Source organism: Schistocerca americana, chromosome 1, assembly GCF_021461395.2.
Source record: "Schistocerca americana isolate TAMUIC-IGC-003095 chromosome 1, iqSchAmer2.1, whole genome shotgun sequence".
In the NCBI taxonomy this organism is placed as follows: Eukaryota; Metazoa; Arthropoda; class Insecta; order Orthoptera; family Acrididae; genus Schistocerca; species Schistocerca americana.
The window spans coordinates 139,099,128-139,243,306 of record NC_060119.1 but is presented as its reverse complement, the minus strand read 5'-3'; the positions used below and the strand labels follow the sequence as shown (position 1 = coordinate 139,243,306).

At 39.1% G+C, this 144,179-nt stretch overlaps 1 protein-coding gene across 2 annotated transcripts; it reads left to right on the top strand.

Annotated features, from left to right (window-relative positions):
• Positions 1-39,444: 39,444 nt before the first annotated feature.
• LOC124550909 (1,5-anhydro-D-fructose reductase-like) lies at positions 39,445-113,006 on the top strand. Of its 2 annotated transcripts, none has more exons than XM_047125711.1 (8): positions 39,445-39,611; positions 39,753-39,920; positions 58,753-58,956; positions 65,161-65,411; positions 90,957-91,119; positions 102,835-102,932; positions 111,631-111,777; positions 112,831-113,006. In XM_047125711.1, exons 1-7 carry the CDS (start codon positions 39,549-39,551, stop codon positions 111,761-111,763), a joined length of 1,080 nt encoding a protein of 359 aa, XP_046981667.1. In that variant the 5' UTR covers positions 39,445-39,548; the 3' UTR covers positions 111,764-111,777; positions 112,831-113,006. The 2 variants fall into 2 exon arrangements, with proteins under 2 accessions (XP_046981667.1, XP_046981659.1); XM_047125703.1 differs by having other exon boundaries at positions 39,447-39,611; positions 112,844-113,006.
• The last annotated feature ends 31,173 nt before the right edge of the window (positions 113,007-144,179 follow it).

Genomic DNA, 144,179 nt, shown 5'->3' with positions numbered 1-144,179 from the left:
TAACACACTTACAAATGAATAAAAATGAATGTTTGATGGTCTTAAAGTTAATGTAACACATGAGTTCAATGACCTTAGTCAGAATTCACATACTGACCTGCCCAGTCAATTAATGTCTAAACTAGTAAACATCAGAAAGGAATTAAAAGCATAGTTGCTCCCTGACTTATCTCAGGATATAAATAACTTGAATCAAAAAGCATTGTCAGTAGATGAGGCACAAAGACAACTGGCAGATAGGTTAAAAGGTGTAAGTGATGTACAAACTAAAATGAAACGAGCACATTCACAAATATATAAGAATTGGGATGCCCTGACATGTGGTGTGAACGAGTTGCAGTCAGTACGTAACAGTTTACCAGAAGAGGTACAGGATTTGTCACTGCAACTAGATAATTTCAGTTTAAACACTGTTTGTATAAAAGGAGCAGGAAAGAACTGACAAAGATGCAAAGGAATTAAAGGATAAGGGTGAAGTACGTATGCTAGACCAAGGTAGTACCCTTGCGCAAAAGGTATTTCAGGAACATAGAACTTACTTGAAAGTAGTTGTGGAGGTGATGAAGGAAAAAGGAAATGAACTATTGGGCAAGATAGATTCAGGCATTAAAGCAGTGGAGGAAAAGTTGCAGAGTAGCCTAATCAATGCTGCAAAAGTAGTAAAAGAAAATCCAATGTCAGGCTGTCAAGTGCCATTAGACCTGATAGATAATCCTAGTACCTATCCACAGTTTGTTTCAAGCCTGTCAGACAAAGCAGATAGGAGCTACAAGATGCACCAGACGCTTGTGAATACTGTGCCTGTTGCACAGGAATACTCAGAATATAATGCTATTTAATTGGATAGATAAAAAATCTACTCAACACGCAGTGGCAGAACATACACTTAAAAGACTGTTGTGATTGGCAAGCTTTTGGAGCCAGAGGCTCCTTCTTCAGGCTGAAGGGCTGAAGGGGAAGGAAGAAGGGTGAAGGAAAAGGACTGGAGAGGTATAGGAAAAGGGGTAGATTTTGGGAAAGTCACCCAGATCAGAGGAGACTTACTGTACGTGATGAGAAGAAAAGACTGATTGTTGGGGACTGCATCAGATGATATTTGAAAACCTGAGAGCTTAAAAGTGGAAGACAGGGTAATATGCATTACAAAGATTACTACTAAAACATCATGCATGAGTTAATAAGAGTGAGAAGCTAAGTGCATTGTATGTAACAGAGGTGGAAGGGAGTGGTGACCAGTAGACAGGAAAGACAATGAAAGATGTAGGAAATTAAAACAGAGTGAAGCAAAGAGTAGTTACAGTGAAGAAAAGCTGAGAATATAATCCCATGTACCAAAACAATGCCACACCAGCAAAATGCAGTGCTGCATGTCTTTTCACCTTATTAGCAGATGAAGGTTTATTATGGTGTATATAGTTCCCTATTTTTTCACTGGGAGGCAAAAGAATGAAACAAGTGGTGTTCATAAAGGCCTGTGATAATGTGTTGCGTAGAAACTGGAAGGAGACATAAAAGATGCTGTTGTAGAATATATGCGAGGTGATGTCTTGCTACGGGCTATGAACAGTTTGAGAGAGCGTTTTTGGATGAATTTTGATCTGCCCCAGTACAAGAGAGGTTCCACCATGTAGTTTTTAATCCACCACCATTCAGTAGCAAACATGGAGGCCTAAGAAAATACTTTGGGAAGTATTTGAATAAGACTGGATATTGAATGAGTTTTTTATTTTATTTTATTTTGTTTTGTTTTGATCCTACATCAACTGATTACAAAAGAAGGTTTTTTTTTTGTTCCAGTCTTCTGAATAAGTCAGAGCCTTACTTACTAGGGTTACATATTATTGGCTGGCACTTTTATCTACACAACTTTTTCTAAATTTAGTTGAGAGAACAGAGTAACATATATGGACTATACAGAAAAAAAAGTTGTTATTGCCATACTTAGATTAAAGATTCTACAGTTTGTAACAGTATTCATATCTGACATTCAAATATTTACAGTTTGTGACACAGTCTAAGACCTGAGATTACATATATTTTTAGATAGATGGTCTTCCATCATACGAGTGTACTAAATCTAGAAACTCATCTATTGAATATACAGGACTGTTTAGGAGCCATAATTTTAATTTCATTTTTAGTTTTGTAATGGGCAATTTGTAGATATTAGGATGGAAGCAATTCAGTAATTTTATACCTGCATAGTGAGGGCTTTTCTCATACAGTGTTGTTCTATGAGAGATGATGTGGGGTCTCTCTCTACCTCTAGTGTTGTGATCGTGTATTTCTTTATTAAGTGTTTTGTTACTGTTTACTGCCATAATGAGTATCTTCAGCACATACAGGTTATGAACAGTTAGTATTTTAAATTCTTTAAACAAATTTCTGCAGGACTCCCTGGCACATTTCTTTCCCATAATTCTAAGTGCCTTCTTTTGTAAGGTAAGTACACTTTTCATATTACCTTTACTGCTGGATCCCCATACCTCTATCCCATAACTTAGATGGGATTCAAATAGTGCAAAATATATTTGCCTCAGAGTGGTGATGTTGCAAAAAGGTGTCAGTTTTCTTAGGACATATATGGTAGTACATAGCTTTTTGCAAATATCATTCACATGATCAGACCAGTTTAAGTCTGCATCTAGTGTCAGGCCAAGAAATTTGGTCGAGTATTGTTTTTTAATGTATTTGTCACCCATTAAGATTTGGTTTTTATGAGTTTTTTGCCTCCCAAGATAAAATTCAATATAGACAGATTTATTTGTGTTTAATTTTAGTTTGTTTTCATTAAAATACTGCAGAATTAAGCCTGCTGCAGTATTGGATTCCATTTCGAGCTGTAAATAGCTTGGATTGCTGCATATTAATGTGGTATCATCTGCATATAAGATAGCTGTTGCATGGTTTGTTATGGACTGAATATCATTTACATAGATAATAAAAAGGAGTGGTCCTAATATTGATCCCTGTGGGATACCAAAATTTATGTCAGTGGTGTTTGATTTGTATGTTCCCTCTGTAGTGCTAATAGACACAAACTGCTTCCTATTTGTCAAGTAGGATCTCATCAGCTTATGGGCTGTGCCTCGAATGCCATAGTTCCACAGTTTGTCCAGCAATATGGTCGTATCAACACAGTCAAATGCTTTTTGTAAGTCTAAAAAGATGCCACATACATGTTCTTTATTATCTATTGCTTGAGTGACACCTTCGATTAAGTTTGTTGCTGTTGTAATGGTGGATGACCCCTTGACAATCCCATACTGCCCCTTAGAAATCACTTTTTTGCATACCAGGAAGTTCCAGATTCTTATGTATATTACTTTCTCAAAGATTTTGGATATTATTGGAAGAACAGAAATGGGTCGAAAGTTTTCTACTAAATGCCTGTTTCCTTTTTTGAAAATAGGCACAACTCAGGCAATTTTCAACTCATCTGGAAATAAACCATCTTCCACATGAGAATTGATAACTGTTGATAAAGGTGATGCAATTTTATGTATACATTTCTTAAGAGTGTCCAGACTAAGACCATCATATCCTGCTGCATGGGAATTCTTTAAGCTACTCACTATTTTAATTATTTCTTCTTTACTTGTTGGCATCAAAAATATGCTTCCTGACACTGATGTTCCTCTGAATTTGTATTTATGATTTTTAAGCTGATTGTTTATGCTGGAGCCAACAGAAGCAAAGTAATTGTTAAATAGATCTGCTATCTTATTCTGATCAGTTTCTATTGTGCCGTTTATCAGCAAGTGATTTTCGGTTGTATGATTCCCAGATTTACCTATTTCTCTATTTACTAGTGACCATGATGTTTTGGAGATATTATTTGAGTTCTGAATGACACTTTCAAAATGTTTCTGTTTTTCTGAAATTAGGAGGTCTACATAGTATTTCTGATTCTTTTTGAATTCTTCTTTTAATTTTTCATTGCTCAAGTCATTTAACATAGCATACTCATACCATCTTAGTTTTTCTCTAGCCTCAGTGATTGAACTTGATATCCAGTTTCGGGTTACAGCATGTGGCTGAATTCTCTTTTTTATTAATGGGCAGGCTTGGTTAAGAATGTAGAATAGTTCACTTGAGAATTTGCCATAACTATGAAGTGTCATTAGAACACTGCTCCAATCCACATTCCTTAGCATATTATTCAACTGAGTTATATTTTGGTCTGTATTCACCCTAATATATCTATAGCAACTGTGTGTAAGAACCTTTTTTATGTGCACACTTAGTTCTACTGCATGGTGGTCTGACAAAGCACTTATAATAACAGAAGATGTAAGATCGTAAAGATGAATACCAGTGATTATGTTATCTATTGCAGACTGGCATGTCTCAGTCTCTCTGGTTGCAGTGTTTATCAGGTATCTTACATTATATTCAAGCAGAGTATTCTTGAATAGTCTAGTGTGTAACTTATCTGCTAATACATTTATGTTGAAATCTTCTATAATTACTAACTTGTACAGGTGTGATATAAAAACATTCTCTATCATGTCACAAAACATTGTTAAGAAAACTTCGAAGTTTCCACCTGGTGGTCTATATAAACATATAACATAAATTTCATCATTTGGTATCTTTATACATGCTGCACATAATTCAATTGTCCCTTCTAATGAATATTTACTTACATTTACAGAATTAAAATCAAATGTGCTCTTAACATACATTGATACACCCCCACCTCTGATAGTAGATCTGCAAAACTTATTAGCTAGTACTATGTTTAGAGGTTTAAAAAGTTCTAATTTGGCATCAGATAGCCAGTGTTCACTAATACCAAGCACATCAGGCATAGTTTCATTTACAAACACGACTAATTGTTCATATTTCTTGCTCAAGCCCTGTACATTCTGGTGTATTATTTTAAAGTTGTAAATACCTTGTTGTAGATTTCTCTGCTTTGCTGACTTAAATAAGGTATTTTGTGGAGTCATACTTTGTTCCTTGCCCTGGCGAGGTACCAAAAATCCTCCAGAAGGACAGGTTTTCTGCACCTTGTAGGTCGTTCACTGGGATATGATGAGTTGCTTGCTGCTGCTGCTGTTGGTGTAGCTCCCGGTGTCATTGATGCTGTCATTTCTGTTGTTGTTGTTGTTGCTGTTGGTGATGATGATGGTGTATCTGTTTCTGATACTTCAGGTGTTGGTTCTGTTGTTTTTGATATGCTTCGTTGTGAACTACTAGCACTTGGTGTGTTTTCTTACAATATCAGAACATCACACTTGTCTTGTAGTGGTGATGCTTCATTTTCAGATTCACCAAGTAGTTTGTGTGTCTTGTCCTTGAGGGGAATTATGTTTGAAGTGTCACAACTTAGTTTCGTGTTGGCATTTACTATTTCTATTATTTTTGCAATTACGAATGTTTTTCCTAATCTATTTAAGTGGAAACCATGTCTAGTATGGACTCTCCTTCCTAGTTTTCTTATATCAATGAAAGTCACATTTTCGAATCGTTTGCATATCTGTTTCATCTCACTGTTTGCGCTTTCCACTTCTTTGTTAACGCAGGACCATGATAATTTTTTATGGTTTCAAGCCAAGAAGAAAATAAAAATGTGAAAAACCAGCCTGCTAACTCACAGATAAGTCACAACAACATCCTATTTTTAAACATTCAGGGTCTTGAAAATAAAGTTGAAATTCTGGATGAGTCATTGCCACAGAATAAGTATTCTTTCTTATGCCTATCAGAACATTGGCTTAAACCAGAACAAATACAATACTATGTACCAGAAGGTTATAAATATGGAAACAGTTTTTGCAGATCTCAGTACCGTAATGGTGGTACTGTTATCTATGTTTCAAATGAAATAGAGTGTAGAGAACTAGATCTTAGTTGGGCATGTGTAGAGAAACACTTTGAAATTACCGGGATCATATGTGATATAATGAAACTTATCATAGTATGTATCTACCATTCCCCTGACTCAGATGATAAAACTTTTTTAGATAATTTAGACAGTGTACTCTGCTACATAACGAAATGGAAACAGTATGTAACTGTAATTGGGGGAGACTTTAATTCAAGCTTTGATGTAACATGTAACAAACCCAGTGTAAATAAGTTACTGAATATGCTAAGGCAGCACAACTTCCATCATGTAAATTCAGAACCAACAAGACTACAAGCGTGCTTGGATAATGCTTTTGTCAACCGTGCTCGTGATATGTGCTCCACCAAGGTAAAGGAGTTTGTTTTCTCAGACCACTCCATGTTAACAGTAAAGTTAAGACATTTTATAAAAGGGGATGAGAGCAAGGCTGGACAAAAGTTAACAAAATCTAATACCTTAATATTAACAAAACACAATCTCATAAAACTAACACACCAGTTGAGCATAACAAACTGGGACAAATTATTTCAAAACTGTGATTCCAGTGCCCAAACAGTTTATGAAACATTCCACAATTACTTAACAGGTATTTTAAAAGCCCATCTTGTTCAAAAGAAATACCATAAAACAAGAAAAGGTAAATTTTGGTACACCAAAGAACTGGAGAATCTAAAAAATAAGCTACTGCTGTTGAAGCGCCTTGCCAAAGTAAACAATTCTAATGAAATTAAGGATCTCGAAAAAATCACTAAGAAACTGTATAAGAAAGAGTTGCAATTAGCGAAACTGAGATACAACACAAATTTCATAAAAAATAGTAAAAACCAATGCAAAACAGCCTGGTCAGTAATTAATACTGTTAAAGGTGAAGTCAGAAACTTCGACAAGACAGTCCCAATACCAGCAGATACATTCAATAAATATTTTGTTAGCTGTGCTGATGATATCAAAAAGCTGATCAGTAAACCCAATGTAACATGTATAGATTATCTGAAGAGAGCAAACCTAAATCATAATACGGGCGGATCATCATTGAAACACTTCAAAGAGGTATGCCAACATGAAGTTCTTAAAATAGTCAAAGAAATGAAAAATTCATACAGTACAGATATTTTTAATATGTCAAACAATCTATTGAAAGAAATCATACATTACATTGCAGCACCATTAACATATTCTATAAACCTGTGTCTCATAGAAGGGTTTTTTCCTGATCCTCTCAAACTATCCAAGGTAACTCCAGTCTTTAAGAAGGGTGTCAAATCAGATCCTGCAAACTACAGACCAATTTCACTAATTCCAGTACTAGGAAAAGTCTTTGAAGGCATAATATATAAGCAGATATATGAGTACCTAGAACTAAATGGTATGTTAAGTGCATCACAGTTTGGTTACAGAAAAAGGAGGTCAGCTATACATGCCATAGAGCTCTTAGTCAGAGACATTCTAGCAGCATTTGAGGACCATGTGCACGCACAGGTAACCTTATGTGATCTGAGCAAAGCTTTTGACTGTGTTGACCACTCACTTCTGCTCTCTAAACTTGAGTACTATGGAATATGTGATAAAAGTTTAAAACTCATCAAATCATACCTCAATAAAAGGAACCAGGTGGTGAGTTTAGGAAGTCATCTGTCAAACATACTCGAGGTTCAACATGGAGTGCCACAGGGATCTAAATTGGGACCACTTCTTTTCCTTGTACACATAAATGACTTACCAGGAAATATAGATGTAAAGACATATATGTATGCAGATGACACAACTTTTCTATCTGTAAACTATGTACTTGATAACCTTGTAAGTGATATGAAATTGGCAAAAGAAAATGCAACATCATGCTTTAATGCCAATGGTCTGCTATTAAATGAGGAAAAGACCCAGAATATGTGGTTCAGTCTATCAAAGACTACAAAAATAGAAAAACAAAAGGCAAAGTTTTTAGGTATTGTACTTGACAACAGTCTAACATGGAACTCGCATGTTGATCACATAGTGGTTAGGTTGTCAAGAGTTATATATTTGTTGAAGAGACTGATGTGTTGTGTGACATTTGAGTACGTAAGGACAGCGTACTTTGCCTTTTTTCAATCTGTTTTAAGGTATGGGTTAATACTCTGGGGAAACAGCAGAAAAATAAATGAAATTATGGTGATCCAGAAGAAAGCAATCAGAGTAATGGCTAAGGTAGATAATAGAACACATTGTAAACCATTGTTCACTAAATATAGAATTTTAACAGTAATTAATTTATATATTCTTGACAGTGTTAACTACATACTTGCTGAATTACCTAATTTAAGTGTAACAAATGAAAGACATGGCTACTATACAAGAACGTGTACTTCTCTGCTGTTGCCACAAAATAGATTAGCTAAAACTAACAATAGTCATAAGTATATGGCAATTAAAATATATAACAAATTGTCTAAAAATGGGTCAATCAAGCCTGACAAATTATTTAAAGACAATGTTCATAACTTCTTGTTAACTAATCCATTCTATTCATTAGAAGAATTTTTAGAAATGCCCAATATCAACTTAAATATGTAAAAAAATTTTGTGTAAAATTAATAGGTTAAGTGAACTGACGAAGTCTATTGCATGTAACAATGCTGAATGACTAATAAAGAATCTGAATCTGAATCTTGGTCATGACGATGTGGTACTGAAAATACAATGACGTTAGTACATCTTAGTTCATACAGTCGCCTTTTTAGAGAAAGCAACAGATCTTGTTTTTCGTTTCTTGCGACGTCGTTTGTTCCCGCCAGGAAAACGACAAAGTCTTTGTTGCTTAATGTGGGAATTTTTTCGTGGCTTATTGCAGTTGCTGTGCGGAATTTCGCACCTGGTTTCACCATGGAAGTTAAGTTCACATTGCTTTTATTACGAAAGTCAGTAGCTATGTTTCGCCCTTGGCTGTCTGAATATGTTTCGATTTTTGTAATTGTTTTGGAGCTACAAAATGTAGGCCTAACTGAGTTGTTTATTTCCTCTTTCTTTTTCACACAAGCCGATAATCCATCGGAACTTCATAAGGTCGGCAGATGTTTGTTTACTAAATTTACGTCGGATTTCTTATTTTTCTGCGTCAACGAATTCTTTTGTTCTGGCTTATTTACAAGATCCTTTTGCTTTTCACATGGGTCATGAGCACTATCACTAAACACTGCACTTCCACAATCTGTTGTGGAAAGTACTTGAAATAAGTTGTCGTGCACGAAGCTTACATTTATTTCACAATTCTCTTGATCTTGTACATTTTGTTTGCGGCCGCTGCACTTCACCTTTGTCCACTTTTCGGAAACTGTCGAACTATCTTTCAGAAAACGTGGCGTGTTCACTTCGGTTTTTCTTTCTTGAATTTTAGTAATATCCATTTTCAGGGCATTGATTACGAACTGTAGGCTACTAATTCGTTCATTTAGGTTCTTAATTTCGCCCTTGCAGTTTTCACATGATTTCTTTTTTGTCGCAAAATTTACGTTTTTGTGGAGAGACACATTTCGAACTTTTACCTTCGACGCCATCTTATATTCAACATGTGGATGTGTTAAAGATTTTGGAAAGCTGTGTGCTTAACCACATTAATTACCATTCCAGAACATGACATATAGTATTTTCTATCAGTACTTGATTCCATTGATCTTATTTATGCTGAAGGGACAGTGTAAACACAAAATCTCAACATGTGTTGACCCCCCCCAAGATTTAGTGAACAGCGAGGTGGAGGTGGTAATGATAACCAACACAGTTGGCAACCATACCTAACCTGCAACAATGGTAATAGGAAGCCCTTTGGCAACAGGAAAGGCCAAAAATACAAACAAGGCTACGAGAACAACCAAGGACAAAATTTTACCTGATTGGGCTATACTGATCAGAAAGGGTACAGCCAGAAGGTTCACAATGCACCACCGACTGATGGCAATAACCAGTGAGGTAGTTGACAAGGATAAAACACAGACATACAATCAAACAATCCACCAATATCTGATTATAGTCAACATAACCAACGTTACATTTCAAATAGAGGGCAAGGCCATCGAAATTTCCAATTGAGAGCTGCACAAGCCGGCAATTGGAGCAAGAAAACCCACAACATAGATTTAGATGACATCACTTCAAATGAGGAGGTCAATATTCTGGTTAACGAGGAAAACTTTAACAGGTCTCAATAGGCCTCCATTTGACAACCAATGAAGGGGATGGGGACGTAAGGCTAATTAAGAACTGCTTATTAGACATGATCAGAGTGGAGATATCAATGGTGAATTGTGCCAGGAAAATATCACTAACCATGAAAGGAAAGGTGAGGAAAAAGTGCAAGCAATAGTTAACGCCCAAATATTCAGTCTAAATGTACCTATGGTACTAGACACTGGCGCCATGACCAACATGATATGCTAAGGGAGTCAAACTGCAAGCATTAATCCCTGTTAAAATTGGAAAATTTTCCTTACAATGTATTTTCCTAGTGGTTGAGAAACTGATAGTAAATTGCCTTATTGGTATGGACACTTTTAGAAAATATCAGCACAAATTGATGTAAGAAAAGGGAAATGCCGTTTTACAATAAATGTCCATCAGTTCTCAGTAGATTAGGTTAACACAAACACCAATGAAAATAAACAAGAACCACCTCAAATATACAAATAGTATTATTTTATCCAGATGTTTTTTTAAATATACAAGATGTAGAACAGCTACCAGAAGAGGACATAGATCCTATCACCATACACAACAAGGTAAGTGAATCTATGTGTTTGACCAATGACAAAAAAGAGGAGCTACAGGAACTGAAAGATATGCAAATGTTTTTGGGAGACACTCTGGCACAATAAAAGGATATAAATATAAAATGGAGGTGTAACCCCACAATACTTTCTGTTTCTCTTCATACCCCATTCCATGGATGAAGAAGGAGGCAGTGAGAAAGGAAATGAATAGAATGATAAATTGGAAAACTATTCAGCCTTCTTTCTCTCCATATTGTAGTCCTATCTTGGCTATTGGTAAGACAGATGGTAGTGTCCACTTCATGTTTGACAGCCAAATGATAAATGAAATGATTGTACCAGTTAGGACACGCCCTGATAACCTAAAGGAACAATTTTTAAAATTCCATAATGTCAAATACCTCACAATAATAGATCTGAGAACCTTGTACTACCAGACCACATTACATGAGGATAGGCGAAAATATACAGCCTTTGTGTGCAGGGGCAGAAGTTGTAAATTCTGTGTCTACTGTTCAGTCTGAATGTAAGTGTGGGTGTATTCATTTCCATTCTGAATTGAGTCCTGGGGCCTGAATTACTTATCAGGGTCGCTGTTTATGTTGACGATCTACTGAGAGCCACCCCCACCTCAGTAGAGCATTTAAAACTATTAGCGCAAGTCCTATACAGGTTTTTGTAGTTTGGAGTCACAGCCAATCTAATGAAATTACATTTTGGGACAGAAAAGCCTAAATTCCTTGGCCACATCTCCTCAAGGTAACCCTCAGGCCATAGAAACTTGATGCAATCAAACATTGTCTTGCACCTTAGAATAAGAAGCAGCTAAAGGCATATCTAGGATTAGTATATTTTTTAGAAAATTTTTACCCAAATAGCATTTTAACAGCGATTCCATGTTAAATCTTCTAAGAAAGAACAACCCACGGATATGGACTGACCAGTGTCAGGCAAGAGGAAGCCCTATTGAATGCCAATATTTTACACTACTCTGATATTACTCAAGATTTCTGTTTATCTTCCAGTGCAACCTTGCAAGGGCTAGGCACCCTTGTGTTCCAGATCACTGATGAGGCTGGGGTGCTCACCGCCAAGGTGATTAGTTTTGTATGAATGCATGCTTTCATGGCGATATCCATCCCAGCTCTTTGACGACACCACCGTGGATTTATTTAAGCATGCTCTGACATCATATTTCTTACATGATGGAGAATATTTTAACCAAACTGATGGCGTGGCCATGTGAAGTCCATCAGCTCAAGTAGTAGCGAACCTCTTAATGGAGCATTTGGATGACATCACCTTGGACACGGCTCCTGCAAAGCCGAGCTGTTTCTATTGCTACATCGATGATACCTTCGGCATTTGGCCACATGGGCAAGAAAAGTTAGAAGAGTTCCTGGAGCACCTCAACAGTATCCACAACCACATCAGCTTCAAAACAGAAGTTTCCCCGCCGTTCTTGAACGTGCCTGTCCGTCGTAAACCCGATGGATCTCTAGGTCATAGCATTTACCGCAAGCCCACCCACACAGATCGGTATCTGCACGCCACCAGCTTCCATCACCCAGTACAGAAACAGTCAGTTCTGAGGACCTTAGTACATCAAGCTGAAACCTTCTCAGATGCTGAAAACTTGCCGAGAGAATTGAGCCACTTACTCAAAGTTTTTAAGGAAAACGGTTTCAACAACAAACAGATCTCACAAGTAGTGTCATCCAAGACTCAAAGGAAGAAGACCTCTGAAGAAGACACCAAGCAGGTTGCATTCTTACCGTTTTGTGCTTCGACAACAGGGAAGATCTACATCTACATTTATACTCCGCAAGCCACCCAACGGTGTGTGGCGGAGGGCACTTTACGTGCCACTGTCATTACCTCCCTTTCCTGTTCCAGTCGCGTATGGTTCGCGGGAAGAACGACCGTCTGAAAGCCTCCGTGCGCGCTCTAATCTCTCTAATTTTACATTCGTGATCTCCTCGGGAGGTATAAGTAGGGGGATGCAATATATTCGATACCTCATCCAGAAACGCACCCTCTCGAAACCTGGCGAGCAATCTACACCGCGATGCAGAGCGCCTCTCTTGCAGAGTCTGCCACTTGAGTTTATTAAACATCTCCATAACGCTATCACGGTTACCAAATAACCCTGTGACGAAACACGCCGCTCTTCTTTGGATCTTCTCTATCTCCTCCGTCAAACCGATCTGGTACGGATCCCACACTGATAAGCAATACTCAAGTATAGGTCGAACGAGTATTTTGTAAGCCACCTCCTTTGTTGATGGACTACATTTTCTAAGCACTCTCCCAATGAATCTCAACCTGGTACCCGCCTTACCAACAATTAATTTTATATGATCATTCCACTTCAAATCGTTCCGCACACATACTCCCAGATATTTTACAGAAGTAACTGCTACCAGTGTTTGTTCCGCTACCATATAATCATACAATAAAGGATCCTTCTTTCTATGTATTGACAATACATTAAATAGATTAGTTGACTCCTGAAGAGGTATAAAATAGACACAATCTTCAGGCCTCCGGCAAAGATCTGGTAACAAATGAAATCTGTGAAAGACGATATAGGCCTCAGAACACCAGGAATTTACAAGATACCGTGTGGAAGTGGGCAGTTCTATGTCGGCCAGACTGTTCACGCTATTGAACAGCACCGCATAGAACATGAAACGTGTTACCGACTGTGCTATCCCGAAAAGTCGGCTGTAGCAGAACGCGCTCTGGAAAACGGACACCGGATTGCATTCGATGAGACGTCTATTATTAAATGGTCTAATGGCTTCTGGGATAGCATGATAAACGAGGCCATAGAGATTAGAATTCCTGACAACACCTTCAATAGAGAAGGTGGATTGCAGCTGAGTACAGCATGGGATCCGGTGTTGAGGGAGTTGAAGTGGGCCCGGCAATCGCGTGGCAAAAACATTGCCGTATATGAATAGTGGGCTCCATGTGGTTCTCAAGTTGTGCAGCGACTGTAAACCATAAAATTATCAAATATGCAGCAACCAGTCGCAAAATCATGTTTTATTTATTCACTTTTGCAAATCAATTTCAACTGATTAACAGCCATCATTGGTGCTTTCAACCAATACATGCCCTGAGTAGTAATACTTTCTTAAGCAGAGGTCAAACATAAGCTCAATTTCAATCAGTTGAAATTGATTTGCAAAAGTGAATAAATAAAACATGATTTTGCGAGTGGTTGCTGCATATTTGGTAATTTTATTACCATATATGGTGCGGAACCGAGCACCAGTGACGTCACGAGCGACGGCGTGGCTATATAAGCATGACAATGACAACCACACGACAGTCATCCATTTGACAATGGCAGAGGAGATCTCTGCCGAAAGCAGTAAACCACTTGACGCAGCTTGAAACCCGAGAATGTTTTATTAAGTAATTAGTTTTGCTAGATGAAAATTATGCAGAAGTTACAACTCATGGTCACATTCAGTGTTTCTGCAGGATAAAATAACCAGTGTCCTCTACATTTCACAAGCTGTTATCCCCATACTTCTGCCACTGCTTTTTCAGCAAATTGATGTGATGTGACATGATGTCCAGTGGGAATACATCCTGACATAGATAGAGAGATACTGAAAGAAATACATTTTGCTGTCAAGGGAGCAATGTATGATGCCTTCAATGACTACCATAGCAGAATATTGTCAAATGACATTTCACAAAATTCAAAGAAATTTTGGTCATATGTAAAGGCTGTTAATAGCACTAAAGTTAGTGTTCAGTCCCTCGTGAATGAGACAGGAACTGAAATTGAGGGTAGCAAAGAAAAAGCTGGAATGCTTAACTCTATTAGAAAATCTTCCTTTAAAAAAAATGCTGGATAATCATTCCCATTTAATCCCTGTACCACTGAAAAGATGAGTGAAATAAGTATTAGTGTCAGTGGTGTTGAGAATAAGCTGAAATCAATAAAACTGAGCTAAGCTCCGGCCCCAATGGAATCCTTGTCAAATTCTATACTGAGTTTGAGGCTGAAAAAAATGACTCTGAGCACTATGGGACTTAACATGTAAGGTCATCAGTCCCATAGAACTTAGAATTACTTAAACCTAACTAACCTAAGGACATCACAAACATCCATGCCCGAGGCAGGATTCGAACCTGCGACCGTAGCAGTCGCGCGGTTCCAGACTGAAGCGCCTAGAACCTCTCGGCCACATTGGCCGGCAGTTTGAGGCTGAGCTAGCCCCTCTTCTCACTATAATCTACCATTGATCCCTCAAATAAAAAACCGTGATCAGTTCTTGTAAACAGGCAGAGGTCACACTCGTCTACAAGAAGGGTTACTGAAGTGATCCACTAAGCTACCCTCCAATTACTTGATGTCGCTTTGTTGTAGAATCTCAGAACATAATGAGTATCTTGAACAGAATGACCTCCTCAATGCCAACCAGCATTGATTTTGAAAACATTGATCATGTGAAACCCAACTCGCACTTTTCTCACATGACATACTGAAAGCTTTAAATCATGACAACCAGGTAGATGCGGTGTTTCTTGATTTCCAAAAAGCAATGACTCAGTACTGCATCTACACTCACTGTCAAAAGTACGATCCTATGGAGTTCATTCACAGGTAAAGCAGGTAGTAGACTTTGGTTTATTGGTAGTATACTGGGGAAGTGCAACTGGTCTACAAAGGAGATTGCTTACAAATCACTTGTGTGACCCATCATGGAATATTGATTAAATGTGTGGGACCCATACCAGATACAACTAATAGAGGATATTGAATGTGTACAGAGAAGTGCAGCACAAATGGTCACAGGTTTGTTTGATCTATGGGAGAGTGTCATAGAGATAGTGAAGGAACCAAAATGGCAGACTCTTGAAGACAGACATAAACTACCCCGAGAAAGTCTATTAACAATGTTTCAAGAATGGGCTTTAAATGATTGCTCTAGTGATATACTGCAACCCCTTACATATCACTTGCATAGGGGTCATGAGGATAAGATTACAATAATTACTGCATGCACAGACACATTCAAATAATCATTCTTCCCACGTTCCAAATGGGAATGGAACAGGAAGAAACCCTAAACACTGATACAATGGGACATACCCTCTACCATGCACCTTATGTTGGTTTTCAGAGTATAGGTGTAGATGTAGATGTGGATAGTTTGCATCTATCTTCAAGAGTCTGGCAGCTCAGTGTGTTCAGTGTCTCTGTGACACTCTCACATGGATCAAACAGAACTGTGGCCATTTGTAATGCCATTATTTGTATGCATTCAGTATCACATGTTATTCCTTTTTGGTACAGGTCCCACACACTAGAGCACATTTACAGAATGGGTCACACAAGTGATTTATAACAAATCTCCTTTGTAGAATCATTGCATTTTCCCAGTATTCTAGCGATAAACTGAAGTCTACCACCTGCTTTACCCACAACTGAGCCTGTGTGATCATTCCATTTCATATCACTGTAAAGGGTACACCCATGTACTTGTAGGAGTGACCAATTCCAGCTTTGACCCATTGATATTATAGTCGTAGGATACTACATTTTGTGAAGTGCACAATTTTACATTTCTGAACATTTAAAATAAATTGCCAGTCTTTGCATCACTTTGAAATCTTATCAAGATTTCACTTATCTTGTCAGTGGTAGAGGGATTAAATTGGGGCAATTGTCTTAGGTTTCCCTTTGTAAAGAGCATTTTAAAATGGAGTTAGGCATTTCAGCTTTTGCTTTGCAACCCCCAATTTCAGTTCCTGTCTCATTCACTTTCAGCGTCTCTGTGACACTCTCCCATGGATCAAGCAAAACTGTGACCATTTGTAATGCCATTATTTGTATACATTCAGTATCACATGTTATTCCTTTTTGGTACAGGTCCCACACACTAGAGCACATTTACAGAATGGGTCACACAAGTGATTTATAACAAATCTCCTTTGTAGAATGATTGCATTTTCCCAGTATTCTAGCGATAAACTGAAGTCTACCACCTGCTTTACCCACAACTGAGCCTATGTGATCATTCCATTTCATATCACTGTAAAGGGTACACCCACGTACTTGTAGGAGTGACCAATTCCAGCTTTGACTCATTGATATTATAGTCATAGGATACTACATTTTGTGAAGTGCACAATTTTACATTTCTGAACATTTAAAATAAATTGCCAGTCTTTGCATCACTTTGAAATCTTATCAAGATCTGTGTGAATTTTATGCAGCTTCTTTCAGACAATACATCACAATAGATAACTGCGACATCTGCAATAAGTCTTGATGTTACTATTATTACTACCTGCGAGGTTATTAATATACACCTTGGGTTTCAACACGCTTCCCTGGTGCATACCCAAAGTTACTTCTACATCTGACAATGGCTCTCCATCTACCAAAAATCCTCAATCCAGTCACAAATGTAACTTGATACCCCATAAGATCGTACTTTTGACAATAAGCATGGATGTGATGCTATGTCAAATGTTTTTCGGAAATCAAGAAATATTGCATTTTCTTAATTTCCTTGATCCAATTCCTTTAGTATGTCATCTGACAAAAGTATGAGCTGGGTTTCACATTACTGATGTTTTTGAAATTCATCTGGTTGGTATGGAGGGGGTCTTTCTCTTCAAGATACCTCATTATTTTTTAGCTCAGAATATGTTCTAAGGTTCCACAACAAATCAATGTTAAGGATACTGCATGGCAGTTTTGTAGGTCACTTCAATGACATTCTTGTAAATGTGTGAGACCTGTGCCTTCTCTAAACTACTGGGCACAGTTTTTGTTTGATGACTTTACAATAGATTATTGTTAGAAGGTGGGGCTAACTCAGCCTCAAATTGGAGCTTTGTTCAGTTTTAACCATTTCAGCTGTTTCTCAACACCATTGACACCAACTCTTATTTCACTTATCTTGTCAGTGGCAGAAGGATTAAATTGGGGCAATTGTCTTAAGTTTCCCTTTGTAAAGGGCATTTTAAAATGGAGTTAAGCATTTCAGCTTTTGCTTTGCAACCCTCAATTTCAGTTCCTGTCTCATTCACTTGACACTAATTCTGGTGCAGCTAACAGCCTTTACATATGACCAGAATTTCTTTGGGTTTTGTGAAAGATCATTTGAGGATATCCTGCTACAGTAGTCATGGGAGACTTCATGCATTGTTCTCTTGACAGCCAAGCATATTCATCAACATCCATCTATCTATAGCTTTATGCTTTGTTTCAGATCTATTATCCAATAGTCTCTGCTTCTTTAGAAGCTTCCTTTCAGTGACTATGTACTATGCCCCCCCCCCTTCCCATTGTCAACTTTTCTACTAGGTACATATCTACCTAGTGCATGCTCTTTTAAACTTGAACCACAGTTCCTGTAGATGCTCCTGTCTTGTGCAGAAAGTTTAAAGTTCCTCTTTTCCACGTGTCACTGTTGCTTTTTTGACCAGTTTACTGAAATGACTTTCTACTTGTTCAATTGTCCTTTGTACTAAGGTAATCATTGTTGCCACAACTATGTCATTGTCGCTGATACCAGTTTTGATGTAGACATCCACAAAGAGGTCAGGTCTAATATATTTTCATGACAGTTTTCAGAGAACGCATTTAGTAATTTTTCACAGGGTGTTTTATCACACCTACCACTAACAAAACTGCAGTTTTCTCAACTGATTGTTGGATGTTTAAAGTCTCCATCAGTGATTAAAGTTTGATTGGGGAACTTACATACAAGTGAACTGAGGTTCTCTCTAAAGTTTTTTGTTACATGAGGAAGTGAGTCTGGTGGAGAATAGGATCCAATTACCATTTTATGCCCATGCTCGATACTGAGTCTTGCCCAAACAATCTCACATGCAACTTCAGTTTCTATCTTGGTGGATTTGAGTTTCTTGTCTACTGCAACAAATTCACCACCTCCACTTAAATTTTCCCCAAAAGTTTCACTGCTATCAATTTCAGGTGTCAACCAGCTTTCTGTACCTAGTATTATATCACCTTCACTGCTTTTCAGGAGCACTTCAAAGTCTGGTACTTGGCTCCAAATGCTTTGGCAGTTGAATACTAAGATTTTAATACTCTTGTTGTAGGTGGAATTCTTTTGGACCTCACATTTTTTCTTCTGGGGCTGCTACAGCTGTCATTATCTGGAATGGATGGAGAATTCCTCAGTCTAAAAGAAATATGTGTGCACCCCGCACACAGTCAGTTAACTGGGTAGCAGCATCTGATGTGTAGTGCACACCTGACCCATTTAGAGGAACCCTAGAGTTCTCAAGCCGATGGTGCAAATCCAGGGTCACAGCCTCTATTGTTACAGAAACCTCAAAGTCTGTGATTCAGTCCTTACACTCGACTCAGAAAAGGGGACAAAGATTATTCCTGGGGTAATGCTGGAAACTGTGAGCTTCATTGAAACTCTATGCACATGCTGGTCTGATCTTCTCAACCTAGGTTAACTTCCAATGCTAACAGACAAATAAAAAGTTATGCCTTCGATGTTTTTCCCAAGAAACATTGATGGTGACATGATATAGTACCTGTGAAGCTGACAGTCTATGGGAATGCCTCAATTTGAAATGTATTGTGGAATGTGTTGATGTGACATGACATGACATGATGTTCGGCCAAGTGCTTATTAGCCTTTAGTTGTCAAGTACTGGAACCTGAGAAGACTATTCCAGATGGCACCAAGTGTAAAATGTGAGTTTGTTAGTTTCCAGAATAAATGAAACAGAAATGATAAAAAGTGCATAATGTGTAGGGTCATTTCATAGACTATCGTACCCGATAAATAGCGGACCTTCAGTAATATGAATTGGAACTATTCCATCCTATGGGTCAGGTGTGCCACATATAACCATCCAAACACATCTCATAGACACACTATCTGCTCCAGACTGTTGATATAGAAAACAATATCGTCAAAGTAAAATAAGCATTATTTCTGTTGTAGACTCCATTCCGTCCCATCTAACGAATACTGGAAAGTCAGCAGTATGTTTTTCAGACCAAGAGACATCCAACAATACTGGAATGAAGAAAAGAGACTGAAAACACTTCTTTAGGCTGATCCTCTGGTTCTACTTCTGATAGGTGGTATGTGCTTCACAAATCCATTGTGGTAAAATAAGAGCATTGCCCCACATTGTCTAAGGTCTCTTTAATGTTTGGCAGGGGTATGTGTCAATTGTTGTTTGTTTGTTGAAATACCTATGTTCATAGCAGAATCTATAAGGCTTTATACCATCTGATGATTTCTTGGGGTTGACAACAACTGGTGTTGACTTGGGACTGGCACTTCCTCTTATAACTCCACCCTGCAGCTGTTAATGAATAAACTCCTCCATCACTGGTTGTAGACAACGAATGACCTGATAAGGTTTCTTGTACACAGGTGGCTTATTTCCAGTGGGAACTCTGTGCTGCACATGTGGCTTTGCAGACAGTGACCCAGGCAGGTTAAATAACTCTGTGTATACCTCCAATAATCTCCAAGTCCACTCTATTACATCTGATCAAATGTGACACCTTTCCCATTAGTGTGGTTAAATTGACAGACTGTCCCGGCTTCATGTATTCTACATCAAAATCCCTATTCAACTCATCTTCCTGTAACACTTTAAGTTTGCTATCAATGCACTTTTTCATAGCCTCATTTCTCCTGAAGCAAAATTGTCTATGATGATGGGCACTGCCTGGCTTCCACCAATTTCATGCACAAAATATTTTTTGTGTGAAACCATTTTGCCTGATCCAATTCAGGGGCAAGGGCCCTACTACACACAAAGCATCAATGAGCTGCTGTGTTTAACCAAAGCAGCCTTCCTGTATGTTTCAGTATTGTATCCTATGAGTCAAGTCTAAGAGCGCATGTAAGCAGTTTAATTGGCTTACTCATCTCAGGTGCTCCTTGTGACATTTTAGTTCTTTAAGCAGTAAAACTGAGTTAGAACATTGTCCAATCTAGCTCCACTATGTGCTGTTGTACATCAGCTTTGGCATGATGATTAACTAGGAAGTCTAGCCTAAGAATGACATGATAGCTTATGCCTACACTAAGGAGAACTTCCACCCACCCACAAGATTATCCTCCCCACCAGTGAACCTCACAATGCCGAACTGAGCAAGTGAATAGTATCACCACCCATATCATTTAGTCTACAATGTGGTGGGTTCAGTTCATGGAACGAAATACACTATGGGTAGCTTCAGATACCTGTGATCCTGTACCCAACAAAAACTTACACAATATGCCCTTTACACAGCGGTACACATGTATGTCTACCACTGATTTCTCACAAAGATATCTCATCCTCAAACTAACTGGGAGAGTTGTGCAGTGTCCATAACACCCCATCCCATTTAGTGGTGATGTGTGAGTGTCACTCTGATTTCCATTTTCCATGGGCCTGTGGATGGTAATAAATGGAGGGATCGAACTGTTTGCACCTTTGACACTGTGTGACAAGTCTTCCACTGGTTGAGGCACATTGAAACTCAGGCCATGTAAACAATGTACAAAAGTTTTATTAATAAGTGCATCAATCAGAAGCTCCTCTTTCAACAAAAATTAATCAGTTACAATATTTCATGGAGGTTCATGATTAGCACTGAATATACACGATCTGAATGTAGAGTAAAGACCTTAATGGTTAAACAGTCAAAGTTTTCTATTCGCTTGGTCACAGAACAAGCTACTCTCAATGCTTCACTTAGATCAAGAATGATGTACGAAGATAAGTTTGACAGCTGATACCAACAGCCTGGCCACTCCTGATGAAGAGGCCAAGTCCTGGTGATGGTAATTGCAGACACTGGCAGACCTCTGGTTGGCTGTGGTTGACAATGAAGATTCCAAATAAGGCTCTGACTGTGGATCTGTGGGTGCAATGTCTGATCCATAGCTCGAGGAAAGACTGGCTTGGAGTGGTGTTGTGCCCCTAAATACCTAGGCCGCAAAGGGCTCCTAGAGGAAATGTTTGCAATCGAATGATCTATGGAAGCAAACAGATCCACAGGCTGACAACCTCTAGTGGCACTTGTGCTGCTGCCTGCTGGCCTAGTCAATGTGCATAACTGAGGTTCTCTCTTCCGCTGATGTAATCCCTTATGGGTTAGGCTGCTTGCGTATCACAGGTATGAGAGGGATTGCGGGTCTTCTGGGTGAGCGGTCCATATACCATACTGTGATTTCCAACAAAACTGCTGAATATGACCCAGAGAGCCACATTGATATCTTATGACCTCAATATTAAAAACTACCACTTCTCCCTTGGTATAGTCACTGAGTCAAATTCAAACAAAGCTGCTGCAGCTGCTACTGCTTCTTCCAAGTTTTTTGGGAATTCCATGCAAAATTTTCATGACATCTCAGCTGGTAGCTCCCTAAAAATGTGTCAAGCACCCATCACTCTGCTTCCTGCAGAATAGCCTCACTGGCATGATCATCATTTGTCAATTCACATATATTAACAATAATTTTCTTGATACTGTCTACAAAATTTTGTACTGATTCCCCATGTTTTTGTACTATACATCTGAATTCTTCTCCTATAGTGATCTACTAACCCTTCCTGAATTTCTGTAAAAGATTGGCCATCCCACAAATTCTCATTGCATATTACGTATGTTCTAGCATCCCTTAGTAATTTTGAACAACTGCTCACTACTCCAGTTCCCTAACTTCGCCACTGTTTGTAAACTATAAAAAAGGTGAACACATCTTTCTCTGATTTACCCAAAAGTATGGCCACCAATGAGGCAATAGCAGGAAAATTTGGAAATTGGGAATTTGTGGTAAGTTCCTACGGGCCCAAACTGCTAACGGCTTAATGTGACTTAAACTAACTTACGCTAAGGACAACACACACACCCATGCCTGAGGAAGGACATGAACCTCCGACGGGGTTACTGCATGAACCGTGACTTGGCGCCCCAGACTGCACGGCTACCCGTGGTGGCAATAACAGCATCAAGAAGTAGACCGTGTAATATAACTTGGCAAAAATATTTTTTGTAGTGAAGTTTGGGATGTGTATCGTTGCTTAACACAAGAAAAACAATGTTCAATACACTGTGTCTTATTTCGGATATTCTCCAGCAAAAATGTAATATGTATCTTGTGCATTCCAGGGTGCTGCGTCTTGATGCTGCCATAGCTTCATCTTGATGTTACTGCATCGTCACATGGGAATCATGTAATGTTTTAATTAAGTTTAAGTACTTCTCCTTCACAGAGAATTTTATTTCGCACGCACCCACCACAAGGTCTGACTACATGCTGTCGATACAAAATTCAGTTCGAGACTGACCTATGGCAGCGTACAAATTGCCTCTATTTATATGATTTTAAACAATTACCGTTATTGTTACATACTAAATTTTGTATATTTAGCAATTAAAGTTTTTAGATGCATATTCCCAAAAACACATAGAGAATTCGATGGAACAGCAGTGAATAATTTCGTGCAAAGACAGGAAAGGATCTGTTTCTATGAAGACTATAAATTACGTTTTATCATTAAAACAATCTATTTCGTTAATTTGCATATATTATTTTACTAACTTAAAGTAAAATCATCCTATCATTTTCAGGTGAACATAGTGATTAGTTTTATTGGTGAAAGATTCAATTAATTAAATTTTGTATGAGTAAGATTTTACATTTCTATATAGTCATAATTACAGTTCTATTAACAACACCAATTAGAACATGTGCATGTTTGATTCTGTCTGATAAATCATCGTGTCATATTTCTGTTTAGAGAATGAACAATTTCTGACTTAAAAACCATAAAAATAGCTGTCTCTCAATGACTTGAAATATCGGACATTTAATCATTAAATGCTCCATAATTACAGAAGCAATTTTATTCCTACCAATCAGTAGAATCAGATGCTTCCAAACTAGAATCAGTATTTGCAAGAAACCTGAATGTGGGCTTAATTGCATTCACAACAGGTTCTGGTAATGAGTGTTTATGTGAATACATCTCATCTCTGTTGTTGAACTTACACGTCGTCCTTCAGACACAGATTGTGCATTTGTGTTTGATCTGTGGATAAAAAAAAAAAAAAAAAAAAAAAAAAAAAATTGCCCACACAGCACACCTCATTGCCTGTAAATTATGTGTGTTTTTTGCTGATAGCTTTCCCATAAAATAATGGAAGAAAATCAGTTTCTTTCAGATTAAGCCTGTCTTTTCCTCCTAGTAGTTTTCCATACTCAAGTAGTTCACCTTTCTTCTCTTTTAGCAAACAGTGAAGCCTACCACCTAGCCCTTTTGGGTGTGGCCAACACATTCCAACGTTTCTACTGTTGTATTGAACAGATTTTTATCTGTTGCAGCTTTGAACAAAGAGGAGTCCTCATCACCAAGGTATTTAGTATATCTAACACCATACTGGTCCTCATATCTGAGGAACATCCTCACAACTGCAGCAGCCTCCATGCCCCCACTTGAGTCATATAGTTTTTAGAGCATGCTTTTCTTGCCGCAGTTTCTCACAGTCTTCATTGTTGGGCATTTCCCTTGTTGCACTTTGGTGGCAGTATTTAGACATAATTTCTACATCTAAAACTTTATCTGAGTTAATACCAATAACAGATGCAACTCCATGCAGAGATGTGTGACCCCTTTACATCCAGGTCCCATTTACAGACACACACACAGGTTAGTAACATTTGGAGGAGGTTCACTGTCATGAATTTATACACCAGGATCAATTTATTTTTGGTTTATTTCCATTAATTCCTCTGCTGCTTTCTTGATACAAACTTCGGCAGTATCGCATACACCACCAGACATTTCTTTATTTTTTCAAACCTTGCACAAGGTGGAGGCATGTTCAGAAAGCCACACAATAAATTACTTTCTTCCCTACCCTTTCCAAGGCATTTCAGATCATATGCTAACCCAAAATTGCTTTCATAGGTACCAGTGCGTTTTTTTAGTGGAGGAAAATGAAAAGTCATAGCCACACGAATAACAAATTAATTTAAAATCACATGCTATTCCCACTCTTTTTTTCTTCAACAACAATCATGCATTCCGTATTTTTACAGTTAACACATGAACATGAAAACTTTGTAACCTGGGAGAGAAGCTCTAAATCAATAAGTCTGAATCCATATCAACATCATTTATGCAAATGTATAATTCTCCTGTCCCAAATTTTGAAGCTGAAGCTGAGAGTTTATGTTCTGCATTTGGAGCTGCTTCCTCTTTTTTGTTGTTGAACTGATTTCCATGAAACCTCCATTTCCTAAAAACAGTTTTACAACACCCATTATGCATAAATCCTGACTTCCATGTAAAGGTTTGCGAATTCAACCTTCCACCTACCAATATGTATTAGTATTGTCAAAATATAAATAAGCCACATGCAAGGAAGTTTTCACACTGACAAAAATTCCGCTGAAGCAAGCAGTTTCCCAATGTCGGAAAGGGTGGGAGTGGCCACCAGTGCAGAATTAATCAGTTTAACAATTTAAAGGCATTTTTAAAGCTGTTGTCACGATAAAATTCATGCATAACATAGATTAAACTATGTAGATCAAGAAAATAATATTTATGAAAAATCGATGTTTTGGACCAAAATCCATTACATCCCCCCTCCCCCCCTTAACCTAGTAAGTGTGTTGTTTTAACTTTCTGTGAGCTTATTTTTTGTTATATACTGGTCCATAAGTATCTTCTTTTTTTTTGTGGGTGGCACTTTCACTTTGAGACTGGCACATTTTTTTCTGATGGTCCATTTGCGTATACTTTTTCCCTGTACTGGTACTTGGTTTTTCAGTTTTCACCATGTGTATGAAAGAAGCAAGCCTATTACAAATGTAAATCTTTCCTTGTTTGCTTGGATGTGAACCATGAGTTGTATATGCATTTATTTTCAGGCACTCAATCTCGAAATTCACAGATAACCTCTCCCGACATACGCCTGTGGCAGTGTTGATTTTTCCTAATGTAATGAGATTTTCAGATCTGACTTTTTATTTTATATCTTGTGCCTTATGTCTAAGCGGTATTGGATGAATTATTACATTCATTTTTTGTGTGAGTTTAAATATATATTCCAAAGACTATCATGTTCTTCCGAAATTCTCCCAGAGGTTTTTCAGTGCCATTTGTGCCACCAATAATGATTAATGTATCGTTAATGGAGAAGTTATCAGTTAATTTGTCCATGTGCTGTTGTTATGGCAAGGTGTGAGAGAGTAGTTCTCTGCTGGAAGTTGGCGGAGGTGCCAATTAGCTAGGCAGCCAGTCTCTTGTCAAATCCCTTTATTAACAACTGTACATGAAATAAAGCAGATCAATCCACCTGCAGCAGGCAGACAGTAGACAGCAGTGGGTCATAATGAACAAGGTGGTGGCAAAGGCTAGGCAACTGAGCTTTGCAGGACTACCTCGGCAATGAATACAGTATATAATTTTTTCCATAATGTGGTGCCACAGTCATAATATATTTCTTTAAAGTCAGTACAGTGCAGTACAGTGTTACATTACACTTACACAATCATGATTTTGGCTTCAAAGTGCCATTATCATGTGTTTTCAGTGTTATAAATTGCCTAGGATGGCATACTGTCGTATTAAAATACACTGTTAGACAGACACCATGTGTATGAAAGAAGCAAGCCTATTACAAATGTAAATCTTTCCTTGTTTGCTTGGATGTGAACCATGAGTTGTATATGCATTTATTTTCAGGCACTCAATCTCGAAATTCACAGATAACCTCTCCCGACATGGCCTGTGGCATATACAACTCATGGTTCACATCCAAGCAAACAAGGAAAGATTTACATTTGTAATAGGCTTGCTTCTTTCATACACATGGTGTCTGTCTAACAGTGTATTTTAATACGACAGTAGGCAGAGCCTACTGAGTACACCATCTTGACCGAATCACAGTTAGCTTACTGTCATTCAGTGAAGATGGTGTACTCAGTAATGAAATAAAGCAGTAGGCTCTGCCAGAAATATTGACTCTTAGACAATGTGTCTATTTTTAATACCACAGTATGCCATCTTAGGCAATTTATAACACTTAAAACACTTGATAGTGGCACTTTGAAGCCGAAATCATGATTGTGGAAGTGTAATGTAACACTGTAAATAAACAACAGTCTAATGGCGGAACTGACTTTAAAGAAATGAATACGGTACTGCATGCTGTGAGAATTGCCCTTAACACAGCTGTCAAGAAGTCACAGATGGGCCTGGATGATGGTGATGGTGTCATGTGCTGGTGGCCTTGGGCTGAGGCTATCAGGCAGCAGATGCTGTTTTATGGCTTTAAGATGACAAATGTGGTGGCATCATAAGTACGGCGACAACTGGCACCAGCTGTATGTCATAGGAGGGTCCAGCTATGCCGATGATGATGGCTTGGAGTTCGGAGTTTCAATAATGTTTTCAGCACTGGGTTTGCATAAGAGCCAATGTTTCTGTGTCACTGGGAAACTTCTGGAGCATAGGCCAATGGCAAGGATTTGGCTGAAGCTTCCAAGGTTATTAGCATGCAGGTGCAATGGTACAGAACTGTTGGTATCTGCTGAATTGCAGTAGCAGCAGGGACAATGTCTGGTGAACAGGCCATGACAGTGGACAGGTTTCAGTTTGGGCTGCTTTCCGTGCTGTTAACCTGCTGCATTTGCATTGTTTCATGTGCAGTCTGACAGTTATGAAGAAAATAAATGTGTATTGTATGATTGGATTTTCGTTCTGTGGAGCTGAGTCTGCCAAAGAGTTTTTTGTTTGCAAACTTGAATATCCTAGATAAGGATGATCTGGACATGTGAAGTGAGGACCATAGACACAAGCAGATTGTCTTCACATCTAAAAGTAAGGTATTTGAAGGGAAGATATTTGTAAACTCTGGTATCCAGCTGTGCAGAAGTTGAATGCCAGCTGAAGGTAATGGACTAGATGGCCGTTACAGGACACAGTCTAACCACAGCACTATTCTCGCAGCATGAGCGTGCCACTTGTCACACCAAGTGACTACACTGGCCAATAGTATTTCTTGCAACCGAGGTAATACGAATGGTCCATCATGTCTGAACTTCGATCTGATATTATCAATTACTATCATCACTGTACTACAACCTGCTGTATCTATGCTCTTTACTGACAGCCAATACATACAAAAAAATTTATTGGCTGATAACTGCACAACAAATAATGAATAATGACAAGGTTAGAGAAACATTAACACAACTATTAACTGTATAAGTACCGAGTCCTATCACCAATAACTGACTGCGCACCAGTATGGAGCTAGTCTGGCTCAAGAACGTTTGAGTATGGCAGAGAAGATTCAAGTGGATGAGGCCGTGCTGCAGCAGCCTGATGTGTTTGTATTTGCTGGCCGGGGTGCTGCTTTGCCTAGTTGCCACTGGTGCTGGATACAAATGCTGCAGTGGCAGATTGTGAGGGTGCACCGCCACATCCCTCTCCTCTCCCGTGGAGCCAGCACCCACAAAAAAAGGAGGACCACGCCGGCCACACTGCTGCGGACAGAAGGTCAACACAGGCGAGAAAGCCACCAAATCTGTGCAGGTGACCTGACAATAATGACAGTGTTGCTTTCAATCAGCTCATCAAAATTATACTAAACTCCTGAACAGACCATGAAGGCCCAACGGTACCGACCGATCGCCGTGTCATCCTCAGCCCACAGGCGTCACTGGATGCGGATATGGAGGGGCATATGGTCAGCACACTGCTCTTCCAGCCGTATGTCAGTTTCTGAGACCGGAGCCACTAATTCTCAATTGATTAGCTCCTCAGTTTGCCTCACAAGGGCTCAGTGCAGTCCACTTGCCAACAGCGCTCAGCAGACTGGAGGGTCATCCATCCGAGTGCTAGCTGAGCCCGGATCTGATGGGAACCGGTGTTACCACTGCAGCAAGGCCATTGATCAGCTCATCAACATCAGTGTTTGTTCTACTACTATAATAAAATCATTCACTTAAACTTATGCCAGTAAACTACAGGTTGTAATGTTATATGCAACCAATTGTGCTTAGAAAATAAGTAAAATATTAGATAAACAATAAATAAAATGGTCATCAATTACTGTATATACCCTACTTGTACAATATGTAATCGACAGGAACAGATAAAAATCAGATCAAATGGAACACTGCAAGAGATTGAAAATAGCTAAAGTGTGTCATCTTGGCACCATCTGCAGTACAAATATTCAGAGTAATTCTTAGTGCAAAATAGGCTGACTTTAGTTTCTGGGCAAGTTTTTATTACCTGGCCATTAACATTTAAGTTTTCTTCTACTTGTATCCCCAGCAATTTTGTAGATTTTACTTTGTCTGTATTTATTTCATGCAATGCCAGATCTAAATTTATTTTTTCACTTATTTTTCAAAATTGCATGTAACTTTTTTTTATTGAAATTTAGCACCAAGCTGTTTGTATTGAACCAAGCCTTGGAGACTTTATCAGTAGCTGTATCTAGCAATTGCTCTGTCACACTTATTTTTGCAGTAGTACAGTATCATATGTGAATAGCATGATATGGGCTGCACTACCTGTGGTGCATGTGTTGTTTATATAAATACAATATGCCTTGTGGTATTTTCCACTTCTTTTGCATCTGATACTAAATCGATTTTGTGACTGGAATGTTCAGTTTCGCAGGTGTAATTCAGATAGCTTATTGTCTGGCCGGTGAACAACTACCTGTAATGCTTCGAATCTTTGTAAAAGTTTGCTATAACAGACAGTAACACAGGCTTTGTAGGGAGCTAAATTAATTCCTACTATGCTTTTGTTTTTTCCTAGATTTCTCACTAAATTTTCAGGGTAGCACATTACTGCTGTTTCTTTTTTCTTTTTTTACCTGCCTGAAATCTGATTATTCTTAGTAAATTATTGTCATTTACAAGCTTGTTGATTTGGTATTTCATTAAGTTTTATAATGTTGTAGAGAATCATGAAGGACTGATCAACAATTTCATACCTTGTACTTTTTAAGAAATCTTTTAGGAATCTCTCCTTCACTAAATGAGAAGTTGGTAACGTATCCAAAAGCTTTGTAATCTGTATATCCATCTTGATTTTGCCATCTACTCTTGCCGCCATTTTAGGTTACAAGCTTTTTATGATTTTAATACTGCATGCTCATTTGTTGGGTCTACTTTCATTCTACAAGCAGCTTTTGAACATTCTGCTTTTTCTGGATTTGTGAATTTTGAGCTCAGTGAAGTTGTAGCATTCATTTATCACTGTTACTAACACCTTCTGGCTGTAAAACAGGGCCAGCTTCCCATATGTCCCTTGCTCTATTTTTATTACTAAAAATACATTTAGGTGCAAATATGATGTGTTACTTTCCATATAACTGCAATGCTCTGTCAGCAGAGTTGTGTGAAGGTAACTCAACATCCCTGGCCAAAGTGCCAAATCTGCAGTGCCATAAAATTACCATTCTGCAACTTTTTCTATGTAGATTTAGAAAATTACTTAAATTATTTAACTACATTGATGAAAAATATAGCATACCACATGCAGTTATGGACTGTGTGGTTGGTCCCGGTGAAGGTTCGAGTCCTCCCTCGGGCATTGGTGTGTGTGTTTGTCCTTAGGATAATTTAGGTTAAGTAGAGTGTAAGTTTAGGTACTGATGACCTTAACAGTTAAGTCCCATGAGATTTCACACGCATTTGAACATTTTTTGAGCATACCACAAATTAAATGTATACAAACTGTATAAAGCTCTTCTAAAAAATTGAAATTAAGTGAAATCCAGACCTCTTTATGTCAGCTGCCATAAACTGGCTTTAGTATGACATATAGTATAGAATATATTTTATTTGCTTCTTGAATATTATTAATACTGCATAAATTATTAATTAGAAACAAAGAAATAAGAGTTAAGAAAATACTGTTTTCCAGAAATTGTGACTTTATTATAATTTTACTTTGCATTTCCTTGCTTTGAGTGAAAAAACTCACTGATTATACCACTTAAAACAGGTTAAGCAACTTTTTTGCATTTCATCAAAAACATAGAGCTGACTTTTGACAGGCTGCTTTCAACCATGCTAGATCTTAAGCAGTTTTTTATCACATTTAATCTATACAGGGTGGTCCATTGATTGTGATCGGGCCAAATATCTCATGAAATAAGCGTCAAACAAAAAAACTACAAAGAACAAAACTTGTCTAGCTTGTAGGGAGAACCCAGATGGCATTATGGTTGGCCCGCTAGATGGTGCTGCCTTAGGTCAAACAGATATCAACTGCGTTTTTTTAAATAGGAACCCCCATTTTTATTACATGTTCGTGTAGTACATAAAGAAATATGAATGTTTTAGTTGGACCACTATTTTCGCTTTCTGATAGATGGCGCTGTACTAGTCACAAACATATGGCTCACAATTTTAGATGAACAGTTGGTAACAGGTTGGTTTTTTAAATTAAAATACAGAACGCAGGTATGTTTGAACATTTTATTTCGGTTGTTCCAATGTGATACATGCACCTTTGTGAACTTATCATTTCTAAGAACACATGCTGTTACAGCGTGATTACCTGTAAATACCACAAATGGTTCAAATGGCTCTGGGCACTATGGGACTTAACATCTGAGATCATCAGTCCCCTAGAACTTAGAACTACTTAAACCTAACTAACCTAAGGACATCACACACATCCATGCCCGAGGCAGGATTCGAACCTGCGACCATACCAGTCACGCGGTTCCGGACTGAAGCGCCTTGAACCGCTCGGCCACCACGGCCAGCTGTAAATACCACATTAATGCAATAAATGCTCAAAATGATGTCCGTCAACCTCAATGCGTTTGGCAATACATGTAACGACATTCCTCTCAACAGCGAGTATTTCGCCTTCCGTAATGTGTGCACATGCATTGACAGTACGCTGATGCATGTTGTCAGGCATTGTCGGTGGATCACGATAGCAAATATCCTTCAACTTTCCCTACAGAAAGAAATGCGGGGACGTCAGAACCGGTGAATGTGCGGGCCATGGTATGGTGCTTCGATGACCAATCCACCTGTCATGAAATATGCTATCCAATACCGCTTCAACTACACACAAGGTATGTACCGGATATCCATCATGTTGGAAGTACATCGCCATTCTGTCAAGGAGTGAAACATCTTGTAGTAACATCGGTAGAAGGTTACGTAGGAAATCAGCATACATTGCACCATTTAGATTGCCATTGATAAAATGGTGGCCAATTATCCTTCCTCCCATAATGCCGCACCATACATTAACCCTCTAAGGTCGCTGATGTTCCACTTGTCACAGCCATCGTGGATTTCCGTTGCCCAATAGTGCATATTATGATGGTTTATTTTACCGCTGTTGGTGAATGACGCTTTGTTGCTAAATAGAATGCGTGCAAAAAATCTGTCATCATCCCATAATTTCTCTTGTGCCCAGTGGCAGAACTGTACACGACGTTCAAAATCGTCAACATGAAATTCCTGGTGCATACAAATGTGGTACGGTTGCAATCGATGTTGATGTAGCATTCTCAGCACCAACGTTTTTGAGATTCCCGATTCTCGCGCAGTTTGTCTGCTGCTGATGTGCGGATTAGCTGCAACAGCACCTAAAACACCTATTTCGGCATCGTCATTTGTTGCAGGTCGTGGTTGACGTTTCACACATGGCTGAACACTTCCTATTTCCTTAAATAACGTAACTATCCGGCGAACGGTCCGGATACTTGGATGATGTCGTCCAGGATACCGAGCAGCATACATAGCTCACGCCCGTTGGGCATTTTGATCACAATAGCCATACATCAACACGAATCGACCTTTTCCGCAATTGGTAAACGGACCATTTCAACACGGCAAATCCCGTCTGCACTGGCGGAATGTTACGTGATACCACGTACTAAGTGACTATTACAGTGCCATCTATCACAAAGCGAAAAAGGTGGTCCAACTAAAACATTCATGTTTCTTTATGTACTACATGAATATGTAATAAAAAAATGGGGGTTCCTATTTTAAAAATACGCAGTTGATATCTGTTGTCCTATGGCAGTGCCATCTAGCGGGCCAACCATAGCGCCATCTGGTTTCCCCCTTCAAGCTAGACGAGTTTCGTTCTTTGTAGTTTTTTCGTTTGATGCTTATTTCGTGAGATATTTCGCCCGGTCACTATCAATGGACCACCCTGGATATATAAAAGGTGACTCATCATAGCCCAGCCCAAATTGCTAAAAATGGAAACTTGAAATTTGGGGAGGGTGTCGACCTTATACCATATGCATCGTTTAAGAAGGGATTTTTTTGAAATTCAGCACCTAAGGGGGTGAAATGGGAGATGAAAAGATTTTTGAAAAGTGTCGCTATTAAGGCAATTTTGAAGCAAAATCTATGAAAATTGATATTTGGTTTCTTGTTCAAAAATAAAGAAATACATGTTTCGGTAATTTTGGAAATTTATCTCCTATAGGGGTGAAATAGTGGGTGAAAGTTTGTTTTTGAAAATGAATTATTATTAAAGGACTACTAAAGTATTTTTAAAGCCATGTCTATGTAAACTGTTATTTGACATCTCAGTTCCAAATAAAGAAATACACATTTTAGTATTTTTAGAAATTCAGCCTTTAAGGGGGGCGAAATGTTTTATGAAAATATTTCGTTGTGAAAGCATTTTTAGAGTTAAATCTGCAAAAATTGGTATTTGGTTTCTTGGTCTGATATGAAATAATATGTTTTTCACTGGTTTCAGCAATTCAGACCCTAAGGGGGTGAAATAGGGCTTGATTGATCCACTGACCCATCATCAACCAGCCCAAACCGCTACGGATAGAAACCTGAAATTTGGAAGGGACGTTGATCTTATACTTTAACCATAGTTTACTAAGAGATTTTTCAAAATCCCATCACTAAGGAGGTGAAATAGGGGATGAAAAGTTATTTGAAAATATGTCACTATTGATGCAATTTTGAACTGAATGTTAGTACTTTTATAAATTTTAATACTCTTTAGCACAGTACAGTGTAATAACCACTAAATACTGTAATAACAATTTTTGGTTGACTAGCAACCATCCTCATATCGCACATATGGACACTCCTAATGGCTCTATATGCCTAAGATTGTGCTTTGAGCAGCCTTTGGTATTGATAAGTTATGCTTAGCAGTGATGCTCTTGTTAACATTGTGCTTAGGTACCAATTGTAGTGCAAGCATGATCTGAGGATGGTTAACATTTGGTTATTATCACATTATGTTGTGATCAGGATCACTAAAATCTATAATAATAATAATAATAATACACACTGCTGTGTCTTCCTCATCCAACAATGTCAGGTCTTACGAGGAGCATATCTGCTTCAGCAATTGCTTTCTGACCTTTGAGTTCCTATAATACCATAATGATGCAGCAGCAAGAACTCTGCTATCAAACATGAACAAGGTGTGTGAGCCAAACACATTGTTGCCACATAAACCACTTTGGCAATGGACATCTATTGGGTAGTGTTCATTTCTTTTTGATGATAAATGGGAGAAATGACATTAAACAACAGTGTGTGTAATGCACAGTCACAAGCTGAGGGAAAGGCTTCTCAGTGGCAGGATATAGGAACACGAGAGTTAAGAGAACTCACATATCTCCCTCAGTTAATTTTTAACCTGTCTTTCTTTCTCATTTTTCTGGTCAGCTTTTGCTCTTTGCCCGCGCCCTCAACAAGGATCTATATCGGATGTCTTCAGTATGGGTCCCTCTAGTGGGTTTGCCTACCAATCTTTGATTATTGGTTAGGTGTGAGTGTTCGCCAATGGCCCAACAAATCTGCTGCAGACTGCTTTTTGTAGGATTAGTAGGCTCCATTGGTACATCACAAGTCTAGGGCCATAACGATCCAGCCAGATAGAACCTCACCTGCTTGTGTTTTATGTGCTTGGCAGAGGGTTCATCGAACCACAATCATACTATCTCTCTACCATTCCACTCCCGAACAGTGCGCGGAGAAAAGGAACACCTAAACCTTTCTGTTTGAGCTCTGATTTCTCTTATTTTATTTGGATGATCATTCCAACCTATGTAGGTCGGGCTCAACAAAATATTTTCGCATTCGGAAGAGAAAGTTGGTGACTGAAATTTCGTAAATAGATCTCGCCGTGACGAAAAACGTCTTTGCTTTAATGACTTCCATGTCAACTCGCGTATCATATCTGCCACACTCTCTCCCCTATTACGTGATAATACAAAACGAGCTGCCCTTTTTTGCACCCTTTCGATGTCCTCCGTCAATCCCACACCGCACAGCAATATTCTAACAGAGGACGAACGAGTGTAGTGTAAGCAGTCTCTTTAGTGGACTTGTTGCATCTTTGTAATTTTTCCTCCTATCTATGTAGTTCTCAATTCGTTCGAGCAATCAATCATTCATGATAGGAAACACAGTCATAGCTCAGTCACTCAAAATGATTCTGAAATTTTACTTGTTAGAATGAAATCAGGCGATGATTCTAGATCAGATTAGAGATTAGATTAGATTAGTTTTCGTTCCATAGATCCGTGCTGAGGAGATCCTCGTGGATGTGGAACATGTCAATTTATTTATTTTTTTTCTTTTCTTTTTTTTTAAAGCTGAAATAACAATGCTAATAGTATGAATATATACAATACATCATTTGTTTCTATTAAAAAATTCGTCAATGGTGTAGAAGGAGTTGGCCACTAGTAAGTCTTTCAGGCTCCTTTTAAACTGATCTTTATTTGTAACTAAATTTTTTATGTTTGCTGGCAAATTATTGAAGATGAGTGTTCCTGAGTAGTGGACCCCTTTTTGAACTAAAGTAAGTGCTTTTAAGTCCTTGTGCAGGTAATTTTTGTTCCTGGTATTGTATGTATGAGCTAAGCTGTTTGTTGGAAAAAGAGATATACGAGGGCAGTTCAATAAGTAATGCAACACATTTTTTTTCTGAAACAGGGGTTGTTTTATTCAGCATTGAAATACACCAGGTTATTCCCCAATCTTTTAGCTACACAACACTATTTTTCAACGTAATCTCCATTCAATGCTACGGCCTTACGCCACCTTGAAATGAGGGCCTGTGTGCCTGCACGGTACCATTCCACTGGTCGATGTCGGAGCCAATGTCGTACTGCATCAATAACTTCTTCATCATCCACGTAGTGCCTCCCACGGATTGCGTCCTTCATTGGGCCAAACATATGGAAATCCGAAGGTGCGAGATCGGGGCTGTAGGGTGCATGAGGAAGAACAGTCCACTGAAGTTTTGTGAGCTCCTCTCCTCCTTTTGTGAGGTCTTGCATTGTCATGAAGAAGGAGAAGATTTTTGTGCCTGTGAACACGCTGAAGTCGTTTCTTCAATTTCTGAAGAGTAGCACAATACACTTCAGAGTTGATCGTTTGGCCATGGGGAAGGACATCGAACAGAATAACCCTTTCAGCGTCCCAGAAGACTGTAACCATGACTTTACCGGCTGAGGGAATGGCTTTAAACTTTTTCTTGGTAGGAGAGTGGGTGTGGCGCCACTCCATTGATTGCCGTTTTGTTTCAGGTTCGAAGTGATGAACCCATGTTTCATCGCCTGTAACAATCTTTGACAAGAAATTGTCACCCTCAGCCACATGACGAGCAAGCAGTTCCACACAGATGGTTCTCCTTTGCTCTTTATGGTGTTCGGTTAAACAACGAGGGACCCAGCGGGAACAAACCTTTGAATATCCCAACTGGTGAACAATTGTGACAGCACTACCAACAGAGATGTCAAGTTGAGCTCTGAGATGTTTGATGGTGATCCGTCGATCATCTTGAACGAGTGTGTTCGCACGCTCCGCCATTGCAGGAGTCACAGCTGTGCACGGCCGGCCCGCACGCGGGAGATCAAACAGTCTTGCTTGACCTTGCGGCGATGATGACACACGCTTTGCCCAACGACTCACCGTGCTTTTGTCCACTGCCAGATCACCGTAGACATTCTGCAAGCGCCTATGAATATCTGAGATGCCCTGGTTTTCCGCCAAAAGAAACTCGATCACTACCCGTTGTTTGCAACGCACATCCGTTACAGACGCCATTTTAATAGCTCCGTACAGCGCTGCCACTTGTCGGAAGTCAATGAAACTATACGAGACGAAGCGGGAATGTTTGAAAATATTCCACAAGAAATTTCCGGTTTTTTCAACCAAAATTGGCCGAGAAAAAAAATGTGTTGCATTACTTATTGAACTGCCCTCATATTATTTAGGACAAATTTCTCTGCAGGCTCGTGCTTTTGCGGCAGTCTGCTAATCTATACAAATAAAATGCCTCGTAATTTTGGGAACATTGTATAATCAGTCGGGAAATCGCAGATCAGGCGAATATTTGGCTTTGAGGAAGTTTAACCTTCCGAAGAAGTAACGGAGCTCTTGTATTATTTAATGCAGGTTCGTATCCAGTCTTTCGGAAGTTCCCTTCTGATTACCAACTACGCAATATATCGATGAATATCATTAATTCTCAAATGTCAAATACACACCTTTTGTATGAAGGGGCAAAATAAATAAATAAATATATATATATATATATATATATATATATATATATATATATATATATATATATATATATATATATGTGTGTGTGTGTGTGTCCTACCAATGAAACGCAACCTTTGGCTCGCCTTCCCCACAATATTTTCTATGTGGTCTTTCCAACTGAAGTTGTTCGTAATTTTAACACCCAGGTACTTAGTTGAATTGACAGCCTTGAGAATTGTACTATTTATCGAGTGATCGAATTTCAACGGATTTCTTTTGGAACTCATGTGGATCACCTAACACTTTTCGTTATTTAGCGTCAACTGCCACCTGCCACACCATACAGCAATCTTCTCTAAATCGCTTTGCAACTGATACTGGTCTTCGGATGACCTTACTAGACGGTAAATTACAGCATCATCTGCGAACAACCTAAGAGAACTGCTCAGATTGTCACCCAGGTCATTTATATAGATCAAGAACATCGGAGGTCCCTGCAACAAGACATAACATTTCACCCCTGTACTGCACAGTGGTCATTGAAGCGTGCCCAGAGCGTATTGTAGAGGACTGATGGTGTTCACCAGTCTACAGCTCAGGGGTTCACCAAACCCACAACCAGCCAACAGAGAAAACCCTCTCTGAAGACTGACAGCGATGATATAGGTCTATAGTTACCCTCTTGTAGTGTACTGCGATCTTCGTTTTGTGTGGGGAACTTCAGTTGCAAGCTTTTAATTTGTTTGGAAAAATGTCTTGTAAAAGAGTTGCACCTTTAATGTGTGACAGAGGTATGAAAATTACACTAATTAGTACAGAAATGAATATTTCTTCCAAGCTAGATAGCGTTTTATTTTCCAATGATTTTATCGTTCTCAGAACTTTTAGCTCGTATGAGAGATTCGGTGTTGAGTTTGTTTGCTGGAACAGAGATAAATAGCTAATTTTTGATCCATTATTATGTCTTAAAATTACGCTATCTTGGTCTGTGGTCGTTTTTATGTAGCTTCATTTCTTCTAATTCCACATGTCTTTGGATTTAGTTTATGCACCTTTGATTATTTTGTCATTGATCAAACATCTTTGTCAAGCAGGTGTCGATGATATCGAGTAACTTGCTAACTACAAAGTACTCTGGTAGGCCTACTGCGTTTGCGCTTGCGTTGAGACACCTGCCTTCCAGCAGCGAAATTAAATCCGAGTAGTTCTCAAATAAACGAACTTCAACGTGATGTATTTCTCGGGCTGCTGCCTAGTTTATGTTAGATCAATTTGGCGAGGAAGTACATGTCGATTTCTTCTGCCACCATTCTAATCGAACACGCTGCTCCGTTTCGTTGCAATAGTACGTTTTCGAAATGATCTTTTAGAACTACTGTGTGGCGTTTGGGGGTACCGTAGCATAGGTTCCAACGCGGTGTTTGGAGCAGCTGGTGTATGCCTTTACACTGCTACCATTATGCTTCCAAGAACCAATAAAGAAGCAGTTCTTTCATAGATATATAAATTATGTTTTAAGTCGTCAGTGATACAGATCTGTTGTTCAAATGCATCATTGTGATCGTTAGTCGTTTCTATTTGTCGGAATGGAAGACACTGAATTTCGTTGTTATAGATTCCTTATGCTACACTATTTCCTGCCTTTAATTATTCTATTTATTTATTTATTTATTCGTGTTCCGTTGATCCAGTAGACAAAAGAATTGTACGGATATGGAACGAGTCAAGTTTGACAATTTTTTTGATGTACGGGCTGCTCTAAGGGACATGCATTGAATTTGTATTTGATCATTTTCATATGATACGAACTTTGTGGTTGGTAGGACGATTTAATGTCCCGAACTTGCGTAACTTCGCCAGCACAGAAATCGAAACATTACGGTACCATCGCTGATAGACGGATCCGATCTATAAATGAAAAGACACATTGCTGTCCATGATAATATGAACTCATTTGATAAGTTTGTATAAAATAGTGTCACGAATTCGACATTTTCCAAGTACTTTTTACATTCCAAGTAACTGTTTCATTATTCAGCTCAAATATACAGACATTTTCTTTGCTTCTATAGCTGGTTGCCATTCCTGACTATCATTTGTGACAGTGCTCCCAGGAACAGTTCCAGCGAAATTTAACACAAATTATCTGATGGCTAAACAAAGACATAACGCATTTCGGCAGCATTGTTATCTTAGCAAAAATGAAATTTAAGTAACCCGCGTATTCCGCAACGTACAGGCGCTTGAGGCAGGTCACCCGAAATCGATTCGCCGAGCGCTCACCTAGCGCCACCGACGCAGAGGAAAAAAACCCGAAGGTTCTGAAAATAGCTAACCGTTGCGTGGTGCGCAAACTAGATGTTGTCGTAGCAGCGGTGCAGTTGGACTTTCTTAAATTTAACCATGGGATCTGTAGTTTTACGAACTGGACAGCGAATGCCCTTGGTTGGCTTGGGAACGTGGCAGGTAAATAACAGATTTACTGCTTGCTGACGGTCGCAGATGAGATGCACTAAGGCTTAGCACGGAACACATAATCTTTCGTTGACGTAGGTTAGTTTACGATCCGCACAAGAAATGAAACTGACATTTAGATTTTGTCCGTAGGCTGCTCCTGAAGAAGTTGAACGGGCTGTCGAGGCTGCTCTCGAAGCCGGCTACCGGCTTTTCGACACTGCATTTAACTACAACAATGAGGAAGCTATTGGTAATACGTTAAAACGATGGATAGAGGCCGGAAAAGTTAAAAGGGAAGACTTGTTTATTGTGACTAAGGTTAGTAATTATGTATATATTCGATAAGTATTTATGCTTACCGATTTCCAATTACTGCAGAATCAGCTTGATATAACGAGGGATTCGGCTAGTGTTTTCTGCTTTGCTTTTTTTTATGATCGCCATCATTTGTTTGCTCAATAGTAATGTCTGTACCAGCACTAGAGGTATATGAGCTACATATCACTGATGCCCATTGACATCAAGGAAAGGGGAACCGGGTAGTTGACGTAAATGTAACCGTTAATTTAGCTTTGCTGCAGTATTGCACTGTTGTTTCTAAGACTTTTCTGCAACACAATATAAAATTACTTAAACATGCTATGTTAACTGCATATTTTCTTTCGAATAGAACAACTAGCGGTACTGGGAATCATTCTATAATTAATGGGATTGTTGTTCATCGTGTGGCACTAATAGAGAACAGTAACGTGTGTAGAAATATATACAACTGCGAATTGTATTCGAAAATCTGTAATAATATGTGTTCGGACATACTGAGAGTTGGAAAAACGATTTTAATAATCATTAGGGTGAAGGAAAACTTTGTTTCAGTTTTATTTAGGTACAAGCAGCAGAGAGCAAACTACTACCGATTTGCGTCTATGTCCGTCAGTATTATGATCATTTAGCAGCCAGCTTTTATGACGCATTGAACTGATGGCTGGAAGTAATACCTCGTTATCAGCAAAATATTACATTTTAAATTATTATGGAGGACCTGTTTAAAAACTTATAATCATGGTACTTCCTTCTGAACAGCCTTTAATTTTATCATTAGAACGCTATTAGTTCAGCCGACGAGCTATAATTCTGACGTCAAAGGTCCATTGTTGAAAAGACTGCAAGCTTATAATATTTTTATTGATTCACGTATTTTTTCATTGCACGAAAGTATTACTATCAAATGTTGCTAGAATCGGTGTTAAATTGAGTGATATTAGATGTTGCGAAAAATTTAAGTCAGGTGGACTGTCTTCAGCGTTTTATTGTAATAGAAGCTGAACACTTCAATTTCGTTGTTACAGTAGGGTGTACCGTATTTTAACTAATTCAGAGACGGCGTGTTTATAATGATTTGCTTTCATTGATTCAATAAATATATACCATTTATCATGTTCTTCAAATCACTAGTCGTACATGGGACATTCCATGCCACATGGCCTAGAGAATCTTTCATGACCATTATGTATTTCGTTGAAATTTTTTGTGGACATAAGCATACGTTTCTAATAAACATTGGTAAAGCTTCTTATTTGCCGAGGTGTAGTATTTGTTTGATCCCGTAACAGCTTTCAACAGTGCATCTCCGAGCTTCCGGCAATTGTCAGAGATCCCAGTCGGTATTATTTTCCTGAAAGAATGAGGACAAGGTACCTTGTACAACTTTTTACACTGTCTTGCGTAAAATAACAATAAAAAAGATTTCATGAGCAATTTTCATGTCAATAATTTGAATCAAAATCTGCCGGGTAAACGGCCGTTTGAAAAAAAATGTGAAATTTAGCGTTTGTTTCCCCAGATGCAGGTACCTGATAAATATGAAACTTTGCATGTGATAATGTACCATCACCAGGTCGTAGAATATAAAATTTAATTCTCCTTCTGCTTTCGAATAGCCGACGATTTTTGTAAAAACGCTAAAATGGGGATTTTCATTCCATTTTCACAAAAAAGTATAATATTCTTCTGCAAATTCTCTTAAATCATTTTCATTAGAATGTCAATGTTCTAACCCACTAACATTCTGCAGTTACTCAAATATTAAATATGAGATTTTTTATTATGTTTTACAAGTGTATTGAAATATTTCTTGGGAAAAGAGTGTTTTTTCTTTTTCCTGTTAGGAAAAGTTTCATAAGGGAGCATAACAATAACATATGAACTTTATCGTCCAGGTTGCTTGCAGTTATTGAGAAAACGAAAAAGTGTTCCAATTTTTGTACGGTATATAATAATTTACTTGAAGATAGAGGGCTATGTGGTTCCAAAAATAGCTTACATCTGTGATAAAATGTTTCTTGAGGGTCTCACTTTTCGAGTCTAGTAACAAAGTATGCATGTGTAGTCCCAATAATAGCTTACAGCTGTGATAAAATGTTTTTTTGAGGGCCTCACTTTTCGAGTCTATTAGCAAAATATGGATTGATAGTTACAACGCCCATGTGATAAAACTCAAGGTTACATCATAAGCTTTCTTGGGTAGCAGCTCGTGACATCTTGCTATCAGGTACCTACTGCTGCCACTGGATGTCTGACTTAAAGCTGCAAGGCTATTTCATTTCAGCACACACTCCACTGCAGAGTGAAAATTCATTCTGGAGCATTATTAATGTAGGGCTATAGAAGTGATTTCAAATGTCTGTGTCAGATTTTGTTTCATATGACCATAATTGAAAATAACATAAAGTATTTATTCATTATAATTTCCCCGTGATGAAAAATATAGAATTTTAATAAAAAATTACTGTAAAGTAGGTTCAAACAAGACTGGGCCTATTCTGTTACAAAAGCACCACACTACACATTCAGCTACAGGCATCTGTACAATTTGTGTTTTGATTTAACAATGTTCAGAAATTGTCTAATTTTTAGAGGCAGCTTTTTAAGTTTTTTTTTTTACCAGAGTGCAAAAACATATAAAGTATGTAACAAATCTGACAAGAACTCTAAAATATACTGTAGTCATTTACACAAGTCCGGAAATTTATGATTCGCTGAGAGTGAGATCTACGAGGGCCGTTCAGAAAGTAACCTCCGGTTGATTTAAAAAAATACACCAAGTTAAATAAAAATATTTTAATATATACATCTTACAACTACATCTTTGCACTATTTTTCTACATAGTCTCCATAGCGATTGAGGCACTTATCGTATCTCTTCACAAGCTTTGAAATTCCTTCTGCATAAAAATCACCCGCTTGTGCCTGGAGCCAGCCTGTGACCACATCTTTGAGCTCTTCGTCGTCATCAAACCGCTGTGACCCGAGCCATTTCTTCAAATGCATGAAGAGGTGATAATCACTTGGCGCCAGGTCTGGGCTGTAAGGTGGATGGTTGATAACGTCCCACTTGAAGGACTCAAGAAGGGCCGTTGTTCTGCGAGCAGAGTGAGGACGGGCGTTATCGTGCAAAAAAACGATACCGGAAGTCAGCATACCACAGCGTTTGTTCTGTATAGCCCATCGTAACTTTTTTATTGTTTCACAGTACACATCTTGATTAATGGTCTTACCACGTTCCATGAGTTCAACCAACAACACTCCTTTGGCATCCCAAAACACCGTTGCCATCAGTTTTCTGGCAGAAAAATCTTGCGAGGCTATTCTTGGTTTGGTAGGCGAATTTGAATGTGCCCACATCTTTGATTGTTCTTTTGTCTCAGGGTTCATGTACTTAATCCAGGTTTCGTCACCGGTCACAATTCTGTTTAACAATGGTTCTCCTTCGTCCTCATAACGTGACAGAAAGTCTAATGCAGAGGCCATTCTTTGAGTTTTGTGGTGGTCGGTAAGAATTTTGGGCACCCATCGTGCACAGAACTTACGGTAACCCAATCTTACTGTCACTATCTCGTACAAGAGAGTCTTAGAAATCTGTGGAAAACCAGTAGACAACTCCGACAATGAGAAACGTCGATTTTCACGAACCTTTGCATCAACTGTCTGAACGAGTTCGTCAGTCACCAATGATGGTCTACCACTCCTCTCTTCCTCATGAACGTTTTCTCGTCCACTTTTAAATAAACGTACCCATTCACGGACAACTCCTTCACTCATAACTCTTGGTCCGTACACGGCACAAAGCTCACGATGAATAGCTGCTGCAGAATATCCTTTGGCTGTAAAAAACCTTATGACAGCACACACTTCACATTTGGCGGGGTTTTCTATTGCAGCACACATTTCAAACTGCCACAAAAACTAAACTAGCGCAGGTACGACGTTCACTCGACCACGGCTTGATGCTGACTGACCTGTTGAGTGCGTGAACGCACAGATGGCGTCGCTACTCCCCCCACAACCCGCACTGTGACCAATCGGAGGTTACTTTCTGAACCGCCCTCGTATCATCAACCTACGTACCTGGTGGTCTGACATCACAAGCTGTGACCCCAGAAAGTTCAGGGTTTAATGTCGAGTGTGGTAAACTGACTTGTTCCCTAGTGTTGTAATTATTAGGATCTACAGTGAAAGGAGGCACATCAGTTGACATGTGGTATATGCCACCTTGTGCACAGTTTGAGAAACTGAAATAAATTTATTGTGCATTTCTCTGTCTGCTTGGGAACCATAACACCAAGACACACAAATAAATGAATATTGCCAAGACACACAAATAAACAAATATTGGCAATACTAAACTCAGGGTACAAATAATCTCCATTTCATTATAACCACAATTGTCATAGGTCCATCATAGATAATATTATTTATCTTTCTAAAAATTAAATTATGGGAGAGGCAAAACACAAATTGGTGGTCAGTTGCTCGTTCTATAAAATCACCAATTGTGTGCTGCTGGAAAAAGGAATATAGGAGTCTTGTAACAATGGTCCTATCAGAAGGATGTTCTGTTGTTTATAAATAGCAACAGGCACATATGGACAAACTGTCTCTGGTAGCATTTTCATAACTGTGTATAGCTTTTACCTACAATGTGCTCCTGCAGTCACTGATAGAGACAGTCACAGATGCAGTATATGGTGTCCTTCGGACATTGTCTTCAATGCAGCTTCCACCTGTTGTCACAGGTGATCAAGCAGACTAGACATGGCATCCTTGATGGATGTCAGATCTGGTGACCATGCCCACCAAAAGAGGTAATCAACATCTTACAGTATCTACACAGGGCTTAGCCTTCTGGAAGAACACATTTACCTAATGTAGAAATGACAACAGAATGGTCTAGTTATATTCTGCTGAATGCTGTTAAATACAGTGCATTTTTCTAAAATTTTTGTAAGGGATACTCTCAGATGTAGTTGACAAAAAATTACGATCTTATAATTTTTTGCAATTATGTGAAGTCCAGCTGTGCATCACATGGAATTAAACAGAGGCATAACAGTATTGTTATTGAACTAACAGACCATAAGTGAGAGGTCTGGTGTTAATTCTGACAAGAAGTCCACGTCAGAGAAATTATTTGGATATAACTAAGGGTTCTGAAGTTCAGTTAAATGAAAGATTGCATTGGGTTAGTCGAGCAGGTAATAATATGGCCTAATGTTTTGATCCCGCTGCTTAGTGCCAAGTTGCGGAGCAAGAGAAACTGATTATGTTGATTTAAATCTAAGATTAATTAGAATCTACTCCAACTGTTGTGAACAGCTCGTTGACACCAGCTGATAGATGAATTTCCAAGCCATAAGTTATATTTGCTGATCTAGATAGAAGTGTACCCATACTTTTTCTTAAACAGTCTTCAAATGTTTAAGCAATGTTGCTGTATGTTCCATCAGAAGTGACCATACCTGTATGATCACTGAGGTGCTACACCCAGGGTTGATTCAATCCCTGCCTCACCACTTGTACATCCTGATTTAAGTATTCTGTAGTATTACTGATAGCTTGAGGCAAAGTAGGGGCTGATTTCTTCAACATACTCTGGTCAGTTGATGTACCCGTTTTCTCCAGCTGCGCTGGTCTTCATTTCAAGTGATCTTTTTGCTTCATTAATTCTTGTGCTAACATTCGTGTGCTGCATGTCAGTGAAACTGGTCATCCCAATTCCATTATAAATGTTCTTCATACAGACTTAAACCCAAAACAAGTCCTAATCCATTTTTACGTCGAAATCTTCTCTCACACAGATAACATGTAAAATATATTAAGCTCTTTCTTCATTATCGAGCAATTTTTTTCCACTCTGATCAGATGTTGTGAGGCATAGGAAACTGACAGTTCTGCCTTGTCTGTTTCCTGATTTAACACAACAGAGTGCATGGTTGCTCACATCACACAACAGCACAAAATTCCTTCTGTTAATTTGGGAAAATTGATATCAGTCCAATTGTTAACAGTTCTTTGAACTCACTGAATGCATCTTCACACTTCAGTTATAAGACTGGTTGCAGGTGATATGGTATACATTATGGTTTGTGATATAGAGGCAGTTCATTTCCAGTTGGGAATCCAGGCTGTGCCCCTGGGTCACTGTCAAAGGCCCACTAGGATTACGCAGATCCTCATATTCTAACAATAACTGCTCCTGGCAACTAGCTTGAGCATAGGGGTCAAATTTGCTGTATTTGAATCATCTTTCTGCAAGATCTCCAAACTGGCAACCATCAGTCCCGTGGACAATTCCACATCTACAGTCCCAAGATTGTGTATCTTAATGGGCACTATCTGCTCATCATCTAGCTCCTCCTAAATGCACAACACTTCTGCAATTTTTCGTGTTCCTATAGCTGCTCCACCACATACAATATGTTTACCAATGAATTAGTTTGTATGATCACCTACAGTAGTTTTCCTGTAACTTGTGATATATTGTCCTGCAAAGTGATCCTTAGTAGATGTGTACATGGTCTTAAGTAGCTTCATTTATGCCAGAGATGAACCGCATGGCAGTGTGGGACAATTGGCTGTTTCCCCCAGATGGAATGATATCCCATTGAGTTCTACCATGTGCTGGTTGAGGCTGAGTCTGGTGCGATGTTCAAGCTAGAGATGTAACCCTAAAATTGTGCAGTGACTATTGTCTATACAAAACAAAACTTCCATGGTAAACTAGAAATTATTATCACCCAAACCAAAAAATGAACACCACTGAAGCTGCCTAAGCAAAATTACACCAGTACACAAATTTTGATTGTATTTATTTTTACTGGGAATGTCAGGTTTCGGCTCTGGAGCTCTAATTGTTGTTTAATGGTGAGTTACTGTTCCCACCCAATGTCCACTTACTATGCCCCATTAGACTTTCGTCTGCAATCTCATTCCAGGTGCTCTATTCACCCAATTTTCTTACATTGCAGTTCACAGTATTCCTACCATATAACATATGTGACTAGCTTGTCCACGTCTGTTAACATGTAACTCCCATGATGAATATTGCTTTTCTATTCCCACATTGGTCACCATGTCTATCTCTTCTACTGCTGCCACAGTTGCTATAGCATCAGCTAAATTCTTTAGTAACTCTGCCCATACTATTCTTAAGACACTTAACAATCAACACAGAAATGTATCTGATGATGCCTCTGTTCTACCTCTTCCAGAAGAACCATGTGGGCATCATCTTAGTCCATCAACTCGTATGTGTTAACATTAAGCTTATCATCTTGTTCCTTCTATCTCCCAATCCCTCTCCGTTCGCTTTTGTGACACATTGTCGAACTGTTTGCTATAGTACCTACAGATATTTTTTTCTTCTGTATCACTGCACGAAGCCTGCCATCAGAAATTCCATTGCAGACTCTTTCTGTTACTCCTCATGATGCCTTCCATACAATTTAACACCTCCCAGCAAATATAATTTTGCCTTATGTAAAAGCTATTCCTCCGACAAACATCCCAGCTTTTCAGTTATTAATAGGTTATCTGTGGACACTAACATGTCCTCTCCTGCCTTCTGCAGAAAAGGAGAGACTAGGTTAGGAGTCTTGGACGGGAGCTACCATACTGGATGAGGACTGATCCCTCCCATCCTCTTTCAGTGCATTCCACTTTGATTTATTCTTTGAAGACCTTGTGTCCAAAAAAGGACAAATTTAAAATGAATGGAACCAGTACCAAAGCAACAGACATACAAGTATTTTCTGCTACTGAACACTTCTATTTTCTACATCTGAGCACAAACTATGAGCATTTCCTACATTATCTGGGGTAATTTCCTGGCCTTCTATTCACAGCATTAGACAGTGCATGTACAACCCAACACGTGTAAAACAGTTCATTTTCACTCATCATGCTGAGGTGATGCCACTGATCATTACTCTACAGTGTCACTCTTAGGCACGTCTGATACCATTGTTATAACTAGTTAACACCAAAATTGCAGGATGGCTACCTCTGACTTCATAGTGCCATGTACAGGAAGCTGTGAGATGTATTTTCCAGTACAGTGATGAGTGCGGAGTCAAGAATTCTTTCTTAAGGGGGACATTTGGTATCATTAGCTGCCATTCACACAGCACTCCAATGGTGGTGACCCCAGAGCCAGTCAGTGCTAGAGTGGAGGGCAGCTATGAAGGTGGATGTAGTGTTCTGCACAGAGAGAGGAAGGAGATCCATTTCAGTGCTGCCAATATTCTTCCATCAGTTCATGCACTGTCAGCTGTCTGTGCAGTAGCAGACACATTGTTTCGCAGTGAACTATATTCTTCGTAATGTGAATGCGTAGACACACAAAACACACACGCACACACTCGCACATTAATTTGTCAGTAATCATGAATTAGCTTTTTCCTATAAATAATGACATTGTTTAACACTCCACCTTTTAAACAATAACAATCTGTTTTGTTAATCAAATGAATTTTCGCACTGCTTACAGTTGGCATCCACAGTGATCGAATTTTCAAGCTGTAAAAATGTGTGACCTTGAAGATATCAGAAACAGATCTCTTAAAGGGTTACTAAAAGCTAATTTTCTTTCTGCTACAGCATTACAGTATATGCATTTAACTGTAAAAAATAATGTTCGGAAAGTTCTTGTTGAGAATAACGAATTATTTAGGAATAAAGGAGATGACTCAACGAAAGGCACAGGTTCTGTGTCATCAACAGTTACACAAATGAAAGGTACAGTCCCTACACTGGCAGTCGACTGAGCACAATGTAGGTAGACAGGCATGTGCATGTGAGTGAGTGAGTGAGTGAGTGAGTAAGTGTGTGCGTGTGTGTGTGTGTGTGTGTGTGTGTGTGTGTGTGTGTGTGTGTGTGCGCATGCGCAACCTTGTGTGTGTTTGTGTGCATGTTTCTCCTACAGCTTGAGAAAGGAATTTCATTCCGTAAGCTTTGTTGATGATGCAGCAGTTCTGCCTTTTGGTGAGTTGTCTTCTTTATTCCTAAATAATTCGTAGTTGTAAAAAATTGTTTTATGAACGAAACTGCATTATTACTAGGCTAAATATGAATACTTGAGCTATTAACAGTTTACAATGCAGCTGCAGACATAGTCATACCATGTCATAAGTACCAGTAATTAATACGTGCTTGCTTCACTAGAAGAAATCCAAGCCATTGTATTCACTGTCCGATACAGATGACTCACTTTCAGTAAGATTTATAACAAAATCTTCCATAATTGCGACCCTGCCAATTTCTCTTATCATCGCATGATAACAGTCTACAGATGCTAGTTTTGCTTTAATTGTCGCAGCATATGATTAGCATATCATTGTCAAGTTCAGTTTTGTACTGTTTAAGCCAAATAGCTTCGCCGCTGATGCCATTGCTATGTATCCTGCATCAGTCGTGGAAAATGACACAGTTCATTATCATTTGTAGAATCACACAATATATTTCTGACATGCCCTGTTCTGATTTCTTCTCTTCAATTTCACCAGGTGGTTCAGTATTTCACTCAAATGTACAGTGTAAGTATGTTCTATCACAGTTTCCTGTTTTCTAAAAACACAATGTTTCTAATCTTAATGATGTTGTATGTGTAAATATTAACAAGACACTTTTGGTAGATTCTCTAAAGCTGACAGTACTAGAGCTTTCTGGACTTGGAGTCGTATGTTTGGTGTTTTTCCTGGGAAATTAATGTCATAAATTCCAACCAAAAAATTCTCATATTTGATAAATCAAATTTTGCGTCTGACCATAACTCCAAAGGCATCTTTCCGTTAGTCACTTTAGCAAGTGACCTGTTGATGTGATGCACAGCTGTTGCTGTTGTCTCTGCTCAGAACTGTGTAGGTAAACCAGCATCAAATAACTTATGGTTAACTCTTTCCGCCAGTGTTCTGTTCCATGTCCTGCCTACTGAGGAGTGTAAGGAGTAGTCCCATGAGGCTACACTGACTGGCACAAAAAATGCAACACCCAAAAATGATGTTTAATCATTGTGTAATTATTTGTTTAATTGAAGTGAAGCACTCCAACCAATGTTTTGATACGCTTTGTTATTGGGATTGTTTTGCAAGCAACAATGAAGTGTTGGTTATTTATTGCCCTAGCCTCAGTTGTTGTTTCCTGTGCAACCTGGAAAACACATCATTGAATGTGAGTGAATAATGTTTTCCCACTCTTTTAGCACTTATTGTTGTATACTGAATTTTTCCCCTTTCAGTCACATGTTTGTAGGATCTTACTGTTGATGGCCGCAACAGGCATTACGTTGCAGAAGTTTTGAGGACTACACCTTCCACAATTTCCAGAACGGAACAAAGGTACAGGGGAACTGGAGGCTTTGCAAGGAAACCAGGAACAGGTCCAAGAAGAGCAACATCGAAACGAGATGACCACTTCTTAGAACTTCAAGTTCTTCACAACCGCCACATCACTACTATTGAAGTACGAAATAGACTCCACCACCTTCGAAGTGTCACCTGTTAGTGAAAGAACTGTTCAAAGAAGACTGGAAGAAGCCAATCCGCAGTCCAGAAGGCCTGCAGGTCTGGAACTCACCAGAGAACATTGCACACCTCGAATACATTTCACAAGAGAACACCTATGCTGGACAGTACAACAGTGGGATATAGTGCTGTTCACTGATGAGTAACTATTTGGTTTCCGATCACCTGATGGAAGAGAGAGGGCCTGAAGAAGGCCAGTAGACAGGTATTATCCCTGCACGTTCTCATCCAGGATGCCTTTTCAGGGTGGTTCTGTGATGGTGCGGACAGGAATCAATGAATCAATACAGCTGTGAGGGTGGGTTTGGTCTTCGTGGAGCATGGGAGACATACTGCACATCAGTATGTGGAGGAAATCCTTCTGAACCATTTTGTGACTTTCACTCCATTTATTGATGACGATTCTGCACTAATGCATGACAGTGCACTCCTGCATGTTGTGAGAGTTATTGGATGAACAGGGATTCATGCTATGGGTTGAACTGCATTAAGCTCTGTTTTGAATCATATTGAGCATCTTTTGTACCGGCTGTGGAGAAGAGCCCTCCAGCACTTTCCAAAGACCCTACGGAATCTACAAAATGCCCTCCTGGAAGAATGGGATATGATTCATCAACAGGACATTACCGCATTAATCAGGATCATGCCTGGAAGATTGAATGCCATCATTGGTGCAAGAGCTGGCAATACACACTTTTGAAGATGCGAACAGAGATCTTCAAGATCGTCTCAGAGGTCTGTGAAGTAAAGTGTGAAGCGTATAACATCAAAACAGACATGTATTAACTGTTATCAGCTTACTCAAAATTGCCTTGAAGTGTGCATCTCTGGTCTAATTTGTTAAATTTGTTCATACACTACTGGCCTTTAAAATTGCTACACCAAGAAGAAATGCAGATGATAAACAGGTATTCATTGGACAAATATATTATACTAGAACTTAAATGTGATTACATTTTCATGCAATTTGGGTGCATAGATCCTGAGAAATCAGTATCCAGAACAACCACCTCTGGCCATAATAAATGCCTTGATACACCTGGGCATTGCGTCAAACAGAGCTTGGATGGCGTGTACAGGTACAGCTGCCCATGCAGCTTCAACACAATACCACAGTTCATCAAGAGTAGTGACTGGTGTATTGTGTCGAGTCAGCTGCTCGGCCACCATTGACGAAACGTTTTCAATTGATGATAGATCTGGAAAATGTGCTGGCCAGGGCAGCTGTCGAACATTTTCCGTATCCAGAAAGGCCCGTACAGGACCTGCAACATGCGGTCGTGGATTATCCTGCTGAAATGTTAAGTTTCGCAGGGATGGAATGAAGGGTAGGGCCACAGGTCGTACCACATCTGCAATGTAACGTCCACTGTTCAAAGTGTTGTCAATGCGAACAAGAGGTGACCAAGACATGTAACCAATGGCACCCCATACCATCACGCTGGGTGATATGCCAGTATGGCGATGACGAATACAAGCTTCCATTGTGCGTTCACCACGATGTCACCAAACATGGATGTGACCATCATGATGCTGTAAACAGAACCTGGATTCATCCGAAAAAATGACATTTTGCCATTTGTGCACCCAGGTTCGTTGTTGAGTACACCATTGCAGGCACTCCTGTCTGTGATGCAATGTCAAGGGTAACCGCAGCCATGGTCTCCGAGCTGATAGTCCATGCTGCTGCAAACATCGTCAAACTGTTCATGCAGATGTTTTGTTGTCTTACAAACGTCCCCATCTGTTGACTCAGGGATTGAGACGTGGCTGCACGATCCGTTTCAGCCATGCGGATAAGATGCCTGTCATCTTGACTGCTACTGATACAAGGCCATTGGGATCCAGCAGGGCGATCCATATTACCCTCCTGAACCCACTGATTCCATATTCTGCTAACAGTCATTGGATCTCGACTATCGTGAGCAGCAATGTCGCGATACGATAAACTGCAAGCACGACAGGCTACAATCCGACCTTTATCAAAGTCAGAAATGTGATGGTACGCAATTCTCCTCCTTACACAAGGCATCACAACAACATTTCACCAGGCAATGCCGGTCAACTGCTGTTTGTGTATGAGAAATCAGTTGAAAACTTTCCTCATGTCAGCAAGTTGTAGGTATCACCACCGGCGCCAACCTTATGTGAATGCTCTGAAAGGCTAATCGTTTGCATATCATAGCATCTTCTTCCTGTCGGTTAAATTTTGCGTCTGTAGCACGTCATCTTCGTGGTGTAACAATTTTAATGGCCAGTAGTGCAGTTGTCTTTCTTTTTTCTTTGTTGGACACTTAGATGGGACTGTACCATAATATTCTATCATAAGATAGAGGATTAGGGTCATTAAAGTGTCATAAATTTAAAATAAATTTTAGTTTTTGTAAGAAATTGAAGTGCAGTTTGTTCCAGGAGATCTTGATATCTTTGTTACAGCACTTCTCATCATTGCCTCAGCAAATGATTTTTATTTTCTTGTCCACTTCGTTTTCCCGTAGGTTTTGGCAAGCCCTGAAATCCCAATACTGAGTTTATCTGTTATAAAATATATGTGCACATTTTTAAAATAAATTATCTCTGAAAATAATTAAATATTTATAATTCCCAGTGATTTAGCTTCCAAGGAACACATTTCAGTGTGAATCAACTGTAATGGTAGTGAATTTTTGAACCATTATTGAATGACAATCTGATTTTCTTTGCTTTGGCAAGTTTACCTCCCTTGGTACAATCTAGTAGCATATTAACATATCAATAATTAAACTGTCGCTTGTACTAGTGCTACAATACAACAGCAGACAACTGAATAGCAGTCACTTCACTGGTTATTTATCAGTTTTGTTGAACAAACAAATGCCCCCTATTTGTTGAATATATCACAACCATCCTGCCTAAAATTTACTTTGCAGTTCTTTTTAACCACTCCTGTACTAACATATAAATGCTCAGCTGCAAGATTGGGTACACACAATACATCTTTACCTGAATTCTTCTGTTTTCATCAACATTCAGAATCATCTTGACTAGTCCCATCATTTCCTACAGGAAACACACACATCGAGTCATTAATTTATTATGCACATTGAGGCACCTGAGTCCACATACTATATATCTGAATTCAGTGAAAGTGAAGTGATGTCTTTTTGTTCATTACATGGCAACTTCTGGCAATGTAGCTGCATCTGTTGAAATTGAAGCACTGCTGCCCCTTATTATTTTTGGTGTGTTTTTTCTTATTCACATGTTTTCCATGAACAGGCCTTCTCTGGGTGAAGAATGCTGAATACTTCTGACTTTATACTTGCACACTTTAAAAGCTTTGTTATTATTAGGTATGCAGTGGTTCTTATTCCTTAGCTTTTTACTCCCATTATCATTGACTTGTATGTTTCAGACAAACCCACAAATGTGAATGTTTCAAGCCCTACATCATTGACAAAAAATTTAATATTTATTAATCTATGAGTAGTTTACATGAGTTTGCTCACATAATATTTAATACTTCTAGATGATTATAAAATAATGGTAACAAGGTATCAATAATGACACTTTTGTGTTTAACTCACCACGCTCAAAAGCTTGCTCTGATTTTCTCCGGACATCTTTAGTTAAAGATAAATACAGTACTTCCATAAATATAATGTCCAGTGAATTTCTCAGTGTGAAACTGATTTTGGTTGGAATGACTCCGTTTCTACATCTACACCTACAGTTAAGCTCTGCAAACCATCGTGAAGTCCATGGCATCCCATTTTACTACTTATTAGGATTTCATCCTGTTCCATTCATGTATGGAGTGTGGGAAGAATGATTGTTTGAATGCCTCTGTGAATGCTGCACTTATTCTAATCTAATCCTTATGATCCCTGCATGAGGGATACATAGGAGAATGTACTATATTCGTAGAGTCATCATTTAAAACCAGGTCTTGAAACTTTGTTAGTAGTCTTTCTCAGTATAGTTTACGTCGGTGTTCAAGAGTCTGCCAATTCAGTTTCTTCAGTATCTCTGTCAGTATCACTGTGACACTCTCCAATGGATCAAACAAATCTGTGACCATTTGTGCTGCCCTTCTCTGTATACGTTCATTACCCTCTGTTAGTCCTAATTGGTAATGTTCCCCCATACTTGAGCAATATTCTAGAAACTGTCACATGAGTGATTTGTAATCATTCTCCTGTGTAGACTGATTGCACTTCCCCAGCATTCTACCAATAAACCAAAGTCATGACCTGCTTTACCCACAACTGAGCCTATGTGATCATTCCATTTCATATCCCTTTAAAGTATGAATGAGTTGGCCAATTCCAACTGCGACTCATTGGTATTATAGTTATAGGATAGTATATATTTCGTTTTCTGAAGTCCAAAATTTTATATTTTTGAACGTATAAAGCAAGTTGCCAATCTTTGCACCACTTTGAAATCTTATCAAGATCTGAATATTGATGCAGCTACTTTCAGACAATTCCTCATTAGATATAACTGCATCATCTGTAAAAAGGCTGAGGTTTCTATTATTATCATCTGCAAGATCATTAATATAAAATGTGAACAGCAAAGGTCCCAACACACTTCCCTGGGACACACTTGAAATAACTTTTACATCTCACAATGACTCTCCAACCAAGATAACGTGCTACATCCTCCCTATCTTGTTAAATGCAGAAAAAATAAATGTACTGGAATCGTAACTGTCAACCAAACTCTTCTACCAAGAAGTAAATTCATGTACTTATTGGCAACTGAAAACAAAAGCTGTCTTAACTGGTAAACACGGTGCCAAAAATTTGCTGTCTCAAAGTATCACATAACATAGCCTCACAGACAGCAAATGTTTTTCTGTAGGCTCGTATATGTAATCTCATGAGTGGCCACGAGAGCATGAAATTAATTTCATTTTTATTTCTAAGAATTAATAGTACCTCTATGCTAGATTATGAATTTTCACTTTACACTTGTATCTATTATTCAGTAAATGTGCGAAACAAGACTGTCCACACAATAAATTACCAAAAATGTAAGTAATGTGGCTTAATGCTGAGGTCAATACAAAATCAATGAAATCCCAGTAAAGAAGATGCCATAGATCACTGCCTGAAAAGAGTCAAGCTAGTGATAGTTGCTGGGAAATACTGCTACTTAAAATATTTTAAAAGAAAGAATATCACCTAGACAGCCCACATGAGGCCGATATGATCTTACATGTTTCCTCGAGCTTATGAGTGTAGTTTGATAGAGCCAGGTAGGTAAATGATGGAAGAAGCTCTGTTTCAGGAGTAAGGGTAATGCCACATGGTTGGATTACATAATCAAAATTTCCAATAACTCATTGCTTTTCCCAAGATGCCATGTATGTTAGTCCTCCTTTCATTTACTACTCTTATTGGATTAGATTTTTAGGAAATGCTTTCCATTAAATGGTGAATAGTTGTTTCTAGATTTTTGGCCAAATTTATTACATGTATTACTGGCACTTTTATTCATTTTAAAGGTGTTTGATGTGACTTAGGGCGTGGCTTTGAGCAGACCAGTCTGACAGAACCACTTGATTTTGTTCAATTCATGATGCAATAAATTTCTCTTTGTTGACAAGTTGTTTTCAAGCAGATACATTAAAAATCTCATTTCAGACTGCTGTTATGGTGAGATAAGAGCGTTATTACCTAAAACTTATTCATGAATATTATTAACTACAACGAGATAAGAGCGTTATTACCTAAAACTTTTTCATGAATATTATTAACTACAACAAACTTGGGCAAATACTGATCCACCACCTTCACACAACCCCATCTGAGTGTCACACCATGTACCATTATTTATTATTCCACCAAACCTTTCACTGTTCCACAGTTCACACCACTCCAAGGACATTTTACTATCACTCATGCAGTGGCTTCTGGGCAATAGCTTAGCAAGAAATGCTTAGCTCTCTTAGCTTCTAATTAATTGTTCAATTAATCAGTTAATCTCCAAAGATTACTAGATTAATTATTAGGTTTAGTGTTTCTGTGTTGTTTCCATTTCACAGTAACATCACAGAACGTGTCTGAGAGAATACCTAAATTTGAAGTCCCCTATCAATTTTGCTCATTTCTTTCCATTGATTCCTTCTTAAAAAGAAAGGAACACAATGATGGGTCATAGACTGGTGTCATACAGAGCACAAAAGAGGAATTTTTGGGATTTTTGACCACATGGTGATGTTCTCAATTCTATTACCACTAATACTGTTAGAAGTAGAGATTTTATCCATACATGATTAATACTCAATTTATTTTAACACAAGGTAATTATTTAGAAGTGTCCAAGGTAATAAAATGAAAGCTCCTTAATGGATTGATCCCAAAATTAGTTAAAAGCTGAAAAATTCCAAACAGAGCAAAATCAAACACATGACTCTGTTGAAAAATTTTGCATGCCCCCATGTCCATTAACTGTTTAATGACACAACTAACTGCAAATACATTGAACTAATAGAAGAAGGCATATAGCAACAATTACATTCTCTTACAAAAGCAAGAAATGAAATTGGGGATGAGATAGCTTGGAAAAGGATTTGTGTATTTCATTTTTCACAACATATTCAGCTAATCTAATTTGCTGAGGATAAAGCATTGACTAATGGTATCATCTGTAACAGTTCTGCCACTAAATGTAACTGGTTTTTCTATTTTGATGCTAGTTAATTGTCAGGATGAGCATTACCGCAAAGGACATTTGATTCTAAAGCATTATGTCAGGGTGAAAATACTAAATTAATTAATTTTTCTCTCTTAACATGTGGGCAGGGTGGGTTCTTCCTTGGCTCGGGTATGAGGTAGAATGAAACATCATTTTCACATAAGATAACTTTTATTTAAGATTTGTACAACTGTTTCCTTACTCGATGTTCTGGCTCGGAGAGCGGCAGCTCTGTCATTTGCAAAGCCTTCTGCTGCGGCAGCGGCTGCGGCGGCGTCTGATTATGCGTGGCGGTGTGTATCTCGTTTCGCCGTCTCGCCCAGTTGACTGGAGATGCGCAGCGCGAGGTGGCCCGTTTAATTATTGCGAGCGAAGTCGTGCATCGGATGGTGATACCTTGGATGTGGCATCCCAGTGTTTCTCTTCTCTAAGCGACTGCGTGTGTTGTGCGTCGGCCAGCGGAGCGGCGCGGCGTGGAAAGGCCAGTGTCCCGGACTCAAACAACGGACTTCCGCTTGCCAGTCTTCGGCTATCAGATCTTCATCCCAGCTCACAGGTGACTGCTGATGTGAGGCCATCTCCTTCCCGTCCTCACGAGTCACCCGGGTATGTAAAAATCCATCTTCAAATACCTTTTAACTTCTGTCTTCTGGCGCTGAGGCTGCTGCTTGCTATTCCATTACAGCGGTGGACTCGGTGCGTCTGTGCATGATGTAGTCTCTTCTTGCATGACGGTCTTCAGCACCGAAACTGACTGGAAACTACTGCTACTCTTCTTCACTTCTTCGTCTTGTCGGGCCCACTGCGTCTCACATATTTATTCACTTCAGTTCACTGGAGGTGAACGACTTCACGGTCATTGCCTCGTCTGTCATGTTGAAAAGCTTCTCGAAGAATCTTCTTAACGTCAGTATTGGCTCTTGGAATGTAGGCAAGGGCCTTTGCTCGCATGTGACAACTGAGAAACACGTGAGCCGGTCGGGCGATGCCCTGACGGTTGAATCGACAGCGTCCACTTATGTGGGGAGGGTGATGGCTTCTTCTGTCACGTGAAAAGCTTCTCGAGGAATCTTCTTGACGTGAGCCGGTTGGGCGATGCCCTGACGACTGAATCGACAGTTTCTCCTGAACGTGCTATGCTGACTCGCAAGGGCCGGCCGTTCCCACTGCTGCTTTGTCCGTTGTTTGCCAATGTGTAATTCTTCTAAACTAAACCAAGTTTTTCATTTAGTTTCTAATTTCTACTTCACTTTGATTTCACTAATTTATTTACTTATCTTAAGTACCACTCAACACATCTGAATGTTTGCCTGTATTTTTAATTTTCTTCATAAGTCACTTGAGATTATTGTTTGCACCCATTCAGTTGTTCTTTGGCTAAATCTGCTATTACACAATTACTCTATAATGAGTAATCATTTAAGAAAGGTCTAAAGTTTGACAATATGCAGTATATTTACTAATCAGTTACTAAATACCTATTAGTTAAACAATACCTGCAGTAAAAATATAATCAGATAGAAATAAAGCATTCATTATCATTATTCTGTCTGTGTTTTTTTTTTAAATAAATGCATGTTTGTTAACTAATCTTTATTTCTATTTAGCTGCCACACATTGGTAATCGTGCTAGTGATGTACCAAAATATCTTGATAAATCATTGAAACGATTGCAGCTGAGCTATATTGATCTTTATTTGGTGCATATGCCATTTGGCTTTATTCCTGATGCTACTGGTGATATCCCTGCTATAAATGCAGATGGAAGTTTTGTACTGGACCTTAAAACAGATCACAATGCAGTATGGAAGGTATGCTATTTTTGGACATACATATGTTTAATAATTATTTGTTATTAATTTTATTATATTGAATGATACTATAATCTCAGTTTTGTTACATAGTTTATGTTCATCCTTGTGACTTTTATGCCAACAGATATACAGTAAATTCCTTTCCTTTTTTGCAGAAACAGCAATTACATATTTTGCATGAATATATATTGCTTTGTGTTCATGTTTTTAAAACTATGATACCACGTGCCCCATCTCAATCATCAAAACTGCCCTATTGTCATTTTATTATTGTTTGTGAAAGTTCAAATGTGTTGAGCACATGCCTTACATGAAAAAAAAATCAGATTTTAGAAATGGCACCAAAAAATCACAGATCTCCCAGAACTTAAAAACTTATGGTTTACAACTCAATAGAGGTCATGTGATCACGTGATCTACGTTTCCAGATTCCTGTAATACGTTAGGTTAAAAGGGTCGCCAGTTTTAGTAACTATAAGCATTTTTGTCCATCTCTTAATAATTACACTTGCCATAAAGTATTCACCGCACACCTACAAGTAATTTTCCTTATGAATGTATTGCCTCCTTCATAGTACTCACATCCCTCACTAATTTGTTTAAAAGTGATTATTTTTCTTTGTATTCAATAATGCACAGAAGCTGATGGCAAAATTAAATATTCACTTTTCTACATTGATTTGATTTATTCTCTTATAAATGTCAAAAGGTGACTTTGTCTTCTGTGCATACGACAAGATATTCTATAAAATGTATGTTACGAGATGAATGAAACACAAATACCTGATCACTAAGACAACCTATGAAGTAGTTTTGCTATGTCATCCAGTCACTAACAAGTGAGGCTGGAGAAAATGGGTTTAGCGTTTGAGACCATATAACTTTGCTACTGTTGAAGGTTGAGAGTATTCCAAATATAGGTTACTGCAGTAGCCCTTTAGCAAGAACAAGTGTCTGTCATGGAAAAATGTCACCCATATCTGTTTCCGATTAATAAAGGCATGTTAATTAAAACAGCCTTTCACAGCCACTAGCACAACAAAATAGGGCTATTAAGTAATACTGGAGAGTGGAAAACACTGTCTGTATGCAGCCAGCCGCCACGGGACAGGTCAGTAGTATCTACTGTAAAGATGGTGTCCTCTTCGCAAAATGGAAGAAGCTTGTCGCATACTACAGTTACTCTATCAGGCTAGGGGTCACCTGACAGAAAAAACTTTTTGAAATTAAAGAAGCACTAATAATATCCTAGAACTTCTGCCATAGTCACAGGACATACCAAGTTCCATGGCAGACAATGTAGTGTAATGGCTCTTGTGATAGGTTCACTTATTTTGAAGGCAGCTCACTGCATGCCTTATCAAGGAGATGTCAGGTAATTTGCTTTGTGCTCAGTCTTTGCTGATTATTGAATGCTACATATTGAATGATGTGTTAAGTAACTAGGTATGACGAGTATGTTCATTAGATTGCCCTAGAAACTCTTACCAAACTGCTTCTTAAAAAGGAAGGGTTGTTGTAATCGTTCTTTTTACCTTTCTGTTATTTATTTTGCTTTTTAACAAATGTTACAGATTTATTGTTATTGTTCACTATAATTTTACTCATTTACTAGTGCCATGTAGGCTCCTCTGTGTCTAGTAACTTTGAGAACTGTGGAGAGCTTTTCCTAGAGAAAGATCCATTAAAAGTCGTGGTTTGCGTGCTTATGACAACAGCTGTTAGCAGAATCTTATGGCGAATACCACTCATAAAAAGCCAAATACTGACTCCATGTTCCTGCCCTTGAGAACCATTTTGTGATGCTTAGCCACTGTGTCATCCTCTGGTAATGGTTGCATTTGGATGCAGCATGTGAGTGGGGGGGGGGGGGGGGGGGGGGAGCAGGATCAGCACACTGCTTTCACACATAAATAGTCAAATGCCTGATCTAATTATTCTTGGCTTTCAAATTATTTAATAGCTTATTATTTAATCAGTGAAGCACAAATGAGTTAGCTATTAACTATGAAAAGACTGTAAATATATCCTTCAGCTTATCCAATGCTGATGTTGAGTACACTTCTACCAAACTTCTTGGCATATACTTAGATACGAAATTAACCTGGCAGAGTCACTTAGACAACATATCTCAAAAGCTTTCGCGAGTTATCTATCTACTGAAAAAATTACGCACCTGTGTTTCTGAAAGCCTACTGATTAATTCCTATTATGCATTCTTTCATTGCCATATTAGCTATGGTATTCTTCTATGGGGTAATTCTCCATGGTCAAGGAAAATTTTTATTTGGCAGAAGAAAGCCATCAGGAGCATCTCTGGGATTACCAAAAATAACGTATCATGTAGGTCATACTTCAAAGAATTACAGATAATGACAGTCCCTTCTCTTTTTATATACACCTGCCTTTTGTACATAAAAGAAAACTTTAACAGTTACAACCTTAGGCAGTCCGTTGATAATCATAACACTTGTCAAACATTTAAGATAGACATACCAACAACTCGACTCAAGAAAACACAAGACAGTTATGAATACATGGGAATAAGGCTTTTCAAAACATTACCTGTGCAGGCACATTGTGCCTCTCTTAATATATTTAAAAGTAAGACTAAAAAATGGCTGAAAGACAAAGCTTTTTACAGTGTCAAAGAATTTGAAAACTCTTCAAAAATAGACCTGACTTACGAAACAACTTGTAACTCTGTTCGAACCTCTTCCTAAGCTTTTTTTTGTCTCTGGAGTTCCACATTTAATTGTTAAACATGTGGAGAAATCCTTATGTATGAAATGTATTTTTTTATTATGCACATTCTTTAAAATGCACACTTTAGTTATGTGGGATATCTTTATGTATCAAATGTATTCCTTTATTATGTATGTTCTTTTAAAATGTATACTTTAGCTTTGTGTGATACCTCACAATAGTTATATTTCTTAATATGTAAATTGTACATTACTCATGACGACATCGATTGCATGTAAATGCTTAAAGATGGATAAATAAATAAATAAATAAAAATAACAAAGTTCTCATTGTTCCTCTGCAGTGGAATGTTTTCTGGGATATCTTCATTGCTGCCAGCCCTGCATGATGTGTCCTTACGTGTTAGCAGATCCTGTCCCCCTACTGGTTTCATAATAAGGTTATCTTCCCCTGTCAGACTTAAGCTATTTTGGCTCAAAACTTTGATAGGTGATGAAATATGCCGATACTGGTAGTTTTGATATTTTTAACATAAGAATATTTGCACATTTCATGTAAATATTCCTACATTTACTCATGCTGACAAACATCTTCTCTGTCAGCCTTTGAAGGTCAACACATTATCACGAAAACATCTCTATATTCCAAAGTCTCTTCAGAAAGTGAACAATATTTGATTGAAATCCCTGTACAGCAGGTTTGTTGGATTCATTTTCCATGTTTGGGAGTTGTAGAGGTCATTCTTGTACAGTACATTCTCCAGACCTAGCAGTGACAATGAAACAGCAAATTCAAGGCCTTCTGATCATTAAGTGGAAGAGAATATTCGGATATTGCAGGCAGCAAATGTTGGATATGGTCACACTCATTCAAGAATTGTAGCACTCTTTAGTAAACATGTTATGAATGTCAGGTCTGTGAGTTTTGCTTAGCATTTTGTAGTTGTGAAACTTATATTCTTTAATTAATGGAGGTGATCTGCTGCCACCACAGGTACACAGAAAATAAAGTTTGACAGTCTCTTTGAAGCAGATGTTTGTGATTATTTAAGTTCATGTCAGTACCCAGAAATATTGCACACAGTTGTGAATGAAATTGGCATTAGATGTTTGTATTAATAATTGACTGTGCACTGTGAGCATACCAGGTATGAAAATTTATCTGCAAGAACAACTGTTGCTTAGATATTTTTGTGAACGTTATGTAGGGCTTTCATTGGCAAAACTTAACACTGAAAATGAAAAATGGAATTCAGGTTATATCTTGAGAAGGAAATTGTTGCCCACAATGTGTCCTCATGTTATTCTGCATAAAACCACATACATTTGAATAAATTGCCTCATTCTAAAAATAGATGGATCTGGAAACAAATGGTGTAATCAAGTGGCTGTATTAATTGACATTGTTCTCCTTAAAATAACCATAAATATTGATGATGGTGGTATTTTGGTATCTTTAGTGATCCATGCAGAACTGCCACATGGACAGGTTTCTATGTAACATTGTACTGAACCATCACACAGTGTATTTGCATTCCATCAGATAGACACCAACATTGGTGCATGATGAATGCAACCAGAGGGAATGTGATCATCATTTAGGCTGCACCTGACACAATGACGAAGAAACATCTGGTTGTTAAACATTTTGCAGATGATGAGATATACAAGCTGCTGTCATAGACTGGGCTGCCACATGGCATGAAGAAAGGCTATTCAAATAGGTATTGAAATACAATAAACGTTTCACTGTTCAAGATGGTGAAATACACTCCTGGAAATGGAAAAAAGAACACATTGACACCGGTGTGTCAGACCCACCATACTTGCTCCGGACACTGCGAGAGGGCTGTACAAGCAATGATCACACGCACGGCACAGCGGACACACCAGGAACCGCGGTGTTGGCCGTCGAATGGCGCTAGCTGCGCAGCATTTGTGCACCGCCGCCGTCAGTGTCAGCCAGTTTGCCGTGGCATACGGAGCTCCATCGCAGTCTTTAACACTGGTAGCATGCCGCGACAGCGTGGACGTGAACCGTATGTGCAGTTGACGGACTTTGAGCGAGGGCGTATAGTGGGCATGCGGGAGGCCGGGTGGACATACCGCCGAATTGCTCAACACGTGGGGCGTGAGGTCTCCACAGCACATCGATGTTGTCGCCAGTGGTCGGCGGAAGGTGCACGTGCCCGTCGACCTGGGACCGGACCGCAGCGACGCACGGATGCACGCCAAGACCGTAGGATCCTACGCAGTGCCGTAGGGGACCGCACCGCCAATTCCCAGCAAATTAGGGACACTGTTGCTCCTGGGGTATCGGCGAGGACCATTCGCAACCATCTCCATGAAGCTGGGCTACGGTCCCGCACACCGTTAGGCCGTCTTCCGCTCACGCCCCAACATTGTGCAGCCCGCCTCCAGTGGTGTCGCGACAGGCGTGAATGGAGGGACGAATGGAGACATGTCGTCTTCAGCGATGAGAGTCGCTTCTGCCTTGGTGCCAAAGATGGTCGTATGCGTGTTTGGCGCCGTGCAGGTGAGCGCCACAATCAGGACTGCATACGACCGAGGCACACAGGGCCAACACCCGGCATCATGGTGTGGGGAGCGATCTCCTACACTGGCCGTACACCACTGGTGATCGTCGAAGGGACACTGAATAGTGCACTGTACATCCAAACCGTCATCGAACCCATCGTTCTACCATTCCTAGACCGGCAAGGGAACTTGCTGTTCCAACAGGACAATGCACGTCCGCATGTATCCCGTGCCACCCAACGTGCTTTAGAAGGTGTAAGTCAACTACCCTGGCCAGCAAGATCTCCGGATCTGTCCCCCATTGAGCATGTTTGGGACTGGATGAAGCGTCGTCTCACGCGGTCTGCACGTCCAGCACGGACGCTGGTCCAACTGAGGCGCCAGGTGGAAATGGCATGGCAAGCCGTCCCACAGGACTACATCCAGCATCTCTACGATCGTCTCCATGGGAGAATAGCAGCCTGCATTGCTGCGAAAGGTGGATATATACTGTACTAGTGCCGACATTGTGCATGCTCTGTTGCCTGTGTCTATGTGCCTGTGGTTCTGTCAGTGTGATCATGTGATGTATCTGACCCCAGGAATGTGTCAATAAAGTTTCCCCTTCCTGGGACAATGAATTCACGGTGTTCTTATTTCAACTTCCAGGAGTGTAGGTGAAAGTTTGTGGCAAATGTCATAAATTCTTTTTATGTAGTCCACTAGTAAATGTATAATGCAACAATGTTCGCTTCACAGTGACTTTCAGCATATGATTATTATTATTTTTATTTCATTGTTCATTCATCCTGATGAAGTCTTCTAATTTTTCATGCCACAACTTTATTTTATTCTCAAGTGAACTACTTTTTTGTAAATAAATTATTTAACTTCAAAATTAATTTTTTGGTGTTTCCTTTGCCTGTGCCTGTCCACTATATAACAAGTATATCTTTCTTATTTCTTCTTCCTCCTGCAGGCCATGGAAGAACAAGTTGATGCTGGTAAAACCAAAGCTATAGGAATATCAAATTTCAACATCTCTCAGATGGAACGTTTGATTGTAAATTCTCGTATCCATCCAGCAAATCTTCAGGTGGAAATGCACGCATACTTGCAACAAAAAGAGTTAAGAATATTTTGTGAAACGAATGGAATTGTGGTCACAGCATATTCACCACTGGGATCACCAGGAGCTAAGCAACATTGGCAGAAGAAATACAATTACAGGTATGGGCGCTCGCTATCAACTGTAATATTGTTATGAGGATGATACATTGAGTAATGCAACAATTTCTTTTAGCAAAAATTTTGTTGTAATGAAATTAAACTTTCTGAGCCTCGGCAAACAAACTTCCTAATTTATATTACGTGGTTTCATTGTTTATTTCAGCATTAACTGTTAGGTGTCAAATATACAGGTAGCACTGTAAATGTTATTTGCAGAAGAAGTTTGTTTCAGAAAAGTTACTTTTGAAACAAGTTGGTTTTATCATTGGGGGCAACACAATGAAATTGATCCATCTCCCATACTCTTGGCGGCTATGTTTAAAGACTGAAGAGCTGATTCTATTTGACATACTGTTGCAGAGGGAAATGTTAAAATTCAGACAATATATAGACTTATTAAATAGTTTGGCTGTCCTTTTTGTCCAGTGCAAAACAAGCCCACACTCAAGTCGTGGCACCCAAGAGATAACTAGGCTGTTCCGCTTCCTCTTTTCTCCCGAGTTCATCTTATCTGTGACAAGAAGTTGTGCTGGGCAGTGGTCCAGCAACAGTTTGGCAATTGTGTGCTTGGGTGCCTTTTGTGTTGTCAAGAACATTACATATCATAATAAAGAAAAGCCCTGTGTACGATCTTCCCATGACTCATGTAAACTTTGTTCTGAATATAGACGTACTGAGAGTGTTGGTGATTTTTGTTTCTGTTGAAGATATTGGTTAGAATTTGACATCAGGTGGTAATTTAGAAAGTGATCATATGGTGTACATAATTTTTTACTTAAATGTCTTAATCACAAAGTTTTTTGAACAGAGTTAATGGTTTCGTTTATACAATAGCCATCTTCAGAATCTATCATTCTGCTGCACTCACTTTATTTCTACACAGTTATGACTCGCTGCAGTGCAGCAGAATGAGAGGTTTCGAAGATGTTTCTTGTATAACTGAAACCAGCAATTCTGTTCAAAAATATTTGTGATCAAGACAGTTAAATAGAAAATTGTAAAGAGATTGGAAACCAATCGAGAAGCCCCTTCGATAAATGTGGTATACTGATTAACATCTACAATGAGATCAGATGGTATTAGATCAGTGGTTATTAGTCTGTCTTGTAGACTCATTTTGGGAATCCAACGTGCAAGTTGGTGCACTGCACATTAAGCTGTACGAATAGATTGTTTGTAGGATATTAGGATGGAGCATCCACCATGTATGCTGCAGTGTAGATCTTCCTCCTCCTCCTTCACTCACTTTCTCTCTCTCTTGCTGGTGCACTGTTGCAATTAAGCTCTTAACATGGTAGTATAGTGGTAACACAATCACTATCACAACTTCACAACTAGGTGCCATAAATACAAAGATCTGGAAGGAGATCACTCTAAAAATGTTTCAGAGCTTATTGGGCAGATCTTTAGGCTAAAATCAAGGGGACACTATATTCTGATTAAAATTACTTCGTGATTGACAGGTGGCAGTCATGAGGATCAGAGTCACTGGCTTGTATGCAGTGAGCCACATACTCATGCAATTGATAGTTGCATGTGCACCAAAAATCAAGTTATCTACTTCATTGACTGCCGCCAACGTTTTGTAGATTGTAGAAAGGATGTGGGGGGGGGGGGGGGGGGGGGGGAGACACTGCTGCTGTGGCAATGGTGATGTATTAAGATGCCGTAATCGTATGTTATAAACAGATAACAGCAATAAAATGAGCATTCAGTCACATGTGTGTCACAGAGTAACAGATTATCTAAATAAATGGAAAAAATTGTAAGGGGTGAACACAACTGAATTTTTGGTAACACGATGTACTACTAATGGAATCACTTTCACTATCACGTACATAATCACTAGCATTGTTGTCAGAATTTACTGAAACAATAAGTTGTTCTACATTCTTTTCCACATACACATTCATTCTCTCGTACTTACGTTATTAATTCCTTTGTGTCTCTTACAACACTGTGGCCATCTGATGATGAAGTTTGGTTTATAGAATCCTTTGTCAGTCTTTCTACTTCTACCAATGTACATTTTTTGTTGGTCCTTGCCACATAACCCTTAGCTTGAGCCAAGCCCACATGAGTTCAACACAATTGAAATGACAGTGATATGATGGTGATTGAGGACTCTGTGGCCATACTTTCTGCCCATTCATCTACAGCAGAGACTGAGAGGTTTATTCTAAGCCACAAGATGCAGTAATTTATCCTTTTTACAGTTGTCTGGTATGGGAATGTTTTATTGTAGCAAGTCAATAATGTCTGTTTCTGGAAGCTACTGTAGGTGCCTCACGAAGGATAAACAAATTACATGAGGTGTTTCCCATAATTATTACTGTAGGTTTACTCAAGTGAACAGCCGTGGTCCCCAGGACCTCCAGTCGAAAGGATGGACTTGCAAAACCTTATAGGAATGACGCTCAGGTTATGCACCGCAGGATTTGCATTGTTATTAATGTCAATCCCATGACTTGCCGCTAGGTGCCACTACTGGTACAGAGATGGAGGGTCAAAACACAAGCATCAGTGTGCCTTACAGTTGCAGAAAGTCAACACAAGTCTGGACATGTTGAGCAGGGCTTTACTTGTAAAGCTGCCTCGTCAAAATAACAGCAATAGTGCCGCTGCTTTTCATGAGTATTGACAAATTAAACCCCTAGGGTTTAAAAAACAAGTTCAAATTAACTGGTGATTTGTAAACGTCTTTGGGAAGAGGCCAGCAACCAATTGCGCCACAAATTTTTGAAGAAGTTCCTGTTGCCATGGCTGAAAATGCTGGGTACAATATGCAATCTTCCAGCAGTGCATGAGATGTGCCGTTACAGCTGAACCTGAAATGTTTCGGGCAGTAGTTGACCAAGTGTTAGTGTGGTTACAGGCTGTCATGGATGCAGATGGTCATCACACTGAGTGATGTTTGTGAGGTTTATTTGTTATTTCTCTATTGCATGTCCTTACAAATGTTCCCATAAAGTTTCATTATCCTGTGGTCACTTGTTTCCATGGGAGCCCTCTCAAGTAGCAGAAGTTTAATTATAGCCACTCTGTACATCGATCAACAACTAAAACCAAGGAATAATGATTTATATAAATTCTCTGCTTTTATACATTCAAGGATGTAGAAATAAAATAAAATTTTTCTACATTGATAAAAATATTATATTAATATGTGAGCTATTAATTTTATGACCTCATTAAGAGGAGAACACAGTTTTCTTAGAGAAAAATAACAGTAAGCTTATTACATTTACTCTACATTGTAGTGAAATACGACTCTCCTTCCACGCTTAAAAACAATTTCAGTATGATGGCTGCATTTTGTGTACAGCAACATATGAACTAAAGTTTTTCAGAGCAACTAAAGGAGAGGCTACAATGTGAGACTATAAGCTGTGAAAGAGTCGAAGCTTTTAACCAAATATGAGTAGTTATGTATTATTGTGTGAGATAGATTTTGTATTGTGTAATTGACATTCTTCTGTGCAATATTTTTGTGCAGAAACTAAAATGTTTACCAAAGACTAACATCAGCAGCAGATGTACTTTTGTGTTCTCTTTCTCTCTCTCTCTCTCTCTCTATCTATCTATCTCTCTTTCTCTCTCTTTTTTAGTCATCAATCTTTTGACTGGTTTGATGAGACTTATCATGAATTCATCCCCTGTGCCAACCATTTCATGCAGAGTAGTACTTGCAACCTACATCCTCAATTATTTGCTGGCTGTATCCCAATCTCTGTCCTCCTCTACAGTTTTTACCCTTCTACGGCACTATGGAAGTTATTCCCTGATCTCATAACAGATGTTCTATCACCCTGTTCCTTCTTCTTGTCAGTGTTCCCCATTTCTTTCTTTCTTTGACAGTTCCTTGGAGGACATACTCATTCATTACCTTATTGGTCCACTTAATTTTCAACATTCTTCTGTAGTGCCACATCTCAAATGATTTTATTCTATTCTGTTCTGTGTTTTCCCGTAGTCTATGTCTCACTGGCATACAGTGCTGTGCTCCAAAGATACATTCTTAGAAATTTCTTCCTTGAATTAAGACTTATGTTCGATACTAGTAGACTTCTCTTGGTAAGGAATACCTCTTTTTGCCAGTGTTGGTCTGCTTTTCTTGTCCTCCTTGCTCTGTCCATCATGGGTTACTTTGTTACCTAACCTCATGTACTTCGTGATCACCAATTATGTTGTTAAGTTTCTGGCTGTTCTTATTTCTGCTACTGCTCATTATTTTCATCTTTATTCTGTTTACTCTCAACCCATATTCTGTACTCATTACACTGTTCATTCCATTCAACAGATCCTGTAATGCTTCTTCACTTTCACTGATGATAGCAGTGTCATCAGCAAATCTTAACATTGAGAATTTTAGTCCGACTCTTGAACATTTCTATTATTTATGTCATTGCTTCTTCAACATAGACTGAACAGCAGGACTGAAAGACTACATCCCTGTTTTCCACCATTTTTAAATCAAACACTTCGATTTTGTCTTCCACTCTTATTGTTCCAGACCAACAAATCCTATGAATGTGTCTCGATTTTTCTTCAGTCTTACTTCCATTATTGACCACAACATTGGAACTGCCTCTTTAGTGTCTTTACCTTTCCTAAACCCAAACTGATTGTGATCTAGCACATCCTCAGTTTCCTTTTCCATTCTTCTGTATATTATTTTTGTCAGCATCTTGGATGCATGAGCTGTTAAGCTGAATGTTTGTTAATTACTGCACTTGGCAGCTCCTGTAGTCCTGGGAATTGTGTAGATGATGTTTTTCCAAAAGTCTGATGGTATATCACGAGTCTCATGCATTCTATACATCAAGGCAAATAATCGTTTTGTTGCTACTTCCCCAATGATTTTATAAATTCCGATGGCATGTTATCTATCCCTTCTGTCTTATTTGATTTTAAGTATTCCAAAGCTCTTTGAAATTCTCACTATAATACTGGATCCCCTCTCTCTTCCTTATCAACTCCTATTTCTCCTACCGTAATGTCACCTCTCCTCATAGAGACCCTCAATGAACTCTTTCCACCTATTCATCTCTCCTCTGCACTTAACAGTGTGATTCTCATTGCTCTCTTAATGTTACTGTCCTTGCTTTTAATTTCACTGAAGGTTTATTTGGGTTTTCTATATGCTGATTCGGTCCTTCTGACAATCATTTCTTTGTTGATTCTTCACATTTTTTATGTAACCATTTCACCTTAGTTTCCCTGCACTTCCTGTTTATGTCAAATCACCACACATTTGGTGGTCCTTTCCCTTCCCTCCTACCCTTGCAGCCAGCTCTACCTGGCCCCCTCCCAGCCTCTTCAGGCTGTGTCACCTCAGAAAGCTTGTGCTCACAGATCAGGCAACACAGTGAGCACGTGGAACCAGAGAAACAGCTGCAATTGGATGATGCCTGGCTCCTGCCACTCAGTTCACTGAAATCTCAATCACAAAGTAATTTTAATTAGAGTATGCAGCCATTACTTTTTCCCAAAGGCATGCAGCTCAGCTGTATGGTTTAGTGATGACTGTATCCTCTCAGCTAGAATATTTTCGAGATAAAATAGTTCCCTGTTCAGATCTCCAGGTGGAGTCAAAGGGAGATGGACTGGCTGAAGTGGCTGACATTAGATATGTTGGTAATTTTCAAAATACAGTGGCAACAAGAACAGAACATCTGGTCAGATGTGTACAGAGTTATCAACACAAAATCCAATATGTGTAATGCAGTAATAAGTCTAATAATGAATATGAAAATAGGTATACAGGTAAGCTACTATGAACACTGTAGTGAACATATTATCACAGCCAAGTTAGACACGAAGCCAACACCCACCACAGTAGTACAAGTTTATAGGCAGCTTTCTCCATAGGTGATGGGCAGATTGAATGACTGTATTATAATATAAAAAAATTGTGGTGGATGACTGGATTCAGAATAGGAAAAGGAAGAGAATGAAAAAATAGTAGGAGATCATGGACTGGGGGTAGGAAAGAAAGAGAAAGCCACCTCTTGCACAGAGTAAATTTCATCATCGCTGACACTTGATTTAAGATTCAAGCAAGAAATTTGTCAATGTTCAAGAGACATGGAGTCACTGGAATGTTCCGGTTTGATTGTATAATGGTAAGGCAGAGATTAGAGATTCTGAAACCAGATTTTAAACCTTAAGTAATTTCCAGGGACAGATGTGTACTCTGCCCTTAATTTATTGGTTGTGAACTGCAGTTTAAAACTGAAAAAAATTAAAAAAGAAATTAAGGGGATGGGACCTGGATGAACTGAAGGTTGTTAAGAGTTTCAGAGGGAGCATTAGGCAATGTCCAACATCTACATCTACACTCTGCAAACTACAGTGAGGTGCATGGCAGAAGGTACTTCCCATTGTAGAAGTTATTAGGGCTTCTTTCTGTTGCATTTATGTATGGAGTGCAGGTGGATTATTGTTTGAATGCCTGCCTCTGTGCATGTAGCATTTATTCTGACCTTATCCTCACAATCCCTATGTGAGCAGTATTTAGGGGGTTGTAGTATATTCCTAGTGTAATCATTTAAAGCCAGTTCTTGAAACTTTGTTAGTAGACCATTTCAGGATAGTTTACATCTATCTTCAAGAGTCTTCTAATTCAGTTCCTTCAATCTCTCTGTGACACTCTGTCATGGATTAAACAAACCTTTGACCATTCATGCTGCCCTTCTCTGTATACACACAATATCCCATGTTAGTCCTATCTGGTACAGATACCACACACTTGAGCAATATTCTAGAACTGGTCACTCAAGTGATTCATAAGCAATCTCTTAGTAAACTGATTGCAGTTCCCCAATGCTCTACCAATAAACCAAAGTCTACCACCTGCTTCTACCCATGACTGAACCTATGTGATCATTCCATTTCATATACCTGTACCTACAAAGGTATTTTTATGAGTTGGCTTGGTACTGTAGTCATAGGATACTACATCTTTTTGTTTTGCGAAGTGCATAATTTTACACTTCCAAACATTTAAAGTGAGTTGGCAATCTCTACAGCACTTTGAAGTCTTATCAAGATCTGACTGAATATTTGTGCAGCTTTTTTCAGATTGTACTTCATTATAGATAACTGTATCATTTGCAAAAAATCCTGATTTTACCATTAATATTATCTGCAAGGCCATTAATATATGACATATACAGCAAGGGTCCCAACAAACTTCCTGGGGCACACCTGAAGTTACTTCTACATCTGATGAGGATTCTTCATCCAAGATAACATGCTGCATCCTCCCTATCAAAAAGTCCCCAATTGAGTCATAAATTTCTCAAAACCCCATATGATTGCACTTTTGAGAATAAGCATAGGTGTGGTACTGAGTCAAATCATTTTCAGAAATCAAGAAATATAGCATCTACATGATCACCTTGATCCGAAGTTTTCAGTATGTCGTGAGAAAAGCACACATGATCGACGTTTTCGAAATAAATGTTAGTTAGGATTGAGGAGGTCATTCTGTTCAAGATACCTCATTATGTTTGAGCTCAGAATATGTTCTAAGATTCTACAACAAATCGATGTCAAGGATACTGGACACTAGTTTTGTGGATCACTTCTACTACCCTTCTTATAGATGGGTGTGACCTGTGCCTTTTCACAAGAACTGGGCATGGCTTTTTGTTCCAGAAATCGATGGTAGATTGTGGTTAGAAGTGGGGTTAACTCACTTCAAATTCATTATAGAAGCTGACAGGGATTCCATCGGGCCCTGGAGCTTTATTAAATTTCAATGATTTCAGCTGTTTCTCAACACCACTTATACTTATTTAATTAAACTTTTTAGTGGCAGAAGGACAAATTGGGGCAATTCTCCTGGGTTTTCTTTTGTAATGAAAAATTTGAAAACAGAGTTAAGCATTTCAGCTTTTGTTTTGCTACTCTCAGTTTCAGTTTCTTTCTCATTCACAATCGACTGGACACTAACTTTGGTGCCATTAACAGCCTTTACATATAATCAGAATTTCTTTGGCTTCTGTGAAAGATCATTTAACAGAACAGGAGAAAAACATACAACAGAACATGAATGAGTTGCTCTGAAAGATGAAATGCGGAAGACAAAGTGTAGTAGAAATCCTTGGGCAATATAGTACATACTGCATTAAACTGATGAAAAGTTGTTGTTGTTGTGGTCTTCAGTCCTGAGACTGGTTTGATGCAGCTCTCCATGCTACTCTATCCTGTGCAAGCTTTTTCATCTCCCAGTACCTACTGCAACCTACATCCTTCTGAATCTGCTTAGTGTATTCATCTCTTGGTCTCCCCCTACGATTTTTACCCTCCACGCTGCCCTCCAATACTAAATTGGTGATCCCTTGATGCCTCAGAACATGTCCTACCAACCGATCCCTTCTTCTGGTCAAGTTGTGCCACAAACTTCTCTTCTCCCCAATCCTATTCAATACTTCCTCATTAGTTATGTGATCTACCCATCTAATCTTCAGCATTCTTCTGTAGCACCACATTTCGAAAGCTTCTATTCTCTTCTTATCCAAACTATTTATCGTCCATGTTTCACTTCCATACATGGCTACACTCCATACGAATACTTTCAGAAATGACTTCCTGACACTTAAATCAATACTGGATGTTAACAAATTTCTCTTCTTCAGAAACGCTTTCCTTGCCATTGCCAGCCTACATTTTATATCCTCTCTACTTCTACCATCATCAGTTATTTTGCTCCCCAAATAGCAAAACTCCTTTACTACTTTAAGTGCCTCATTTCCTAATCTAATTCCCTCAGCATCACCCGACTTAATTAGACTACATTCCATTATCCTTGTTTTGCTTTTGTTGATATTCATCTTATATCCTCCTTTCAAGACACTGTCCATTCCATTCAACTGCTCTTCCAAGTCCTTTGCTGTCTCTGACAGAATTACAATGTCATCGGCGAACCTCAAAGTTTTTATTTCTTCTCCATGAATTTTAATACCTACTCCGAATTTTTCTTTTGTTTCCTTTACTGCTTGCTCAATATACAGATTGAACAACATCGGGGACAGGCTACAACCCTGTCTTACTCCCTTCCCAACCACTGCTTCCCTTTCATGTCCCTTGACTCTTATAACTGCCATCTGGTTTCTTTACAAATTGTAAATAGCCTTTCGCTCCCTGTATCTTACCCCTGCCACCTTTAGAATTTGAAAGAGAGTATTCCAGTCAACATTGTCAAAAGCTTTCTCTAAGTCTACAAATGCTAGAAACGTAGGTTTGCCTTTCCTTAATCTTTCTTCTAAGATAAGTCGTAAGGTCAGTATTGCCTCACGTGTTCCAGTGTTTCTACGGAATCCAAACTGATCTTCCCCGAGGTTGGCTTCTACTAGTTTTTCCATTCGTCTGTAAAGAATTCGTGTTAGTATTTTGCAGCTGTGACTTATTAAGCTGATAGTTCGGTAATTTTCACATCTGTCAACACCTGCTTTCTTTGGGACTGGAATTATTATATTCTTCTTGAAGTCTGAGGGTATTTCGCCTGTTTCATACATCTTGCTCACCAGATGGTAGAGTTTTGTCAGGACTGGCTCTCCCACGGCCGTCAGTAGTTCCAATGGAATATTGTCTACTCCGGGGGCCTTGTTTCGACTCAGGTCTTTCAGTGCTCTGTCAAACTCTTCACGCAGTATCGTATCTCCCATTTCATCTTCATCTACATCCTCTTCCATTTCCATAATATTGTCCTCAAGTACATCGCCCTTGTATAGACCCTCTATATACTCCTTGTCCGCCGCTCGTGGTCTCGCGGTAGCGTTCTCGCTTCCCGAGCACGGGGTCCCGGGTTCGATTCCCGGCGGGGTCAGGGATTTTCACCTGCCTCGAGATGACTGGGTGTTTGTGTTGTCCTCATCATTTCATCATCATCCAGGAAAGTGGCGAAATTGGACTGAGCAAAGATTGGATAATTGTACGGGCGCTGATGACCACGCAGTTGCGCGCCCCACAAACCAAACATCATCATCATCATCATATATACTCCTTCCACCTTTCTGCTTTCCCTTCTTTGCTTAGAACTGGGTTTCCATCTGAGCTCTTGATATTCATACAAGTCGTTCTCTTATCTCCAAAGGTCTCTTTAATTTTCCTGTAGGCGGTATCTATCTTACCCCTAGTGAGATAGGCCTCTACATCCTTACATTTGTCCTCTAGCCATCCCTGCTTAGCCATTTTGCACTTCCTGTCGATCTCATTTTTGAGACGTTTGTATTCCTTTTTGCCTGTTTCACTTACTGCATTTTTATATTTTCTCCTTTCATCAATTAAATTCAATATTTCTTCTGTTACCCAAGGATTTCTACTAGCCCTCGTCTTTTTACCTACTTGATCCTCTGCTGCCTTCACTACTTCATCCCTCAAAGCTACCCATTCTTCTTCTACTGTATTTATTTCCCCCATTCCTGTCAATTGCTCCCTTATGCTCTCCCTGAATCTCTGTACAACCTCTGGTTCTTTTAGTTTATCCAGGTCCCATCTCCTTAAATTTCCACCTTTTTGCAGTTTCTTCAGTTTTAATCTACAGGTCATAACCAATAGATTGTGGTCAGAGTCCACATCTGCCCCTGGAAATGTCTTACAATTTAAAACCTGGTTCCTAAATCTCTGTCTTACCATTATATAATCTATCTGATACCTTTTAGTATCTCCAGGGTTCTTCCATGTATACAATCTTCTTTCATGATTCTTAAACCAAGTGTTAGTTATGATTATGTTGTGCTCTGTGCAAAATTCTACCAGGCGGCTTCCTCTTTCATTTCTGTCCCCCAATCCATATTCACCTACTATGTTTCCTTCTCTCCCTTTTCCTACACTCGAATTCCAGTCACCCATGACTATTAAATTTTCGTCTCCCTTCACAATCTGAATAATTTCTTTTATTTCATCATACATTTCTTCAATTTCTTCGTCATCTGCAGAGCTAGTTGGCATATAAACTTGAACTACTGTAGTAAGTGTGGGCTTCGTATCTATCTTGGCCACAATAATGCGTTCACTATGCTGTTTGTAGTAGCTTACCCGCATTCCTATTTTCCTATTCATTATTAAACCTACTCCTGCATTACCCCTATTTGATTTTGTGTTTATAACCCTGTATTCACCTGACCAAAAGTCTTGTTCCTCCTGCCACCGAACTTCACTAATTCCCACTATATCTAACTTCAACCTATCCATTTCCCTTTTTAAATTTTCTAACCTACCTGCCCGATTAAGGGATCTGACATTCTACGCTCCGATCCGTAGAACGCCAGTTTTCTTTCTCCTGATAACGACATCCTCTTGAGTAGTCCCCGCCCGGAGATCCGAATGGGGGATTATTTTACCTCCGGAATATTTTACCCAAGAGGACGCCATCATCATGTAATCATACAGTAAAGCTGCATGCCCTCGGGAAAAATTACAGCTGTAGTTTCCCCTTGCTTTCAGCCGTTCGCAGTACCAGCACAGCAAGGCCGTTTTGGTTATTGTTACAAGGCCAGATCAGTCAATCATCCAGACTGTTGCCCTTGCAACTACTGAAAAGGCTGCTGCCCCTCTTCAGGAACCACACGTTTGTCTGGCCTCTCAACAGATACCCCTCCGTTGTGGTTGCACCTACGGTACGGCTATCTGTATCGCTGAGGCACGCAAGCCTCCCCACCAACGGCAAGGTCCATGGTTCATGGATGAAAAGAGAAATTATAAAAATTCAGCAAATGGAGCAGACAAAGGGGAATACAGACATCTGTAAATGACATTGACAGAAAGTTCAAAATGACTCAATACGAATGCCTAGAGGACAAATTCAAAGCTGTAGAATGATGCATAATTAGGAGAAAGATAGATGCTGCCTATAGGAAAATTAAAGAGACCTCTGGAGAACAGAGAATTGGCTATATGAACATCAGGAGCTCAGATGGTAAAACGTGCTAAGAAAAGAAAGGAAAGCTGAAAGGTGGATGGAATATATAAAGACTCTATCTAAAAGGAACAAACTTAAGGACAATATTATAGAAAGGGGAAGTGAAGTAGGTGAAGATGAGATAGGAGATACAATACTGTGAGAAGAGTTTGACAAAGCTCTGGAAGACATGAGTGGAAACAAGTCACCTGGAGTTGACAACATTACCTCAGAACTATTGAGATTCTCAGGAGAGCCATCCATGACCAAATTATTCCACCTGGGATGCAAGAAACATGAGTCAGCCAAAATACCCCCAGCATTCAAGAAGAATGTAATCATTCCAGTTCCAAAGAAGGCATGTGCTGACAGATGTGAAGGCTACAAACCATTATTTTAATAAGTCATGGTTACAAAATACTGACTTGAATTATTTAAAGTAGAATGCAAAAACACATAGAAGTTGTCTTTGGAGAAGATCAGTAGCGTTGTGGAGAAATGTAGAATTACATAGGCAATATTGAGCTTATGGCTTATTCTAGAAGACACATTGAAGAAAAGCAAATTTTTATTTATAGCAACATTCTTGTTAATTTCTTTATATATATTCTAATGCAAAATTCACGTTTGAACAAACTGTGAGTATAGTACTTACTTTTTGCACTTTTTGAAAACTAACTGGCACTTATTTTTTAAAGTACAGTGAAAACAATAATACCTATCCAAACAATAGAACTGTGTTTTTAGTACTGCATACCACTTGTTCAGAGTATTCCTGTCAATCTTCAGTTTCTGAAGAGTTGCACAGGAACACAAAGCAAATTTTCAGGTTTTCCATTTTCAAAGATCCACAGTGGTTACTGAGGATAGTTTTGTACCCGTAAAAGCTCCTCTCCACATCACAGGATGTCACAGGAGTGTATTTGAAGGTGATGAAGTCAGCACAGGCCAGCTCTGGTCCATTGTCTTCAAATGTTGTATGTATCCAGAATTCTGCTGGAGAAGACTTCACAATTTGTTGTTCAGTTTTTCAGTGACATGACGATGAGCTTGATCCAACTCACTCTGAACATGTTGCACAATATCCATTGTGTCACACAGTTGAATACTATCAGCATCCAGTTATGTGATGGCTTTTGATACCACCGAAAAGTTGGTGTTGACGTGTGACTAGGTTCCAGACAAGTTATATATAATGTCATCTTTCACAGTTTTGATAGCACTTGATTCATCAGTGTCAAGCTCACAAAACATAGTTTTCATTTTGATGTAATTGGTGCAGTAATACTCAGTAACATTAAGCAAAGAACCCCACATGTATGGAAAGACTGGGTGGGTGGGGGGCAGAGGCAGTGAATTTGCTTGTTGTTCCTTCAATTTCTACACCCTTGGCAGAGCTTTCACATGGATTTTTGTGCCACAGGAAATTAATTTGTTCATATCAGGATGACCTGGTAGCAACTCTTCTGAAAATCTCTGTAACGCAAGTGCAAGGCAAGTGACATACACCTTAACGGGGTACAGAATCTACAGCCCCTTGGCTGCACTAGCATGTTTGAGACATCATCTCTCAATAGCAGCAGAACATTGCCTCTCTTCACACCATCTGCTCACAGTAACTTCGTACACTTGTCAAACAAAATGGCAATTGTCAAGTTGTTTACTCTCAAGAGAGATTCACGCAGGAACATTTCTCCAGGCCCATCAACTTTTAGAACACCAGCAACGAGATTTTTAACCCAACACTCACCCACATTGGTTGGTTGGTTGGTGGGGGTTAAAGGGACCATACTGTGACGGTCATCGGTCCCCCACATCGGTTGTTTCATCTATTGACACCCAGACCTTTTGTTCAGTGACACTAAATCATGTTTTCTTGAGAACCTCCTTGTATCACATAATAAGTAGTTCTTTCTCAATGTAGATTAGACTGGAATAGGATGTGCTGTGTCCTTCTCTGGGAACTGTCTAAAGTCTGGATGCTTTGGCTTTTCCAATGGGATGCTGCATGACAGCATCTGACACAAGTCCTTGAAGAATGATTGTATGGTTGAAGATGAACCTGTCTGCTCAAATAATAGAGTTTATCTGCCGTCATTTTCAGTACTCTTCAAACAGCTGTTGTGTTTGGTGGAATTACAGTGTTGTTGCACAGTAAAGTGCCTTTCTGCACTAGCTTACATAGTTTAAAAAATAATATTTCCCCATTAGTGTTGAAGAACTTTCCTCCTAAATCACAAACAAACCATAGCTACTTTATGCTGTAGCAGCACTTTACTTTCAGCATGTCGAGCCAGACCGGATTGTTGCTTAATATGTGGAAAACAAAGTGTAGGGCTATAGAAAAAGAGATGCTGAATGAAACACATTTGGCTGTCAAGAGGGGCAGTGTGTGATGCCTTCAATGACTACCATTGCAGCATATTCTCAAATGATATTTCACAAAACCCAAAGAAATTTTGATCGTATGTAAAGGCTGTTAGTAGCACCAAAGTTTGTGTCCAGTCCCTAGCAAAAGCTGAAATGCTTAACTCTGTTTTCAAATATTCATTTACAAAGGAAAACCCAGGGGAACTGCCCCAATATACCACTGAAAAGATGAGTGAAATAAGTATTAGTGTCAGTGGTGTTGAGAAACAGCTGAAATGGTTAAAATGTAACAAAGCTCCAGTGGAATCCTGATCAGATTCTATATTGAATTTGTAGCTGAGTTAGCTCCTCTTCTAGCTATAATCTATCATTGAACCCTGAAACAAAACACTGTGTCCAGTTATTGGAAAAAAGCACAGATCACACCCATCCACACAAGGGTAGTAGAAGTGATCTACAAAACTACCTCCCAATACGTTGATATCAATTTGTTGAATTTGTTGTAGAATCTTAGAATACATTATGAGCTCAAACATAATTAGATATCTTGAATAGAGTGACCTCCTCAACCCCAACCAGCATGGATGCAATATTTCTTGATTTCTGAAAATCATTTGACTCAGCACTACACCTATGCTTATTGTCAAAAGTATGATCTTATGTGATGTCAAGTGAAATTTGTGACTGGACTGAGGGCTTTTTGGTAGGGAGGGCGCAACATGAGTGTCATCATCAGATGTAGAAGTCACTTGGGACACTTGCTGTTCACGTTGTATATTAATGACCTTGCAGACAATAATAGTAGTTGTCTCAGTCTTTTTGCAGGTGATGCAGTCATCTGTAATGAAGTATTGTCTGAAAGAAGCTGCATAATTATTCAGTCAAATCTTGATAACATTTCAAAGAGGTCCAAAGATTGGCAACTTACTTTAAATGGTCAAAAGTGTAAAATTATATGACTATAATATCAACGAGTCTCAGTTGGCATTGGGTGACTCATACAATTACCTGGGCATAACACTTTGTAGGTATAGAAAATGGAATGATCACATAGGTTCAGTTGCGGGTAAAGCAGGTGGTAGAGTTTTGGTTTATTGGTAAAATACTGGGGAAGAGCAGTCAGTCTAGAAAAGAGATCACTTACTCATGCAACCAATCCTAGAATATTGCTCAAATGTGTGGGACCCACACCAGATAGGACTAATAGGTCATATTGAACATATACAGGGAAGGGCAGCACAAATGGTCACAGTTTTTTTAATCTGTGGGAGAGTGTGACAGAGATACTGAAGGGACTGAACTGGCAGACTCTTGAAGACAGACAGCTATCTTAAGAAAGTCTACTAACAAATTTTCAAGAACTGTCTTTAAATGATTACTCTGGAGATGTACTACAACCTCCATACATATCACTCATATAGAGATTTTGCAGATAAGAGTAGAATAATTGCAGCATACACGGAGGCATCGGAGCAGTCATTCTTCCCGCACTTCATACTTGAATGGAACTTGAAGAAATGCCAATAACTGGTACAAAGGGACGTACCCTTTGTGATGCATTTCACAGTGGTTTTGCAGAGTGTAGATGTAGATGTACAGTTTGCATGCAAACTAAATAGTGCTATGTCATGTGCAGTGTTTATTATGTTGGAAGCCACCTTTGTTGAAATATTGTCATGTGGGCAACATTTTTATGTTTTTATTTTATGTGTTTAAAGGTATGACAAATACATGCATTTTTGGCAAAAGTTGGCCCCAATAAGACCTATTATTGCTGAAGTTGACTAAAATATGACCTGTTAACTGAAAAAGGTGTAAATATGACTTAACATGCACAATAAAAATAATTTTTTCTACTTTACAAAATCCTAAAGTCCAGGAAAAAAGTATGATTTATCATTAAAATTCAGACTCTAGCTGTAAGAATTGAAGGACATAAAAAGTAAGCGATAGTTGAGAAAGGAGTGAGGCAGGTTTGTTGACTGTCTCCAATATTATTTCACTCATTACATTGAGGAAACTGTGAAGAAAACAGAGGAGAAATTTGAAAAGGGAATTAAAGTTCAGGGAGGAGAAATAAAAACTTTGCAGTTTGCATGACACTGTAATTCTGTCAGAGATGGCAAAGAGCTTAGAAGAGCTGTTGAATGCACTGGATAGTGGCTTAAAAAGAGTTTATGAGCTAAACATGAACAAAAGTGAAACAAGGGTAATGAAGGAAGTCCTGGGTGAAATAACAACAATATAAATGAAAAGGATACAGAATAACAACAATATAAGTGAAAAGGGTGGATTGCTACTCACCACACAGAAGAGACATTGATTTGCAGTCCATCATTGTTTGAAGCGTAAATGTTTAGCAGTCTTTTCATTGTTTCTGTCTGCGACTCAATAACTCTTCTATTTGATTCATAGCAATCTATCCTGGTATAACAAGGGTAGTGAAATGCTGTCAGATTAAATCAGATTTACCCTCAGTAGTTGAAATACCAGATACTTGTCAAAAGAAAAACTTAAAAAAGAATGTACCTAAGTTTTGGAAGTTGGATGTTCCTTCCTCAGAAAGGAATGGAGTATAATGTGGAGAATGTTGGATGGTAGGGAGTCTCTTAACCTGGAGGCTGACTGACCAGTCCCTCATTCCACCATTTCTAATACTCCCCTCTCTCCTCCATAAGGAAGGAAGTTGCAAGTTCTGAGGATTAATTTTTTATCATTTCAAACATTTCATAGGGGATTTCACTTTCTGAAGCTAAGTACTCATCAACAAGTCTATCTCCTTGTAATTTTGTAGTTTTTGTCGCTAAACATTTGCTCATATACTCAATCCATTATAAATGTTCTTGGCATTGCAACAAAAATGTTACTTCTTGCCCAATGTATCAAACAGTATTTCAGAAATGAATAAATGTCCACTAAAAAAAAGAAACACTTTGAACTTAACAATGATCAAATAAAGGAATGTCTGCTTATCAGGTAGTAGCAGACCAGTGGACACAAAAATAAGACAAAATAACCCATAACTTTTATAGGCTGGGATTCCTCTACACAGAAAACTTGCAAGGAGTTTTTTCTAAATTGTAATACATGCAAGTCACATATTAACCTCCAGTAAATTGGGGCATAAAGGGATAGAATAAGATCAAAAGTAACAATGAAATGAAATGCAGGAAACTAGAATCTGTTACATTGAATGTTACAAACAGGGAAATTAACAAGTCAGAAAATGAAAAAGCAGAGGCAGATGGTCAGAAGCAAAAAGAAGAAGCAATTATTAGGTTCGTGGATAAGTTCATAAGGTATTTGTTTTGCATGTTGGTATTCTGGTTGCTATGGGTTTATTTATCAATTGTCATTTTTTGTTTTTAGTTCACTGTTGCTATTTGAATTCACATATTGCCATTTGGAGATAGAGAGTCGAGCTGTGGACACTAGAAAATGGAGTGCCAAGTGGAGAACTCTGAACATGTCCGACATATTCTTTTCTTCTGTTTGAGATCTATAGAGGGGTGACAGCAGTGGAAGTAGCCAGAAACATTTGCATCATGTATGGGGATAATGCCATTGGACAGAGCATGACTAGAAAATTATTTTCTGATTTTAAGGAGTATCGTTTTGACATTGTAACTCTCCATGTTGTAATCTACCTTCACTCACATCATTTGTATCCTTCACTGAAGTAAATGAGTGATGATGTTGAATAACTACGTAGAAGTGTATATAGGACAGGTTTTAAAACTAGCAGCAGTTTCATGTGATGAACTGAATTGCTCAAAACATGTTTTGCACCAGCCTCATGACTTGCATAGTTTGTGTATTTTGCTCCAAAATCTCTGTGTCAATATTCTTTTGACCATAGGAAATCACTATACACAGCCATCTGCGTAACACAGGCGAAAGACCAGCTACAGTCTCAGTGCAATTCCGTAGTGTCTGCTGTGTTCAATTATGAATGGGATGACACTGCTTGCATACACTGTTTAGGCTGTCATCGTATTTCTAAGGGTAACTTCAAGCTTAGGCTATGCATGCTCTGTCACTTTATAGCAACAAGGCTTGCAAGCAAGGGAAGCTTCCTGTTGCATTTGGTGCCTGCGACATTGATATCATTTGAAGTTTGGGGGTTATTGAGACACAGAAAACATTTGAGATTTTACTTGTAGAGGTTGCCTGCTGTCAACTATCTCAGTTGATGATCAACCTGCAACTAATGGCTAGTAAGCACCCCAAGGAAAACACAAAAGATCTGTTTGCTGCCATTTTGGAGGCAGCTGGGAAGGCTGTGTCAACTCAGATAGGTTGACAAGGGACCATCTGAAACTGAATGTGGACAAGCAGTGTCAGATTCTCTTTACTGATGATGACTGTATGATTTGTCTTGCATCAGCTGATTGTAGGGGCACATCTCAGGTATCAGTTCCTCAGGTCCAGCAGATGGATGGGCCAGTTACGTACATACATTGTACACCTCTCTTCACATTTGAGGATAATTTGAAGGCTGTGCTGTATTGGAACAAGAGCCTCCTGTCTATTGTATAACCCTACAGCCAACACTTTGGTGACAGGTTCACCTTTTTAGGCAAAGATATACAGGCACACAGTGCCAGTATTGTCGAACCTTTTCCCCCGCGGCAGGAATCATTCAAATGTAATTGCCTGAAGTATCTACTGACATGAATGATCCTATTAAGCATGGGGTTGTAACTTGTGGTGTATCATCGCAGGAACCTTTTTTGCACCCTAAATGACTTCAGAAGGTTCATCATCAAAGAGTGTGTCAGTCTCGACGGGTGACATCACAAACATGTTGAGAACATCATTTTCAGAAAAATCTAAGCATGTTAATAGTGTGAGGTGGAGCAAATGGTACTGAATGTAACCCAGCAGCAGTTTTTGATTCATGGATGTGCACTTTTGCACAGATTGTGTTTATTTTGGTTACTGGTTTTTTTTTTTCTTTTTTTCTTTTTTTAATTTCATGGTAAAGTTAATTTTTAGTTTCATAGGGCTTGTTCTTTCATTCCCTTACTCCTTCAAATGTAAGCCCAAACATTTGCTCAGGTAAGCAGATGGAGCAAAACTTCTTTAAAGCAGTTTATAGGGAATGTAAATGTACTTTTAAGATGTGTTCATGAAATTGACAAAAAGTTATTACAAGGAGAATCTTAGTAATGTGAGCAAAATTTCATTGCACAACTAATTGATAAATTCAAAGTGAGAATCATAGCACATATGGGTAGAGAATATATGCCCCATCTTACATATTTTGTCATTAATAATATGTCTGTGTGAGAGGGAGAGTTATATATGTCTGCACCTGAAATTGAATCATCCTTCTTACAGAATAGTGTCAAAATTATTTTGTCAGTAATTGATTGTTTTTGTTATTACAGCTTAGTGTACAACATATCAATAGTGGTATCCATCTTGCCATTACATTCACACTTTTTTAAGGATCTCTGTCTGTCTTTTTTTTTCTTTTCACAAATATTTCACAATCATCTTCAGGCCTTGTCTCACTTATTGCAGGCCCTCTCTGTCTCTGCTATCTTTTCATTTTGTTTGTTCCAATCTTTGGTCTATCATTTTGTTTCTACTTCTAATTCAACCTATTGTGCTGTATTACTTAACCAGGGCTCCTGGATTACCATCCTCTTCCTTCCTTCAGAAGGACAGAGAAATAGTGTCAAGGTTCTGAAAGCCATCCCATTATGCATATTTACCAGTCTGCTGCTGTTGGAAGTAGCTACTTTTTCTCCATCCTTGCATAGTTGGAAAAAATGTGTACGGTGACAGGATGGTTGACCTTGGAAGGAAAGTGCACAAATTGAACTTATGGTCATAGCCAATCAGATGATAATTTATGATAGCCATTGAGAATCGCTCAATCAAAAAAGATCTTGGTTCTCGCAAATATTTGGTATTTTTTAAAAATAAGTCATGATTTCAGAGGTTGTGGTTAGATTGGGACCTAAAAGCATAACATAAATTGCTACAAGTGAAATAAGCAGCAATGAAACTTATAATCTTGGTTTTCACAAGTATTCGGGTGCCCCCCCCTCTATGTGTGACTTCCAAGATGGTGGTTAGGGAGGGACCTAACAGCTCTGCTGAAAGAAAATACCAGCTAACTTCATTCACGAAGCAAAATAAATTACAACCAAGCAATGTCATTTGCTACCCACATCTAACTCATGATTCTTCATGTTCACTTCTTGTCATTCATTGTGCAAACAATTATGGTTTTCATTGTTGCAGTTTGTTTCAAATTGACTCCCTTCCCCCCAATAGTGGTGATAATGCTTTTAAGACAATACAAATATACCCTTTTTGCATATCCTATTTTCATAATTTTCAGTTGCTTGCAAATGCATCAGGTCTCTCTGTCCTGTTGGTCACTAGTAGTACTTGCTGGAGTTGCACATACTGTCACTCAATACTCCATATTCATGTCTCTCTCTCTCTCTCTCTCTCTCTCTCTCTCTCTCTCTCTCTCTCTCTTGCTGTTTGTCTCCAGATCTATCTCTGTGTTAAAGTTTATCTTAATTTCTAAAGAAGAATGAAGTCGATCACAAAGGTAAAAAAGAAAGTTTTTGTAAAAGAATTGCAAACTTTTCCAATAAAAGTTTTCATATCTTAGTTTTACATGCGGTTATAAATTTATAACTCATAATTCAATCTAAAGGTCCCAATAAAAGTTTTCTCTATAATGGAAGTTTGGATGGAACATAAACAAGTATTTAAGGCCAGACCAACAGAAGGTAAAGTGCTGATGGGCGAATAGATGAAAAAAACTTAAAGATGTTTTCTAATTAGAGCAATAGCTATTGGTATTTTCCAAGTCAGAGATTTGCTCTTTACTTTTGTTACAGCACCTCCAGAACTCTATATTTTGTCATTTACATGCAGTAATGAAAAAGATGTGTATTACAGGCAAATAAAATATAAGGGAAAGTGCATATGATAAACAGAATTTGTCATACATTCATAGCAGTCTGTCAGTTTCCTGTATACACTCAAGCACTAGTGTGTGTATCACATATTGACTTTTGTAAAGTGTTTATTATTACCAACTATGTGAAAAATCCTGAAGCAACTTTGAAGAGAATGTCATTATCCGAGAGCTAGCTGCTGTCTTTAACTTCTTCCTAGAAAATAAGAGGACAGTCAGAATTTCATGCATAAAACAACACTGCATAAATTTAAGTAAGACATCCATTATTTGACAGGGAAATATGTTTCTTAAGCCATTGTAATATGAAATGATAGAAAGTAAATGAAAAAAAAGAAGAAATTCTGTACGGGTGATTCCACTATGAAAGATTGCTTTGTTCTTAACATTTGCATGAAGTTGAAACTACAGTCGTACCTTATTTCCCATAAGCTAAGCTATAATAAGTACCTTCTTGGACAACTGGAATATAAAATATTGTGAATTTCTTTACTATTTGTTTATCTTGTTCATATATAAGTCTGGTATACTTCCAATACAAATATTTGTGGGGTTGTAGTTTTTGTTATTTATTCACTGTTATGTACCTTCTAGCGGCTTCTGTAACTGGGGTCACTAATGCGTAGGTGGTGGTGTTCAACTCTGAGGAAAGCCCGCTCAAATCCTGGTGGTGGATGAAATTTTCACCACCAGTATTTGGTGGGCCAGAGGAGGAAAAGTGTTGGCATAAAGTTTCTGATTGCCAGTCTTCACACCAATGTTCTGGATTAAATTCCAAAACTCTCCACAGTGTCTCATGAAGTGGGGGCATGTGACACTGTTGGTGGTGATCCATCCATCGGATGGAGATGTTAAGCTCAGTGGCCCGCTTGGGGCTTTTTGAGAAGAGTAAACTATTTTCGGGCACCAGATTTCACCCTCTCACTTCCTTCACCCATAAAAACACTGTACAAGCACTTACTGCAATCATCTCCATGATGCAGGCACAAAATTGACACTACATAACAGGTCAGTGGAAGGCAAGGGCACACTGCCTCTGGTAGGACCTTGCCATGAGTGGCAATGTGGGATTCCTGCATCTTCACCCCCTATGCTCATTCCCAAAGTATGGGACTATTGTATTCTGTATGCATTCTAACTGCTGCTCACATTTGTGTTATAGAATGAAATATTCACTGTGCAGTGGAATATCCGCTGATAAGAAACTTTCTGATAGATTAAAACTGTGTGCCAACCTGAGACTCAGCTCAAGACCCTTGCCTTTTGTGGGCAAGCGCTCTACCAACTGAGCTACCCAAGCACGACTCATCCAGGAAGTCTCCATATCAGTGCACAGTCTAATGCAGAGCAGAAATTTCATTCTGGAAACAAGTTTATTATTGAATGATTGTCAGACAGCATTGTAATTACTTTAGTCTTATTCTCTTCTTTAAAAGCTAAGCATTGCATTTTTCTTCATAGGAGTTTCTTTTTCCCCTTTAGTAGGTAACTGGCAGCTAATCTAACTGAATGGGACAGACTGTTCGGTGCATTGCCAATAGGAAGAAGACTTCTGTTAACTATAGTCATATATTTGATTCCAATGCAGAAAGAAAATTGAATCCCGTAAACAACCCCCGAGTTATGGCTAAGCCATTTCTCTGCAATATCCTTTCTTCTAGGAGTGTTAGTCCTGCAAATTTTGCAGGAGAGCTTGTGTGAAGTTTGGAAGATGGGAGATGAGGTACTGGTGGACATAAAGCTCTGAGGACAGGTCATGAGTCATGCTTGGGTTGCTCAGTTGGTAGAGCACTTGCCCATGAGAGGCAAGGGTCCCTCTTTACTTTGGATAGCTGATGCCAGTAGGAACCAAAATTGCTAAAGTTGTATAGGCCGATATTGCACCATTTTTAAATTACGGTAACTTGGCGCAACACACTCTGATTGGCCATGGGATCCCTGTTGCTCTTCGTTGGTTGATGGGCAGCACTATGGTTGTCGATTCACACATACAAACGTCCCCCGCCCTGTCAGTGCCCCAACATAATACACACATGAATAGGAATGAATATATCAGCAATGCAACAGACCACCAAATCCTCTACATGAATAGGACTTGCTGTTTCTCTCCACCTCACATCAGAGGCATTCACATGTAAGTTTCACTTCGGAGCCCACACACATGACCTGCAATTTAGCCGTACAGTAAGCATGGCACCACAGTATTTGTTTGAAGAACAATGAGATATGGTTTTCGTTAATGGACTATCCGCCAGCCATGTGCATGAAGCATGACGGTTGTATGACGGATGGTACCCAGCAAGATGCCACCCATACCTGGAAATGTTTACAGTAATTCACCAGCAACTTGGCAAAACAGGCTCGCTAGTAGGATATCATGGTGATGCTGGAGGACCTCGAACACAACGTAATGCTGCATTTGAAGAGTCTGTTCTCAAGCACTTCGAAGGAGTACCTACGACAAGTACTCAAGCAGTTGGACATGACAGGGGGTTCACTCATCGGTTGGTCTGGGAGGTTTTGAGGGATTACGGCCAGTGTCCATTTAGTTTCACCCTGTCCAAGACCTAAATCCTGTGGCAGACTATGAACACAAGGTAGGGTTTTGCTGGTGGTTTCTGTCACATGTTGCATGAGATCCCGACTTGCCCGCCATTGTGTTGTTTACCAACGAGTGCACTTTCCATCAGGGTGGCCTTTACAACACAACATGTTCATTAATGGGCAAGGGGAAATCCTCACGTCACGTACGTCCATGGACATCAGGAATGATTTTGCTCAACATTTGGGCAGGCATTGTGGGTGACCATCTATTGGACCTGTCTGTCTACCTCCTCAACTTACCAGGGCAAATTACCTTCACTTTTTGCAAGAAACTGTAACCGGCTTGCTGGAAAGTGTTCCCCTGGACATATGGCTATGCCTGTGATTGCAGCACGATGGGGAACCTGCACTTAACATTCGTGTTGTGCGTGGATACTTAAATGAACTTTTTAACTGCTGGGTAATTGGCAGGGGTGCTCGTAGGACATGGCCCCCATGATCACCAGACCTCACACCACCGGACTTTTTCCTGTCGGGATTCTTCTAGGTTCTAGTTCACCTCCCAGATGTGAACCACCTAGAAATGAAGAGGAGTCAATGGTGTCAATGTGTCGTCAATCACATCAGAGCAATACCAGGAATCTTTGAAAGAATTCGGCAAAACACTGTTTGACATTACCAAGGTTTTGTCATGTCAGAGGGTCGCCAGTTTCAGCACCTGCTTTAAGTAAAAAATGCCCTAGCTACAAAAAAGGCCCTTTTCAGGGCCGACACAATTTGTAAAAGACTTTCTGTACATGGACTAACAGCTGTTGATGGGTTTGTCTCCAGTACATTGTCTTATCATGAAACTACAATGGATGTGTCGGGACCCCAGCAGATTTGCCCCCAGAGTTTAAGGCTGGTGCACTACCACTGAGTGTGCAGGCTGCCTTGGATACACTGTGATCTCTGGCAGGCAAAGCATTCACAGTCATGTGTTGACAGGGCACAATCGGAGTGTGAGGTGCCAAGTTTCCATTACACAACATTAGTAATTTTGATTCCTACTGGCATCAGCTATCAAGGGTTAAAATTTCGTGACACAATTTTTCTCCATATTCCAGCAATAAACTACACAAAAATTTGATATGCAGTTTGATCAAGCAATACATAGGAAATTTGTTTGTGTAAAGTAGAGAAATATATATAAGATTGATTATTTCCAGAGCTAATAATGCTGGTCTCATCTCAGGAAAATCACAGAATAAACCCTTAGTCAAGAATAATAACCAAAGCAGTTGTAACAGTTGTACTTTACTTCTTCTTGTCTTATTGTAGGCTATAGGACCTAGCCTTCCTCTGACCTCAGAATTGGTTTACTCAGTTACAAAATTATGCATGAAGATATATAATGAAAACTGCTGTTATTTTTGAAGTGACAACAAATTACAAAGGGACGGAAGAGAATGGCTTGCCAGTCCACGCCTTCATCTAAATGACAGCTAGAGACGGGTTCCTCTCAACCTGTGATCTAAGTAGTGAGCTGCCCCTCTGTTATAAGTTAATAAGTTATCCTCCTTCCATCCTTAACAAAAGATAGTTTTTTTTCTTCTTCAGATATCTGTCTTATAATCTTATAGTTTTCTGAAGTGAAATTTCCCTTGATGCAGTCACAAATGTTAGATTTTGGAACCAGCATGTTAGTCATCTGAGAATTAATAACTTTAAATAGGCTTAACTATAATTCACATATTACAACTAACATTGTTAACTTTAAAATATGTGGCAGCCCAGAAAATTTTCCTGATCTCCTGGGTCACCCAGCAGTGCAGCAAATAGCAGATGCACATGAAAGAACACCTGCCCAGATTCTCTTGAGGCACCTTGTGCAACAACACATAGTTGTCATACCAAAGAGTACCAGTCCAGAGCGAATAAAGCAGAACTTTAAGGTAAGCTGAAGATTTATGAAGAGTTTCCTAAATGTCATCATAATTTTTACATTTTTGTAGCAATGTACATTTCTGTCTTTGGGAAGAAGCCAGCAATCACCTTAAGGTATCATACTGTTCTTAGTCACTTCTAGAAGTTGGTAACGATTCTTACTTTATTATTGAATGATAGTTTGGTATTATTTTCAGTATTGTGTTTTTCTTTGTTGGAGTTCCTTTCCTTTTAACTGACAGCTAATATGATGAACAGGACTGACTATTCAGTGTACTGCTAATGGGAAGTTGGACTACAGTTAAAAAGAGTCATCTACTTGATTTCTTAGATTCACACCATAAAATGAATCTCATGGTAGCAAAAGCTGGTAATCTGCACCATTCATAGAATGAGATAAGCGTTTCATACACATAGGAAAGACATTGTGGCTCACAGATGGAGAACCTTAGAATTATCAAGTTACCTTTGCAAGTCAGGGCAGGCTGGCACGCATATAAGAATCTATGATAGATTGTAGTGGGAAGAGGGGCTAACTCAATAAAATGAAACAGTCTTGAATGCTAATTTATGTATATAAGTTTTTGAATGTTAGTAATGCTTAGTAGTATTTTGCTACTTTGATGCAGTGTTCCCCACTGCAGTCCTCCACACTCATGTTCTGTAGATGAAATTGATTGGGGACAAGCTCAAAATTGTGGCTTAAAACCATGCACTGGTCTATCAGAGATGTGTGCAGATGATTTACATCCTTTAGTGGTGTGTATGCATGACACCCCTCATTGCACACAGCGAGCAGTAGAAGGCCAGCCGTACACTAATGAGAGATTACAAAGTGTCATCTGTCACATAGCTGTGAGCAACATGTTGGGTTTAGTTGGTGGAGATGGTGATAATACTACATTGCCTCCCCTCCCCAAAATTGCACACTGTCATCGCAAATAGTGAGGATGTTCACAATAGGGGGGGGGAAGATGTTGGAGCTGTGCTACGGTGCTGCTGATAGGGTTGCCTGTGGAATATGGGAGATGTTGCCAACCAATCTGCAACCCGACATTCATTTTGAAAACTACCGAGAAGATCTGCCAAGAAACTTGAGGCAGGGCACCCATCCATTGGCACAGGTGGGTGCAGCATTGGTGCTGCCAAGGACATCAGAGGCTGGACAGCTGATGCAGATTTGATGTTCCTTACTGCTGTTACTGCAAATGGCAATGGGTGCAGTGGCAATGGCCGTGAAGGTGCGAAGAGGTTGACCTCCATGCAGAGCCATTGGGACACCATGCATCCGGGATCAGACAATAGCAAGGGCTGCTTGGAGCAGCAGGACAGGTTGCAGGCAGTACATACATAATCTTGGACAGTTTCCAGCCACTGGCTGGGTCTGTCGGGAACACAAGCCTCTCCATCGTGTTCTGTCTTTCCACCATTCCCCCTCTTCCACCTTCGTCCAGTTCTCTCCTCTTCTCGTCACACATTCCTTCACTCCCTTCACCCATCTATCTCTTGGTCTTCCTCTGGGCCTCTTCCCCTCCAGTTGCAGATCAAACATCCTCTTTGGAATTCTTCCCTCATCCATTCTCTTCATGTGTCCATACCACTGCAGTCTTGATTTTTCTATCCTGTCCTGTACTGGTTCCTCCTTTAGTCTTTCTCTCACATACACATTTCGCAATCTGTCTCGTCTTGTTACACCCAACCTGCTCCTCTGGAACTTCATTTCACTAGCCTGTATTCTACTTTTGTTGCTTTTGTGCATTACCCATGTCTCACTTCCGTATGCCAATATGGGGACAAAGTAGGTTCGGTATATAATTCCCTTGGACTTCTGTGGCACCTCCTTGCTCCAAATAAGCCCCCTAATGCATTTGTAGAACTGCCCTGCTTTTCTGCACCTTTCATTTATTTCCATTGCGTTTCCCCCCTTACTTTCAATCACGCTTCCCAGGTACTTGAAGTTCTCTACCACTTGTAGTTTTTCCCCTCCGCAAGTTATATCCACATTTGGCCTATTCGTCTTCCTTGTAGTGACAATTATTTCACTTTTCTTTGCAGAGAAATGCATTCCATATTGTGCTGCCATTGCCTCCCATGCATCTAACTGCTCTTGCACCTCCTTCTCGCAATTTCCCCATAACATCAGGTCATCGGCAAAAAGCACTGCTTTCATTTTATGATCTCCAATTGCATCTGACACTTGCTGTAGGATTTCATCCATAACAATAATAAACAATAAAGGCGAAAGTGCACTTCCCTGTCGCAGCCCATTTTCCAGCTTGAACCATGCAGTACGTTCCCTCCCCACTTTCACACAACTCTCACTTCCCTCATACATTTTTCTGACTTTTCGTGTTGTCTCTTCATCTATCCCTTTTGCGTTCAGCACATCCCAGAGCTTGTCCCTACAGATACTGTCATACGCCTTCTCAATATCTAAAAAGGCCATGATTAAGTCCTTCCCGTACTCAGAGTGCCTTTCCTGCAGTTGCCTTACCGCAAATATGAGGTCCGTTGTTGATCTTCCCGGTCTGAAACCGTACTGCTCCTCTTGCAGTCTACTTTCAATACTGCTTCTTATTCTCTTCCCCAGGATCTTTTCATAGATTTTTCCACAGTGGCATAGCAGGGTGATTCCTCTGTAGTTCTCACATCTCCTTTTATCCCCTTTCTTGAAGATCGGGACTATAATTCCTTTCTTCCAATCCTCAGGAATTCTGTTCTCCTTCCACACCACCCTCAGCACTCTGTATAGCCACTGGGTTCCTACTTCTACTGCTGCTCGTATCATATCCACTGTTACTTCGTCCCAACCTGGTGCCTTGCCCCCTTTCATCCTCTTTATGGCTTCTTCCACTTCATTCCAAGTTAGATCATCAATTTCCCCACTATTATCATCGTCTGCTGCCTTAGGCTCTCCATCACTGTTAGTTACCCGCTTGGCGGCATTCAACAGATCTTCAAAGTACTCCTTCCAAATCTTTTTGAGCTCATGCATTTCCTCCACAACTCTTCCATTATTATCCATGATCCTCAGGCACTCGCTTCTGTCGTTCCTCTTATTTCTTACCATGGTGTAAAGTACTTTTTTGTTCCCTTCACTGTCCTCTTCTAACATTCTTGTCCATTTTTCCATCCACTTCTTCTTCTCCGCCCTTACTATGGTCTGTGCCGCTTTCTTGCTTTCCTTATATTTTACCCTAGCTTCCTCTGTTCGGGTCTGGAACCATTCTCTGAAGGCTTTGTTCTTTCGAAGTACTGCCTCTTTACATATGTTGTTCCACCATGGGGTTTCCTTACTTCTCCTCTTTGTGCTAGTTCTTCCGCACACAGTCTCAGCTGCCTCAACTAGGGCCCTCTTAAAATCCCCCCATTCTTCTTCCACTGTTCTCTGATCTTCCTTTGGCAGCTTCTTCCTGATCAGTGTCTGGTACTGGGTCCTCCGTTCATCCTCTTTCAGCATCCATGTCTTCAACCTTTTCTCCTGTATATCTGTTGCCCTCCTATCTTTTTTCTCTCTCAGGGTGGCTACCAACTGCCGATGGTCACTGTCTAAGGCCTCAGATGGAATGACCTTAACATCTGTGAGGCTGCTCATCATCTGCCTATCCACTAGTACATAGTCTACTACTGAAGTTTGGGACCAGTCCCCACTGTACCAAGTTATTTTGTGACTACTTCTCTTCTTGTACCAGGAATTAGCGATCGTCAGCCCATTCCTCTTGCAGAATTCCAGCAACAATTTTCCTTCTCTATTTCGGTTCCCCCAGCCCTCTGGTCCCATTATCTCCTCGAATCCTTTCCTGTCTGTGCCAACATGTGCATTGAGATCCCCTATTATAATCTGATTACCTCCATTTAGCTGCTTTTGCATGTCATCTTCAAATTCCTCCTTCTCCTTTTTTGTACACCCCACCTGTGGGGCATATGCTTGGATGATTTCAATGTTTTTTCCTTTCACTCGTACTCTGGCTTTTATCATTCGATCATTGATACCTTCCACCTCCTCCTGCAGACCCTCTCTGACCACTATTGCCACTCCATTTCTTCCCCTCTCATTCCCTATCCAGTAGGGAATGCAGGCAGTGTGTCTGAAAAATGAAAAATGAAAATCTATAACAGGATCACAATAATCACAGAAATGAATTGGATTTTGTACCATTGACGGGTGCCAGGAATATCATGAGTGGTATAAGTGTGGCCAGATGTATGAGTGACAACGCCATATTCTCAGCTGTGAGGCTTTTTATTCACATGATAGAAAACTTTGTGTCCACTACTGCTGTTACTGCAAATGATGATGGGTGTGGTGACAGTGGCTGTAGAGTTGCGCAGATGTTGACCTCCATGGCAGAGCCATTGGAAGACTCATGCACCCATACCTAAGGCACCAGCAAGGGCTGCTCGGAGCAGCAGGCTAGGTTGCAGGCAGCATGTCTGAAAAAGGAAAATCTACAGCAGGATCACTATAATAATCATGGAAACAAAGTTGGTCTTTGTGCCATCAACAGGTGCCAACCATATCATGAAGGTATAATGAGCACAACCAGATGTCTGAGTGCCAGATTCCCAGTTGCGAAGTTTTTTTGCGTATACAAAAGAAAACTTTGTCTTTCGTATGGAACTTCATTATGAAGTTAGGATCTGAAACAGAATGGCAAGGGTGAAAGAGATGCAACAGAGTGCAGTGGTGATGGCTATGTAAGATTTATGCTGGCAAATTGTCATGAGCAAGCATAGGTGTTCAGAAACAACAACAAAGCATTTTCCCTCAAATGGAAAGCACAACATTTGTATGTCTGAGCCTTGAATGTGTGAACAGAATGTTTCGCTTCACCGTTTTATTGAAGAGACAATGGTGCCATTTGTATATCTCATATCCCATTTTGTTGGCAGAATTGTTAAAATTCTGATGATGACAATTGAGGACCATTTTCTGAAACAATTGTCTATGACAAACCTTCTAAGCAGAAGGAGGAAATGAGTACTTTGACAATGTTAGCACTGGCAGTTGAGTATATTGGTATGACAAAAAGAATTTGGTGTATATGTCGATGATAATGGACCTGAAAGTAGCAGCAAAATCAGTATTCATATGTTGCCAAGAACCATCTGGTCGAGACCCAAAACTTTTTCCAGTAAAATCCTTCTGCCTCTACTGAATGTGTCATTGCCAGGGCTTTGAACCCTACTCTTCCTGCTTTTAGTACAAAACTTAGCAAAATTTAACAAATACTTGTCACTTTGTCAAAAAAAAGTCTTTTGGTTCCCATATAAGACTAGTAGTTAAAAAAAATAAACTCTGCACAGTTTCTGCAGAGATTTGTCATAGAAAAGATTTAATTTATGTTTAGCAGTTCCAGCAAAGCCATGTTATCAACAAAATATCACACTTCTGGAGCTCTTTCCAATGAAGTTGGTGGTGGGGGTTTTGCCACTTTTAAGTCTGAATTTCTTTCCATCGCTACAAACTTTATATAATTAAAAGACCCATTCATTTCAATAGTTTTCTTCTATAGTCATTTGGCATACAGTGCTTTGTCTCATCTTAGTCCATTGGAATACAGCAAAGAACTTCCTTGGCCCACCTACAATTCAGTCACTGGCTGCTTGTCCTGCTTAACTTCATTACATTTTTATTGTGTAGATATAATTAAAACTTCCACACGCATCTGTTCCCTGTCCCATTGCTTCATGAGCAACCCTCAGTTTTGAATAGTTTTCCCATTAATGGTCTGTATTTCATTAGAAATTTTCTTTCTTTGTTTTTCCACTTTAAGGATCTAGAAACTTCCTCTAGGACTGCCAAGAATACTTTTAGTGATACAGAATACCCTTACCTAACTCCTCTTTCCATTTTAATTGATTCAATAGTAAGTTCTTGGTGAAACATTGTATATTGTAGCAATTAAACAAAACACCTTTTTAGGCTTCTTTCACAAAGTCTATTATTACTGTATGATCAAGGAATTGATCCCAAAGCAAAGATAAAAATGTTGACTTTTTAAAACTATCAGTTCGTGACTTAAATTATAAAAGTTATCTCCATTGACAGTTTTTACAAATTACTTACTACGGATTTGCAAAATTAATTAGGAGAGCATTTAAAAAATTCATTAGTACAGCATTTCCATTTTCAGTTTTTTAGTTTCCCTATGAATTCTAGTGGAAGTTATTGTATTGATATAGGCCTCTACATTATTCAGTATGCGAATATAAGTTGTATCATACCTTTTTTTCTCAAGGTCTGTTACTACAGATTGTGTTGGGACTGAGTGAATAGCTTTTTCAGGCAACATTTTGAATCTAGGCAAAATGGTAATTCCTACTCACTGCAACATTCTGTATAATTTCATTCATGACTTTCAAATGGTCAGCTGTGCTATTTTTATTCATGAAGCCAGCTTTATCTCTTCCCTACTGAAATTTAGTATTACAAAACTGGCTATCCACAGGCTGCATCAGTGCCTCTTTGTATGTCTGAGTATGTACACCCAAGCAACTTTGCATCTGCCTTGTAATATACTTTCGTGACCTCTGTTTATACTCATTTTTCACCTGATAGCATGTTTAATAGTGAAACATGGACAATAAAAAACAGTTTAGATAAAAAGAGAATAGAATCTTTCAAAATGTGGTGCTACAGAAGAGTGTTGAATATTATTGATCGATCACATAACTAATGAGGAGGAAGTACTAAATAGAATTGGAGAGGCAAGAAATTTGTGGCACACTTGACCAAAAGAAGGGATCATTTGATAGGACACATTCTGAGACACCAAGGAATCATCATTGTAGTGCTGGAAGGAAAAGTGAGAGGTAAAAATCGTAGAGGGAGACCAAGAGGTAAATACCAAGAGATAAGTACAGCAAGCAGATTCAGAAAGATGGAGTTTGCAGTAGTTATTTGGAGATGAAGAAGGCTTGCACAGGATAGAGCAGTGTGGAAAGCTGCATCAAACCAGTCTTTGGGCTGAAGATCACAACAACAAGAGTGATTTTTAAGCATTCAGAATCTGTAGGCTGTACACTCTCAGATCTGTCAAAATTATCATCGTAAAAATTGTAAGAATCTCTCCACATAAAATATATCAATTACTGTATACTGTATCCAGTCAATAATCCCGTTTATGAATGGAAAGCATTAATAAATTACCATACAACCACACGCAAATTAATTAAGTCAGTAGTCACCTTCTAAGAATTTATGTTACAATAATAATTACTTTTGATAAGTAGCAAGAGTAATATTGTCACATTATATATACAATCAAGTCCAAATCCAAAACCAGAGTCATCAATGAAGTACAACACCTGTTAGTGTTGAAAGCACATTTATTAAAAACACTGACATGTAGACAGAACAGAGCCGCCTCCTGAATGGAGAGTGGTGCTGTTTATACAAATATCAAATATTCCAGGATATGCAAGCACTGCAAGTACAAGAAATTTTGAGAATTTTCTAGAAATGAGAAATACTGAGTAACAATTATTTGCTGGTAATAAGATCTGAACTGGCTACCCGTAGCACACCATGTGGTGATGCCAACAAGTACTCCACTATACATGCAGCACAACACATGCCATTTCTCCCCTCTCCTGGAGAAATAGGAACCAACTACATCATACTAGATTTAGATCTTGTCAGTGGCCCTCTGTGTGACAGTGATGGAGGACCTTCATATTCAGTTTGCGTTGTCAAATCCTCTTCGCTATGATGAGCATTGATTATAACCCCTCCTATTGAAGCTTTGCAATCATTGAGTAGTCCTTCAATTTCCTTGAATGAGAAGCCCCTGGTATTGATCTGCACCTCAGGACTCCCCCACCCCCAATAGAAGGTAACATAGGAACAACATTTGTTCCTTTTTAGTATTGCAAACTCAGAAATAAAAAAGACCTTTCCTGGAACTTTTCTGAAAAAGGGAGTATTACAAAATTCTATATCATTAAGATTAAAATTTATTTTTTTTATTGGTTGATTTCACATGGAATGACACTTGGCAAAAGATGAAGGAGCTGCATCTACTTTCTTGAAACAAGTCTTTATCATATCTTTCTTGTCTTTTATCATGTGCAGTTTAAAACATGTGAAGAATAACTTTTATTATCTTATCACCTCCTTGCCCTTTCAGTACAAGTCCAACTCATTTGTTTCCCACAAGCTTTTTTTTTTTCATTGAGGTACCTGAGAGTAAATGCAGAGTGGAAAAACCTGATTTATCTAGATACCAAAAACCTTTTTTTTTTTTTCCAGAGAATGGAGAAAGCTGTGTAAACAAGATCCTTATTTATTCTTTTGTTAACTGTTGAGAATGATGGATATTTTCATGTAAAGTAACAATTTTGAAAAACTTAGATCCAATTACTTTACAATTTTTGAAAGTCATAAAAAGATTTTGTGATCTTGTTGAGTTGTGAAGTCCATAAAAGTTATTAGGCACTTATAATGCTGTTATAAAACTCTAGTGTTCATTCCTAAAAATTCAAAAATAAAGTGAATGTCCTTTTTCTTCATTTCACTCAAAGTTACTTCAGAAGGCGAGCATGCTTATTGCTCTTGATGGACAGTGATTCCTCAGTTCAGAATAAACTGCTTCTCCTTCTGAAGGATGTCACTATGGCTTTTCTTGTAATAAATGCCTCTTGTATCTTCTTTAGTGATTCAGTCATGAATCATGGCTAATAGCAAGCCTCTAAGTGTCTACGAATTGTTCTGTAGCACTGTCAAAGTCAGAAAAACTTTGTCCTACCCAGAGATTAGGTTTGAGATGGCCTGGCAGTATTTATGACATTTTTAATTGAAATGTGATCTGATGTCACATAAATTTATGTTAACCTCATTTGTTGGTGCATGCTTTGCTGCTTTCTTGTTACAGGTTTTTATTGAGTAGTGTAGGACTCCCCACAGACTCATAACTCATGATCCAGCTTCCTATTCCATTTGTCCTTCCCACTGCCTGTTAAACTGAAAGCTTGGACATCAGTTTCACTAAATACGAATCCAAGTTGAATATTAAACTGAAAGAACAAATCCACATTACAGTGAGACACAGATTTCAGATGGAGTCTTAAAGTATTGCTGTGGCATTTGATCTATTTGGTGTGCAGTTACCTCTGAACATAGTGGCGGCATGTTGGCATCACGAGTTTTGCTCAGATCATATAACTTTACATTGGTATTAGTGCACAGATTGCTGTGAAAGGAAAAATGATTAATTACCCAATTGTGGCACTAAGATCATTTACTTTTTCTGCTCTAGAGTGGTCAATACCTGCATTACAGTGTAAATTCTAATAGCTTAGTATTCAGGCTGTCGACTCACCATGATAAGCTACATGCTCCCATTTCCTTGACGCTTATTCTCTCTCATCAGTAAATAGTTTAGAGAATTATGTATATATCTAAAACGTAAAGAGAAGATAGATTGCTACTTAGCATAAAGATGACATGTTAAGTTGGATACAGGCACAGTGAAAAGACCCTTAGGCATTAGATTTCAGCCAAAGCATTTGTCAGAAAAGAAAGTGAAACACACACACATTCATTCACACAAGCCAGCAGACCTCATGCACATATGACTGCCACCTCCAGCACCTTGGGCCAGAATACAACAGTCATGTGGAATGGAAGAAGCAGTCTATTCTATGTGATAGTTACATTCTCGTCCAAGCTGCCAGAGATGACAGTCATATGTGCTTGACGTGTGCTTGCTTGCATGAATGAATGTGTGTGTGTGCTTCTCTTCCTTCTTCTTATGAAGGCTGTGGCCAAAAGCTAAAGGTAAGTATCTTTTAATTGTGCTTGTGTGCAACTTAATGTGTCATCTTTATGGTAAGTAGCAATCTGTCTTTTCCTTGCATTGTTGATATTCCAACCTGAAGTTTCTATTGTTCTACAGCCCCATATGGTGTATTCCTCTTGCCCACCATGATTGAAAGTTCTCGTATCACAAAAATATGTATCCTCATCCTGTCATTAGATCTTGGACTTAGTTGTGTAGTGCATCTTCATCAAGCCCAATGGAAATGGGTGTTGATTCAGCTACCATCATCTTCGTAACGCTGTGTTGTCCAGTGACAACTCTGCAACTTTTTCCAGTTTCTTTATTTGTTGTTGAAAGACATGGTCCTTGTTAAACAATTTGTCTTTTCTCACATCATTAATATCCATTATTTGCTTTAATTTTATGAAGCTGGATGCAGCTGCTTCCCTTTGTCTTTTGATATTAGAAACTCAATAGTTTAAATTTCTTCTCTGTTATTCTTATGACTGTAGGAAACACTCCGTTCACATCTTCTTGCTTGTTGTCAGCATCATTAAAATTTGTTTCCTCTGAACACTTTAATCACATGGTTCAGATATTCAAACTGTTCATTCAGTGCCTCAGACCTCTTGTTTAAATCATTGTTTAAGCTTTCAAATTTGTTATTCATGTTCTTGTACAAGTTATTAATCAAGGCAGCCAGTCCTGTTCTCCACATTGGACTGATATTTTCCCTGTTATGAACAAATCTGTTAGTTACATCTACATGAGCTGGTACCGTCATTGAAACTGATTCTGTCTTTGATATCCACTGCACCTCTCTCAGCTGTTACAGTCACCTGTCAGATCCTGTCCTAGAATAAACTGGCACAAAAGTTAGCAAGAAGTTGTATCTCACAAAGCCAGTGCCATGTAGTCCCCAGTAGGTCAGTCTGTATGCATAAGCAGTCTGCCTGCAGTTGTACTGTGATACTGCGTAGGTTATGTGCCAGCAACTTCCCCAGGCTAATTGACTGGTTTGTGTACTGTTTATTGATTCAGCTTGGTCTGGTACATGCAAAGTTCATAAAATGCATAATCAATGTGTTTGATAGTGAATGGTGGACATCAGTTGGTGAGTATTATACCACCACAATAAACTTCTCTAATACATCAAAATGTTCTGCGTCGCTTGCACATGATGAATCTCTTATTTAATGATTCTGTTGTCTTAGATTCAGGCAGTCATTATTCAATTGCCATTTGTGGTTTCTAAAACTGTATCTCATAATGGTTTGCTGACAATAATTGTAAAAAAGTATGCACATTACTACACTTTAGTGAATCTCACATTTTTGCAAAATATAAGTAGTTCATTGAAAGGTAGCTATACAAAACATGAATCACCTTTTATTTTGATGGCTTCAGTGCTCCAGACACAGGCTGCTGTGGCCAGAGGCAGTGGTCACACATGTGTGAGTTGTAGTTGTATGAATGTGTGTGTGCTTTCTACTTCAGAAGAAGGCCTTTTGACTGAGAGCTAAAATGTATAGCAGTCCTTTTGTTGTGCCTGTCCACAACTCAACTTCTCCTCTACATGGTGTGCAGCAATCTATTCTTTCCCTAATTAACAGAATTTTGTCATTTAAAGTCTGTTTCAGTCACTGACTGTTGTTTTTTTGGTGTGGAACATTAATAGAAACTTTAATGATTGTAAGCTTTACTAAATTTGGTGTCAGGCATTATACCAGCATTTTCAGTCCTGTAAAGTGAAAAAATCCATCAACTAGACTATCTGAAGTGTATCTACAGTTTTCAAAATATATTTGCTCAGGAAAAAATGTTCTAATATCAACCAGTAATCACTAACTGTACTTTTATCTTCTCTGCTTTGTTTTTCTGTTTATCTTGAAATATATACTTACATTGCTATACTTTACCTACTTAAACAAAAGCTTGTTGTTATATTATCCTTTGCAGATATTCGATTTTGAATTAACACCAGAGGAGATGGAAATATTAAACAACTTGGACCATGGAGAACAAGGACGTATTTTGGATTTTGGCTTCTTCAAAGGGTATGTCTTTACGCTACCTGATTGTGAAAACTTTTTCAAATATCACGCAGTGTCACAGCCTGTATGTAAAGAGGCAGCAGCTTTTATGCTAGCATGTAGCCTTTTAAGCCTAAATAGAGTATAGACAGTATCATTAATTCTAGTTATCAGTGTCATCTATAAAAGTTGTTTATCTCTTTGATGATATTTATCTGGAAAGTTGTTCCCCATTTCGAAGTGTTCTTCCTCAAGATAGAAACTATGAAACACTGTGGTAGTACAATAACCATGGGACCATTCAGGCTAGTAATGAGCTATAGAACCGGAGGCATGGAACAGCCAACAGCCACACAAACAAAACATTGCTAAACTTTTGGACAGTGTTATTTTTCAGAGCTTATTATTACAAAATACACATTGACAGCTACTTCATTCCGACTGACTACAATGTAAAACATGGCCCGACAGTCCTTTTTCACCTGAACTAAAAGTATCTGATGTGATGAGATAGTAATATATTTAAGATTTGAACTGCTCATTCTGATCACCGTTATGGCAACAGTGGTTCTCAAGTAATTTATAACGTAATTGCTGCATAAATGCTACACAACTTCCCAGGGAGGAGAATAAAGTCTGTGCACTGATTAGTTCATTGTTCACCTTTCTGTATTTGGTAAGAACAATCGCAGATAGCAGTGACTTCACTTTTGGAAAGGCACATAGTAACAAGCGCATGGGTCCATGAACAGAAGTATGACAAAAATTGACAGGTTTTGTGAACAGTTTGGTGAAGAGCCACAAGGTCACAGGACTTTGATGATGTGGGAGAATAAATATTTTTGCCTAGGAAGTGATTTGGATGCTTCCCACTCCAGTCATCCATCAACTCAAAGGGAAATGTGCTGAAGTTGGTGTGTCAGTGAAGCATTCACCTTGCAAGTTGACCAGAAAGAGTGTTCCAGAACTTGGAATTAGCAGGAGCTCATTGCATCTCCACATGAAAATGGGCTTAGCTGTTAAAGTGGTGAGGACATGGAGATGTATCAAGCTGTATAGGGATAATGGTGATGTGCATACAGACTTTTGGGCAAATAAGTGTAGGTGTTATTAAAATTACAATGCAGTAATTGCATGTGTAAAGGGGTACACTGGTCACCCTTTATTGGGACTGTAGCTCATCTGGGTGACATGTTGTGTCAGGTGGAATGGGCGGTGGGAGAAAAGAGGCTTTGAGCATGATGGAGGGAAGGGTGGCTGACTACTAGGAGAGAAAAGCATAAGGGTATGGAATAGTAATGTGGCATCTATAAGCTCTACTTGGTTCGAGTATGGTGAGTTGTGTGTGGCCCGTGATAAAGTGATGAGGTGGAGGAGTAGATCAAGAGGGGGAAATAAAACAGAGGAGTGTGAGAGCATAGAATGTGTGGAGTGGGTATGGGAGTGTCATGTAGACAGGCTGGAAGAGGACATGTGAGTGGGGCTACAGAGACTGAGGCCAACAGGATGGTGGCACTGAAGCACGTGTTGTAAGGAGAATTACTATCCATGCAGTACAGAGCAACTTCTTTTGGGAAAGAGGGGGGGGGGGGGGGGGCAGATAGCATGGATTGTGAATGACCACAGCCAAATTGGCCATCAGCGACCATCCAGTGGTGAATATGGTGCTGAGCACATAACGCTTAACTTCAATGTTTGATTCACAACCTATTATCTGGAGACTGGATCTAAGCCCTCCAGTACCAGCTTCTCTACATTACATAAATGGGAATTGTCCTTCTGACATATCCATCAATCCTGCAAACCACCTGGCTTCAAATTCTTCTGGCTCTTGTCCCACACCATCATCCAACACTGTTCCCATGCAACATGCTTCACATATTCTACACTCATACTCTCCTCTACAAAGTCTTCATCTTCCTCTGTTCTATCTTCCCCTCTCAGTCCACTCCTTCACTTCATTGCCTGCCACATCCAACTCCTACTTACTCTGTGCTGAGCTCGCTGCTCCCATAGTCTCATCATTCACTTTATTCCTCTACGCCACACCCACCTGCCATCCCCTTCAGCCATCAGCCACCTTTCCCTCCAACCCTTTCTGATTCTTCTCACCTTCTTTCTCCGCTCACCCACTCCATCCAACACAATGTGTCAGACAGAAGGGGGGGGGGGTGTTAATTTGGGGTGATTTTTGAAGGAATCTGAGAGGAAAAGTAACCAGGTACTTCTAGCCACTTATAGATTTGATAGCAGTCATAAATTACCTTAGGCAAGTTGCTCAAGACTCACTACTGTCGTTATATGCTGAAGAGCAAAAGAAACTGGTACACCTGCATAATATTGTGTAAGGCCCCTGCCTCTCAGAGTTGTGTCTGGACACATTAGGTGTCCCATTTGACTCCAGCTGCACAATCCCCACACTGTTACAGAGCCTCCATTAATTTGAATGGTTCCCTGCTGACGTGCAGGGTCCATGGATTCATGAGGTTTGTCTGTATCTGTACACGTCCATCCACTCCATACAATTTGAAATGAGACTCATCTGACCTGACATCATGTTTCCAGTCATCAACAGTCCAATGCTGGTGTTGACAGGCCCAGGCAAGGCATAAAGCTTTGTGTCGTGCGGTCATCAAGGGTATGTTAACCGGGGACCTAGAAACAACGGAGAGGCTCCGTCCCCACCGCAGCCGCAGTGGTCCACAACCCCACGACGACTGCCGCAGTCCACTTCACCCCTCTGCTGTCCGCTGCCCCACACAGAACCCAGGGTTATTGTGCGGTTTGGCCCCCAGTGGACCCCCCCCCCCAGGGAACGTCTCACACCAGACGAGTGTAACCTCTATGTTTGCGTGGTAGAGTAATGGTGGTGTACGCGTACATGGAGAACTTGTTTGCACAGCAATCGCTGACATAGTGTAACTGAGGCGGAATAAGGGTACACGAGAGGGCATTCGGCTCCAAAAGCCCATATCAATGATGTTTCATTGAAAGGTTCACACACTGAAACTTGTTGATGGCCCAGCATTGAAATCTGTAGCAATTTGTAGAAGGGTTGCACTTCTGTCACATTGAATGATTCTCTTCACTCATCATAAGTCCTGTTCTTGCAGGATATTCATGGTACACTCGTGAAATGATCATTTGTGAAAATTCCCACTTCATCACTATCTTGGTGATGCTATATCCCATCGCTCACTTGCCGACTAGAACACCACATTCAACCTCACTTAAATGTTGATAACCTGCCATTGTAGCAGCAGTAACAGACCTAACAATTGCACCAGATGCTTGTTGTCTTATATAGGTGTTGCCGACCGCAGTGCTGTATTCTGCCTGTTTATGTATCTCTGTATATGAATACGCATGCCTATACCAGTTTCTTTGGTACTTCAATGTAGATAATGTATTAATTCAACAAGTAGGATTTAAAGTGACACATGCCTAGCTGGTAGTAAACAGATTGTCAGATCATAATCAGATAGCTCTGTTTGTAGTTCAGAAATACCCTAAGAAATCAGAGAGGCTGATTAAGGGCTGAACTATAGAAGATTTTTAAAGAAAGCTTAAGAATTCTGACTGGAGTAAGTTTACACTGAGTCTAATGCTAACTCTAAATTAAACATATTTCTTAAAAAGTTGGTACCCATTTTTGAAAGTAGTTTTCCCAAGGAGGTAATTAAATGCATTGATGGCAAGTCACTGGAGAAACCTAGGATTGCTACGAACATAACAGTCTCTTCACGAGGAAAAAAAATGACATGCACAAAATATTCAGAACAACTAATCACGCAGAAATACTTACTTATTATATACAGTACCGTAATGTATTACGAAAATTGCAGAAAAACGTCCAGGAGTATGCACACCTTGTGAGAAATTGACAGTTCAAGTAATAAAATTAATATCGAGTACTGTTAAAAGTGAGACAGAGAAGTAATATTTCTTTTAAAGAGAGTGGTAACATTGTAAAGGGAGATTCATGTGTAGCAGATATTTTTTATAATTACTTTTTAAAAATAGGTGAGAAAATTGGTGCAAATAGCCCAGAAGAGTCTATAAAACAGTGCACTGATGAAGCAATGCAGCAGACATTCAGTGAATTAAAAATTAACCTCACATTCTCACATCCCCATTTGAAAAAAGGGAGATCATAATCATTCCAAAAACAAAGTTTGTGTAGGGAGGACAAAATTTCCAATAAGACACTAAAAAGTTATGGCTCTATAATATGTACAGGGTGTACAACTTTGATTCCACCATTTTTTTTTTCAACATTTGAGACTTTAATGGAACAAATTTGTTACACAAGTATCATTCAAAGTATTTTCCATTGCTGGCCACTACTTTCTCCCATCTTTCGGGCAGTGTACAAATCCCGTGTCGAAAAAATTGTTCATCTTTTGAAGCAATCCACAAATCCATCCAATTTGTGACTTCTTCATGAGATCGAAAGTGTTGGTCAGCCAGGCCATGCACCATTGATCTAAACAGGTGATACCCAGAGGGAGCAATGTCTGAAGAATATGGCAGGTGGGGTAGGACTTCCCATTTTCACCATTTCCAAGTACGTTTTGACCTCTTTTGCAACGTGGGGTCGAGTGTTGTTGTGCTGCAAAATTACTTTATTGTGCCTCTCGCTGTATTGCTTAATGCTCTGCTCAAATCCATTAATTGTGTTCAATAACGAGCACCTGTGATTGTTTCACTTGGTTTTAACACCTCATAGTACACGATGCCGAACTGGTCCCACCAAATGCAGGGCATGATCTTGGAACCATGAATATTCAGTTTCGCCATCAACGTAGAAGCATGGACAGGATATCCCCATGATTTTTTGCGTTTAGGGTTATCTTAATGAACCCATTTTTCGTCCCCATCAAAAAGCGATGCAGAAATCCCTTCCAGTTTTGCCTCTGAAGCAACTGCTCACAAACACACAAACGTCTCTTGGTTTCAGCTCACACGGGATCCAAGTTCCTTCTTTCTGAATAATGCCCATAGCCTTGAGACGTTTTGAAATGGCTTGCTGTGTCACTGCCACTAATCATGCCAGTCTTCTTGAGTTTGCTGCGAGTCTTCACTCAGCAATGTTACCAATACTGCATCTTCGAAAACATTCTCTCTTCCACCACTATGCTGTTCTATGACATTAAAATCACCGTTCTTGAAGCATTGAAACCACCCATGACACGTTCTTTCACTAATAGCATCCTTACCATATGTACTTGAGAGCATTCAATGAGACTCAGCCGCTCTTTTTTTCAACTGAAACAAAACAGTAACACCTCCTGCAAATGTCGAGAATTAGGCTTGTAAACTAACATTTTCAATCAAGAACAACTTTATAATGCAGAGACAAATTGACTAATGTTTGAATGAGGTTATGTTGACCAAGATCCAAGCAAATTGCCTGATGTCTGCAATCCGTTTCTTTCAACCGCTACTTACCATTGTCGCCACCTATCGGCAAATGGTGGAAGCAAAGTTTTATACCTTGTAACATTCTTAGTCACTTGTGAAATGCGTGATTAACTCACAGTATACATGTACATGCTTTTGCAGAAATATATGTCAATAAAATTCTCTCGAACTTCCAGCTCTGTCAAGTGATTTATAATTCATGAGGTTAAAAATCAATGATCTGTCAGCCCCAAAACAGCCATGCCAGCCCGTAGGACAGCTGGTAGCATCACTATTGCGTCATCTGAACATGCACTGTGCCCAGGCGACACATTCAACGGCTGATTGTCCAGCTAGAAGAGTTTAACATAGGCTGTATAGTGGGTCTGCAGAGGCTGAGTATTCCTATTGTTGTGTTGTGTGCTATGCCAATCGTACAGACACCACCACTGGCTGTTGTTGGTGGCAACGCACACATAACGTGTAGTATCTGGACATCCAATGTGCACTACAAGCAGGCAGGACCAACAGATTGTGTACCACATGCAAACAGATCCCACAGTTATGGTGGGGGCTATTCAGTGTTCTGTCCTGCCTTCTATGCAACATCCCATAAGCACTAGTACCATTGGTAGGTGGTTGCATGAAGTAGGGTTTGCTGCATGCTGATTCTTATGATGCCTGTCACACACACTCCCCTAATGTTGTGCCCTACTTGACTCGTGTCACGACACTGATAGCTGCAGAGGCCCAGAATAATTTTAGATTTACTGGGGTAGTGACGTGGTTGCATTCCTGCATATTTTTTAATACATTATTTTATGTCATTTTAGCTGAGCACCATAACTATGTTGCTGCATTTATGGATGGCTCTAAACATGGGACTCCATTTGTTGCTCTGTTGTTTTCCCTGATCATGTCTTCAAGATCCAACTGTCTCAAGTCTTTACTATCTGCTATGCAGAATTATGCATGATCTTGCAGGCGCTGGAGGAGAAGAAGCGTGGTTCGAGTGCTAAATTCCTTGTCTGTTCAGATTCTCTGAGTGCCCTTCACCCTCTGCAACACCTGTACCCAGCAGATAAAGTAGTCCAGGATGTCACCAGACTGGGGAAGAAGCTGACTTTCTGCTGGGTACCAGGGCACATGGGTACTATGGGGAATGAAAAAGTGGATGTAGCAGCCAAGGAGGCATGTCGTGTCTTCAGATACTTCAGTGTGTGATGCTGTTACATGTTATGACCTTGCAGAGTCATGCGTCAATGGGAAGAATAGTGACTTGTAAATGACAACAGTAAGCTGCATCTTATAAGTTCACAATGCTGTCCTGCTGTACCTTCTTCCTCTCATGCAGGTAGGATTAGGTCCTCCTCATTCACCTTCACATAGGCCACAGCTGTATGATGTGTGGCTTCTAGCTCTGGTGAGAGAACCCTCCAATGTGTGGTGCTCTTCATGTATAGATCTCAGGATGCCACCTTTTATTAGTCTGTGTTTTATTTCCAGACCAAAGGGGGCAATTCATTTGTCAACAGATTTGACCCCTACTTTATCTGACTATCAAATGAATATGTTAAAATTTTGAAAACTTTGTGAACTGTTTCACTTGTTCCTTAAAATTTCAAGGTGATGTTTTTAAGGTGTTATTGGGGTGGTTGGCTCATCCGTGCTTCTTCTTAGTGATCACCCGTCACATAGTCCTGGGTATTTATTGTAGCTTTCCTCTTGTCTTGTTTCAATTCACATAACAGTTTTAGAACATCTGAACAATTTCATGATGTGAGCTAGTGTAGTTGTGTGGGTATTCACCGGTCAATTGGGAGAGAGTGAGTACGATTTTATTTCAGATTACTTTTTATTTCTTTCCTGACATTTTCTCCATTTCAACCGAATTCCTTCCTAAAAATTTCATTGTGGGTGCTGATAAACTCATCGTTGAGCACACCTAACATTCCCCCATCCCCACCCACCCGCGCGCACACACACACACACACACACACACACACACACACACACACACACACACACACCTGTCGTCAGCAACAATGGGCATGGGCCCCTGCAGGTTGACAGCAGTTCATCTTTAGTGAGAAGTCCCATTTATGCCTCAGAGGCAGGTCTTTATCTGGAGGTGCAGTGGGGGTGCGCCACGAAGAGTGGTCTCTCATCACAGGTCCTGCCAGCTTAATGCAATGGCATGTGAAGCAATATCGTATGGTGCCTGTTCATGTTAGTATGGTGTCAGGCCCCTGTGGTTGTAAATCCAAGTGTGCAGACATCACAGCATAGAGTAATAGAGATCTCAAGTGTAATCCTGCGATAGTGCATCCCATGTTGCTCGCTTTACACCATTAGTGTTCCTAAAGGGCTCCATGACAGCCAGACGGTATATGGATGGGGTCCTGCAAATGGTGGCTTTGCTGTTCGTGAACACCCACCCCCATGCTCTATTTGAACAGGACAATGCTTGTCCTCATATTTCTGCCACTTCCTGAGCATATCTTTGCAGCTGTGGAAACTCTTCCATTACCATTCACTTCGCCAACTCTCCCCTCAATCGCAAAATGGGGGATTACATGAAGCATGTCATCAGGACTCCATCTCCATTCCTCAATCTGGAGCAACTGCATGCTCAGGTGTGAGCAGCATGGGCTGTATTATCACAGGACTGCATCTGAGACCTGCAAAACTCCATGCTGCAATATCTGAATGCTTGGATTCACAACCTGGTGCTATACTAACATGAACATTTTGTGGCACAGTGAATGTTGGTCCTTTAGAGTTGAAAGTGTAATCATTTTGTAGATGTGGCACTATCTGCCAGTCTCTAAACAATGATCACAATCTGTCTTGTCCTTCTTTTTATTACAAACAAGGTGTTTTATGTTTGTTCTGTTGAAACATTCCACATCATAACATTTATCATGAACTTGATCTACGAAACAAGTAACTAACTAACTCACTAATGCCACACCCCAGATGAAGTGCAGTACATTATAGCTGCTCAGGACATTATAATCATATACAAGGTTCTACTGTGGCTGTGTTAAGAACTGAAAATCAGTTCACCAGATATAATGGTATGAACTTATTGAATCAACTGTTAATGTATCAGTGTATGTGTATGTTTATTCTTAACTACTTAGCTCTGAAGAAGGACCTGCCCAAAAGATTAGCAATGTTATCAGTATGCTTATTGACTACTAAGTATCTCAACTGTATGGTAAGATGATACTTTAAATCCTTTCATTATTTATAATCATTAAACAATGAACATTGTATGTTATGATCTAATTCTAATAAGTCTGTGCAATTTCAGGGTTGAAAACCATCCTGAGTATCCCTTCAAGGGAACAAAGAAAGATATTCATAATGCTGTCAACAATGTTTTCTCATCAGAAGAAAAACAGGTGGCTAAGCCACTTAATGCCCTCTGTGTGCAAAATGTTTGAGAAATTTAGTACAAGTAAGTAGAAAAAATATTGTTGTTGTTGTGGTCTTCAGTCCTGAGACTGGTTTGATGCAGCTCTCCATGCTACTCTATCCTGTGCAAGCTTCTTCATCTTCCAGTACCTACTGCAACCTACATCCTTCTGAATCTGCTTGGTGTATTCATCTCTTGGTCTCCCTCTACGATTTTTACCCTCCACACTGCCCTCCAATGCTAAATTGGTGAACTCATGTCCTACCAATCGATCCCTTCTTCTAGTCAAGTTGTGCCACAAACTTCTCTTCTCCCCAATCCTATTCAATATCTCCTCATTAGTTATGTGATCTACCCATCTAATCTTCAGCATTCTTCTGTAGCACCACATTTCGAAAGCTTTTATTCTCTTCTTGTTCAAACTATTTATCGTCCATGTTTCACTTCCATACATGGCTACACTCCATACAAATACTTTCGGAAATGACTCGACGTTAACAAATTTATCTTCTTCAGAAACGCTTTCCTTGCCATTGCCAGTCTACATTTTATATCCTCTCTACTTCGACCATCATCAGTTATTTTGCTCCCCAAATAGCAAAACTCCTTTACTACTTTAAGTGTCTCATTTCCTAATCTAATACCCTCAGCATCTCCCGACCTAATTCGACTACATTCCATTATCCTCGTTTTGCTTTTGTTGATGTTCATCTTATATCCTCCTTTCAAGATGCTATCCATTCCGTTCAACTGCTCTTCCAAGTCCTTTGCTGTCTCTGACAGAATTACAATGTCATCGGCGAACCTCAAGGTTTTATATCTTCTCCATGGATTTTAATACCTACTCCGAATTTTTCTTTTGTTTCCTTCAGTGCTTGCTCAATATACAGATTGAATAACATCAGGGAGAGGCTACAACCCTGTCTCACTCGCTTCCCAACCACTGCTTCCCTTTCATGCCCCTCAATTTAAACGATTTTGATAATCACTCTGTGAGTAATAAGTTAGCAAATATGTAACTTTTGAATGAAATGATGCAAGTAGAATTGATAAAAATTGTGAATACTTTGCAAATGTTTGAATGAAGAACTTCAGTTCTATGTTTCAGCTCATCACAGTGGATCATAACAGGACAGGCATTCGAGAACGCTCTCTCAGGGTATTTATATGATTAGATAAATCAAGAAATATACAGATGGCATAAAAATTGTTGAGAAATGAATGAGATATAAATGATTCTTCTGATGCATTAAATAAATGTACAGAAATTATTTAGTGTTTTAAACCTATCTCCTTGTCAAAGTTATGTGCAGTATAACTGAACACTTCACCTTCATAACACTCTTCATTGATGAAACATTACACAAAACAGAGTACAGTCTCTCATGTAAAAGCGATAATTTAACACGTTGACTGCCGCACACAGTCAGAAGTGAATGGCTCTCTCTCTTCATGACCCATGTTCTTGCTCTTAGATCTGGCAAGTCATGTAGTGTACCAGAAAAAAGAGTTGTTCAGAGATCCACCTCCAACAGTTCAAGGAAAAATTGTTGACTCTTTCTAATCAGTCCTGATAATGATTCTCTTTGCAAATAACACAGCATCTTATCACAGAATGGTGCTTTGTTTACAGGAGTTTCTTGGTTGCTGATGTATTTTAAAATGTTATACTTAGACTTTCAAGCTTTAAAAGTGGCCAGTATACTGCATTAAAGATATCATGAAGGAATTTATAAATGTTTCTACACAGCAGCAATAACATGCTGGCATCTTGAGAAGAGATGGGTGACATTGGCATGTGTGTTAGCAGTTAGCTGTTACATTTCAACGATCTGTCCCGTGATGCTTCCCATAAACGTTTACCTTGACTATTTTCTTAGAGTTGCCTTCTCATAGTTTCTTGATGCTGTGGACTTGTTATGCAGTGCCACCAACTCTCGCCATGTGACTTTGTTTCTATTTGCACAGAATAGAGAGCTGTAAGAGAGCAGTATAATATTCAAGCTGCAAAATGACATAACTGCCTTTTAAAGAATTCTTCTATATTTTGTTGCTCTAGTGAAACATTTATATACAAAGCACATCTCATATTAACTAGATCAACATTTTCAAAGTGAATCACATAACATCACAGAAGAGAGTGACATTTCTCTTCTGCTTTGTTTGATTGTTTCTGGGCATTGACATTGTAGGCAATGCCTCTTTCTCTCTGCCTTCCAAAACTTCATCAAGCAATGATACCAAAGCATAAGTGACCCTTTCACAGCAGATGGAGATGCTTGATCACTTTTGCACTTTGATGATGCCCTGTGCCCATGCTTCTTTCATCCTCTCTGTACGTATGTCAACACAAAGTGTGCTCAGTAGGAAGTTCTCTAAATACTAACTTCCTGAATAACGTTTTTACACAAACATCTCTCACCTGATCATAAGGAAAAGATGAAAGATGGTTTTTTTCCCCCTAGATGTACTACCACAGCACATGTTTATTAGACAGTTAGCAGTGATAGCTTTCCTGCATGTTTAAGGTGAAACCCCAACTCACATTCATGAAAGGCTGAAGAATATTTTGGTGTTGCTGCAAAGGATGTCAGCACAGTTAGACATTTGGTTTGATAATGTAAGCAATCATTCATAAAAGCTCTTGGTCGGCCCACTTCTGAAGTGACTATGTGAAATATGCAGTGTGCATATGACAGTACTCAATCAGCCTTTTGGGTAAAAGCTGATGAATTCTGTCACAACCTTTTCATTGCTAAAGGCACTATGATTACCACTGTTAATAAATGTGGTTCCTCAAAGGTTTGTGTGTAATGGTTATCAGGGACTTTGACCAGTTAGAATAAAAAGATGTGAAAATAATAGCCACCAGCTTGTTATAAAGCTTCAAAATGCAAAGAGAAATATTATGATCAAATATTGTCATCGGTATGAGAGTTTATTTCTTTGAATCTGAATTTAAATGGAGTATTTACTGGCTTAACACAATGATAGCAAAATAAACAAACAATTAAATAGTGAGAACTTTGCCATCTGGAAAAGTAATACACAGGCTTCAGTTATTAAATAACACCAAAGATGTAAATTCCACATAAAGGGTGATCAAAAAGTTTCTGTTTGAAGGCCGTGCAGTCCAGAATCGTTGCCATGAGCATTGAGGCAATCATCCCACCAATGCATCAGATTGAGGATACCATTTTGGCAGAACACCTTGTTTTGCTGTGTAACAAAGTCTGTTACTGCCTGCTGCACATCCTCGTCTGACATGAATCATCAGCCCTCCAAGGCCCTTTTTAAGGGACCAAAGGTGTTGATAATCACATAGGGAGAGATCACGACTGGAGGGCAGGTGCTTGAATATTGCCTGCTTGAGTTGGTATGACTTCTGCATTACAACATTTGCAATGTGGGAACATGTGTTATCATGAATCAGTAGCATCCCACGTCATGCGCCATCCCACAGTGGTGTTTTTTGACATACAAGCTGCTCCACACCCATTCTTCATTCTCCAGTGACTGTCTATTGGTCTTAGACTTTTGGCCAAGAAAAGAATAACAGCACATTGGTCCTGTATGGATGCATTTGGTAACAATGTCATCAACTTCATGTTTCTGCATTTACTGCATACACATCAGAAAGGCACAAATTCCTCACTGATCCTTTGCATGTATGCGAGTGCTTGTATGCCTGCATCGGAGTTGGGCTGTGTTGCATATACAGGGTGATTCACAAAGATATGCAAATATTTTAATATGCTATTCTACAAGGAAAACCAAAGAAAAAAGTTCCTATAAACATAGGTCTGCAAATGTTTAGTTAATGGAGTTATGGCTAATAAAATATTTTGCCTAAAATTTAGCAACTTCGCTAATATGAAGGCATCGCAAAATTGTACAAGGTTAAAGTAAAGCATGATTTCCATTTATTTTGTTGTTATTGATCAGGTAAATCTTACAAAACATGTCCCAGATGTGTATCTGCAGTAGTTTTCCAGAACACCAGAGAAGCAAATATTATTATACAAGTAAATTTGTTTACTTTCCATTATGAATGTAGAAACATTTTTTGTCATTGTTAGCAACCATTAGTGAGTTATTTCAATCATTTCCTAACCTTGAAATGAGTTAGTTTTTTGTATTGTTCAGTTAAAGAACACAATAACAACAGTGTATTTAAGTGAAACCACATAGTTGTAGTTTGTATATTATTTATGAAATAGGGATGCCTTTCAAATTTACGACAGAAGAATATGCCAATATGGTGTTTATTTATGGCAAATGTGATGGTAATGCTACAACTGCAATTAACAAATGCCACGTACTTTATCCAACTCAGAGGGTTCCAAATGCATGAACCAATAAAGGAGTATTTCAAATGTTACAGGAGACAGACTCTCTACCTATCATTCATAATCAGCACGAGCTCTCAATACATTAAGACGATGATGTGGATATTATGGGTGCTGTTCAATGTTGCCCAGGTCCCAGTACACAACGTATCTCTCAACGATTAGACATTTCACAATCTAAGACATGGCGTACACTAAAGTACAATAATCTGTATTCTTACCATAAACAGATAGTGCATCACTTACATCCAGGAGATCCATCCTTCACTTGGAGGTGTGCAACTGGTTAAATACTAATTGGCAGTTACACAAATACATTTTATTTACTGATGAGGTGCAGTTTACTCGAGATGATATAAACAGTTTACATAACGAGCATGTATGGTCTGAAGCAAACCCACATGCAACAGTGCAACACAATTTCCAGCACCAATTTAGCATAACTGTGTGGTGTAGTATAATCAACACACACTTTATTGGACCATTCATTTTCCCAGGACATCTAACTGGCCAGACATACATACAATTCCTTCAAGAGGAAATGCCCCACTTGCTCAAAGATGTTCCACTTGCTAGGTGATTGAAAATGTATTTTCAACATGATGGCACACCTCCACATTTCACCAATGCCACTACTCCACATCTAAATGAACATTTTCCCCAGAAATGGATTGGTCATGGTACTACATGTCCGTGGCAATCCAATGGATTTTTGTTTATGGGGATGGATGAAAGACATAGTTTATGAGGACAAAGTCGATACACGTGAGGCATTACTTGCTCGCATTTTGAATACAATAGACAAAATTAAGAACAACTCTTTTAAACTGAAATGAGCAACAAAATCTGTTCATACAAGTGCAGCTAAATGCATTGCACTCAGTGGAGACATATTTGAATATTTATTGTGAATGTACCGTGAAATTGTGTGTACACTATACCACTTCCTTAACAATGAGCTTTGTTTTTTCTGGTTTAACATGAATTCACATATGCTATGGTACTAATAAAAGCAGGTTATCTAACACATTCACACAGTTTCAGTTAACATTATTACCATCATTTTTTCAAAAGTAAATTGTCTACAACAAAATTGGTCCAAGTAGTTAATAAGTTACAAATTTTATGAAATTACTTCTTTGCTTCCCTGAATGTTCTGGAAAAACTACTACAGACAGATACATGTGTGGGACATGTTTTATTAGATTCACAAGATGCAGACCTATGTTTGTTGGATTTTTTTTCTTTAGTTTTACTTATAGAGTAACATACTAAAATATTTGCATAACTTCGTGAATCACCCTGTACCACCATGATCAGAATGAGTGTAACATTATAAAATCAAATTTTTAGATCTGCTTTTGGAAATAAGTGCATAATTTGTTTGCCCTTCAGGTATCATAGGATCCTTTTAACTAACATCAGCTGGTCTGAAAATTCAGCATTATGAGATTTTCTACTGTATAGCAGGAGTAGGTAAAGCATTACAGTTCCTCATGTTGAAGTGCTGTTTGTGTAATGAGTTTGATGTAAGCATACAGGTCCAGCCTCTTGTTGACCAGTTTCCAAACCTAAGAAAAAAGAAGCAGGTATTGAAGTAATTTTGAATTCTTCGATTAAATCACTGACAAATTCTTGAAGTTCCTCTTCACTGCGATCTGCCATCAAACCATCATTGAACTAAAGTGCAAAGAATATTTTCTTAAAGCTTATCTGTCTCATGAAAAGATATGGATCAGTGTTGTTCCTCTGGAAGCCCAATTTCGTGAGACGAATACTAAAGTTCTCATTCCAGCAACGAGGAGACTGCTTAGAGTCTGTATAGACTTGTCTTCAAGCAACACACTCTCCTAGACACCATCACTACATGTACAAGACGAGTTCAAAAAGTAATGGGAAATTTTGTTTCGCTAAAATTATCTCTATCTTTTTTATTAACAACTTTGTCCCCTTCAAAGTAATTCCCCTCAGATGTAACACTTTGATACCAGCAATTTTTACAATCTTGGAAATGCTGCTGGAACTACCTTTTCACTATGGCATTAAGCTCCTTCAGTAATTCTGATTTGTGTCGTCAGTGGTGGCATAACAATGCCCTTTCATAGTTTTCTGCAGCCTCAGGAATAGAAAGAAGCCACAGGGGGCCTTGTCTGACAAATACAATCACTGAGACAACTTAAAAGTTTTGTTCTTTGCCTAAAATCAGGAACAGGCACTGAGGTGTGAGCGAGAGCATTACCATGATGCAATTTCCACAAGTGGTTTTGCCACAATTCTGGTCATTTTCTTCATATTGCTTGTTGTTGTTCTTGTTGTTGTTCTCTTCAGTCCAGAGACTGGTTTGATGCAGCTCTTCATGATACTCTATACTGTGCAAGCTTCTTCATCTCCAAGTAGCTACTGCCACGTACATCCTTGAATCTGCATAGTGTATTCATCTCTTGGTCTCCCTCTACGATTTTTATCCTCCACGCTGCCCTCCAATGCTATATTGGTGATCCCTTGATGCCTCAGAACATGTCCTACCAACTGATCCCTTCTTCTAGTCAAGTTGAGCCACAAATTCCTCTTCTCCCCGGTTCTATTCAGTACCTCCCTATTAGTTCATAATCTAACCATCTAATCTTCAGCATTCTTCTGTAGCACCACATTTCGAAAGCTTCTATTCTCTTCGTGTCTAAACATAGTTATCGTCCATGTTTCACTTCCATACATGGCTACACTCCATACAAATACTTTCAGAAAAGACTTCCTGACATTTAAATCTATACTCGATGTTAACAAACTTCTCTTCTTCAGAAACGCTCTCCTTGCCATAGCCAGTCTACATTTTATATCCTCTCTACATTGAACATCATCAATTATTTTGCTTCCCAAAGTAGCAGAACTCATTTACTACTTTAAGTGTCTCCTTTCCTAATCTAATTCCCTCAGCGTCACCCAATTTACATTCCATTATCCTCTTTTTGCTTTTGTTGATGTCCATCTTATATCCTCCATTCAGGACACTGTCTATTCTGTTCAATTGCTCTTCCAGGTCCTTTGCTATCTCTGACAGAATTACAATGTCATCGACAAACCTCAAAGTTTTTATTTCTTCTCCATGGATTTTCATTCCTACTCCAAACTTTTCTTTTGTTTACCTTTACTGCTTGCTTAGTATATAGATTGAATATCACCGGGGAAAGGCTACAACGCTGTCTCACTCCCTTCCCAAGCACTGCTTCCCTTTCATGCCCCTTCACTCTTATAACTTCTAATGCTTTAGATGACAAGAAGCAATGTGAAGCTGGATTGCAAACTTCCCACCTCTCTTCCATAGGTTGACTTACTTGGCATGCACAGCTAATCTTCTTCTCTCGAGAGCCGGCCACGTCGACCTCCAAAAACTTCTTCTCCGAAGAATAATGCTGGTTAAGGGAATTTATCAGACTCTCTCTCTAGTCTTGAAATAATTTGGTACTTGAAGGATACTTTTAGTTCAGTCATAGTATATTTCAGCTTCCACAAAAACAAATTCACCATTTCTCAAATAAATATTCAAACTCATGCAAGTCAACCAAGTCGTCAAACATTAGACTCTATTAAGATACATTTACAACAGGGTTGGTTTAATAACCACCAGAAAATATGAACATATTTGCTTCTAGCAAGTCCAACACATGAATTACATGAAAATCTAATCTCATTTCTTCATTTGTTCTTAACAATCATCACAGTCACTAAACCAGCTAAGAGTAGCACATGCTCTCCTCTACAGTGAAACTCTATGGATTGTACAGCAGGTACTTGTCGGCCGCCGCGTCCACACTTTGCTCGTGAGTGTTTTTAAATCTGCACACACAAACATGCAATGCGCAATAGGTCGGATTCATCTCTCTCACACTTCTATTTAAAATATTGTGTGTTCGAGATGGAGGAAGGCCAAGTGGTTCTAGAATTTATGCGGAAATTCTCGAAGCACTAGAGCGGCAGGCCTCGTACTGCACACACTCTAGACAATGTGCAGAGCTCACAAATTGGTGACTGCTGACAGACGCATCGCAGTGAACGAATTGTCATGCTACATTGGGATAGGGTTAGGAAGTGTTTGCAGAATACTGAAAGTGTTGGCGTTAAAAAGGTTTGCGCCATGTGAATTCCCAGGATGTTGACAGTGGCTTAACAAAACTCAGATTGACAACACTGAAACAGCTGCCTTACAGTCCTGACCTGGCTCCATGTGACTATCATCTCTTTGGGAAACTGAAAGACTCTCTTCGTGGAACAAGGTTTGAAGATGATGACTCCCTTGTGCATACTGCCAAACAGTGGCTCCAACAGGTTGGTCCAGAATTTTACCTTGCGGGTATACAGGCGCTGGTTCCAAGATGGCATAAGGCAGTTGAGAAGGATGGAAATTATGTAGAGAAATGAAAATATTTTTCCTAAAGGATGTATCTACACACTGTAAAACTTTCAAACATGTAGAATAAAATACAGATTTAAAAAAAAAATAGTGTGCATTTCATTTGGAGTGACGCTCGTAGTTTATGTCTGTAGGAACTCTGGGCAACTGAAAGTTATCTTTTCGCCATTTGTAAACTCACATAAAACATAATATGGCTAGTGATACATAGAATTCAAACTTTCCAGAATAATTCCTATTAAATGTGTGACTTTTGTCACAATACTGTTCTTTTTCCCCAGGTCAGTACCTATACCTTACATGTGGGTTGACCCTATGGTGTGGCTGGTCCCGACGGAGGTTCGAGTCCTCCCTCGGGCATGGGTGTGTGTGTTTGTCCTTAGGATAATTTAGGTTAAGTAGTGTGTAAGCTTAGGGACTGATGTCCTTAGCAGTTAAGTCCCATAAGATTTCACACACATTTGAACATTTTTTGACCCTATGAATGCACTTCCTCTTTCCATTCTGGTAGGTGCGCCCCTTTATAAAACATCCCTATTCATCAGGCCACAGGTCATCCTATCTCTCTGTAGGTATGCCTGCCCTATATCCTTAGCAAATGCCAGGTATGTCCCCCTTATCCTTTATGAATAGGCCTCATGGTTCATTGCCCTAGTATACATCTTTATGTACACTATAATTAAATATTTCCTGGTAAAATGAAATCTATTTTACACTTTACTCTCACTTCTTAGTACCTCTTCTAATACCTTAGAGTCCTCTTCCACTTCTCGACTTCTGTAATTTTAGTAGATGAATAAGGAAAAGAGGGAAAAATAGATAGGTCCTCAAACGAGAAGTAAGAAAGGAAAAAAGGTAGATGTGGTCGCTAAGATTGAAGAAGAGAAAGAAGACAGCCCCAAAGTCAGGAAACCCTTCCCATCCCCCTTCCCCACAATCCATACCTCACCAGTACTTGAGTGAGAAGCCGGAGGAGGTATGATGTTAAATTGTCTCCTACAGAACGGAAATTCCCACCTTCACCCTTGAGGCCCACAAAGAAAATCTTAGCAGCGCTATGGAAACAGCAAATGGTGAAGAATCAGGCACACTTGTTTGTGAGGGTTGTTTGAAAGGTGTGATGTGTGTTTTGTGTTATTCATGATTTATCTGTTAGTGTAAATCATGCTTTTACCTACCCTACTCACTCCTTTCGAAATCAATACAAATCCTCCCGTCTACATCACATCTCACAAAAGGTATAAAACATTCTATACAAACTAGAAAATTATACACTACAGTATAACTGTTGCTCACTTCGTCACATTACATTATATTTTACACAGACTTAATATTCTTACTCCATTTATTTCATCTAGAGATCACTGTTTATATGTGATTCTCTTAAACCAGTCTTTATCTTACAGTCTTATCCAGTTTTATAAGTGCTAACAGTATAGCATAGTTTAAGATTTAGATTACAGAATAGTTTAAGATTTGAAGGGAATTCAATGCAGAAAAATTTTATTACAGAAGAAACACCGAAAACAACTCGGGATCCAATGGTCGTCATTCCGCCCATTAACACCAAGGGTTAACATCCCTGAGGGATAGATAACTCTGCCCGTATCCCATGGATTTGATATTAAGTTCACTTGAGCAAGTGCAGACCAGTACTTCTCGTTAAATTTTGTTTGAAAGTCTCCCCACTGCAAGACAATCACCACTTCATTAGGTAACACAACATTAGGTGACAATACACTTTTCTCTACTTTGTTTTGGATCAGTTCGAATTCCATCCAGAAGTTGTCTGTAACCTTGCTGGTATTACTAAGTTTGTAAGGAGCAATAGTCGAAATGTTTCTGGAGGTCACTCTCGCGGCAACTCTTCGACCCATCGTTTCATCATATGGTTCCTCCAAAATACATACATTTATAATATCAAAGTCAGATATATTCTTTTTGAAATTCATTCTACATTACCTACTCGTGAACTGAGAACTTGCGCACTGACACCTATAATTTGCGATTGAATAATCGACGTTAATTCCTTAGGCTGATCTACACTTTCTTTCAAAGTACTTAAACCTTGTCTTTACATTATTGTATTCATTATTGTACACATCTTTTAAAGATTCTAAATTTTCAATAGGTTTTGATTCTACATTATTATATTTATCTTCAATATCAAATTCTAACTTTTTTGTTAAATCCTGAAATTGATCATTCTGTGAATAAGTCCGTGAACAGTTGATTTATTTGTCTCCTTAAAGAACTAGTTGGTTCACCTTTGAAATCTATTTTAAAATTTTCTACTTTAGTAGTTAAAGCATCACATTCAGTTTTCAAATTTCCAGTGCCTTCACATAAATTACTTAAGTCTTTACTTTGTGAATCTACCTTAGCACTTAACAATCCTAAATTTCCATTCTGAACATCCAATTTATTATTTAATTAAGTATTCACTGAATCTAAATTAAGACTTTGAACATTTAAAACTGCACTCTGTGTTTCAAGATTCTCACTTAAAGTCACACTTATTTCCTTCCTTAATGAAGCACCCTGGTCATCTATTTTTCATTTAGTTGAGTATTTACTGAGTCTAATTTAAGACTTTGAGCATTTAAAGCTGCATTTAATTCCTTTCTTAAAGCCACTGAATCTGCACTTTGGGCTTTGATTAAATTTACTAATTCAGACCACTTCCTGACTCACTTTCATAGCTATGGCTGGTTCTCTGTGAATTATCCATATTTCTATTAAATTTAGATCTAGTTGTAATTTAACGAATTAACTCTAAGTATAATAACTACACCAATAAAAGTCACTATACTGTTTGTATCACTTCTTGCTAAGGTACTAAAGTTCTATTTTGCGCTCACCCGGCATAGAATTCTCGCAACATAGGTAAGCGGATGTGACGGCAAGTCAGCACTGGTGAACAGCAAGCTGGTGGCATCAGATGTTGGCGTCGGTAGGCAGCTGTGGAAGCAGGTCAGCACTGGCGAACCGCAACTGGTGCCGGCGGTGTCGGACCGCAGCTGGTGCTGGCGGTGTCGGATGTTGTTTCTGTGTTGGCATCACCACGATGTGTGTGAGAGTTGTATACTCCCCCCCACTGGATCTTCTTAGTTCAATTATTCTCACTGTATCTCTTCTTAGTATAATATGTCGAGGTCTTCTTTCTATTCTTTTAAAGTTATTACTTCCTTACGTATTCCCTTTTGTTGCATCCATAAATTTTTCCATTTGATTTTTGGTCTTAATCCAATTACACAAAACAGTTATCTTGTCTGATTATATCTGGTTGCTATGATCTTCTTCTTCTTCTATTTCTTCTCAAAATTCCTGTTTTTTCGAGTCCTTTTGACTGGTCACCACACACTAACGCTTTTTTGACTATAGAATGTGTGGAGTAAATATAGAAACTTTATGTTTTCACCAATTAACAATGTTTTGGGGTACACAGAATAACATTCTCGCATTCCACATCTGAATATCTCCATCTTCCTGTATTTCACTCACTTTTTGACCTTTACAAACACATTTACTTACATTTATAAGCGAGTTGGTTTAAGAACCACTTGGAATTATGAACATGTTTTGCTTCTAGCAAGTCCAACACATGAATTACATGAAAGTCTAATATTGTTTCTTCATTTGTCCTTAAAAATCATCACAGTCACTAAACCAGCAAAGAATAGCACATGCTCTGTGGATCATACAGCAGGTACTTGTCGGATGCTGCGTCCACACTTTGCTCATGACTGTTTTTAGACCTGCACACACAAACATGCAATGCGCAGTAGGTCGGATTCGTCTCTCTCACACTTCTATTTAAAATATTGTGTTCGAGACAGAGGAAGGCCAAGTGGTTCTAGAATTTACGTGGAAATTCTTGAAGCACTACAAACTGCCATCTGGTTTCTGTACAAATTGGAAACAGCCTTTCGCTCATTGTATTGGATCTCTACCACCTTCAGAATTTGAAAGAGTGTATTCCAGTCAACATTGTCAAAAGCTTTCTCTAAGTCTATAAATGCTAGAAACGTGGGTTTACTTTTCCTTAATCTATCTTCTAAGATAAGTTGTAGGGTCAGTATTGTCTCATGTGTTCCAACATTTCTATGGAATCCAAACTGATCTACTCTGAGGTTGGCTTCTTCCAGTTTTTCCATTCATCTGTAAAGAATTTGTGTTAGTATTTTGCAGCTGTGACTTATTAAACCAATAGTTCGGTAATTTTCACCCCTGTCAACACATGCCTTCTATGGGATTGGAATAATTATATTCTTCTTGAAGTCTGAGGGTATTTTGCCTGACTCATACATCTTGATCACCAGATGGTAGAATGTGTCATGGCTGGCTCTCCCAAGGCTATCAGTAGTTCTTATGGAATGTTGTCTGCTCCCGGGGCCCTGTTTTGACTTAGGTCTTTCAGTGCTCTGTTAAACTCTTTACACAGTATCATATCTCCTATTTCATCTTCATCTACATCTTCTTCCATCTCAATATTGTCCTCAAATGCATCGCCTTTGTATAGACCCACTGTATACTCCTTCAACCTTTCTGCTTTCCCTTCTTTGCTTAGAACTGTGTTTCCATCTGAGCTCTTGATATTCATACAGGTGGTTCTCTTTTCTCCAAAGGTCTCTTTAATTTTTCTGTAGGCAGTATCTGTCTTACCCCTAGTGAGATGTGTGTCTACATCCTTACATTTGTCCTCTAGCCATCCCTGCTTAGCCATTTTACACTTCCTGTCGATCTCATGTTTGAGACATTTGTATTCCTTTTTGCCTGCTTCATTTACTGCATTTTTATATTTTATCCTTTTATCAATTAAATTCAAAGTCTCTTAATGTCACCCAAGGATTTCTACTAGCCCTTGTCTTCTACCTACTTGATCTTCTGGTGCCTTCACTATTTCATCTCTCAGAGCTACCCATTCTTCTTCTACTGTATTTCTTTCCCCCATTCCTGTCAATTGTTCCCTAATGCTCCCTCTGAAACACTCTAAAACCTCTGGTTCTTTCAATTTATCCAGGTTCCTTCTTAAATTTGCGCCTTTTTGCAGTTCCTTCAGTTTTAAAATCTTATGTGCATTAATACGGTTAAAGATAAATTTCTGAATATTTTACTGAGTTTTAACATGTTACCCCATGTAATAGGTCCTACCCGAATAACACACACATCACAGACCCTCATAGATAATATATTCTCAAACACAGATTCCAATTAAGTGGAGGTAAATAACACTGACCTTGGTTTATCTGATCACAATGCTCTTGTGCTTACTGTTTTCCCAATGCCTGCGGAAGAAAACATCTTGCCACGCTTATAAAATAATTTTTTCTAAAGAAAACTGCACACATTTTGTTAACTGTCTAACCAATGAAAGCTGGACAGATGTGAGATCAGAATCAAGCGCAAATAATGCATGTAATACTTTTCTTCTATATTCATGTCACAATTTGAAATGTGTTTCCCTAAGAAGTTAGTGAGGTCCAAGTCTTCAGAACAAAAAGCACACAAACCTTGGGTAGCTACAGGCATTAGGATTTCCAGTATAACCATGAAAAGATTGAACCAAGAAATTAAAACTTCCTCAGATCCACAGTTTGTAGAATATGTAAAAACATACAGAAAAATATACCGAAAGGCAATAGCAAAGGCAAAGTTGCTATATAATGATAATTTAATCAGTAACTCAGACAACAAACCACAAATTATATGGGACATTGTGAGGAATGAAACTACTACCTTGGGAGAAGAGGAAGAAATAATACTCAAAAGCAGTGAAAATTGCAATATAGAAAAAGAAGGAAATGGCAAACTATATTAATAACTACTTTTTAAATGTACCACATTCACTAAACTTAAACTTCACAAAACAAAAAATAATACATGCTCCAAGGGTTGCCTGCAGCATGAATATTCCTTCAGCAAATGAACAGGAAGTAATTAGAGTGATTAGAAGCTTAAAACCAAAAATGGCAGCAGGTGTTGATGAAGTACCAGTCTCAGTCATAATAAGGACTGCCTTGCAGATTGCAAAACCTTTAGCACATATCGCAAATTTATCCTTTAGTGAAGGTGTGTTTCCTCAGCAACTGAAGATCTCAAAAGTGAGGCCACTATTTAAAAATGGAGACAGACATAAAATAGAAAACTCCTGTCCCATATCACTTTTTACTGCTTCCTCCAAAATATTAGAGAAACTGATGAAATTGAGTCACTAGTTACATAGACAATAATAAACTTTGGAATAGTAATCAACATAGTTTTCATGCAAAACGAAGCACAGAAACTGCAGTCATAGACTACACCCAATAAATAATTAAAAATTTGGAGAAAAATAAAAGTGTAGTAGGAATCAATTTAGATCTATCTAAAGTTTCGATACGGTCTGCCATGGAATCCTCCTTGATAAGCTGGAAGCAGTAGGTATTCGAGGAAGAGTTAAAATGTGGTTTGAGTCATATCTCAAAAACAGATCTCAGATTGTAGAGCTCACCACTGTAAATTCAGTTTAAAAAATAAAGTTAGTCTCAGAAGCAAAAGAAGTTTCTTTAGGAGTACCCCAGGGCAGCATCTTAGGGCCTCTACTCTTTCTCATATATGTCAATGATTTACAGTTACAATATGATACAGCCAAAATTGTACTATATGCAGATGCCACAAGTCTGATAGTGAGCGACTTTAAAAACTCGTTACAGTCAACTACTGACAAAATCGTAAAAAGTATTGAGACTTCGTTCAGTGCAAATAAACTTACACTCAATGCAAAGAAAACAAAATTACACACAGTTTGGTAAAATGATGCAGGATGAAGACATTAATCTAGAACTGGATGACAGACTAAGAGAGAGAGTGCATTTTACAAAAGTGTTAGGAATGCATATAGATGAAGCTATGAATTGGAAACACCATGTAAAATTTCTTACACACAGACTTAACTCAGCCTGCTTTGCACTGAGAGTCATTGCAAATGTTTGCACTCTAGAAGGCATCAGAATGGCATACTTTGGATACTTTTATTCTGTTGTCTCATTTGGAATAGTGTTCTGGGCCAGCTCAAAATCTAATTTGAAAGACATTTTTATTTTACAAAAATGGGCTGTTCGAGTAATTACCCACAGTCCAACACAAGCTCACTGCAGACCTCTTTTCAAAAAGTTAGGAATACTTACTCTGCCATCAGTCTATGTATTTAAATGTGTCTCTTAACCAAAGCTAATCTAAGCAGTCTCCACACAAATGCAGACTGTCACAACTATAACACAAGGAACAATAATAATCTCCAAATAAAACAAGTAAGAAGAACACGAACTCAGAAGCATGTAACCCTCATGGGCATTAAGCTCTAAATTGCATTGCCTCAGTACATGAAAGATTTAAAGGACATTACAAATTTTAAATTGGAACTTAGAAAATTTTTAATTGATAAATGTTGCTATTCGATAAATGAATATCTTGAAGACCAAGAAAATGACTTTACAAACTAACCTCCAAAATCATTTGTTTCAGCTTTTATTATACTTTACCATCTATAGTACTAGTTATATATTGTTACTGGGAAACAAATTACTATAAACCATTTACGTGGAAGGAAACTGTAAGTTGGCTGTCATTTATTATAGACAATTTCATTTTGTACATTCTATATTTTAATTTCTGTGTATGACAAATCAAATTGTAGGCAATTTCATTTTGTATATTCTATGTTGTTAATTTCTATGTATGAAAAGTCCAATATCATTTGTACGATGGCACGGATGCTAAATAAATAAAATAAATAAATCTACAGTTCATAATCAATAGATTGTGGTCAGAGTCCACATCTGCCCCTGGAAATGAATTACAATTTAAAACCTGGTTCCTAACTCTCTGTCTTACCATTATATAATCTATCTGAAACCTTCCAGTGTCTCCAGGCCTCTTCCATGTATACAACCTTCTTTCATGATTCTTAAACCAAGGGTTAGCTATGATTAAGTTATGCTCTGTGCAAAATTCTACCAGGTGGCTTCCTCTTTAATTCCTTACCCCCATTCCATATTCACCTCCTACTTTTCATTCTTTTCTTTTTCCAATGGTTATTAATTGTTTATGAATGTAAAATGACTCATTCCACATCATGACGACTTATCACGCAAAATGAGCCATGGAACATGAAAGTAACTAGCGCAAATGGTGCATAATTTCTGGGTAGCAATCCTTATTAGCCATAAGGCAGGAACTCATGAGTTGTAATCAAATAAAACAGTGAGAAGAACCTTCGCATGTGATTGAACTTGTGAAATTTTTTTCAGTCTTGGCTCTTCTGGAAGTTTCCATTTGGACAATTTAGCCTTAATTTCAACATCATACCTATATACCCATGTTTTGTCACCTGTTGTTACCTTCTTTAGAAGTTCTGGGTCATTGTTGACTTTATTTAGCAATTCCTGATTGATGTCTAAATGACATCATTTTTGGTTTAAATTCAGCAATTTTGGAACAAACTTTGCTGCTACTTGTTTCATGTCCAAAACACCCAAAAAATTGCTTGCCATGAGCCAAAGGATATACTGACATCATTAGCAAGCTTTCTGATAGTGATTGAGCTATTTCACAGAACCATTTTCTTTACTTTTTCCACATTGTCATATGCAACTGATGTACTAGGGCATCCAAGGTAGTTATCATCTTCAATGTCTTCTCAATGGTCTTTGGAACAATTATACCAACCATAAACTCTTGTAATTCTCATAGTAGATACACCAAAAGACACAAAGAAGATTTTGAGTGCAGTGCTGCACTTTATTCCATTTTCCAAGCAAAATTTAATGCAAGTTCTTTGATCCGTCTTTTTCATGTACTCGAAAATACATATAACCTATCCAACTGTCAGCAATAAGTGAAATATTCAAAACAGCTGAAAATGGAAACATATGCCAGGAACATGAGTACCAACAAGATTAAAAAACAGTTTTGAAAACAAATGCATAAAGCCCACAAAATTAAAAAATTCTCATTGCCTTTTGATCACACCTCGTGTATGGTTGCTTTCAAATCCCTATAAAGAAAAGCAGTTGAAACATCAATTAGCACAAGTTTCATTTTCTCACTTGTGGGGAGTATTCGAATGGTAGATATTCTAAGTACAGAATCAAAAGTTTGGTCATAGTCAGCTCCTCTCCATTGCAAGTAACCCTTAATTATCAGTCTTGCCTTAAATTTATTGACTGTGCCATCAACATTTATTTTCACATTGTATACCCTTCCATTAGGAATGGACCTCTTTCCATGTCATAGCTCAACCAGGTCCCATGTTATTTTCTTGAAGAACTTTTATTTGACAATCCATAGCTTCCTTCGGGAAATCCTTTTGAACAGACTTCAGTGCTTATATGTATGTTTCTGGCTTCTGGAAAAATGTTGAGAGATGCATCACATAACTGTTAAATTTTTGTGAAGCTATGAGAGTTAATCAATTATGCAGACCCGATACAGCTTTCTTACATGTCTCCTCCTCCTCCTGAGGGTGTTCATTTACATTCAAGAAACTGTCATTGTCATCAGTCTCACTACTAATAACAGTCTGATCCTCAGTCTGAAGTGCTGGATCCTGATTCACATTCCTTTCCTTTGAACCTTTCGGGCTCTTCAGTGGTCTCTCCTCAAAGATGACATCTCATGATTTAATGAGTCTGCACTTCTCTTCCCAATAAATTCTTTAACCCTCACTGTGAACATATCCAGCAAGAATTCCTTTCGTTGTTTTCCAATCCATCTTCCTTCTCTGTGGTTTCAGAATATGAACATGTCAGATGGAGCCTATAACCAGCAAATGTTTGTCTTGGCATACTATAGTTCATTTGGAGATGTTCCTAGAATATTGTACATCCCTGTTCAGTTTAGGATATAGGTTGCAGTGCTTGCCACCTCCAACCAAAGCTGTTGTGGAATATTTCCATGTAAATGCATTATGGTCTGGCAATTTCCACAACCAGCTGTTCTGTCTTTCACTGAATTCGTTGTGTTGTGGAATATGTAGCATTGTGAGATGCTGAATTATACTTCCTTAATGAAGAATTTCCTTTGGTTGTTTGTTGTCAAGGTACTTTCCATTGCCACATGGAAGCTCCTTGATGGTATGCCCAGCAGTTTCTGCTTCACCTATGAACTGAATTTACTTTTCTGTGACTCCAGATTTCTCTTGGATAAACTATAAAAGAAGAAGAGAGCACGTAATTCTTCAGACTTTTTCAGCAATATGTTGAATAATCAGGTCTACTGCCAGTTGTTTGCATCATGCATGCATGATATTTCAATGACATGCCTCATGTTTTCAGGGGCTCCCTGAGTCTCAGGGAGTGCCAGAAGAAGACAGCGAGTCGTGCCGTTGAAATATCGAGCAAGAACAACACAAACAACCAGCAGATGACCCATTTATTCAACATGTCAAGAAGAGAGCATGTTTAGAAACTGATGGTGGAAAGCTAACAAAATCTGCTGATAAATTGTCAGAGAGAGCAGAGAAGACAATGGATAGTGCACTTTGTTGGCAGTCATACACTTGAAGCATGTACATGAGTAATGCTGTATGAATCATTTTGCAGTTTTTAGGAAATCGACTTAGGAAATCGACAAAAACTGTTAATTCCATAGACTTATTGGATATAATGTAATAGCAGATATGGATTGTTTGTGCATACAGACTGCTGAAAATACATCGTTGTGCTTCTTAAAATGGCACTAAGCGTAGTTTTTTGAAAACAAGTAAGTATTAAAATGGAAAAATGCTGTATAGCAACAGATATACAGCATTATTCCAGATCACTCTGCTGTATTATTAAGGTTCCTAGAATCCAAAAGTTGTAAGCAAGAAAATTATAACAGGATATGAAGTAATATTTATTGTAAACTGATTATTTTGGTCTTAAAAAGATAATAGAACGTGAGTTTGTTGTCAAGCTGAGACATAAATCTGATACATCAGACTCAGTTGTCACACTCCAGGTTTTCGTAAAAAGCCTGTATTTTGGCTCCATAGATTTCGTCATGTCCAATAGATTGCTTTTCTTATCCTTATGACGTTTCAGTATACCACTATAGAGCAACTGGAAACCAGAATGCAACAGAATTTTTGTTTAGTTCATATTCACAACCAATGTTCACAATAAAATGTTATTCCCATGGACCCCAGCATATAGTGATTTCAACATATGCTTGTGCCTCAAGGATCGTCACCACATGGCTTCAACCAGAGCACACCAGTAATTTTCAAAGCAGGTGGAGTTTTGAAAATGAACTCCAGTGGATCCTGCAACTTTGAAATCTTTCATTTCATCCTGTGAATGGTTAGTTTTGAAGGATCGACAAAGGCCTAAGCAATGCTTCCATTCTAAAGAAACGATAACTATTGCCACTTTCTTTCGTATCTTGAACACTGCGAAGTTCCTGCTGCTAGGTAGGAAACTATGGCTCAAATATAAAAACGTCTGAAGCATTTCTGTAAAGTAGTTGCAGTTGACCAGATAGAAATAAAGGGCTAAAATACCCCAGTTATTGTTCTGCCCAACACAGTGGTCATACCATACAATCAGTTTGTGTTCCATACCTTCTTCAAGCATCACAAATTTAAGCAAACAGGAAACTAATTTGGCAGAACCTCTCCTTTTGGCAGATTCATCCCCCAAATTTACTGGGTTGTTTTTGCAGTAATGAACAGTGAAATCATATTATGATGACAGCTGTCTCTGGCAGAATACTGTGGCACATGCCAATGTAAGACAAAGTAATACCTGTTGTAGGACAATACATATACCATATATATTGTTGTTCATTTTAGCTGTTTCCATATCGTTTTTTTAGCACTTTGTATGGTTGGTCTGGTTTGGTGTGAGTAACTGACTCTCAAGTTCAATATTGTGTATTTCTGTTAGTCTGTAGCTGCGATCAGAAACAATCGATACATTCAGCAGAGATTGAGATTGGGGTACAGACATTCTTTTCAGGATTTTTTTCCTGCTGTAATGCCTCATCTGCTTCGGGAAACTCGAAATGTGTTCATAATCATAGCCCTGCATCATTTGATACGGCATGAGGTCTATTGAAATGTTTTCCATGACCGTCTTTAGCAGTGGTCATTCCATCTTTCAGTTTACATTGAAGAGTCTTTATTCATTGATGGGTGATGCAGAATATGTCAGGCAATGTTTTTTGAAACACTTCTTTTGACTGGACTTGGTATTTCAAAGCAGGTTGTTTCCATGAAGTATCGTCTGTTTTACCTTCCTTTTGTCTGGCTGGCGTGCCTATTTACATGGAATTTATCAAATAAATGGACTGCTCATTGTGCATCAAGGCATGATATTCCTCGTACAACTTTAACTTAATTTCCCAGTTTATGCCCTTGCATCATTGTTTTGAACACATGTCTGCAGTGTATAAATGATCCTAAATCATGCGGTCAATATTACTACTTAATATTCAACTGAATTATTATATTCTACATTCTCTTTTAAACATATAGCCATACTCAGAGTGTGTATTATATTTTTCGTCGATGATAATGACAACTGTAGTTAATTTTATTCATGTTACATATTTTTACTGTAATGTTTTCAGAAGATGCTAATAACGTGCATTGTTAGAGCCATGTACCTACAGGGCACATACGTCACTGTTCAGGGCACATATGCTACTCATGTATGTCCATAGTCTTTTATAAAAACTGTAAGAGTGTTATTCCAGTTACTTGCGTTGGAGGTTGTTTCACAGGAACTACCTTTCCTTTTCATGATTTATGTTCCAATCCAGCATCATGAAGCCTTTCCCTTTTAATATCCTGCCAATTACCAAAGTTAATTTTCCTTTCCTGCGCATTATTTGGAGATTTCAAACCACTTGCGGTAGGCATCAGGTTGCTACACTCCACCATTCTTGTAACATATCGCACTGTTCATGCAGAGGCGCGAAAACTCTGTCTGTCTCCTCACTGTCTAGTGCTGCCCTCGGACATTAAACAGGTCAACTATTACAGCAGGTGATGAAAACTACCTTATATAACATTTCTTCATGCGATTCTACAAAATGTGCCATAAAGAATTATTTGTGTGTACGCTTCACTTTCTGAAGAACAGCTAAGAGAAAAAGGGAGGAAATTGAAGCGTTAAGCAAAAAATTAAAAAGTGATCAAACTTAAAAGTGCTGCTAGGGTTGTCTTTCCTTTTTTTAAAGTGTTGTATAATCACTTGATTAAACTTCCATATATTTTTGCAACAATTTTGTGATGTGTTGATGTTAAATAATTTGTGGCCAAACTGAGTGGTGCTTTTTCATGCTGTGATCTAAAAATCAATATCATTGCTGAGGGAAATGTTTATGCTGGAAACTTCAGAGTCCTTGAAGAAATGTTTTAATACTGAGGTAAGGTATACTGTATTTTTAAGATTATGTATTTTATATGAAAAACAATTTGTTGAGGATTATTGTTTATGAAATTGCAAACAATTTACTTGTTTAAGGTTTTTATATCCACTTTGTTTACATGTAAAAAGCAACTCTTTGTATGTATAAGTTCCTTAAAAACTCCATTTTTTCCAAAAACAGAGTAGAAACCATGTTCTCATATACACACAATTGATTTGTCAGTTGTTTTGTCATCTCTAGACATTAGCATCCAATTATATGAATATAATAGAGGGAAACATTCCACGTAGGAAAAATATATCTAAAAACAAAGATGATGTGACTTACCAAATGAAAGCACTGGCAGGTCGATAGACACACAAACAAACACAAATATACACACAAAATTCTAGCTTTCGCAACCAACGGTTGCTTCATCAGGAAAGAGGGAAGGAGAGGGAAAGACGAAAGGATGTGGGTTTTAAGGGAGAGGGTAAGGAGTCATTCCAATCCTGGGAGTGGAAAGACTTACCTTAGGAGGAAAAAAGGACAGGTATACACTCGCATACACACACATATCCATCCACACATACACAGACACAAGCAGACATTTGTAAAGGCAAAGAGTTTGGGCAGAGATGTCAGTCGAGCTCTCTGCCCAAACTCTTTGCCTTTACAAATGTGTGTGTATGCGAGTGTATACCTGTCCTTTTTTCCTCCTAAGGTAAGTCTTTCTGCTCCCGGGATTGGAATGACTCCTTACCCTCTCCCTTAAAACCCACATCCTTTCGTCTTTCCCTCTCCTTCCCTCTTTCCTGTTGAAGCAACCGTTGGTTGCGAAAGCTAGAATTTTGTGTGTATGTTTGTGTTTGTTTGTGTGTCTATCGACCTGCCAGTGCTTTCATTTGGTAAGTCACATCATCTTTGTTTTTAGATATATTAGCATCCAATTAGATACAAATGAAAAATAGTCTTCTGATAGTGTACCTAACATTTTACAATTCAAAAAGATCAGTTAGTTCTGGATTATTTACAATATTTTCAGCCATTTCCCATTTCAGTTTTTTTCCTTAGATTTTTCTATTTCAAAATATGTGTCAGAATATCATATTCAGGAGCCTTTATGGAACTAAAGAAATATAAACAAAGATTGTAAACTTTGTCTTCAGAGACACCATCAAATATTTTGTGCAATTGTGTTCACACCTTGTAACCTGCATTGAGACACATTATTTTCTGCAAAGTTCCATACAGCACATTTGTGATTACAATTACTAAAGCAGTTCTATCTGGTTTATTGAAAATATGTCTATTCAGTTAAAGGAAAGAATCTCATTGATAAGTTAAAGTGGTCACTTTGAGGCTGACATAATAATCTGAGCTTAATTTTGAATAAGCAAATGTTTGGTGCTGCATAGAGAGCGTTGTAACTTTAAAATCCCATTAGTTCTGAAATCAGTATTGACATACAACAAATAATGCTAAAACAAAAAATATATATTATTAATGCTCCAGACTGCTCATCAGACAATGGTTTCTTGCAGTGTCTATAGCAACTGATCTCTTTGTTTTCAGGAGCAATGTATTTAGTTGACCTTAACACATATTACTAAACTTGCTTGTAGAATAATATTGTTCAATGGATAGTACCCATCAGGCCACTTGGTCATTAATTATTCCTAGTTCATAAATTTCTAACGTCGTCATTGTCCAGTGTGTTCATAGAGTGGCCTACTTACAAGGGAACCTCCCCATCGCACCCCCCTCAGATTTAGTTATAAGTTGGCACAGTGGATAGGCCTTGATAAACTGAACACAGATCAATTGAGAAAACAGGAAGAAGTTGTGTGGAGCTGTGAAAAAATAAGCAAAATATACAAACTGAGTAGTCCATGGGCGACATAGGCAACATCATGGAGACCGTCAGCTTAGGAGCGCTGTGGTCCCATGGTAGCGTGAGGAGCTGCAGAAGGAGAGGTCCTTGGTTCAATTCTTCCCTCGAGTGAAAATTTTACTTTCTTAATTTTTGCATAGTTATTATCTGTCCGTTCGTTCATTGACGTCCCTGTTCACTGTAATAAGTTTAGTGTCTGTGTTTTGTGACCGCATTGCAAAACCGTGCGATTAGTAGACGAAAGGACGTGCCTCTCCAATGGGAACCGAAAACTTTTGATCGCAAGGTCATAGGTCAACCGATTCCTCCACAGGAAAACACATCTGATATATTCTATACGACACTGGTGACGGCATGTGCGTCACATGACAGTAATATGTTGTCGATCCACCTAACTTGTACACTTGACGAATGGGTAAAAAGATTCTTCTACCTTGCCCGATTTAGATTTTCTTGTGAATGTGATAATCACTCCCAAAAAAGTGATGAAAACATAAGAGTTTGTCACATAAACTGAAAATAAAAAATTAAACTTTTCACTCGATGGAAGATTAGAACCAAGGACCTTTCGTTCCGTAGCTGCTCACGAGACCATGGCGCTCCTTCGTTTTCAGTTTCCTTGATGTTGCATATCTTCCCATGAACTACTCAGTTTGTATATTTTGCTTATTTTTTCACAGTTCCACACAACTTCTTCCTGTTTTCTCAATTGATCTGTGTTCAGTTTTTCAAGGCCTATCCACTGTCCGAGCTTCTAACTAAATCTGAGGGGGGTGCGATGGGGAGGTTCCCTTGTTAGTACAGCAGGTGCACATGTGTGTTACCACATTGTCTATTTCCCAACTGATACAAGATTTAGAGTGCAATGTACACCATCAATTCAGTTCAGTGGACTGCAGTAATCAGCTGCTCCATACACTTAATTATAGTCCCTGGTGTGTGCTCCTCTGCACCCACGATATCACCTGCAGCCTTTCGTTTATCTGCGGCCAGGCTCTCATTGGTAAATGCTACACGCTGCTGTGTTGCTATGCTTACCAAGCCAACCTACCCGCTCATCATGTTCTGGCTTGGACCTAAACTAATCACTTTGTAAACTATTAAATGTTCAATATCACACAAACAAACTTAGTTTTACAATCATTAACAAAACTTGGGAAAGCATCCACTGTCATGCTAGGCCTCTCAGCAGGAAGTATCACCAAGAAGAATTCCTGCTGGCATGTGGCTTTTTGGTAAAAACCCCAGGGTTGGCAAAGAGAAAGGTGCAATATATATGACTGCTTGACACTGTGTGCTGTGTGCGATGCTGTGCGTACCAGTTAACATGTCATCTGCTCGGTGGTAGCCTGTTTGTCATATCAGATGGGTGGCAAGTGCAAAAATGGATTTGTGCATCACCCCATAGTTCCCTCCTAGAGAGGTGATGATCAGCTGATGGATGGAGTGACTGCAGCCAGTATCAATCAGCACTCAAAGGTGTGCAATGATGATTGCGCGTGGTATTGTATGTGGCAGTCTCTGGAACATTATCTGGTGTTGGGCATGGGGGCAGTCACATGTTGCAGTGCCAGTCACGAAGGGGGGCATAATAGTATTGCAACTAAATTGTGGCGTCAGATGGGCTGCGGAATGTGTTGCAGCCTGCTGGCACCTGGGAAGGTGGTACAAGGCGGGTGATTCACTGTGCCCCTCACTGGAGGTATACTCCATGCCATAGTGTGCTACTGCCACTGTCTGTTGTAACCTCTGGCAGAAGCATGAATCATGTGCTGTCACATGAGAGTCAACTGGTGTCAAGAGGTTGGTGGCGGGTGTGTAGTGCAAGTGTCCCACAACCAAGGTAAGATGGCAGTGTGTGGGTCCAATGTCTGTGTTGTGGCAGCAGCAGGCATTGTGGGGAGCTCTGCCGTTGTAGGGGTGATGGAGGCAAGAGTGTAACACCTAGTTCAGAGGCCCACATGTTGGCTGACAGGTAGATGGTGGCAGCCAGGGTATAGTATACAGTAGCCAATGGTAGCTCAATCTCAATGTTGGATGGTGCGCACTGGCTGGGAATGTCCAGTGTACGCGCCAGCTCTAGAAGGTCAACAGAGACTATGGTGCGGTTACTGTGGAGCTGGATGGAAAATAATCTTCTCTGCTCTCTTGATCTGTAGGTGTGGACTGGCACTGTTGACAGAGGGGTGGCTGGTAGGTGTCCACTCGGATCGTAACATGAGTGCACAAGCAGAGTTCTTTGTGCACTGAGGACTCGTACTTGCCATGGCATCACAGGGGTACCAGAAAAAGGTGTGCCTTACAGTCTTGGAGCTGTTGAGCGAAGGTTGGAACTCAGCTGGTGGTCAGCGTAGTCTGGCACTTGATGAAGTCTTTCTGGATGATATTAAGTGTTTGCCCATAAATGATTTTGATGGCAGATGCATCCAGGTTGGCTTTGTGTGCTACACACAAATGTAAGCGAGCTAGCAGTAGGGTGGTAAACGAAATTGTATTATGGCATGTGAGGGTAGCTTTCAGTGTTCTGTGGAATCTCTCCACCATGCCGTTTGCAGCAGAGTGGTAACTGGTTGTGCAATGAGCTAGTGTGCCACATGTTGCGGCTAATGTTTTAAATAGGTCTGATGTAAACGGTTGTCTAATGTCAGCTGTGGTCGGGGCACCCAAAATGTGAGACCCAATTGTCCATAATAGCTGTAGCCACCATATCCACCATGAAGGCAGGCAATGGTATGGCCTCGAACCAACAGGTGAGCCTGTCAATGACAGTAGGTATATACTTGTGGGCATTTGGTGGTGGGCAGCGTCCAACCAGATCAATATGGACATGGGAGAAATGGCAGTCAACTGGGTGAACAAGGCAATTGGAGAGTAGATGTGAGAGCCTGCTTTGGCACATTGACAGGGGAGGTAAGAGCATTCCCAGATAATCCAATTCCATTGTATCCTGGGCCATATGAAGTATTCTTACTCAACAGTTGTGGATGCCAGAATGTTGGGTTGAGACAAACTGTGTGCATGTTCAAAAGCCGGCCAGCCAGAGTTGCGGGTACGTAGGGGCATATGTTTCATTAGGAACATATGGACAGTCAGTACTCCTGAGGAAATCACACCAAATGTATGATACCATACCAGGGATCATGTACAGTTGAAGGGTGAGTCCGATGTTGGGGGATCAGGTGCTCAGTCCGAAATTTGGGGTCAGCTGCACAGTCTTTGAAATGTGCAGTTAGGTGCTTGGGCAGCTGCCAAGGCAGGGCAGTGTTATCTAGGGGGACTTCAATGGTGCAGAAACAACTAAGACAGTTGGTAACAATATTTTCAATGTCTGCCACATGTTATATATCAGTTGTGAATTGTACATTGTATTCTTGTAGGTGAAAGTGCCGACGGGAAATTTGGCTGCTGTCTTTTTGCAGAAACCTATGGTCTGCGGTTAGTTCTAATGAATGCTGTAAAGGGGCACCCTTCAGCGGAGGGGTGGAAATATTTTATCACCTCATACACAGCAAGACGTTTATAGTCATATGCGGCCAACTGCTGTTGTGGCTCAGGCAGCTTCACTGAGAAAAATGTCAGTGGCTGCAAAGAGCCTTTGATGTGTTACTGTAGGACAGTGCCGATTGCAGATTGGCTGGATCATACCCACAAGGGAAAGGAGGTGTAATGTGTGTTGTTCCTCTATACAGTGTTTTCTCCAAGTATGTCAAATATTATGTTGTGCTGTCAGAGACTGTGAGCACTATCATCAGAAGAATTACAGCAAATTATCTACCAAGAGTAGGCAAGCTGAAAATACTGATGATAGACAACTCATCATACTTTACAAGTAACCATTGGAAAGGTTTCATGAACACTCACAACATTAAACATATACTTTTATCCAGGTTTCACCCAGAAGCAAGTCCAGTAGAGAGGATATTTAAGGAATTTTACAGATTTACCCGGACTTACCCTCCTCACAAACTCACAAGGTGCATCAAATACATTACCCCCTTCCAGCAAGTTGTTAACAATCTCCCGCATACCTCAGCCAGCTTTCCAACTACAGAATTGCTGTTTGGCAAAAGACACGTAGGCAGTTGGGAAAAACCTCTATCCAAGGTCCCTATGAAGGAAATATTGCATGAGAAGAAAATACATTGGGCACTGGTTAGCATAGAAGAAAAGGCAGAATATAGAAAACATTTGTATGGTAAGAAACTAGGATGCACTGTAGAGTACCATGTAGTACAAAATTACTCCTCAGAAGTCATACAATGTCGACAAAGTATGGTAAGTTAAATTTCAAGTGGCAACTACTGTACATGGGTCCATTTGTTATATCAAAAACCCCTCACCCAGGAGTCTTTAAATTAGTATACTTAAACCATGGTAAGGAAAAAGGGCTCTACCCATACAGGTCCTGATGAAAGATGACACCTCAAATTCTGTTGAGTTTATTACGAAAACAGTTGGTAACTGGTCTACCTTTAAGCTAGTCACATGTCTGAAGTGTCAGTAATTGGTTAGCATTCAGTGTTTTGCTCAAGAAAGATATATTTCTCATATCTTCTACTACAGCACCTTCTCCAAACCAATGCTCAGTATTTTCAATGAAACACAGTGGCTTTTTGTTGCATAACATTCTCAATCGGTTCTGGAGCTAACAAGAACTGGATGAACTGTCTACCTCTATTTCTTGTTGCCTGACTCTCATCCCAATGTGTGGCCAAAGATGGAAATGCTGTGGGGCTGTAAGCCCTTGCATTAAAATCTTGCTTTCTATCCACCGAGATGGCTGTGTTAGGACGGCCACTGGTATGGATGAGTTTAATTCATTTCATTGTGGATCATTTGCCGTGATGCTGCTCACTCTGATCAGAGAGTCTCCCCACACGTGCCACACATAAAAAAGAAGATTATCTGGCATAGTACCTACCCCTTGTAGAGGTTAAAGCTGAATACAGATGTGAGGATGGAAACTGATTAATAATTGCTTGAATAACTGGAAAAATTTATTGGAAGAAATAGTTGAAAGAAATTAGAAGGTAATTTATGGATCTGCGCACAATCCTGGGTGATCTTTAACTGATAACAGTATCAACAGACCTTTAATATCAATACATTCAAGGTCAATAAATATAATTTGCATTATGTACTGCTTCACATTAATTCCATTGTGTTTAGTCTTGATCGTGACATTTCAATGCAGGAACACTCCTCTGGATACCACGTAAATTCTTCCTGTCTCTATCGAACCTCTTGATGCAGGATCTCGGTGGTGAGTGAAATGATGAACAGATAGGAGTTGAGCTCTTAAACATGCAAATAAATATTGCTTTTCCAATAACTTTTTATAACACTTTTAATGAATGGTTGAAAGACACACTTTTAACAATGCTGGTATGGTGGATCCAAGCATATGTCCGTACACTACCACTTCTCAAAACAAAAGGGTGAAGATACAGGAATTAATAAATTTTAGTGTGTGTTTCTTACTTTGTTTCATACAAATATTTAACGATGTATCAAAACTTTATCCTTGCTACAAAAGAACTCTTTAATTTACCTTTGGCAGTGTCTTTAACTCATTCAGATTACATATAGCTTATATCTAAGAAAAGAAAAGAGCAAAAAAAATAATGATTCAATACACAGCTCAAGCGTCAGCAATGAGATCCCTGTGTTGTCAGGGGCCAAAACTATAAGAGTACATGATGAACGCCCCTCCCATGATGGATTAGCTACCATCCTGGATTTCTGTTGTGAACATAAATCCACTCTAATAGTTGGTGCAGCAGATCACAGTGCATAGTGGATAGATTATGCATAACACAAGGTGCCCTTCCCAGAATGACGTGCACTTCTGTGAAATTTAGTAAAGTGCAGTTCACACCTTAAAAAGGGGTCATAAGTAATTAAGCCAAACAGGTTGAGGGAGAAACGTTATGAAATGAGCTAAAACTGATGGATATCCTAATAATGGTCAAGTTGTCAGTGTAAAAGCTTCCCTAAGCGTAAGACTCCTTATAGTCACTTCTTATTACAGGTGAGGAATAACTGTGTGTTTATTCCAGTCCCAGACACTGGAGGGGAGAACATACCGCAGGAGCTGTTGAGGCAGCTATTAAGGATACACACTGCAACGAGTTACAAATGGTGGTGCAAGTCAGAACAAATGCTGTTTGTAATTTGGGATCTGAGGAAATACATGGATCACTTCAGCATGACTTTCCATTGATCCACAGTCACATTATAATAATCCCAAACCCACTATAGTCATAACTGACAATGCGTGCCTCTCATCCTATAGAAACCAAATGAACTTTGTAATCAACTAAACTGAAAGCTTTTTACAGGTTGCTAAATACTCCAATTACAGGTTCTTCCCTGACAAATGTTTGCAGTGCATAATCCACAAGTTCTTGTGTTGCTTAAGCAGTGGAATATTTTTTATTATATATATATATATATAGATAATCATCTTTGTTTATATATATATATATATAAAAAAACAAAGATGATGTGACTTACCAAATGAAAGTGCTGGCAGGTCGACAGACACAAACAAACACAAACATACACACAAAATTCAAGCTTTCGCAACAAACTGTTGCCTCATCAGGAAAGAGGGAAGGAGAGGGGAAGACGAAAGGATGTGGGTTTTAAGGGAGAGGGTAAGGAGTCATTCCAATCCCGGGAGCGGAAAGACTTACCTCAGGGTTTTTTAATTTAAAGGACGGGTATACACTAGCGCGCGCACACACACACACACACACACACACACACACACACACACACACACACACACACACATATATCCATCCACACATATACAGACACAAGCAGACATATTTAAAGACAAAGAGTTTGGGCAGAGATGTCAGTCGAGGCAGAAGTGCAGGGGCAAAGATGTTGTTGAATGACAGGTGAGGTATGAGTGGCGGCAACTTGAAATTAGCGGAGATTGAGGCCTGGTGGATAACGGGAAGAGAGGATATATTGAAGGGCAAGTTCCCATCTCCAGAGTTCGGATAGGTTGGTGTTAGTGGGAAGTATCCAGATAACCCGGACGGTGTAACACTGTGCCAAGATGTGCATCCCGCAACTACCCTCCCGACCTGGTACAGAAGCAAATAACCAGAGCCACTTTCTCAAACCCAGAACCTCCCACAGAAGAACCACAAAAGTGCCCCACTTGTGACAGGATACTTTGCGGGACTGGATCAGATTCTGAATGTGGCTCTCCAGCAGGGATACGACTTCCTCAAATCCTGCCCTGAAATGAGATCCATCCTTCATGAAATCCTCCCCACTCCACCAAGAGTGTCTTTCCGCCGTCCACCTAACCTTCGTAACCTCTTAGTTCATCCCTATGAAATCCCCAAACCACCTTCCCTACCCTCTGGCTCCTACCCTTGTAACCGCCCCCGGTGTAGAACCTGTCCCATGCACCCTCCCTCCCATGCACCCTCCCACCACCACCTACTCTAGTCCTGTAACCCGGAAGGTGTACACGATCAAAGGCAGAGCCACGTGTGAAAGCACCCACGTGATCTACCAACTGACCTGCCTACACTGTGATGCATTCTATGTGGGAATGACCAGCAACAAACTGTCCATTCACATGAATGGACACAGGCAGACAGTGTTTGTTGGTAATGAGGATCACCCTGTGGCTAAACATGCCTTGGTGCACGGCCAGCACATCTTGGCACAGTGTTACACCGTCCGGGTTATCTGGATACTTCCCACTAACACCAACCTATCCGAACTCCGGAGATGGGAACTTGCTCTTCAATATATCCTCTCTTCCCGTTATCCACCAGGCCTCAATCTCCCCAATTTCAAGTTGCCGTCACTCATACCTCACCTGTCATTCAACAACATCTTTGCCCCTGCACTTCTGCCTCGACTGACATCTCTGCCCAAACTCTTTGTCTTTAAATATGTCTGCTTGTGTCTGTATATGTGTGGATGGATATGTGTGTGTGTGCGAGTGTATACACGTCCTTTTTTCCCCCTAAGGTAAGTCTTTCCGCTCCCGGGATTGGAATGACTCCTTACCCTCTCCCTTAAAACCCACATCCTTTCGTCTTTCCCTCTCCTTCCTTCTTTCCTGATGAGGCAACAGTTTGTTGCGAAAGCTTGAATTTTGTGTGTATGTTTGTGTTTGTTTGTGTGTCTGTCGACCTGCCAGCACTTTCATTTGGTAAGTCACATCATCTTTGTTTTTAGATATATTTTTCCTACATGGAATGTTTCCCTCTATACACGTTAGAGGGGGGGGGAGAGGGGGGGGGTCCCACATTGGCTTCTGGCTAGGATATTCTGTGACATAAGGCAGCTTATTAATCTGTTGTACAGAATGTGTTAAAAGATTTTAGATATTACTGGTACAATACTATCAGGTATCTACTTTTGAGGTTATTTA

What these genes read in the sequence shown, in the direction of transcription:
- LOC124550909 (XM_047125711.1), top strand. Translation starts at nt 39,549, where the DNA reads ATGGGATCTGTAGTTTTACGAACTGGACAGCGAATGCCCTTGGTTGGC. An exon ending in ATCACAATGCAGTATGGAAG is followed by an intron (nt 58,957 to 65,160) that starts GTATGCTATTTT and finishes TTCCTCCTGCAG; the next exon opens with GCCATGGAAGAACAAGTTGA. An exon ending in CAGAAGAAATACAATTACAG is followed by an intron (nt 65,412 to 90,956) that starts GTATGGGCGCTC and finishes AATATGTGGCAG; the next exon opens with CCCAGAAAATTTTCCTGATC.